The 144,179-nt window shown below is 44.4% G+C and overlaps 3 protein-coding genes across 4 annotated transcripts; 2 read left to right on the forward strand and 1 right to left on the reverse strand.

Moving 5' to 3' along the window:
* Positions 1-20,354: 20,354 nt before the first annotated feature.
* On the forward strand, positions 20,355-23,470 carry LOC309354843 (pleckstrin homology-like domain family A member 2). 2 transcript variants are annotated; one of them, XM_081885107.1, is made up of 2 exons: positions 20,355-21,004; positions 23,024-23,470. In XM_081885107.1, exon 1 carries the CDS (start codon positions 20,537-20,539, stop codon positions 20,963-20,965), a length of 429 nt encoding a protein of 142 aa, XP_081741233.1. In that variant the 5' UTR covers positions 20,355-20,536; the 3' UTR covers positions 20,966-21,004; positions 23,024-23,470. The 2 variants fall into 2 exon arrangements, with proteins under 2 accessions (XP_081741233.1, XP_081741234.1); XM_081885108.1 differs by having other exon boundaries at positions 20,356-21,004; positions 23,027-23,470.
* A 2,302-nt stretch (positions 23,471-25,772) lies between these two features.
* On the reverse strand, positions 25,773-102,986 carry SLC67A1 (solute carrier family 67 member 1). The gene is made up of 11 exons (XM_081904189.1): positions 102,859-102,986; positions 96,501-96,719; positions 95,004-95,101; positions 93,714-93,859; positions 93,143-93,275; positions 63,501-63,616; positions 62,221-62,331; positions 58,500-58,600; positions 36,036-36,137; positions 30,232-30,352; positions 25,773-26,060 (listed from the first exon to the last, which is right to left on the reverse strand). Exons 2-11 carry the CDS (start codon positions 96,681-96,683, stop codon positions 25,873-25,875), a joined length of 1,299 nt encoding a protein of 432 aa, XP_081760315.1. The 5' UTR covers positions 96,684-96,719; positions 102,859-102,986; the 3' UTR covers positions 25,773-25,872.
* Positions 102,987-121,370: 18,384 nt separating this feature from the next.
* CDKN1C (cyclin dependent kinase inhibitor 1C) lies at positions 121,371-124,972 on the forward strand. The gene is made up of 3 exons (XM_081904597.1): positions 121,371-122,958; positions 123,482-123,608; positions 124,184-124,972. Exons 1-2 carry the CDS (start codon positions 122,364-122,366, stop codon positions 123,601-123,603), a joined length of 717 nt encoding a protein of 238 aa, XP_081760723.1. The 5' UTR covers positions 121,371-122,363; the 3' UTR covers positions 123,604-123,608; positions 124,184-124,972.
* Positions 124,973-144,179: the final 19,207 nt, after the last annotated feature.

Genomic DNA, 144,179 nt, shown 5'->3' on the forward strand with positions numbered 1-144,179 from the left:
TATTAATGAGACAACCCCCTGGGTTTGAAGAGGAGAATGGTGCAGTCTGGCGTTTGAGAAAGGCTGTTTATGGTCTCAAACAAAGTGGAAGGTGTTGGAACCAGTGTTTAAATGAAGCCCTTGTAAAACTTGGTTTTAAAAGGAGTGTGGCTGATCCATGCCTGTACACCAAGGGATCAGGCAACAAATATCTAATGCTCTTAGTCTTTGTTGATGATTTGCTTGTGGCAGGGAGTTCCACAGATGAGATCCAGAAGCTCACAAGTCAACTGGAAAAGAGGTTTAAGCTTAAAGCCTTGGGGCCTGTAAGCAATTACTTGGGAGTAGAAGTAAGGCAGGAAGCTGATGGAAGCTTCCTATTGAGTCAGAAAGAGAAAATTCTTCGTTTGATAGAGCAGTTTGGCATGAAAAACTGCAAGCCAGTTCAGACTCCCATGACACCAGATTTCCCAAAGACAGTGTGTGATGATAAATTTGATCAGCCTGAGTTGTATCACTCAAAAATAGGATCACTGTTATATTTAAGCCAGTGGTCAAGGCCAGACATTGCATGTGCTACAAATGTTCTGAGTCAACGTGTATCTAAACCCAGTACTGCTGATTGGTGTGCTTTGAAAAGGCTTATCAGATATCTAAAGGGGACATTAAATGTATGTTTGAAGATATCTAGTACACAAGACGAAAAAGTAGAAGTATTTGTTGATGCGGACTGGGGAAGCTGTGTAGCTACCAGAAAATCTACAAGTGGAATGGTTATGATGTTTGCCAATTCCATAATTGGGTGGAGGTCAAAGAAACAAGGATTTGTTGCAACCTCATCCTGTGAGGCAGAATATGGGAGCCTGTCGCTAGCATGCAATGAAATCATGTGGTTTATACAGATACTAAAAGATCTAAATTGTAAAGTTGATTTGCCTATCCAAGTGTATGAAGATAGCCAATCGTGCATTGCATTAGCGGGCTCGGAAATAATGAAATCCGCATCAAAACATATTGCTATCCGTCATGCGAATGTTAGAGATTGTGTACAGAATGGGGTAATCAAACTGGAGTATTGTCAATCACAAGATAATATTGCTGATTTGTTCACCAAGCCTTTGCCAGCAACATGCCATAATGAACTGATGACAAAACTGGGTTTATGTATATAATGTATGTATGTATTGTTTCTGTTGGGGTTTTTCGCATTTAAAGAAACAGAAGGGGTGTCACGGCTAAAATGGCCGCTGTTTCTTTAATGCGAATAAAGCTGGGTCAGCATGACTCAGCGGTCTGCACCAAGTTGTATATATAAGTGAGAAATGTTAGTTTGTTGCTGAGGCTGGTGTTTGGGTTGGTTGGTGCTGGTGTGTGGAGTTATTCAGTCGTGTTTTGCACAAAGACTTTTAAGAATAAAACTCTGCAAGGATATTCTCGTGGACTCTTTTTGTGCCGACAAGGGTCCAAGGACCAGGCTGAAGAGGCAAAGGGAGGTCAGAACCTTTTCCTCCTTTTTTTTGCTTTTTACAAACACTGACAGTGCTTCCTGTGGATTAGAGTCTTCAATGCTGCTGCTGTAAAAAGGGTGAAATGCTTGAGCCCCAAGGGAGCTGGCTAATGCGCCAAGACTTATGCTCCCACACTCTCCAGTTGCATACCCGCAAAACTCTTTGGCCTTCTCATCTCAAGCATTACCACTGCTCCCACTCTCCCTGCTCTGAGCTGTGGGCAGAAGGTTCCTCTACCCCCTCCGGAACTGATTCCAGATACCCTGTTCATTGAGCATTCATTCTGAGTTGCTCGTAGAAAGTTTATTTAGAGAGCATACGATGCCTGGTCTTTACTGAACATTTATCCTGCTTTGGTCACAGGGAGGTTATATGCCTATGAACATTTGTCCTGGTGTGCTTGCATGGTAGTTATGCAACTTTCTGTTACTTATTCATTCATCTTGCACTTTTCAGGATCTTTCCCTGTCCCTTTCCAAAAAGTAATTAAACACACAAACAGAAGCACAATTTCCAGCATGTGCTTGAATCCCTCCTGCAACATAGTGAGAGTCTGGAGAGGGGTCTCCCTGTACTGAACTGTGCAAACTCATGCTCCTGCCTTCTTAGATGTGTCACACACACACAGTTTAGAAGAAGGGACATTTTCAACATTATGTCATATGAATCTAAGTAATCTTATGTAACTGATACTCTTTGCAATAATCAAACACGGTCTGCCTTATGTAACCTGTACTGTCAGCAACACTCATTTCACAATGACAAACTAATGCTCTCATTCCCTCATGTGAATACAAAGGCCCTGCCCCTTTCTATCGCTTCCCTTCTTGCATGTGCAACCATGCTCTCCACCCTTGAAGGAGAGGAATGATGAGAAATCCCCCCTTTTAAACCAGTCAGGTGCATCTCTTGATACTTGCATCCCCACAATGCCATAGGCTGAAGGGAATTCTGGAAACTCTTTTGCGCCTTGTGTGCTGCTCAGTGGTCTTTTTCTCCAGCTACGTTGGTAAAGAAAAACGCTTTATATGTGTTATAACACTGTGACTCCAGATGGCACTGTGGAGTCCCACCTTTCACCAAATGGATTTCCCTTGATGAAGTTTACAACATGTTTGACTGAATCGTGTTTTTGGTGTGTCTAGATCCAGCCCAGATCTGCTGTTGCTGATTTATTATTCCATTTCTACCCTGCCTTTCCCTCCAAGGAGTTCAAGGTGGCATACATGATTCTCCTCCTCCAATGTTTTTATCCTCACAACGACCCTCTGAGGTAGGCTGAGAGGCAGTGACTGGCCCAAGATTACCCAGTGAGCTTCATGGCTGAGTAGGGAATTGAACCCTGGTCTGCTTCATCCAAGGAAAGTGTTGGGCTTCTTACTGCAGATCAAGTCACCATTAAAAGCAAAGCCACAGAGGCCAGTTCAAAAGTTGGCAGTATTGTTTTGACACACATTGTGTATTGTGCCAACTTTTCTTTTCTTCTTTTCTTTTGTCCTCTTTTTATGCCTGGCACCCTGGAATGGAGATGTGCGTTAGGAAATGTTTACCCAGATAAATGTGCCAAACCACTTTTAAGGGCAGCGCAGCAAGCCTTGCTGGAAAGAAAAGAAAACAAGACTAGCTGCAAGTAAAGACTGGAAGGGTCATTGCCATGGACTGGCTGGATGCAGAGGAGTGGGGCCAGCTGGGGAACCACCAGCGGAAGAAGGCTCAGAGCCAGGGGATTGGTGGTGGGATGACAATGAGTGTTCAGAGGGAGAAGAGGGAGCAGACTGGGAGGAGGTGTCAGAAGCTGAAGAGCTAACAGGGTTTAGTGAGCAGGAAGAGGCTGTGGCAGAGGGCAGTCCAGAATCAGAGGCAGAAGCAGAGGCTGGAGAGGAGGTGGGCCAAGAGGTAGGAGGCAGGCTGCTGAAGAAGCCAGGGAGTCTCCCCCTCCTGCTAAGACCAGTTCCTCTCTCCACCTAGTCTCCCAGAACATGCAGAGAAATGAAAAGGATGGAGCAATGAGAGACAAGATGACGGAGCCTTAGGCTGTTGGGGAAGGAACCACGGGAGAAAGAGACATAGAGAGTGGTGGGGACCTTCAATCCTCACAACTGCTTCATTGGGGCAAGACCTACTAGAAAAGGTTGCTGTGACCACTAGGACTGAGCTGTTTTGTTTCTCTGACTAAATAATTATCTTCACTGACACTGGGTCCTTTGTTGTTTTATTACTGCCCTCCGCCTGACTCCTGGTCCTGACACTCATGCACATTGAAATATAGCTTCTTCAACGTGGAGCTAACACCAGCTGTTCTCAGGCTGACAGACACCTGAACAATGGGATTACCAATTGGCCAGAGGAAAAAAGGAAAGGAAAACACAGCCAAGCCTCCTGTGCCCTTAAAATCAGCCTGATATACAAGAATTAGAAGGTGAAGATTTCACAGCGCGACCATCTGTGCATAGTTGTAATTCAAATGGCTCTTCAAAGGCCCGTCTACGGGGGACAGTTGAAAAGCTGGCAACTGCATGCAATAAGCCTGCCAGGAAAGGGCCTTGTCTCTTTTGGCAGGCCTTTCCCAAGAAAATTAAGGGTTTTGGCATTGCCAAGGATTTGGGCACCGATAAGGAAAGGCACCCTAATGACATGGAAAAGGCTGATGGGGATGGCATGGAATTGTATGACTAACCAGTCCCAGGGAGAGTATTGCGGCAAACTACTGTACAAATTATGTGATTCATTAAGCATACTCTGTTGTGGGTGTGGTATGTCTCCACAGCAACACAATAGTATTCCTTTCTGGGCTTCCCTGTACTCCACCCAAGTCTTCATGCTTTCCCTCTGTGAGTGGGAAATGCATATGGTTGTATAGAGACTGTGTGAGAAAGAGAATGGGAAGATCAGCACGCATATTGTTCACTGGTGCAATGTTGGTCTTCTCTTTCACACTGAAGCGTTACACCTCAGCAGTGTTTTAGCAGCAATGGAACTGCTTTCTGCTGCCGCTGCTGCAGAAGCAGGGCCACAATGCAGAAATCAGCATTGTATCCATAAAGATAGAAGGGATCTAGTCCAGGTGTAGGACACCGTTGGCCCTCCGGATGTTGCCCCAGGAAGCATGGGTGATAGCCAGGGATGGTAAGAGTTGTAATTCAGAAACATCTTGGGGTGGGAGCAATGTTCCCCCACAGCTGAACTAGTCTAAAAGAGGTAAAGACAACATATTTGCATCTTCTCCTAAAAGCCTGTCAAGGAACACAGCAATAAAGAACTTTGCCATGTAGGGGTTGTTGTTGTTATTCTAGAGGGCTTGCAATGTTACCAGTGTGTTGCAGAAAAAACAACAAAGTGTCTTATGACACTGTAAAGATGCTACAAAACTCTTTGCTCCCTCATTACTTATGTTTCTCAAGATCCACGGTTCTCTCTGTAACAATAGCTAAAGACTGGAGGAGGATCTCTCCATCACAAGATGCAAAGGCTAGAAATTTGGATGTGAAAAAGGTAAAGGTAAAGGTACCCCTGCCCGTGCGGGCCAGTCTTGACAGACTCTGGGGTTGTGCGCCCATCTCACTTAAGAGGCCAGGGGCCAGCGCTGTCCGAAGACACTTCCGGGTCACGTGGCCAGCGTGACATCGCTGCTCTGGCGAGCCAGAGCCGCACACGGAAACGCCGTTTACCTTCCCGCCAGTAAGCGGTCCCTATTTATCTACTTGCACCCGGAGGTGCTTTCGAACTGCTAGGTTGGCAGACGCTGGGACCGAGCAGCGGGAGCGCACCCCGCCGCAGGGATTCGAACCGCCGACCTTTCGATCGGCAAGTCCTAGGCGCTGAGGCTTTAACCCACAGCGCCACCTGCGTCCCTCAAAGACACCCTAACTGCCAACATGCACCGACGAGGATGGGATTCGAACCCACGCGTGCAGAGCACAATGGATTAGCAGTCCATCGCCTTAACCACTCGGCCACATATTTAAATCTCCATTTAGCCCTGAAACTCACTCAATGTTCTTTGGCAAGCTGCCAACTTTCAGACAAACCCAATTTAGAGGGTAGTTCTGGTGACCCACTGGGTGGCCAGGGCTCCTTGGAGGGAGGCCACGCTCACATTTTTTCAGGATGGACATCTGACTTATTCTACCAAACAGCACTTGACTCCCACCTACTCTGATCATGTCCCTGCTGGAGGGAGAAATGCTCTAGCCTCAGCTGTGATTTCTTTTTTCTTCCGTTCAACACTTGGAGATCTCAGGGAGATCCTTCTTAAAGCTCTTTCTAATCCCTGAATAAACTTTTATTCTCTTCCTTCCGAGCTTCCCTGCACTTGGGTAAATCAATTGGCGTAAAGTCAGACAGGGACTTTTAGCACTTCCAAGTCTTTGTCCATTGAAGGTGAATTGTTGAGGCACCTGCCATGGGCAATAAGAATAGGTAGCTGAGATTAAAGTACAATCGAAGCAGGGGAAACAATGACTCATAAGAGATAAGACTAGCACACTGGCTTCTTATCTGATTGACTGCAGGTAGATAAGGTGGGAAGTCCCTTCGGCATTCCAAGCCAATTTGCTCAGTCTGACATCACCTGCTTCTTTTAAATGCCTACCTTCCCTCTCACCCATTTTAGTTCTCAGTCTTGGTGACTGAATGGAGCTCAGCAGCCCCCCCCTTCCCTCCCTAGAATATCTAATCATACTGCAAATTGATTCATAAAAGGACTTTGGAGTTAAATAAACTACTCTGCGGCCACATGAAGGCGATTTGGGCGTTGACAGATGATAGCTCTCTTGAAGTAGGGAAACCACATCCAGGAAGGGCAAGACTGGCCGTTCAAAGGAACTTATCTTAACTTTCCAAAGGTCTCAGAGTGTACTCAGGCGGCACACTAAAGCCCGTTGTGTGCACAGGCAGAGCGCCACACCTGTGCAAGGACCATCTGCTGGCAAGTCTTGCCTTTCACCCATTCTGCCCGTTTCATTTCAGTGATTTATTGGCGGTTTTACACCACCAAGGTAGCAGTAACATTTAAAAAAACCCACACCATCTGGTGACTCTATGCACATGCAATCCTCTGTAATCTCTGGCACTGAACCTATGGCTAATCCCCCTTCTACACCCACCATCTCAAAAATCCAGGAAAATAGCAGGAGACTTTTCACGTAGCTGGGGACTGTAGACACCCACCTCTTCACACGCTGAGAGCCATTATAAGACTATTGTGCGGTTGGTCTAGTCTTTGGACCCGCCAGTTATGAACTGCACACATCTTTTTAAAAATCCACTCTGAATGTTGAAGAACTGATTGTGCACATGTCACAGTGCAAACCTTTTACAGCTAGTTTCTTAAAAGTGGATTTCTTTCTTCCCAGTCCCATATTTCTGAAACGAATTGACACGTTCAGGGCTGAAATGAGACATGAAGCCATACCCTCACTTCTGAGATCTCTGGTTCCAGGTGTCTGGGTGGAGACTCACTGTGGATCATGCTAAGCAACATCCAGCATTGGGTTCACACAGCAGACAACCGGATGCCTCTAGGTAGGCTACAAGCAGGGCATGAGGGAAATTGCCCTCTCCCACTCTTGTTCAGTGGCAACAGCATATTCATATGGCTCATATAGCTCATCCTCCATGAATTTGTCTAACATAGAACATTGGAGGAATTAAAGAACCTTTTAATGAGGGTGAAAGAGGAGAGCGCAAAATATGTTCGGAAGCTCAACATCAAAAAAACGAAGATCATGGCCACTGGTCCCATCACCTCCTGGTAAATAGAAGGGGAAGAAATGGAGGCATTTCTTCCCTTGGGCTCCATGATCACTGCAGATGGTGACAGCAGTCACAAAATTAAAAGATGCCTGCTTCTTGGGAGAAAAGCGATGACAAGCCTAGACAGCATCTTAAAAAGCAGAGACATCACCTTGCCAACAAAGGTCTGTATAGTTAAAGCTATGGTTTTCCCAGTAGTGATGTATGGAAGTGAGAGCTGGACCATAAAGAAGGCTGATCGCTGAAGAATTGATACTTTTGAATTATGGTGCTGGAGGAGACTCTTGAGAGTCCCATGGACAGCAAGAAGATCAAACCTATCCATTCTGAAGGAAATCAGCCCTGAGTGCTCACTGGAAGGACAGATCCTGAAGCTGAGGCTCCAATACTTTGGCCACCTCATGAGAAGAAAAGACTCCCTGGAAAAGACCCTGATGTTGGGAAAGATGGAGGGCACAAGGAGAAGGGGACGACAGAGGACGAGATGGTTGGACAGTGTTCTTGAAGCTACCAGCATGAGTTTGACCAAACTGCGGAAGGCAGTGGAAGACAGGAGTGCCTGGCGTGCTCTGATCCAGGGGGTCACGAAGAGTTGAACATGACTAAATGACTAAACAACAACAGCAAAAGTACATTGAACCTAGCTGGAAGCTTCTGTATGCTCCACCATTGAGCTATGATCTCTCTACAAAGGAGCAGAAAGCAGCAAAGACACATTATGGCACATGATAATTATGAAGCTACAGTTTTATGACAAGTTGCTGTCAAGGTGGGAGCATCCTTATACTGTATAAGCGATATTGATCACAGGCTATGTATTGTGTTGGGCATAACTTTAGTCTGGAAAGGTGCCCCTTAAGCCACATTTGACTATATATTTATAGAGACAAATATATATAACACTAATAACTATTCAATAGTTTGCAATCTCTGAAATCACAATGCAATCAAGGCAAAGTCCCAGGATTGCATCATGTGATAGCTCAGTTCCACTAATCTACCCTTTCATTTTCTTAATAACTCATTACTGATGAGCAATATTTTTTCCTATGAAAGCAACTTTTCCGATCAACTAAAATATGAGTCACGTTTTCAGTAAGTTGAGTTTCAGCGTGCCTCAGGCAACAATTCATTGAGGTTTTGTCTATAAGAAAAATAGTTGATGATAGCCACCATAGAGTGTGCAATTGTCTTCATTTTTTCTTGGGAGTAAGCCCTACTGAACATAGTGGGACTCCCTTCTAAGCCTGTGCACACACCATACCTTTAAAGCAGATTTGAAACACATTCTGCCCCCGCAAATCCTGGGCTCTGTAGTTTACCCCTTGCAGAACGACAATTGCCAGAAACCCTTAACAAACTACCGTGCCCAAAATTATCTGAGGGGAAGAATACGTTTTGAATGTGCTTCAAAGGTATAGTGCATACACAGCCTAAGTAAATATACACAGGATTGGATGGAATGACTGCTCATATGAACCTAAGTACAGTGGTACCTCAGGTTAAGTACTTAATTCATTCCGGAGGTCTGTTCTCAACCTTAAACTGTTCTTAACCTGAAGCACCACTTTAGCTAATGGGGCCTCCTGCTGCCGCCATGCGATTTCTGTTCTCATCCTAAAGCAAAGTTCTTAACCCGAGGTACTATTTCTGGGTTAGCGGAGTCTGTAACCTGAAGTGTCTGTAACCTGAAGCATATGTAACTCGAGGTACCACTGTAGATAACATTAGCTGCCGCAGAAGGCATGCTTCACCTTTCTACTTTTCACCCACAAGATTTGAAAAATAAGCTATAGGGTTTGGCCTGTCCTCCTGTCCTCCATTTCCAGAGCATCACATTTACTGAAGTCACATGATGATATCCCAGAATTCCTCTAGTTTCTTTTCAACCAAAGAACACAAGAGGAGCCCATCTTGTGCAGCATTTTCCTCTCACAGTGGCCAACCAGATGCCTATGGGAAGTTGATGAGCAGAGCATGAGTGAAATAGCTCTCTCCCACTCCTTATTCTCAGTAACTGGAATTCAGAGGCATGTTGGAGGAAGTAGACAGCCATTGTCAGCCTTCTCGTCCATGAATTTGTCTACTCAAAATATACTCTTGCTGATTCTATATAAAGCATCTGCTTACAGAAGTCATCACCTGCCACTTTTACATTTGAATTTCGTGTCCTTTTTAACAGACACACCGTCTGCCTTTTTACAGCTCTTTTTTCTTCGTCATTAAAACTTTGCTGCGGCCCACATGCATAGCAGAGTGTTGATGAGGCGCATCCCCTGCGCACCATTGGGAAAGCGCATAATCTCCTGCTCAGGTGATTGTTAATGCCTTTCCGTTTCTTAAATTACTGAGGAGGCATTACATCAGGGCATTTCAAAACCCTCAACGGAAGGAAGCAAAGTCTGTGACATGCCCCAGAGAAGCTGGTTAGCAAGGCGTGTTCAGAGGATCTGAATACCCGATGGAGGAGGAAGATGAAAAGTGCAACTTGACGAGATTGCTCCACCCACCAATATTGAATTAGCAAACACCAAGGGGCCAAACCTGCTGTGCCATGCTTATCTCATCAACTTGAAAGGAAAAGCAGAGGCACCAACATGGAGCACTTGGGACCCGTAAATGCCTTGTGCTGTCAAGCTATTCTACTTGTTCTGTTCTGGTTTGTTTGGTGAAAATAATAAATTACCCAAACATATGCTTACTGGGGCATCTTTCAGGCAGGAGTGAATCCATAAATCATTAGGCACACCAAGTGGATCAGCCGATGCCTGCATTAGAACAATTTATCATATGCAAGAGGGTGTGTGCAATTTTCAGTCACAAGCATGCATACTAATGCATTTACACTATGCGATTCACACAAGCAGATTTTCAGTCTAGAGAAGGCAAGAGAGAAGGAAGGAAAGGATTCCTTCCACGGAGAAATCCCATAGGAACAATTTCTCCCTTGAGCTACTTCCCACCCACCCCTCTTCTTGTATACATACTGCTATAGTGTTGAGGCTGCAGCCTTACAAGCAATTATTTCTAAGGAGCACCTACATCTCTGGTCATAGCTCAGTGTCGCCAAGCATAGGCTTTGTATGAAAATAGTCCCAGGGTCAAACCTTGCCATCTCTAGCTAAGAGAACCAAAAAGCAGTTGGAGGGAAGGGCATCTTCCTGACACACCCTCCCCCCAAAAGAGCTGCTGCCAGAGTAGAGTATATATCAGTAACAGCAGGTGGAGCAGGGAAGAGACACCTTCCTGACATGGGCATTGCTGTGGCTCACCTGCCCCAGCCCTATGCATGAAAGGGGGTCTGGAGGGAGGGAGCCTTAGTATAAGCAGTTTCCCATCTTCCTCTCCTGAGTGTCTATTGTAAAATAAATAAGTGAATGGCCTGTACACTAGGCATACAAACCAAAGGCAGAAATAGATTAGCTTTGGGCTGTTTTTTAAAAAAAATGGATGACTTGTTGATCTGCGTTGATAGAATAACAAATACACTTCCTTCCTTCCTTCCTTCCTTCCTTCCTTCCTTCCTTCCTTCCTTCCTTCCTTCCTTCCTTCCTTCCTTCCTTCCTTCCTTCCTTCCTTCCTTCCTTCCTTCTTTCTACAGTTTAAATGTTGAATGTATTCGGCAGCAGGTCTTTTTCAACCATTTGCTCGCTGACATCTGAAATGGTGCCCCTGCTCACATGTTGAAGTGCCTTTCAAAAACTGACCGTTGAGAGGCTGCTAGCAAGAGATTAACAGCTTCTGACACAGAGTGGGAGTTAAATCAACGATTGCAATGGAATCTTGGTGGCTTCCCTTGTGGCCACAGCACAACTGAAATCTCTATCCTTAATGTTCCACAAACAACAGATATCTTCCCTTGTTGAAATCTGGAAGGGAAGGGAAGTTCCATTCAATGGACATTTATTATTATTATTATTATTATTATTATTATTATTATTATTATTATTATTATTATTTTCTGCTTGGGTATTTTGCAGCATCGAATTGTACCTTCAGTTGCAATGACCTCATTTGTCTATTCCAGTGAATATACAAATCTGAGGCTGAGGTCCAGCCCTCTCCCACTGACAATCTCCCAGCTCCAAGGTAGCCTGAAGTAAACACAATACAGTGGTACCTCAGATTAAGTACTTAATTCGTTCCGGAGATCTGTTCTTAACCTGAAACTGTTCTTAACCTGAAGCACCACTTTAGCTAATGGGGCCTCCCGCTGCCACCGTGCCACTGCTGCGCGATTTCTGTTCTCATCCTGAAGCAAAGTTCTTAACCCGAGGTACTATTTCTGGGTTAGCGGAGTCTGTAACCTGAAGCGTATGTAACCTGAAGCGTATGTAACCCGAGGTACCACTATATACTATATCTATACTGCCATAATAACACATCTCTAAGGCCATGATCTTTCACAGCCATGATACTGTAGCGGTTTGCAGCTTGCATGAATGTCATCCTTAACTTGGTAAACTGAAAGTGGTTTTGTTCATTGAATTTTTCCTTCAGTGGGCTTTGCATGAAACACCAGCGTTTCTTTCCTTGCAAGCAATTTGCTCCCCATATGTGGTGCAGGAGGGTTTCACCAGGGAAAACAGTGTCGTGTTTAAAATAAGGAGAAATTATTCTCTAGCTGCCAGTCATATCACTCTTTGGAAAAGTGAACTGTGTGTTATTGTGCCAAGTGCCAATCATGCAAAGCAGTTTGCAGGAAATGCTGTGAGCTGGTCATGCCATCATGATCAGGAGAGTCCACAGAACAGGAATTGCACGCCCGCTTGCCAGGAATTTGAAGTCAATGCTAAGAATGTACGTAGTGTGAGAGGGTGTCAAGGATACAGCAGAGCTGAAGCTACAAGTGTGCAGTGCTCTTCATGCCCCTAACTATCCTATAGTCTTGGAATATAAGCACAGTAGGGTAGGAACTTTCTGTTGTTGGTTTTTGGGGGGCGGGGGAGGGGGAGAGAAATGGTTGTAGTTAAAGTATTTGATTCCCCCACCCCACCCCTAGTCTGGCCTGTGACAGTTGCTATCATTATGTAGATCCGAATGTATTTTTTCTTAGACTTGGAACACGCTGGTTGCCTGCATTTGTACGTAATCCAGTTCCCAAAGCACCAACCCAGGCAAGCTACATAGAAAGTAATGGAAGTTTTTAATGGTAGTGTCAAGTGGTGACAGTAATTGTCACAATCCCTGGACTCTGGCTCCTCCCTTAATTAGGCGGAAGCAGCTCTGCAAATCCACTCTCCCAACGAGCAAAGTATCATATAAATAGCACAGCCTTCCTGAACCTGGTGTCCTCCAAATGTTGTTGAACTACAATTCCCATCATGCCACCGCAACCAGGAGAGTCGGCAGAGCAGGATTTTCCTGCAGCTGACACTCTGGTTTCTGTGTAGCCTACTGTATGAAGATAAGAATCGCATTTGTTACTCCACCCACATTTGTCTCTAGTCCCATGCACCTCCTACCCTACTCTTCACTACCATGGAACATTTACTGTGGGCAAAAGTAACCCACAGGTCAAAAAAAAGTCCCCTCCCCCTGATCTATAGTGTGAACCTTTTACTACAGCAGCCATTATTTTTATTTTTATTAAATTTATTGGCTGCTTTTTTGCCACAGGCAACTTAAAAGAACTTACACACAGAAATCCACCAAAAGAGCTGCAAATCCCAGAATGCACTGTCCCAATCCAGCTCCAGGCTGCAACCTTCTGCCCACTTCCCTGGGAGTAAGCCCTACTGATTCTCTGAGGAGACATGTATAGGACTGCACTGTAGTCATGCACAGTGATGAATGGCCACAGATGGGAATGGATATCTCCACCCACAGCAAAAGGCACAGGCAGCCACTCCAGGGATGCCTAGATGCATGGGCTGCATACTTGGAAGACAGCTTTTACAGATGCCTTTTCTTTGTCTCTTTTCTTTGTCTTTCTTAATGACCAGCATGCCTGAGTCTAGGAGGCACATAGTCTGCTCTGTTAACGGAGAAATCTGAGGGCTGCCTTGGACAAAAAAACAAGGACACCATTCAGGAATACCAGGGCAAAACAGCAGCCAGTAGGCTTGGTCTTTATTGAAGACTGTCATGACAGGACTTCCACTTGCCACCAGGTGAAACAAGATGGAAGCCCCCAACAAAAGAGAATCCAAAATTTTATTAGCTGCTAATCCCTATGTTACACCCCCCCAAACTACATGGTTACATCATGAAAGGGGAGGTCTGGTGGCAGTAATCTGAGCATCCTGGACCCTGCCCCATGGTTCCCCTTGCCCTCCACCAACCAAGTGTAACAAAAGAGACATTTACATTTCCCAGCCACGTTAACCACACAATTTTGTCTTCATCTGGGTTTGTTATTTCTGGAATGGCTACCTGCCTGGCACTCAGGTATCAGGATGCCAGGAATTATCACTCAGGCAGAGAGGCTGCTGAGTAGCTGAGCTCACATGTCTATATGAATTTCTGAAGGTTTCCCAGTGAGCCAGTACATAGATACATTTATCAGTGAATTCTTACATTTGGTATTGTGCAGCAGAGGCCCTTTGAAAAGATTGGAAGAAACTGTGATGAAGTGTTTTGTGGGGACAAGTCATGAAAGTCACAAGAGTGATTGTGCTGATTTTGGTAGTGGGCTGCATGTGCATGATACCTGCTGGAGGGGCAAACCCCCCTCCCCAACCTATACATAAATTCCTGCAACAGCTCTCTGTATGAACACGGGTCACAGACACACATGCCGTCCTGTTTGCTTTTCTGTATTATACCGGCTTGTCTTTCCAAAAGCCACAGTGCAAGTTCTGCTCCCTCCCCCTCCCCTGTCTCCTCCATGATCTGTGTTGCCAGCTATAAAACAATCTCTTTCTCGTGTCTGTGTGCACATATCTCTCAATGCCACATTCCTGGCCTGGTGAACTGGGCAATAAATACCTCTCTTTCCGCAGTAATGAAAAACCTGCCATTCAGGATTTGTACTCGCACTTTGGACCTTTATTCCTTTGGCTCAGCAGATAATTCTGAATGGTCGGTCCTTTTAGCCTTTCTTTGCTACTGCCATTAAAACGTTTAGATTAAATCTACACTTTGAGAGCGAAAGCGAAACAATCCTCAAGTGCCAATTCGCTTTGCACAGTGAAGTCTACGAACACCTACAGGGAGCCACCAAAATGTCACAAAACAGTGGGCAAGATTAAGGCTGGATTCTTTCTCCAAGAAGGGAGGACTGACCCTTGACACTGGATGTAAAGGAAGGAGCTTTGACCAGGGCAGTGATGGGGGGGGGAACTATTACGAAACTATGAAAGGGACACCTTTCAACTTTCGTCCTACCAACCAGGGAAGAAGCCTGCGGAACTTGGACTCTCTTATACTGCCCTTTTGAATACTGCTTGGTCTTAGCAAAAAGGCAAGCTGGTTAATGATAGGAGATGTTGGTTTCTACTGTCCTAACGAAAAGTTAAGTGAATTCATTGACAGGGCTGTGGCAAGACAAGGCGATCCCATGAGCTGGCCCCCTCCCACAGAACTCGCAAAGCACCTGCCACACCCAAGAACTCCCTGCTGCTGTGAAAACAGTGCTTTGCCAGCCATGTACATGCCTTCGACTCTTTCACTGCTGCAATGCACATTGGCTCTGTCGAATACAATTGGCCTAGTTACCACTTTCCAGCTGTCTAGCTAGCAGGCAATCGTAGGGTAAGGTCAACGAGAAGGCCACCCTTCAAGAACCAGCCTTTCCCTTGCTTCCAGGGGTGGGTTGGGCAGCAGGCAGATTATCCTGCAGTCAACACACCCCTCTGTGATGGGCAGGGGTAGGGTTCCTCCTTTAACTTCCTGACTTGTTCTGCACTTCACTCATTTATTTGACTCCAAAGCGCCAAAATTTATAAAAAGGTGGGTTGACAGCCATTGTGTGTTATTACCAGAATCTCTTATGGAAACCATCTTTTTAAAAAACCCAGAAACCTAAATAACACCTGGCTCTGTAATTGTGAGCTACACTTGCACCAGAGAAGCCAAGTGCAAGCATGATTTGGAAAAAAAAATCCAAGGTGAAAATTTGCTGTTTTAAACATAAAATTGATTTTTTTATAATAGAAACCTGTGTTGTCAAGGCATTTAAGAAGCAGGAAAAGGCAAGATTCCTTCAGCAAGAAGCCTTTCACCCTGTCCAGCATGACATTTGCTCATGCAGGACCTCCCTGCCCCCGCCCCCAGACACACCCAAAAAATGACTACAGCTCCAAGATTCATTTGTTCCAAGGTGTTCAAAAATGCTGCCTGAATTCTAATCTTCTCAATACCCTTCCCTGTTTTTGAAAAACTTACTTTTTTCAGAATTGACGGGCTCCTTTGTCAACTGGGCATGGATTGAGAAACCAGCCAACTGTTAAAATGTAGGCCAATCCAGCTTTCAAAGCTCATGCAGGTGTACAGGATGGAAGCGACTTCTGCTTCTCTGCATGATAGAATGCCCTTGTGTGAGATAGACTTTCAACACAGGAGATTCGACATACTCATATACCAGCAGAAAGGTTGTTCATAATGGAGCTTTTGATTATGGAGCTGGTTTCAGGTTCAGTCGCCCATACTTTAGAAACTAGACAATTTCTGGCACACCAATTATTGCATTTCCCATTCTCAAGACTCCTCCATTTCTCAATAAGCATGTTGTTGCACGCCATCCCAATCTCCAAGCAAGGGAAGACTCAAGGGATTCCAGGTAGCACTTACCCAGGGTTTGTGTTTCCTTTGGAATGAGATATAGCGGAAACAGTTGCATCTTTATGATATATGGTACAATTACACATATATACCACCTGAGCCTATGATAGAGAGTGTTAACACTCCAAGAGAGTTTTGCTTCACCCATAGCCACAGCCTTGGATGTGAGCAGAAATCAGGCATGTCTCTCCTCCACAGGCTTCAGCCTGCTTCTTCCTCCAGCTTCTAGCTCATACACATGCAACTCAACTCTGGTCTTTGTCTTTTCTAACTACCTACCAGTGAGTTGAGTGAGGGTGGGCTCCCATTTGTAGTCTGGCACATAGCCACGTCCTTTGCTACCTTAATGACCCATATTTAGAGGGCCATTATCACACCATAAAGCTAGCCTGGCTATTCCAGGAATTTGAACCATTGCTTAGATTTTAACACTTGCTGTACCCAAGCATTAGAAGGGTATTGGCATGCAGCCTTCCCCACCACCAAACTCATAACAATATCCTCAATGCGATGGATAGGGATGGAGGAGACATTTGATTTTGTTTGCATTTAAATGAGAACCTACCTAATTTGCACTTCTCAATCCAATATGTGAACTGAAACACAGGTATTCTTCAAAATCCACACTTCTCTGAATTTTGCAGTGCAGTTCTCCAACCAAAGAGTACGTGCAAAATGCATATTGGGGTAAATGTGCATAAAACATGTGTATTAGTGAAAATAACATACAGAATGCAAGATATTAGGAGAACTAGCTTGCAATAATTTGTCTATTACTCAAAACTGCCTACAAATATATGCTTATTACTATAATATTGCACTAAAAAGCTGACAAACTTTGATGAGGATTGATGTTTAATTTTAAAATGCTGATTGCTGCAGAAATGTGGAGAACTGAATTTAAGACTCGAAAAATGAGAAACTTAGGCTGTGTACACACCATACCTTTAAAGCACATCTAAAACATGTTCATCCCCACCGCAAGGATCCTGGGAATTGTAGTTTGTTAAGGGTGCTGGGAATTGTAGCTATGTGAGGGGTAAACTACAGTTTCAGGATACTTTTTTGTGAGTTTGTGTGCATGCGCATGCTTTAAGTGTATAATGTGTACACAGCCCTAGAGAACCAAAATGACAGATTTGTCCAGTGAGATACTATCAGTTTATCACCCCAGAAATGCTGCTGCCTCTTGCTTCACAGCTGTGGATCCCCAAACAATTCACCAAACCCCTTGTGTAGTCTGCTTTTGTTCAGGACCACCCAACAACAACAAACGCTAGCAAGTGTAGGTAGATGTGTAGGCTGACTGGGGGAACAGCACTCACATCATTTGAATGACCAATGTGTGCTAGTATGAATTGGGTGGGGCCTTGGAAAGCAGCACAATACCGAAAGTCAAGAATCCCATAGCAAACGTGTGGTTCCCAGGAAATAAAACCCATTATTTCAAACAGGACATCTGGAGCAGGGCGTGTGCAAACATGTGCCTGCCTGCACACCTGACCTTTGCTCAGCCTTGATCTGGGTTTCATTCATGCCTTCGTTCTGTTGCCTTTCCAAGTGCACAAAGTCAATTCAAAGCCTGTCCAAGGGCTTTTGACTGCAATGCAGCCCGTTTGTACTAAAGGGAGCTGGATAAAAATATAAAAAGGGGAGGGAGGGAAGTGGAAACATTGATTTAAAAAAATAGTGAGACATTTAGGGACTCTCCTCCGGGTGTGGGCACCATTTAGCAAAAGTTCATTGCAATTAAATCCTATAGACAATGGAAAGGGAATGCACTTAGCTGTGTGGCTAATTTTTGCAAGATTGTGTGCCTTCCTTCCCCTTGTTCCTCATTTAGGGAGCCAAGGCTCCTGGGCAGCTGCTGATGACTAAAAGCTGTGCAAGAGGGGCACTGTGTTCTGCTCTCAGGTCAGAAGGCGATGGACACAAGAGTGGGGAACTGGGCCTGGCCAGCAAGCCAGATGCGTATCTTGACCACCACCTCCAGGTCAGGTATGGCATGTGGGTGCAGCCACCCACTTTGTCAGTCACCTGACATCACTATGACACCAGCTGACTCAACTTTACCCACATGTGGGCAATGGCATGGTGCTTTGCGCTAAGAGTCGGTTGAACCAGTAGGGGAACTGGGTGGCTGCCTAGGGTGGCAAACTTCCAGGGTAGCCAACCTGATGCCAAGTTTCTGTGTTCAGGTTTTTATTAAAAGTTTTTTCATGATACAATATAGATATAGAAAACTGATGTAAATCAGAAAACAAAAACAGCTACAAAAAGTAAAAATAAGGTATGATGTCCTCTCTTAAAGGTAGTTCTTAATATTCATAGAAGGTACAGTAGTAGCCCCTCCAAGCTCTTATCTGGGATCTTTCCTTTCTCCTTCCAGCCTCTCACCCTGGGAGCATGCGAGAAGTTTCTGGACTACAACTCACATTATCCCTGACCATTGGTTGTGCTGGCAGAGGCTCTTGGGAGTTGTAGTCCACCATTTTCTGGAAGGCACCATGTTGGTTACCTCTGCTCTCGCCTATTCCTCACCTTCCCTCCCTCCCTCCCCGGCTTGCCTGCACCTCACAGGATGACTGGCCCCAGGAATGCAGCTGTTGCCTAGCCCACTATCTACGCCTGAGTCAGCTGCAGCCTTGGAACGCCTCCCAGATTTCATTCAGCTGCTGGGCTAGGTCTGGCTCATGGAGGAGGGCTAGGCCTCTTTATCTTAAGTGCGGTTCCTTCAGTCTCCTTTGCTTCAGGAAACCTCAAGACTGAGATAGGCCGCCTCATATGTTCACACGCATAGAGCACAAATTATTTATTCTTTTCCACTCTCTATGAGGAATGTTAATTCCTCAAAAGTAGGGTTCACATATGCCCTCTTTTTCCAGGACATATTTTATGGGTAGAGTTGTCATAGCAATCCATAGTTAAAAGTTAAAAGCTCTTCAAAATATGATACAGTGGTACCTTGCAAGACGAAATTAATTCGTTCTGCAAGTTGCTTCGTCTTGCGATTTTTTCGTCTTGCGGAGCGCGGATTCCCTGGGTATTAATGGCTTTAAGAAAAAGGAAGCAAACCCGCAAGACGTTTTCGTCTTGCGAAGCAAGCCCATAGGGAAAATCGTCTTGCGAAGCAACTCAAGAAACGAAAAACCCTTTCGTCTTGCACGTTTTTCGTCTAGCGAGGCATTCGTCTTGCGAGGTACCACTGTAACTCTACAAAAGTGGCTCCTGCATTTTACAACTGAGCCCTACCATTAGGCAAGGAAACATAGCTGGCTGCTGATGGGGGAAACAGGGGGTCAGAGCTGGCCCAGCCCTTAGGAAGTGTGAGGTTTCTACCTGGTCTGCTCCCTCTGCCAGTGGCAGAGAAGCAAAGCCGCAATCGGCACCAATTTTGGGCAAGATACTCCAGGGATTCCATGCGCTTACCTAAGGTTCTGCTTCCTTGGAAAGAGGGACAGCAGAGACTGTGGAGTCTTTATGATATATGGGTTTCTTATACATAAACTCAACCTGATCTTACAAGGGAGGGGCTCATAGCATTAACATCACAGGTGGTCCTGCATCTCCCATAGTCATAGCCTTGGATTCAAGCAGAAATCAAGCATGGTTCTCATTCACTAGCTTCTGCCTGCTTCCAGCCCAGCTCACACAGCTCTGCATTTTTGTCTTCTTCACTACCAGTCAGGTGAGGGTGGGTGGGAGCCCACCGACCATTTTCCCTCTGGCACAGAACAACCCCCTTTGTTATACTATGGACCCATACTTTGGTGGTGATAAGGACCATAGTTCAGCAATGGAGTCCTCCATTAGATTTTAACCCTTGCTGGATCCAGGACCCCAGGGATTAGAAGAGACTCAGGCATCCTGCAGGCTAACACAAGCTTTCCCCCCCAAAAGTCCTTAAACTCAGCAGCCTAATTTAGGGGTGTGTGTGTGTAGATCTCCTTGCTGATCTACTGCAAGCCACGCAAGAGACCTCGCAGCAGATCCTGACCCACTGCCAACGGGTGGAACAGGAACCCCCCTCGAAAGCTTTAAGGGGGGGAAATAAGAACAGAAGGCAAGTCCAACACGTCAGCAGATAGGAAACGAGCTGCTCTCTAAGGCTAAGGGAAAGCGACCTGGAGGAGGGAAAGGCAGGGAGGATCTGCTTTGACAGCCGCCGGTGCCAGGCGCCTCCCGGCCCCGAGGGTGGGCTGAGGATCAATCCGCTTCCGCCGGGAGGCCGCAGGAAGGGGGGGGCGGCGGCGGCTGGTTGTGCGAAGGGCTGAGCGAGCGAGTGGGCGGCAGGAAGAAGCGCCCAAGTCATCCCGGGTCTCCTCGCGAGGGCGGAGGTGCGCCGGCAGGGCGGGGCCTGGGGCGGCCCCAAAGCCATAAAGGGCTCAGCCGGTTCTTCGCCCGCGAGAGCAGGAGCAGCAGCGGCGTTGCGGAGCCGGAGGCCAGCGTCCCCGTCGGAAGACAGGCAGGCAAGCAAGGCAGGCAGGCGGGCGAGCGTGGCCTTGGCGCTGGTCCCTCGAGGCGATCTCGGTGCGGAGGCTCTGTTGGCGAGCGCGGGCAGCAGCAGCAGCATGAAGGGCCCGGCCGCCGCGTCGCCGTCGGAGGTGATCCGCGAGGGCGAGCTGGAGAAGCGCAGCGACAGCCTCTTCCAGCTGTGGAAGAAGAAGGCGGTGGTGCTGAGCAAGGACAGCCTGAGCCTCTTCTCGCCCGAGGCCGGCAAGGCCCGGGGCGGCGGCGGGAAGGAGCTGCGCTTCGGCTCCATCCAGAAGGTGGACTGCGTGGAGCGGACGGGCAAGTACGTGTACTTCACCATCGTCACGACGGACCGCAAGGAGATCGACTTTCGGTGCCCGGGCGAGAGCTGCTGGAACGCCTCCATCACCATGGCGCTCATCGACTTCCAGAACAAGCGCGCCATCGAGGACTTCAAGAGCCGCCAGGAGGCCGCCGAGCACGCGGCCGCCGCCACCCGGGACAGGCGCCTCGCGCGCGCCCCCTGAGCCCGACACGCGCGCCCCCGAGCGAGAGAGTGACCTAAGGTGAGCGAGTGCTGCCGTCTTGGTCTCGTTTGCCCCTTGACTTCGCCCCCTCCCCGCCTCCCCATCTTCACTCATTGATCCTCTGAGTCGATTAATCTGAATCAAAACCCTAAGACCTGTTCTGCTTCATACGGCCTGCTGGATCACAACCACTCCGTCGATAACCAGCGCAACTTTGGGAAAGTTGTATGCAATTCAGTGGCCTTCCCCTTCTTACCCCGTAGAGAATTTATCGTGGGTTGAGAAAGCGATTCGGTGGAATCTGTTAGCCTCCCTGTGGGCAGCAGAGCTTGGTTCTAGATGATGATTTTGCAGATTATTGACTAGCAGTAGATCGTTGTCAGTGAACAGTAACACTTCAGTGGTACCTTGGTTTAAGAACGGCTTAGTTTATGAAAAACTTGGATTAAGAACTCTACAAACCCAGAAGTAGGTGTTTTGGTTTGTGAACTTCGCCTTGGAAGCAGACCATGTTCCGCTTCCTGTTGAGTGTATTCCATTTGTAAATTGAGTCCCCCTGCTGCTATAGGAAAGCATGCTTTGGTTTAAGAACGGACTTCCAGAATGGATTAAGTTCGTAAACCAAGGTACCGCTGAAGTTAACTGGAGCATTTGTCTCAAACCACCTAAATTCCATCAGCTTAAACTGGGGATGAACTAATCATTTTAAATGAGAATACTTGGATGTACCATGGTTTCCTCCCAGATTTAGGATTGGGATAATGTGTGCATTTGCCAAGGAAGCAGAACTCTGAACCGGAGTGGGGCCAGGCAGACTGAAAAAATAAATAAATGAAGCTGCATTTTGACTTTTCGTCTAATTCAGCTGCTGCCATTTAAGGAATAGTGAGAGGCTAGGTGGCTCTGGAAGCCTCCTTTGGGCTATTGCCCTCCTCAAATAATGGCTCTTACTGGCTTTGTTGAAGGTAATCCAGAATAAATGGCTAAAGTGAGGGTGACACCCGTGTGCATCTGGGGCTCTTCTTAACGAACTCCCAGACGAAGGCTTTTTCTGTGTGGCCAATGTGATGCTTCAGCACACACCCATATTACAGGCAGGAATTGCCATTTATTTTTAAATGGGGACTTTCATCCGCTTCCAAGTAAAAGGAGAAAAAAGTTAGGACCAGGATGTTGGGAGAGAGGAGCTGTTCAAACTTTTAGGAGTTCCTGGGATGAGGAACACTGTACCCCTCTAGGAGCTGTTAGACTCCCACCTCCCATCAAATGCAGCCTGCATGGCTAGTGACCAAGGATGAGGGGATTTTAGTCCAACATAACTTGGAGGATACCATGTTCCTTGTCCCTGGTTTTGTACTACAAGTCATCTGGATGAGAATGGAGGCTTGAGATGTTGCGAGTTTTGCACTAAGAACTCATTGCAGAGAGTCTCTGCAGTAGAGTTTGGGGGTGTCTATTTGTGCTATTACTCAAATTATTATTTGACCCAAATAACTTAAAATGTAGCTTTTGCCAGCCTGGTGCTGCCCTGGTGTTGAACTACAACTCCTTTCAGCCCCAGCTAGCACAGCTTTCCATGCAAAAGATCCCAGATTCAGTTCCCAGCATCTCCCATTGGAATGGGGGGAAACTCTCTGCCTGAATCCTAGAGAGCTGTTGCCACGCAGAGCGTAGTGGTCTGACTCTTGTCTAAGGCAGCTTCTTATTTTCTCTGTATATTTGGTAGTAGGATGACTTGACCTCAGTGGGTTCCTGAGGCTGTAATCCTAACTCCATTCCCTTGGGAGTAAACCCCATGGAATTCAGTAGGATTGCCTTCTGAAGAGACCGTGTTTAGGACTGTGCTGTAAGTAGACGTTCAGAACTAGTAAAGTCTAGCCTATGGTGGCAAAGCCTCAGAAAAGGATGACACTATTAGATGCTTCTTTATAAGATCTTTCTGTATCCCTGAGGTTTTAAAAAGGCAGTCTTGCTATTAGTTTAGCATTATTATTATTTTTGCTACTAGCTTGCTTGTCCTGCTGCATCACTAATAATTTGCTTTTCTCTTGTTTTCAGCAGACTGTACCTCTGGATGACAAAGAAAATCAGTTGTTTTAGACTGAACCGGGACATTAGGACACCAATGAAGGAAAGCAAAGGAGAAGGCTAGGAGTGCCCAGCTTCTTCCCAGGTCTGATGAGGTGGCTGAGCAAAGAAGGCCAGGCTGTTCTACGAGAGGCATTTGCAGACCAAAGACTTTTTACATTTTCTTTAAAAAGACTCATAGGGCAAAGCATGGCTGTGTGAGCAGGATGCCTAGCTTTGCAAAAAATGCTATTGTTTTTCTATTTATGAAATGCAAAGAATATTCAGCACCTGCTGATGCAAAACCAATTTAAATTATTTGTAATATCTATATTTGTATTTATTTTGATAAAATATCCTTAAGCACATGTTTGTCTTAAAATTGCTTCTGGCATTTGAATATGTCCATTCCAAATTAAATGCTTTTTTATTACTGTATATCTGAGGTGAAGTCTTTTATTTATCAGCAGATGTGGAAATGAGGTTCTCTGCTTGCAACCTGACAATGGGGTACTACTATGGAAGGCCCTTGTATTAGCAGAATTGCAAATGTGTCTTTAGGAGTCAAAATCTGCAGATATAAAGAGTGGGGGCTCAGACTTGCCGGGGATAGGATAGGAATGCATGTAGAGTAGCCCCATTGGCCTGTCTTAAAAGCGCAGCAGCCCAACTGAGTCAGACCAGCGGTCAGTTCACTGAATACTTTCTCAGGATCATAAAAAGAAATCAAAAGGTTATCCAGACCAAGGCTTTACTGCAAGAAAAACCTGTCAGCCTACCCAGTTTACACTGTAGCATGCAGAGAACCAGTGTGGTGCCTTAAGGTGGCTCCAGTTCAAGATCTTCTGATGACATAGCTCAGCGAAGCAACATACAGTGGTACCTCGGGTTACATATGCTTCAGGTTACAGACTCCGCTAACCCAGAAATAGCGCTTCAGGTTAAGAACTTTGCTTCAGGATGAGAACAGAAATCGGGCTCCGGCGGCGCAGTGGCAGCAGCAGGAGGCCCCATTAGCTAAAGTGGTGCTTCAGGTTAAGAACAGTTTCAGGTTAAGAACGGACCTCCGGAACGAATTAAGTACTTAACCCGAGGTACCACTGTACTGCCGTAGAAGGCAGTACCTCTTCACTGCTATGGAGAACTAGCTTTCTCAGCTCCATCTGAGCAAGTTCCCTTCTGAGCCATCCAAGTTCTACACCAAGAGCATAGACAAGGGCAATGGAGGGGCACCTTGAGCTTGGAGGGCAGAGGCTATTTTCCTGTGTGATTTGCTAACCACTAGGATAGAACAGAATGCTCACCAAGCATTTTCAGTGGGGCCCCGATAACTTCCTAAAAGGTGACCCCCACCCCCGCCGCTGCTCGTAGCAGCCCTGGTTGGCTGCTGCAATGTGTTTCAGACCAGTCTCCTGCATGACACCAGCACTGTTGCTGGGAGGAAGAATTTGAAACTTAAGACATCAGAACAGCGACAGATCAAGGCTGTGGGGAGCAGGTGTTGAAGGAGCACTACATGTTTATTTAGCTATGCAAAATGCCACTTTTTGTACCTTGTGGAACATGTCCCACTGTTTCAGCTCACCATGAAACTACAGTGACACTGCCTTAGGATTACTGAAGTTACGGTATGCATAGATCTTTGAACACCTACTTACCAGAAGTTTGAAACCTGCCTACCCCAACCTGGTGCCCTCCTGATGTTTTGGACTACAAGCCCAATGCCTGCACACACAGGCTGAGCCCAAAACATGGCTTTGGAAGCACTTTCGGCTATGCAGAGCAGTTTAACCACTTTACAGCTGTGTAGCTTGCCAGCTTGGTAAGTGTGAAGTTAACTGAGGCAGCTGCATGACACCTCTGCTGACTTGAGGGAAGTCATGCTCTGTTTGAGAGGATATAGCTTTTCAAGTATTGCTGTCTGTTTGTCAGATCTGTAGGCTCAGAAAGGGGTGACTGCCAACTTTGGTCTCTGCCCAGAAGCAGACTCTTCCATCTCTGACGCTCCTCCTGTCTACTTGTTCCAAATGATACAGCCACCCACTCTGGTAAGGAGTGACAATGCCACAGGGCAGAATCAAGGCAACTAATAGAACCTAGCATTTATATAGACCATGTGAGTGTTCAAAGTGCCATGAATGCACAATTTTTTAATCCTTAAAGACAATCTCATAAAGTAGCTCAGTATTCTCTTCATATTACAATGGGTAGGGATTAGTCCAAGAGTGGCTGGCTTATTTAGCTACAGGGGTGCAACAATAAAACTGCTAGCACAGTTGCAAAGCTAAGTAGGGTTTGGTTTAATTTCAAATTGGATGTTGAGATTCCTTCATTACAGGGGGCTGGACCTGATGATTCTTGGGGGTTCCTTCCAGGATTTGTCAGTGAACTTCCAGCTGGCATGAGATGTGGACAAGGGGCTTCATGGATCCTATTCTTAGAGACAAAATTGACATGACACGTGTAACTTGAAATGGTTGGTTTTCTTTTTTCTGTTTCCCCCACCTTGTATTCCAAACTAGGCCTCTTTTTTACAATAGAAATTCTGTTGAGGCTCTGGCAGAAATACATGTTGCTATCTAAAGAAAGAACATTCCATCTGCAGAGCCTTCAGAGATCCCCAGTGTGATTGCAATCAAAGGTGCGGAATGCTTTGATAGAGCTTTTAGGCTTTGATAACAGTTCCAACATCAACAGTTACCCAACCATATCTACAGTACATTGCAGTGCATTAAGGGAACTGGTTTAAATTAGTTTATTTCCTGTCAGATAGGGCAATTAAAATTCCTAAAATAGAGTTATAGCACATCTTCTCATCAGCACACCATCTAAAGACTTAATTACTGTACTTTCCCTTCATTGTGAGGGATCCTCTTCCTCAAGATGTAGAAAAACAGAGGTATATTAACCAGCAGCTGTAAATAACCAAAGGATGAGACCCCAAATCGTCTGTATAAAAATCCTCCTATAGTTGGGCCTATTGTCCTTGTCAATGGTTGAACTGAGGAACTAATTCCCAGCATGGCACCTAGGGAAGAAAACGTAAAGAAAATTAATTCTGCAGATCAAAATTAATGTCAGTATCTACTCCAACGCCACTGTATTAGACCAATGTGTCTTTAGCATTTCTGCAATCAGGGATTTCATATGCCAGTCCTAAACACAGTAATGTGGCAGACCATAAATCTGATTTCACACAGTTCACACAACTCTGCAATTGAAATAAGGAACGAAGAGAAGTCCATTTCCAAACATGGAACTTGGTACCTCACCAGCATTACAAGGGATGGGTGTGATGAAGCACTAGTAAATCCCACTGGCCCAGTTTGCATGTCACACTAAGCTAAACCATGGCCAGGGGCGCCAACTATAGGGGGCAGAAGGGGCTTCAGCCCCCTCAATATTTTTGGGTAGGAGGCTGAGCCCTTCCAATATTGAGGCCCCCATCCCCTACTGCCTGCTGATGTCATGCATATGATGTCATACATGTCATGTGATGCCGCACCCCTTCAATGTGGGGGGCAAGTCAGTGCCTTTGACCATGGCTTAGCATAAATGTGTGAGTGTGCCACTTCCCAAGGAGATTGTGAGACCATTTTGCTCCTCCCTGCATGTTTCATTGGAAGACTGGGCTGAGCTAAGCCATGGTTTGGCTAAACATGTCATCTGAACTGTGGCTTGTGGTTTAGTTGTCTCCAGGCTAACCATGAGCTGCAACCAAAGTCTGTTCTTGGTTTACAGCTTGCGGTTCATCTGGAGAGTGCAACACCACCAAATTGGGACAAGGCACTAAGTCAAACCAATGCTTAGGTCAGCACGGTGCAGCAGTAAAATGAGGAGCAAAGTAGCCACTATCACCTTCCCAGGAGATCACGCTAAGCCACAGTTAGGTTTAGCATGATGCGCAAAAGCAGGCCACCAGTATCAAAAGGAAATGTGAGCATATGTTTAATTCTGTTGCACAGAATTGCATGATGAGCTACACCGGCTGAAATCCCCCTTTCTACACAGCTACTAAAGGAGCCCTGCCCTCTTTTTGGACCTGGTCACCCTACCATGGGTGCTAGCAAGTGACCTTAGCTTGGAACTTTGCCGACCTATTCCCTAACACCCAAACAGCTTGTTCTGGATGCTGAAGGGAAGGGCAGAGTGGCATCCGTCCCAAAGAGAAACCCAGAAGACTGTAGACTGATGGAGGCAGCTGGCACTGCAGCAGAGAGCAGAAAGGGTAGGGCAAGAGAAACAGCAACCCGAGAAGAGTGGACTCCATAGATGGCTGACACGCCGACAGAATCTGACGAGTGGATGGCTGGAGAAGAGGCCGTTCGAGCAAGCATTGAGCTTCACCTGACTGGAGCACACTGCGTGGTGATTGGCACAGGGTGGCCAGGTGATAAAAAAGGGCAAGGCTGTTGCACCTTGACTGTTTGTGTAGAAGAGGGGATTTTAGCAGGTGCAGTTTGCATGGCAACCAAAGGTGCAGAAATTCTATATTTCCCCCCCACACCCAAGGCATGCATGCTCCTCCTGAAAAAGGACCTTGATTTATGTTCCTTAAGGTGTCTAGCAATTCTCCTCACCGGAAAACCTCAGTTTGTTTGACAAGAAAAGCCATGAATGAAATAATTGCAACTGGTGAAGAAACTGTCAAAAAGATCGAGGTGTTTTTTTTTAAAAAAATAAAAATATATTTAAAAACCACAAATGAAAACATTTCAACTGGCAATGCATGATTGTAAAGCAGGGAGGTGTCTTTAAATGAATCGATGGGTGGGTCAGGTAATGTGCAGTTCCACCCACAGCCAGAAATGGGTGTTGAAGCACTTTTAATAGCTGTGCTGCTTTGGGAGTCACCCACACTGCATTAATTGCCAGAAACGACTTTAATAAGAGCAGTCGAAAGACTTTGCAAAATTTTCTCCAGTGATACATGCTGTCCCTAATGTCCCACTTTGAAGCCCAGCCCCTCCGCACCTCACAGCACTAGCAACTTATTTTCCTCAGCTGAAAGCATAAGGTTTTCCCACTGGGATATGCAAGCTGTAGTTTTAAGCTCATGATTGCTACACGCTTCAGTACAGACCCAAAACATCCCTTGTTAAATATAGCACAGATTCTAGACATGTCTCTGCCGGTAACCCAGCCCTGATCTACTATGTGCTACTATTATTCTAGTACACACATCTACTTGAATGGAAATACAAAACCACCACCCCTTATATGCAGCTCCCTCCCCCCCCCCTCTCTCTCATATTCTCTGGGTCCCAGTCCACTGTTCCCCATACATTTTGCTCCTAGACTATATTACTAGTATTTTGCTGCTCCCAAGCAGACACTGGCAAATTCTTCTGAACTGTGACCTAATAATCTATGCAAATCAGGTTTGGGATTAGGCCACTGAAGGAGCATTCATATGTGACTGAGGCTACCCCTCTGGGCTCAGGAAGCAAGCAGAGCAGGCTCCATTTCCCTTATAACAGCTCTTTTGAGAAGATGTCTGAACCCGTGCCAGCTGCTGCCTTTAAACCTTCCCTCTCAGCTTCTTCATTTCAGAAGTGTAGGATTGCTTCCAGGGTTGACGATATCCACAGCTCATGCTGATCTAGCAACCACAAACGTCACTTTAGTCATGTTTTAATGACACAAAGAGCTGGTGTGGCGGGTTCAAATCCTCACTCAGCCACAAAGCTCGCTAGGTGACCTTGGGCCAGCCCCTGCATTGTTGTGAGGATAAGGTGGTGAGGGGGGCAGAACCCCACATGCCACACTGCCCATTTATAGGTGGGCTATAAATGCAATAGTAAACAAAGAAATAATAAACTAAACATATGATTCACAGGAAGTGTTCTCAGAATAATCATGGCAGAGTGCATGTGGTATAAGGCTGGAGACATTCCACATTGGCACCAACATTCCACATGGAATAAAATGCCGTTGTATCCTTACTACAATCCTGTGAGGTTAGGATGGGCTGAGGGAGATGATTGGCCCAACACCGTCCAGTGAACTTTATAACAAAGTGGGAATTTGAACTTGGCTCTTCCCAATCCGAGTCTGAACACAGGCTGTAAGTGACTTGAGAGGGCCTTTGCTTGCCATTGCACATACATATTCCTTTGATCCTGCTATAATCCGGGATCAATCATAGAATCATAGCATTGTAGAGTTGGAAGCGACCATGAGAGTCATCTGGCCCAACTGCCTGCAATGCTCAATGTGGGGCTTAAACCCACGAACCTGAGATTAAGAGTCTAATGTTTTACCAACTGAGCTATCCCAGAAGTCTGTATAAAAACCTGGAAAACCTTTTCCCCCCAGAGCTGAAAGTTAGGTGATTGTCAGGCCCCATTTTCAAACCACCTTCAACTTTCTGGAAAAACAACAACACTATGGCTTGTCTTCTGCTTAGATAAAGTGATTGTTCCGAGGAGACACTGTGAAGCACAAGGTTACAGCTTGCATATCGCCATCATGGAATTCTTCAGAAGAGTGAAGAATTATGAAGACTCCCATTCATCACTTGTGGTGGCCCTCAAGCAAGCGCCTTGAGAGTGCATGGGCGCCACAGCCAGGCTCCATTCTTGCAGTGACAGTACATGAGCATGGATGCCTCTATAGGTGGGTTGCTTTAATCAGGCATACTGCAGTGGTGGACATGCACATAGCCCCGTTGTGGAGGCACCAGTTCACAAACATTGCACCTATGCATGAGTGCTGCTAGGCTGCAAGCCAAGAGGTGGTCCCAAGGCGCTGGTGCAATAGGAGGCCACATGACACCTAGGTCCTACCTCCAAGCAGAGGGACACTGCACAGGTCTTTCTCAAGGACATTAATCCCAGGAAGCTCTGCAAGATTCTGTCCCTTTCTTCTGCAACCTGCTCATTAAGTCAATATGGGTCACCGGCTTCCTTGCAGGCACCCTTGCAGCTTCCAGCCCTACTGATCCTAACTAGTCTTTGCCGGCTTGGCAAATAAGCAAATCCCACTGAAGGCTACCCTTTGTTTAAAAAAAAAATACATGTGAGATGTGCAGAGACTTTGGAACTGGGCATTCTTCCTGCTGGGCTCTCTGGCAGAGCACAAGACACACATTTGGCAGTGCATAGCATTTTCAGAGAAGTGAATCAAGCACCACATCCAGCTGGTTTCATCAAGAAAGAGGGAGAAGGAAATCCATCCGGAGGAGGAGCAGGTCTTACCAGTGTCAGAAGCAGGGACAGACTTGGTCAGGATGATGTCCGAAATGACGGCTATAGTACCAAAGGAGAATATCATGGGGGGCACAATGAGGCAATAATGGAAAATGTTGGTCATCAGGGCCTGGGAGATGGGACAAAGCAGGAAAGCCTGTTAGAATGCCAGCTTTAGAATACAACAAAGGCAGCAGGGTGTGTGTGTGTGTGTGTGTGTGTGTGTATCAGTATCCAGGAAGACTTGGATAAAGAAAAAACACTGCAAAACATAAGTGTGGCAAGGCCCACAGAGCCAAAACTTGCCAATACAGAGGAGAAGCTCCGCTCTACACCAGTCATGTTTGGCTGACAAAAAGTGACAGGTTTTTGTTTTTTGTTTTTTAAAGAGCTGAAAGTCAATTGATTGAAGGATGGAACCTTATTAAATAAAAGACAGCCACTAGGTTCCTTAGATCTGAAACAGGCAGCTACTGACTTGATTCAGTAGTTTAGTAGCCATTTTTTGGTAAGGTAGCTTATTGTTAGGTGTTAAGAAAATGAACCTATATGTTCTGATTAGTGCCAGTGTCACAACCAAATATCTGAAGGCATTTGGATTTCAGAAAAGAGAGAGAGGCCACCTGACTTTAAAAAAAAGTATTTGTTACAAGTTCACTTAATGAGCCAGCAAAGAAATTCTTTTATCTCCCATCTTAAGCTTTGGTGCGTCATACAGTGATTTCTTACAGAAGACACTGCAAAGCAATTTGAAAGGAGAGAGGAACTTCTGTCTGTATCTTTAAGTATTGGAGGGCAGTGGGAAAGTGGTGTGCATGTGTGAGCACAGAACAAGTGGCCGGCTTCACACTGGGTAGCCTCTCTCATGGGTGCAGGCTGCAGATGTCAGCAGGAATGACCATCTACTCAGCAATGGTATCTTTGCAAAGCAATAGGATCCTGCAACACCCACCTGCCAGCTCCTCCATCACCTCCCAGTGCTTAAAGATACTGGCATGAAGTTCCCTTCTCAATCACCACTTAGTGGCTGCTAAAGGTTTCATCCAGTGAACCACCTCAAGAGCTACAGCTGTTTTTAAGATTCTTCCATGATGTGACGTGCAGTTGCAGTGCAGTTTCCCCCAATGGTATACACATGCAAAAGCACACACACACAAAAAACCACCCTCCAAAAGCGGGTTCCCAAGGCTTCAATTGGTTTTTAAACAATGTTGTGGGGAAGAAATATGCCAGCCATGTGTCACATCTAGCTCAGCCTTCGCAGGGGCAATTTAAACAGCAGAGAGAGCTGTAATGTGGTCTCATTCAAGTGCTCATTACTAGCCCAAGTCTGCCTGTACAATATTTACCAGCAATGTATTAGCACAGATAATTAAAGCCAAACCGTGCTTGTCAAAACAAACGAGCAGCAGCGCATTACAGAGTGCAGAACTGGTGTGTGTGCGCGACCTGTCTGGCCTGCTCACTTGCTAATGAATCAATTGAACGTTTGTCAGCCAGAATGTCTCTCAAGTATAAATGCAAATCAGTGTGCCTAAGAAGTGAATGTAATTATTTTCTTATCGTGCAGCTGCTCAAAGATCCTTCCAGATCTTTATCACCAAAACAAAAGCACTGAAGACATGCTTAGGCAGAGACTCTGAATTTGGGAATGCACTCATAACCCACCTCCAGAACTGCAGGGACCATCACTCTGTATACTTTGCCTTCCAAAGGTCTCAGATTCAACCCCTGGTTATTAGTACTGGGTTGAAGGTGATTGGATAGACCTCTTATTCCTGAGACACTGGGGAGCTGCTCTGTTCAGGAGATCCATCACTGGACTAGAACAGGCTTCCTCAACCTCGGCCCTCCAGATATTTTTGGCCTACAACTCCCATGATCCCTAGCTAGTAGGACCAGTGGTCAGGGATGATGGGAATTGTAGTCTCAAAACATCTGGAGGGCTGAGGTTGAGGAAGCCTGGGTTAGAAGGACAAATTGCCTGACCATACATTTAAAGCACTCCCCTAAAGATATCTTGGGAAATAAGATGCTGGGAAGTATAACTCTTGTGAAGAGTAAACTACAGTTCCCAGGATTCTTTCAGGTATGAGTATCCTATACATGCGCTTTAAATGTATGGTGTGGTAGCCAACTGACCTACCTTATTGGTGGTGTGTTTGTTAGGGACTGCCCAGCAGGACCTTTTTCAGAGGTGGCTCCCTGGTTGTAGAATGGCCTCCCTAGTGAAGCGTGCCTGTCTCCATCGTTATTAAGTTTCAAGAGGATTTTGAAAACATTCACTTTTATCCAGGCACTTGGTGGCTGAAGAGTACTGTCCCTGGCAACTCCAAGATAATTGGGTGGAACTGCTTTTAGAATATTTTTTTACTGTAATTGTTTTTAGAATCTTTTCTTTCAGATTGTGCCTCTGTGTGCTGCCCTGGGCTCCTTGGGGAGGAAGGGCAGGATATAAATTTGATAAATAAAACCAATAAGTGATAATAAGGCGGCTTCTTACATTCTTTGTTTGGTAGTCAACTTTCGATCTCTCAGGGAGTCTGGAAAGATATAGGTGTGTTTGCCCACACCCAGCTTTTCAAGTAGCTTTGGGAACAACCCTTTAAATCTATATCTCCTTTCAAAGTGTAGGTGGCTTAGTAGGAGTTTTTACTGTTAGACGCCTTATGCGCAGTAACATACCACTTGCCTTTTCACTTTTTAATATCCAGTGGGGGAGAGGGGGCGGAGCCCCCAAATACTGCTGCCACTTCCTGCAGATATTTTGACAAGGTATTGACCATGAGTGGGTGGCCACAACAATTTAGAACCATAGCCATGATAAACTGAAAAAAGAGCACAGGTAAAAGATGTGGTGCCAAAGGCTGAGGAGGTCCCTCAAATGGTGGCTCTCAAAGCTCAGGGTTCAAGCTTCACCTGCCCACCTGACCTGATCTGCTGCTGCATCTACCATTTGCCTGTGGCCAGAAGACTTTGTAAATCAATAGGAATATTTTTGTAAGCAAAACAAAACTGCTTGCTGCCTTCTTCATTGCAATTGCCCTCACAGCACCTTGAGATCTTGAGATGGGGGGAAAATTGCAAGAAGTCCCAAACTGCTTCAAACAAGATTTCTGTGTGACACCTGAGGGCAAAAGGCATACGTAGTGTATCATATCTGAACAGCGCATGGTGGCTTCCCCCCCCCTTAACATTTTGACACGGCAGCGAAAACGTTGCTCGGGAGAAATTGAGTCTGACTACAAATATTTTAAAGAGATAAGCAGCCCATGAAGTTTAAGGATGACACTTGAGGTTTGCATTTCATATCAAACCTTATACCGTCCCCTTAACAGATCCGAGGGGGACATTCATTAAGGATATTTAGGTGCAAGATTAAAACTCAAGTCTTTTAAATGATTCTTTAGCTCTTTTTATTGGTTTTTATTGCTGCTTCATCGACTATTGCTGAAATATTTTGGAAGGCTTAATAAAAAGTATTAATAAGCAATTACTGATGGTGAAATTTAAAATTTTAATTGGGCTGTTCATATATTTGGTCAAATATTTGACCATCTAGGCCAGCACTGTCTACTCTGACTGGCAGGGTCTCTCCGGGGTCTCAGTCAGAAGTCTTTCCTATTATCTGCAACTCATTCTCTTTACTGGAGATTCCAGGGGTTGAACCTCAGACTTTCTGCATGAACTATGTGGCCTTCCCCAAACCATAGTTTCTTCCTAAGGAAGCCATTGGATCTGGGGTGGTTTGGAAAGCAATGAGGCTGAACTCTGGCTGATTTGGAGCACCCTGTTCATTACTGCTCTCTATTTCCCATTATTTTTTCCTTCATCTGCTACTCTAAACCTTTGTTGGGATTCTTTTCAGTGCAGCTGGCCTCTCTGTTAATTTCAGCTCTACATATTTTGGAGGCCACTGAAAGGAAGTGATTAGTTTGGGTGGGGGTTGTAACTGGAGATCTTTGTTAAATGTCCTCCTCATAAAAGAGCTGCAGAGCTCATAAAATTGTTTTTATGTCAGCAGATATATAAACTGCACGCTTAGTTCAGACAGGGATATTCCTGAAGTTCTGGCCAAGTTGCGTCAAGATCGCTTTTTCCCCATGAAGAAACCCAGCACATAAACCGCCCCCAGAGATGGGATATTTTCTTGGCAGGTCCTTGATTATAAAGCTTTTTTCCCTTGCAAACAGCGCTGCAGCTGTAGTTTCCTATCAATAGTTGTCATGGGATGGCATTTCTGGGCCCTTTAAGGCCTCTGTGGCAGTGAGGAGAGCCTTGTGGAAAAAATGATTGTAATCTCTGAACCAAGTTGATAGCAGCGATCCTAGGTGCTGCTGGCAGAAACCGGTTTGGGCCTGGTTTGGGTGCTCCACCATAGAGGTAACATGCTGTGATTAGCATGACCAGTTGAAAAAAAAGAGAGAGGTCCTGCCCCTTTAAAAGTTGTGTCGAAGGTGTAATTTCAGCGGGTATCACTTGCATGGCAACTGTTAAAAGCGCAGGAGGAGCCCCATCCTCTTTTGCAGCCCAACTCTGTTTCCAAGTTGCGCAGCATCCAAATAGATTGCTGCAATAGCCAAATCGGGTAAGTAAGGGTTAACATCTACTGCCTACCTGCAGTCATGCAACCAAAGAAAGCATGTTCCTGTTTCCAGTCACTGACCAGAGCAAGGTGGTGGCCTCATGACTTTTCAAACACATGGTTAGTGGCAATATTCAAACATTGATCTGAAGCAGAGTTTGCAACCATAGTTGCCAGGGTAACCGGGGCCGGATTTAGGTTTGATGAGGCCCTAAGCTACTGAAGCTAATGGGGCCCTTTATATGTCCAGCTGTCCTTTGTCAACAACAAATTGTCGCTGTTTTTTTGTGTTGAATATATGCTATATGGTAATTTATGGACCTAATAGGTATCTAAAGCCATTTGCACATAACAAAATATGTATTTTATCAAAGTAATTGTTGAACTGAAATACAGTTAAGGAGAAGTATATTAATAGTGAAATACAATTAAGAAGAAGTATATTAATAGTGAAATAATTATTAAGCTCTAACTGTATGTAGGTTTTATTTTATTTGTTTCTTATCTTATATTTTGGAAATGTACATCCAGGTTTTTTTTTCCTTTACATTTTTTGGGGCCCCCCAAGAGAGTGGGGCCCTAAGCTATAGCTTGTTTAGCTTATACGTAAATCCGGCACTGAGGCTAACCATAATTTTCTGCCACCATTGCACCTGGAAATGAAGGGGGAATCTGAAAGGGGAGCTCTTGAGTCTGCAGTACATTCCCATCTACCAAGTGATGGTTTGGAGGATCAACCACATTGAATCTAGTGTGGTTAGATGTATTTTTTGTCCTTCTGGACAATGTAACGCAAACAGCAGAAGTTTGATTACACCTTTTTTTTAAAAAAAATGTTGGCTTTTATATTTTCTCTCAACCCAGGAGATTCTAGCAAGATTTGGGAAAATCCATTCCAAGCAAAGCATCCTTTAACTTGCAAATATTTTTAAAATTCCAGGAGGAAGTAAAGGCTTAAATCATCCCCCCCTTGTTTGTCCTAGTTGGACCATGATAGGAAGCAGACTGTTGATCTGGAAGCCTGGTAGAGCTTTTGGTCATAACACAAACACACATGGGAGAAAATTGAAAAATGTGTGAATGGACCACCACTAATATAACACAACAGACAGAACTCCCAGATTACGTCAAACACAATACTTTTCATATGTTCACTTGCATAGCATCAAGTGTAGAGTATTCAAAAGCACAGCCTTATCAGGTAATGTATGTGTGTCTGGTACCTTACCATTCCAACACCCACTCCGCAGAAGACAAGGACGCACAACATGAGCAGAGTCCACTCTGAATAACGACTTGTCAATCTCCCAATTACTAGGCCCTGGACAACCTATGGAAAGAGAGGGCAGAGACATAGACAATGTCAAATTCTCAGATGCTTCTAGCCCAGAGTGAATGTTTGTTTTTGTACACTAACAAGGCCCAGAAACTCAGTGTTGTATCTGTGAGTGTCATCTGTCAGAACAGACTGCTGGACTAGCTGGGTCATTGGCTTGAGGCACCAGGCTTGATCTTCTTAAGTTCATGTGCATGTCTGTGGGCACATGAAACAACTCTACGCTGCAGATCAATGTGTATGGCCCTGAACACTGCCTGGATAGAGACCACCTGGGATCACTTTGAAGGAAGAGCAAGCTTGCAAACGTAGGAAAAGAGGAAATGAGACGGTGCAACCTAATCCTGAAAATAGTTCTTAAATGCACAGATCTCCTGGGAGGTTCTTCCTCTAGGTGTGCCATTTCACTATATGAGTAATTATAGGGTTTGGGGTTTAATTATATTCCCCCCACCCTGCCCTAAGGGATGGCTCCCAAGTTCCCTAGACATACTTTCTAATAAACTCAGTTCCACGTTGACACTATGCCAATTCAGAGGGGAGAAGTTCTTGTTAATCAAGCCTTATAGCTGGGGCCATGGGAAACTTTCTGGTTTGTGCGGCCACTTGCAGTTGGTACATGGACCTGAGTTGCATGAGTGTCACAGGTCCCCGGAACTCTTTAGTAAGCTCACTCGTGACTGGTGGGAGACGCAGCCCCCATCTTGTCTGCCCGCATCATTCCATGAGTATTCATATTTTTGTCAAATTTCATTAGTTTTCATTAGTTTTGAAATGAAAAATAAATCCTTGCAGGTTGTGCACTCATCTACTACAAAACATCCAGGCTTATCCAATTGATCCTCTTTTAAAACAACCACCACCACATCAAAACTACAGCAAAACTGTAGCAAACCACAGCAGGCCTATCCACATATGTCGATGCCTCGATATTGAATAATTCTTTGTTGTTGAAAGTGTAGCAGCAGGGATCATTCAGTTTGTAACAGAAAGGGTTAATTTTAGTTCCAGTGTCAGTGAACTACCCAAGGGAGGTGGTGATGGTGTTGCTAAGCAACCATTTAGATTGGCATCTAATACCTCTTCACTGAGGTAACATGTGTGCTGATTGGCTGCGGAGTTCTGAGGGAGCTTTTCTCTGCATGCTTTAGATGGATACTTAACTCTGTTCTTATCAAGGCTTAACCTAAAAGACAAAACCTCACTGTTCTTTTATCCTCAAATTATATATTGTTTTTGTTCAGTTTGGTTAGTAAACTGTGGTACCTCTGGTTACGAATGGGATCTGTTCCAGAGGCCCAGCCGTATCCTGAAAAATTCGTAACCGGAGGACCGCTTCTGTGCACAGCGCCGCAAAGCGCTTCAACGCACGCTTGAGTGGCAAACCCATTTCTGCGTTCATAACCCGAAGATTACGTTACCTGAAGATAACATAACCTGAGGGTCCACTGTATTTCTCTTCTCTCTAGCTTCCATCTGTGGTTACCTTGATGCATATATGTGTACATAAATTGTCAGTGGGCTGTGCATTCTTCCTTCTCCCCCTTCCTTTGGTAAGCAAAAGGAAGAACAGGAACAACAACAAAAGAAATGCTCAGTGATGTTCTGTAATTGTATCACGGTTGTATCATAATTACAGACAAGCTGCACAGCTATAGCAAATCAATTCCTCTCCTTCACCAGTCATAACAAGATACTGCACTGAAAAGGAGGGTGCAGAAGTATCAGTAATAAGAGCTCATGTACAGCTGAACGACTGAGCAGGAAAGGACTATCCCCAAGAGCAATTCCAACTGCCTGAGGCTGTGCCCCTATGCAACGAAGAGGAGGAAAGTACACCAAATGGTCATGCCATGCACTGAAAATTTTCCTACACAGAGGTAATCTGCTCAATACAATTGCAGAAACAGGAACACTTGTGGGACACTTCAAACAACATTCTTGATCCAACAAAGATATTATCTCCAAGTCCAAAAAAAGAGAGAAAATAGTTGATGTGGGAAACAGCCATGGGGCTCTGCTCTGGAGAAATGGGTAGCAAATAAGGAAAATGGAGCGCTGGGCCAGGACATCATTTCCTAATCATTGCCCAGTCAGGGTGGCTATGGTTATGGGTGGATCAGCTTCAGGCAGTGTGATAGGGGAGAAGAGGCTGTGAAGCAGATATGAGAGCACAGATGATGAAGCCCAGTCCTTTTTTTGCTAGTTCTGACCTCAGATCAGAACTGAAGCTCCTGATGAGAGTTAGCTGTGGCAGGGGGGCTTATGGCAGAGTCCAGAGTACATACATGTCCAGAGTGCATACATGGGTATGTCAAATGAGAGTCGTCATAGCGATCCATAGTTAAAAGTAGAGGTCAGCACATGTGTCCTCTTTTGTGCTCCTTAAAATACGGCAACCCTATGTGACCTAACTTATTCCAGAGAAGAATCAAGGTTTCCACTGCTGCATTTCACTTAATTGCATCACAGCTATGATGCATATGTCTGACACATTATAACGGGGGTGGGGGAAGAATGACCTATTAGTGTGTCAGTGCTTAAGTGTCAGTACCACACATGCCTGCCTTTATGACTGTAGCAATGCTCATGGTAAGAGGAAAGTGGGAAAATTCCAAGAAAATTCCAAGAACCTTTTATTTGGGCAGGGTTCTTGTGCCTTTAACAACTGCCCGACAGGCAAGAGATTCAGCTGGTGAAGACATTTACCGTAAACGTCTAATAAGCTTATAGCCTACTTTGCTACCACATGGTCCTAAAAGCGGTTTACAAAACTGTAAAATAAATCATAAATACACCCAAACTGAACACATAAAATTCAGTTCCCCGTTGGTGTATCTCATACCAGCAATATACTTGATCCATTGAATTCTGCTTGGTACACCTCTGTTAAAGCCATAGAATCCTGGCCAAAATTAGGTAGCAACACATCTACCACCAACCACGAACAGTCACAGTCTCCTCTTCAGGAAGACAAATGGTGAACTTCCTCGCCCTCCTGTCTAGCCTTCACGTGTGAAAAGGAACTCATTAATCAAAAGGATTGAGCAAACTCCCATTTTCACAACAGCTCAAAGGGAAGTGGGTGTTGAACTCTTAAACAGATTACAGGTTCTTATTCACATCGCTTGACAGTAGCTGGGAAAAGGAAGGGAAAGAGGTGAGAGTGTTACAGAGGACTGCAGAATAATTGCCATGTTAACAACCAAGCTTTGGCCTGTGGCCATTTTAGCTTTAATTCTATGGCATTATATAGGGTGATACAGAATAATGGCCTTTCAGAATCAGGCTGTTCATGTTCTCATGCAACCTCAGGCTTCAAGCCATCATTAGCACAACATTACAAGTAATTTGCGGCTCCTTTCCATGGAGGGTAGATGAGAAGCATCACAGCTTCATGCTATCAAACACCTCCTTAAAAGTGAACCGTCACTAGAATTTTGCACGTTTCCACACCAGAAGGCGAGACCTCAAAGCGCTGCTGTGAAGGCCAGCTCCCACTGAAATGAATGAACAAGTCACATGACTCATACCTGCTCATCCGCCAGGTATTGCATGAAGGGGTGGAGGTTACGCCAGGCTCCAAGTGTTTTATGAGCTCGGTGTCACTGACTCAGCAATGGTACATTTCACAGACAGAGGATTAGATATTCTGTGTTACCCAGACTTTCCTCTGTGATCTGTACGAGGAAGACAACAGTGGAGTCTTTTCGGACTTCAGTGAACCTATCTTTGGGTTAAATGCAGTACGTTTCTGAGCACAATTCAAAGTGTTGGTGCTGACCTTTAAAGCCCTAAATGGCCTTGGCGTCTCCACCCCATTCCTTCAGCCCAGACACTGAGGTCCAGCGCTGAGGGCCTTCTGGCGATTCCCTCACTGTGAAGCGAAGTTACAGGGAACCAGGCAGAGGGCCTTCTCGGTAGTGGCGCCCTCCCTGTGGAACGCCCTTCCATCAGGTGTCAAGGAAATAAACAACTATCGGACTTTTAGAAGACATGTGAAGGCAGCCCTGTTTAGGGAAGTTTTTAATGACTGATGTTTTAATGTATTTTTAATATTTTGTTGGAAGCTGCCAAGAGTGGCTGGGGTATATTATTCTTCTTCTTCTTCTTCTTCTTCTTCTTCTTCTTCTTCTTCTTCTTCTTCTTCTTCTTCTTCTTCTTCTTCTTCTTCTTCCCTGAGCCATAGCTCAATGGTGCAACATCTGCTTTACATCCAGAAGGTACAAGGTGAAATCCCCAGTGTAACTAGACTGCAAACGTCTCCTGTCTGAAACCCTGGAGAGCTGCTGCCAGCAAGTTTAGACAGTGCTGAGCTAGCTGGACCAATGTCTGATTCAGTAATAAGGCAGCTTTGGATATTTATATTTATCATTCCTTTCCTCTCCAGTGCCCCTTTACCCTTTGAAAAGTCTCTCCGGAGGATCATAGAAATATAGAGTTGGAAGGGACTCCAAGGGTCAAGTCCAAGCCAGGATCTGGGGGACCTACCAAACATTGTGGGCTGTATCATACGAGGCCACAGGGGGACACGGGAGGAATTAACCAAACTCAGATAGAAGACATCTATGCTCTACTAATGCAAGATTCCTCTACCCTGTTTTGGGCAATTCCTTCCACCCATTGCAGCCTCATATGACAAAGCCCACAATGTTTGGTAGGGGCCCCAGACTCTGTGGAGAGACTTTTAGGGGGCAGGGGTACATGGGGCTGCAGGGGAAAGGAAAAGAAGGGGAAGATTGATTGTGAGAGCTTGCCTTCTGCTCATACAACCCCAAAGGCTCCCTGGGGACTTAACTGTTGAGATTTTCTGCTAGTGAGCTTTAGCTATTTCCTGTTGAGAGATGATGTTGGGAGTTTTCTGTTAGTAATCTTTTGATTTCCTGTTTCATATGGCCCCTTCTTGTTCATTACACTTTGGGGATTGATGTTCTGGAAAAGTAGTATAGAAATGTAACTGGTAAGAAACAACCCTGCAGAAAATAAAAAAACAAAGGCTGCATTCTGATGCGTTGACAGAGGAGTGGGTTCAGGTAATGTGGCTCTCTAGGGTGACTTGTTTCCTCCTGCCTTCCCTACTTAAATATCATGCATGCATCTTCTGAACTGAATGCTGAATGCCTCTTCCTCTATGCTTCTGATGGCTTGCCTGTCCAATTTGTGAAACCATCATGCATATTTACTTGATCAAACTTTTATTTAGACCTTAATATAGGGAGGAAGGACCTTAGTGTTGTTGTTTTACAGTAGAAAAATTGTTCTAAGAATGGGGAGGCAATTTTATAATTGACACAAGGACCACCAACTCAGTGGGTTTCCCTTGAGCTCAATGCAGGAGAGAAGACTGTACTTCTGCTCCAAACTTGCAGAGCACTCTTCCATTTGCAGACTTGCTACGAAAATTATGAAAATCTGGATGCGTCCAAAAAGACCTTGCCAAATTGAAAACAGGATCTCACCGGTTTATTGTAAGAGATATTGGCACCTTATGCAGTAATTCATTTTGTTTCTAAGTTGTAAATATCAGCAATAATGAGAGAATATACAAAAGATCTCCTGAGTGGGAAGAGAAAAAAGAAGAAAACTGGGGAATGAAAAATATTGTACCACAAGGGGAGGAAGTATGACAATTGTGCAGACTCTGGGTGTTCAGAGGAGACTGCGAGCAGTGCTGTGGGGCAGCTACTGCCTATGGGACACCTTAAGGATGGGCAACTTGTGGCCCTCCTAGTGTTGTTGGATTCCAACTTCCAGGAAGCATGGCTAATAGTAAAGGATGATGGGAGTTGTAGTCCAAGGCACCTGGAGAGCATGAGTTTGCAGAAGGCTGGTAAAGATATACATGCTCACTTACTGGGCCCTGCCTGTCTTCATTTCTGTCCAAATAAATTTTGCAGAGAAATCTCTGAAGGAGACATTCATGCAAACATTCTCACACTTATACTTTGCCACCTAAGTAGTGTGTGAACACTGTATCCCAAACAGTATCTTTTCCCATAGTTCTCAACTTTTCCAGGCTCTGGCAAGAGCTGCCATTAACCTCACCTGCTACATGGGACCCACTTTTCACTATTTAGAGTGGATTGTACCAATGAACTTGTCCTGTCCGCACAAGGGCTTCAGCTTACGTGATGGAACATCCCCACCCTCTCTTCTCCCCGTACCCCTAAATCTGTTTAAAGGTTTTGGCCAATCCTCTGGAGCAAATTTGGAGAAGGAGTGTGGAGTGTGTGAGTAAAGGAGAGAGAGAAGGCATGTCACACAAGTAGAAGTTTTTGCAGGAATATAAATGGATACAGCCCAACATAGGCTTTTTCCTCCTTGTATTTATATGTTTGCATGCCCCTCAACAAATCAAATAAAAAACAAGATATAGAACCACAACATCCAAAGCTACAGGAATGCAACAGAAATAAATCTGCACCCCCTAACATTCTTTTTCTCCTTCTCTCTCCCTTCAGACCCCCCTTTTTCTGCTTAACTATGGATACCATACGTCCATAATTCTCTGAACATATTGCAGCCTCAAAATGGCTTTGCCCCCTCCAAAGAGCTCAACAACGCTCAACAGCTTTTCTGTCTGAATTTTCACTGTTTGAAATATGACAACCCTAGTTTAACCCCCTTTTGCCACCTTTTTTGCTTTTTGCCAAAATAAATGGGTGTTGGCACCTCTGGTGTGCTCAAACCTAGACTGCCCCAAAGCACAGCTTGTGGGGTCTCAACCCACCAAATGAAGATCAGTAGCATATATGCTGTATGACTTCTTGACACTCAGCTGAAACTGGTGAAGTGCAACATTAGCTTTGTGAGTGAAATCCACCTGCTTTCCAGGCAAATCCCTTCCTGCAGCTTTGCCTATGCCCACAAGAGTTTCAGGATGGGCAATTGATACAGACAGAGGCTACAGGCAGATACAGAAAGAACTCCACAGGGAAGGGCCCTGAGTGACTCAGCAACAGAGCAGACACATTGCATGCGAATGTTCCCAGGCTCAACTCCCAATATCACCAGCTAGGGCTGTCTGAAATCCTGAACTGCTGCAGCCCAACTATGTAGAGCAAGGTGGAGAACTTCTGGCTTCCCAGATATTGCAGGACCACAGCTCCCTTTGTTCCCTGATCCTGGCCACTGGCCATTGCTGGCTGGGTCACAGTTCCCTCATCCTAGGTGCAGACTGAGCTAGAAGCAGCAGTGGTTTAAGGCAGCTTTTATATGTTTATTTGCATTAGACGTCAGCTCAGCTTTGCTTCCCTTACTGCAAATTTGTGGAGACGTGTTTGAAGGATCTTTGGTTTAGGCATCCAGCTCGCCTCCACTTTTCAGTCTTCCATATTGATAAGTGTTTCAGTCCCACACAGCACACAGGGGGCTGCCTGGACCTCTTCTCCCCCACCCCATCCGGCCCCATTGTGCTTGCCTTTGAAACATAACCTTCTTTGAAGTTGTGTGTGAACAGAAGGCTCAGTTTACCTTAACAGGAATCTGCTCTGTCATCAATACACAAAAGAGGAAGGAAATAGTTTGCAAGTGACATAACAAGAGCCGCCCATGGCTATGTACACAAGCTGCAGGTGAAACAACTCTGTCTTTGTCCTCTTTCAAAGACAGATAAGCGTCTGAACCGGCAGTGGAAATATTTAATTGGAAACTCCCAGCAAATATGGCCAAACAGTAAAATCTGTCTTTCTTCTCTTCATGCGCCATTAACAATGGTTACCGTGCCACATTTCCAGCTGATCTTTTCAGATCTGAAAGGAGAAAAATACACAGTGGAGATAAAATTTAATCTCCTTTTGGGATAGAAGTCAGCCTTGGGAGGTGCCTTCAATACAATTATTAATACATAATATTCTATCAGCTCTCTCTCTCTCTCTCTCTCTCTCTCTCTCTCTCTCTCTCACACACACACACACCCTAAAAGATATTCATAGAAACTTGAAAGGCATGCAATAGCCTGTATGTTGGAGAGGTTTCTGATGAATATGGAACTCAAAGGCCAGAACTGAAGTAACCAGCTTTCAGCTTCAGTTCCTTCTACTAGTATTTAAAAACATTAGCAGAATTTGTGCAGTGTTAATCCACAAAGCACAGCTAGGAAACCAGAACAGTTGGAGAAGGTTGGGCTCTTGCCCTCAGGCCCCTAACCGTCTCAGGGTATAACCAGTCAGCATTGCTCTGTAAAAACTCAACGGCCAAGTATGGCAAGCAAGATCATCCATCTGGTTTCAAATCTGTCTGTAAAGAACCCAGTGGCAGTTGTGGCCCATTGGGATTGGTAGGCTAGACAGAAGAGAGGCCAATGGAACATAGAATCAGAGCCAGAGCCAATCACAGGCAGAGCCACAGGAGCCAGGGCCAAGGGGTCTTCGCCCTCCCAATGAAATATTTGAGGGGGCACTCCCCAAAAGTTGATGGGCATTGCCATTCAAATGGTGTGTGTGCACTGCATCATGTGATTGATTATGCAGGGTAGGGCTTACCTGCTCCCCATATTTTATTCAAGTTGGCACCCCTGGGCAGAGCCAATTACTTCTCATTTTGTCTCCAACCTATGTTATACATTTACAGCATTGCCATACCAATTTAAACCGTATTTTGTTAAGGTTGCTGAGAGTTGCTTGGAGATCCCTCTTCTACTCACAGGGGTTCATTCCCAGAGTTCCCTGAAAAGAAGGATTGACTGAGAACTGTAGCTCTGTGAGGGGAACAGGGAACGCTGAACAACTCTCGGTACCCTTAACAAACTACACTTCCCAAGATTCTTTGGGGGAAGCCGTGGCTGTTTAAAGTGGTATGATACTCTTTTAAATGTATAGTGCAGGTGGGGCCTGAAATTAAGGAAGAGGAAGCTGACAGTCAGGGTTACCTCCCCCACCCCCTACAGAATGGTTGTAAGTAATAAGATAGGTAGGTTAAGCATAGACTGAAAATTGTGGGGCAGTGCCCCATTGGCCTTTCTAGACCAACCTTTCACTCAAAGAGCAGCTTGACAAGAGATCTCTTTCATGAAATACAAGAGCAGATCGCTACAACCAAGGACAACCATTAACAAGTCTCAAATGTGGCTTTACAAATAGCACTTCTTCTTTTTTTAGTGTTAATAGACTAAAAATAACCTGAAGGGTGTTGACATGCACACACACGTGTGTGTATACAGCAAGGTTTCTTGTCCTAGCCAGATCAAAACCCTGCCCTAGCAAGATCGTGGAAAGAACAAACACAGCTGTTGGCTCTGATTTCACTGATGACTTTTAGGATGTTGATATCCTGCCACTAGAAAACAGATCGCCAGTCCATATTCACTGCACATCCACTGTGCTGTGAGCTGACAAATGGCAGCGTGCTTTTGTCACAAGAACTTAGAGCTGACTCTTTAGAACCACTGGAGGGGTCCTTATATGCGAAGCCCCTGCTCAGTGTAGGAGATCCAGCACTAGAGTGTTCTCAGTAGATGTCTGCCCAGTCTCTGCTTGAAGACTCCAGCGGGGAAGAGCCCAGGTAGTTGGTGCTGTTGCTGAATTGCTTATACAGTTAAGAAGAATATTCTCCTGATACTCAACTGACATCTACCCCCCCCATTACCTCAAGCCCATTAGTTCTATTCTTGCTCTCTGAGGCAGCAAAGAACAAGCGTCTGCTCTTTGGGGCCACAAACTCACCATGGGATAGCTGGTAGCATTAGGGACACTCAGTAAGGTGGGCACTACCATGCCTACACGTCTAAATGAAAATGCAGAAGAGCAAACTTTCCCCAATGGCTGGAAATTATGGATGACTGGCTCTGCCCTAAGGGAAGGGACCATAGTCCAGTGCTAGAGCATCTAGGCAGGGCTGGAAGAGAGGCCTGCCTGAAATCTTAGAGAGCCACTGCTAGCCTGTGATGACCACACTGAGCTAAATGGCTTGATCTAGAACAGCTTCTTATGTTCACACATTTACAGCTGCCCTGTGATGATTTTTTAACTGGGTGCCAAATAGCAGATTGCTTTCTCTATCCACTCTTGATACCTTCACTTCCCTCAGAGGTTTGCGGGTGGCAGATGCGGCAGCACAGGAGAAGGCATTCTCTATGGCAGCCCCTAAGCTGCAGAATTCCCTCCACATAGCCTGGCACTTCCATTATGTAGTTTCTGTCATGTGCTGAAGATGCGCTTCTCTGCCCTGGCCTTACGCACCTGAGATATATATTTTTAAGACCCACTCTATTCTTGTGACTGTAACTGGAAACTATTTTTAATATTGCATTTTCAAATTGCTGCAACTTTCCTAGGGAAGGGCTGGTAAGAAACTGAAACAGCCACCACAACAGTTTACACGCCTAGTTTAAGCTCAAGCTCACCAGTGCTTTTCCTGGGAATGGATTTCCATGTCATGGCTCACCCCTGGAATATGTCAAGTCCCAATAACGTGTGACTGAGCAGAACACATTTCTTGTACTCTTCAAGAGTGATCAGCAGTGGCCTCAAAGTGCCTAGGATTAAGGGGGAAATGGCACCCATGTCAGAAACCTTGAGGTGTGGGGCCGCTTTTCCTTAAGGAAACACTAACCAGCTTCTGAAACCTCCTTATCCTGTAACACAAGGCACTAGTTTCAGCTTCAATGGTCAGCTGAAGGTACAACTGCTCAGGTAACATCCATGAAATGGCTACGCCAACTCTACACAGCTCCACACACCTGCAAGGGCTATGACCCAGTTGGTCTACATGCTTGCAAATAAAAACTTCAGGGTGAAAAGCTCACTGAGCTCCAACAACACCTCTATTATACAGCCACACTGGCTTCCAGTGCATTTCTGGGACAAAGTAGTTTCAATCATTGGACCTGGCCTATTTATTGGACCACCTGCATCTGTGCCATCCTGCCCACACAACGAGGTCTCAGTGGGATGCCTTCCTCTTGTGTCCACCCCTTGGGTCTGTGAGGTGGGTGGCCATCAGAGAGAGAGAGTTTTCGTCATGGTGCTCCCACGACTTTTGAACTCCCTCCCAGTAGATTTGTAGCTGGTGTTTATACTTAAGGGTTTTTAGAAAGTATTAAAGACCTATTTGTTTCAATTGGCCTTCTCTTGGGGAATTTGCTGGATCAAGGCTGGAGTGGATTATGTTACAGAGAATCCGAATGGGTTTTATTCTTTTTTCTATCATATTGATTTTCCACCATTACAATTTTTTTTCCGCTACTGTAAGCTGCTCTGGATGGGCTTTGCCTGGAAAGAAAAAGCATAGACTTTTTTTTTTAATGAGTGCATGGAGGTCACGCAGCAGCCACAGTGCTTGATGGTTTTGCTCCTTCAGCTTGGAATTAAGTTTGATGTTCAGATGAAAAAGCAGAGAGACTTAATGAGAGTGCACACACTGCACCTTCCTTCCTCTCTGATCCATCAGTAATAGCTTTTCCCCTCCAGATGTTTTGCTGGAAGCCAGAGGTGTATGGCAAGAAAACAGACGATTGGCTCATATTTAATTAAGCCTCTGGGCCAAATCTCAGTTTTCATTTCATCCAGTTGTGGATTCAAAATAAAAGCTAAGCACCATCTGAGGTTTTAGAGGCTCTAGCTTTCTCAAAGGTTCAAATTGCATCCAGGTGCTGGGATAGGGAGGGAAGGGAATAGCCATGATTATTTTTGTCCCCTTTCTTTTTACAAAGGCTGGATAGATATCCCTTTCAGCACAGGGGAGGGGGAGCTCATGGTCTCCAAAGAAGTTTAAACTGTGGAACACTGTGGGTTGTGCTCTTATTCATTAAAATGCAGCTAACAATCACTCCTGCATTGATGCAATGTCATAGGAGAGCACACAGCTCTGAAAGAATTATATGAAAATTAAAAAAAAATTAATAATAATTTTGGTAAGGGGAAATGCAGTCAAAACAGCAATGAATGAATGCTATATTGAAAAACTCTTGAATTTCCCTTAGGTACAGAAATATTGCCATGAGAAATGCCTTGGACATATTTTTTTTTTAATGGAAAGGCATTGCATACATGTAACAAATAAATAACAAATCTCTGTACTCAGAAAATTTAGGGTGCATCTACGTATACTGGTACTTACTGGTATACTGCAGTCTTAAAGCTTATCCACACTTTACCTTTTCCCCTGCTCTTTCCAGGCAATGAGCCACACTTTAAAGCTGTGCCTGAGCTCCCCCTTTCCCCCAGAAAAACCTGCTCTTTAAAGCCAAATTGGAGCAAACGTCAATATGCGGAAAATCCGAATGGACGTTTGTTCCAATTGAGTGCTAAAGAGTGGGTAAGTGTGGCTAAACCCATATACTGGCTTAAGAAACATCCCCTTTCTATAGGAATACTAGGGTCGCCAACATTTTGGGGCCAGAATTTTTAGGAAATGCCATTGATGCCAGTCACAAAATGGCTGTCATGGGGATGCGGAATAACACAACATGATTGCTGTGGGAGCACAATGTATAAAATGGCTGCTGCATCTGAAAGAGCAGAAAAAGATGCAGGGCCACAAAGAGACAGGAACCCACCAATGGGAAAAAGGCTCTACAGCAGAGCCTCCATCATGCCCACTCACAGTGAGAAGCTCTTTGTACCTCTTCTCTATTCAGAACAGAAGGAAGTGTGGGTGTCTACTCTTGGCATCCAATGAAATGTTTAAGGGGACTTGCTCAATGTAGGAGAGCCCGAGTCAGTGCAAACAGGATATATGACCAAGAGCAAATCGTGTCAAATACATTGCTGAAATTTGAGAGGATATCTAATGATGAGACCTTTCTTGGATGCCATAGAAAATACTGGTGGGCACTACATGGTGGTCATGGTAGACTCCTGCATCAGGCAATATCAGACAAAGAATGCACAGCAAACTCATCAAACTACAATTCACAGTTTCCCTTGGGGAAATCAGGGCCAGAGACAGTGTTTGGGGGCATAGAGCTCTACAGAGGGACTCCTGTGCCAGCGTCCTTCCGTGGGCTATTGACTGTTTGGCTCCGAAGCGCCCTCTCCGATTGCATGAAGCCCGGAGAGCCCCGTGGTTTTCCACAGATCTGAGGGCAATGAAACAATCGTTGAGACGGCTAGAGCGCCGGTGGCGGATAACTCATTCTGAATCTGACCGGACACGGGTTAGAGCTCAACGTCGAGCCTACCAAGTGGCGATAGCGACGGCGAAGAAGACTTTCTTCACCGCCTCTATTGCATCTGCAGAAAACAGCAGCAGGAGACTCTTTCAGGTGGTTCACAATTTAGCGGAACCACCTGTAACATCGGGGCCCAGTACGGGCCACATGTTCTCCTGCAATGATTTTGCAAATTTTTTTGCAGATAAAATCGCTCAGATTCGGGAAGAAGTAGACTCCACCGTGGGAGCAGGGCCGGGGCGGGAGAGTGCTAGAGTCCTGTCTGGTCAAGTTGTGTGGGATCAATTTCAATCCGTTACCTCCGAGGATGTGGACAGGCTGCTTGGACGAGTGAAGCCAACCACCTGTCTCCTGGATCCTTGCCCATCCTGGCTTATAAAAGCTAGCCGGGAAGGACTGGGCGATGGGCTTCGTGGGGTGGTGAATGCTTCCCTCCGTGAGGGAGCCTTCCCAGACCCGCTGAAAGAGGCGGTTATCAAACCGCTTCTTAAAAAAACATCTTTAGATGTGGCCACGATGGCCAATTATCGCCCAGTCTCAAACCTTCCATTCTTGGGCAAGGTGATTGAGCGAGTGGTTGCTGAACAACTCCAGGCACGCCTGGAAGAAGCGGACCATTTGGATCCCTTCCAGTCGGGATTCAGGCCTCATCATGGGACTGAAACTGCCTTGGTCGCACTGGTTGATGATCTCCGGTGGGCTAGGGACAAAGGTGAGAGCTGTTTCCTAGTTCTGCTGGATCTCTCAGCGGCGTTTGATACCATCGACCATGACATCCTTCTGGACCGTCTTGAGGGGCTGGGAGCTGGGGGCACTGTCATACAGTGGTTCCGCTCCTTCCTCCTGGGCCGTGTTCAGAAAGTGGTGGTGGGGGATGAGTGTTCAGACCCCTGGCCGCTCACTTGTGGGGTGCCTCAGGGTTCTGTCCTCTCCCCCATGCTTTTCAACATCTACATGCAGCCGCTGGGAGGGATCATCAGGAGGTTTGGGCTGGGTGTTCATCAGTATGCAGATGATACCCAGCTCTACCTCTCTTTTAAATCAGAACCAGTGAAGGCGGTAAAGGTCCTGTGTGAGTGTCTGGAAGCGGTTGGAGGATGGATGGCGGCTAACAGATTGAGGTTGAATCCTGACAAGACAGAAGTACTGTTTTTGGGGGACAGGAGGCGGGCAGGTGTGGAGGATTCCCTGGTCCTGAATGGGGTAACTGTGCCCCTGCAGGACCAGGTGCGCAGCCTGGGAGTCATTTTGGACTCACAGCTGTCCATGGAGGCACAGGTCAAATCTGTATCCAGGGCAGCTGTTTACCAGCTCCATCTGGTACGTAGGCTGAGACCCTATCTGCCTGCGGACTGTCTTGCCAGAGTGGTACATGCTCTGGTTATCTCCCGCTTGGACTACTGCAATGCGCTCTACGTGGGGCTACCTTTGAAGGTGACCCGGAAACTACAACTAATCCAGAATGCGGCAGCTAGACTGGTGACTGGGAGCGGCCGCCGAGACCATATAACACCGGTCTTGAAAGACCTACATTGGCTCCCAGTACGTTTCCGAGCACAATTCAAAGTGTTGGTGCTGACCTTTAAAGCCCTAAATGGCCTCGGTCCAGTATATCTGAAGGAGCGTCTCCTCCCCCATCGTTCTGCCCGGACACTGAGGTCCAGCTCCGAGGGCCTTCTGGCGGTTCCCTCCCTGCGAGAGGCCAAGTTGCAGGGAACCAGGCAGAGGGCCTTCTCGGTGGTGGCGCCCGCCCTGTGGAATGCCCTCCCACCGGATGTCAAGGCGATGGACAACTACCTGACATTCAGAAGACATCTGAAGGCAGCCCTGTTCAGGGAAGTTTTTAATATGTGACATTTTAGTGTATTTTCCATTTCTGTTGGAAGCCGCCCAGAGTGGCTGGGGAAACCCAGCCAGATGGGCGGGGTACAAATAATAAATTATTATTATTATTATTATTATTATTATAACATAGACTCTTCCGATCCACATTTGAATTCTCCACCATGCTCCAGAGTGATGCTATATTGGGCACATTGTGAGGAAAAAAATGGAGTCTGCTTAGTTGCTGAGGGCGGGGTGTGTTTGTAAAGGGAGCCACAGCAAGCATTGCTTGAGGATGCTGTGCAATGCATAAATCCCACACAAGTACATGCTGTAGATATATCCTCAATATCCATGCATCATAAGCAAAAAACCAGACACCAATACTATTTTCAGCACATAAAGGTGATTGTGCAGGAAGATTCTCAGCATGGAATTATTTCATCAAAGTTTATCGATGAATGAGCAACATCATCTAAAGAGGGGCATCTGAGTGGCTTAAAGAAAGTGTGACCTAAGTGTTCCTGATATCACAGATACAGTAGTAGGGTTTTGTCTAAGGGCCAAACTAGATGTGATGTTTAATATATCTTTGTATTTCAAAAGAAAAATGCAAATAGAATCAGCTTTTTTTCCTGAGGGCAGGGGATGATAATTCTCAGGATTGTAGATGTGGAGGGAGAAATTAATCCATCCCCCACTCCTGCTGAGAAAATTTTTCCTCCTAAGTGGTTGCCAACAGGGAATTTCCCCAAATGCAAACTGCACCTGCAGGGGAGGGGTTTTCCTCTGGATCACAGCAGGGTTAAATCCTCCCTTCCTGCTAATTCTATTTGCAGCTTTAAAAAGATGCACATAAAAGCCAAATACAGTGTCATGTCTAGCTGAGCCCTAAGGAGACTTCTAGTCATTGATCTGGAAGATGCCTTTTAAATACACTGTACATCATATGGCTAATCCATTTCTGTAAAATCAAGGTCTCTTGGGAGGCAGAGGGGGGACTTCAACCCTATTTTATTACCTATTCTTCTTTTGGTGTAGGGAGCTTCCTGCTGGATGTATACTGGCACAGCTCCAAATAATTACACATCATGATGGCTGAACATTTTCCTTATTAGATTCTGCTTCTGGATTCCTTCCATGAGACTGCCTACGCCACTGTCATTTATTGGTATGCCTTGAGCAATTCCAACTTTGGTCATGTTCCATATTCTGAATGTCAGCTTCAAGTCAGAACACTTTTAAGAATTATCCTTTTAAAGGAAAACAATGTGCTCCACAAGTCTCTTATTGTACTTCTTTAATCTTATTCATGGCCCTAAATCTTGTCTCCTCTCGCCCCTTCATCCTTTCTCACCTGGTGATCAAGCCCCAGAATCCTTGCCAAATATTGTATGAAAAAGAAGAAAAGGAAACACTCATGGATGAGAACAAAGATAGAAAGGTTATCCAAACAAAAGAAATGAAAAGAAAATGTTGCTCCACTAAAAAAGGAACCCAAAAACCAAAGATGATTCTGAAACCAAACGGTACATGTTTATTCGGTACCCTGGGAAGGACGACAATTGTCCCGTCATCACCAGCTACTCACAGCTCACCCTGGGACAATCCGTTAAGGCAGAGAATAGAAGATGCTTCAAAGATATAATCAACTCTACACTATTGTACAAACCTGCTTAATGTTTGACTTAATCATTTACACTCTATATGCATGGAATTTATTTTTTTGGGGGGTGTTATATAGGGATTGTTTAAGTACTTCTCTAAGAATAAAGTTTAAAAAATAAAAGAAAAAAGAATGCATTGAGCTCAGGTGTAGAGCATGCTCTTTGCATGCGGGAGGTCACAGGTTTAATTCCTGGTACTTCCAGCTACAGCTTCTTGTTTGACACCCAGTGACAACAACACCATACTAGGTGGATCAACAGTCTGACATGGGATATGGGAATTTCCTGTTTTTCTAAGATTGTGCAGCTGTATGAATCCTTCATGGAGGATAAGGCTAGCAGGGGCTACCAGCTATGAAGACTATGTTCTACACCTACAGTTTGAGACAGTGCAGTGCTGAACACCCATCACTAGGAACTGCAGGTGGGGAGAGTGCTGTTGTGTTCAGGTTCTTCTTGTGAGCTTCCCCAGAGCATCTGTCAAGCCACTTTGAGAACACAATGCTGGGCTAGGTCTCCTTTGACCTGATCCAGCAGGCTCTTACGTTCTCATGAACCAAGAGAGATAAATAATAGAAACCTTAGCCTCCTCCTTGTTGGGGTGTTGTACATTTATTATCCAAATCCTGGCTGACACCCTGGCCTATGGACTAGATTTTGCATTTACTGTCATTTAATTAGAACTGGGAGGAGTCCAGGAAAGTGAGTGACATATGATTAACTCTTGCATTGCAAGGTAGTCCAGGGAGAAAGGCGGCTGTACCTTTGCTGGATATTCTTATGTACATGAATGTAGAGGAGTTACACACTTAGGAATGTACACGGATGCAGAAGAGTTTCCCACACTAAGCAGTAGAGACTGGCAGGGCTGTGCGGATAGGGTTGCATTGCTTTTCTTCCTGCCCCACACTGCGCATCGCTGAAAGATGCCAAGAGGGAGCAGCAGGGAGTTGGGCACTTTATGGATGCCATGTCAGAAGGGTAGGATTGGCTCTGCTGCTGTGCCTACGCCATGCTGAGCTCCCCACCGCCCTCCCCCTCCCCCTCTCAGTAACAGGCGACATAGGGCATTGGAAACTCAGAACAGTGCAGCCCCACTGGCTGCTACAGGCAGCACAGACTTCTCCCCAGACATGTGAAGTTTGTGCAATTCTCTGACACAAAGAATCTCAGCATCTATTTTTTATTTTAAGTTTCCAGCCCTTATAGTTGCAAAACTATTTCTGGAAGATATAATGCCATGTCACATACACCCCCCCGACTTGGGCCCCAGGTTTTGGGTGCCCAGCATGAGCAACATGACATCACGTTGCGGCATGACATCATGATGTCACGTGCCCCGCAGAAGTCAGATTCCGTGGTCTTGCAAGGCCTTGGACAGCATCTCCAAGGCCTCGGACGTGACTTCTGGTGCTTCACGAGGTACCAGAAGTTGCATCGGGGGCCCTGTGGTGGGAGTGCCGAGCACCCACAACAAAAATTTTGTGGGTGCTCAGGGCCCCCTAGAGATGGTGCCCCTGCACACATATATATGAAGAGATTTCAGTGGTTGTCTCAAGTTCCTGCCACCTCGCCCCACTTGTGTCCAATAGGAACACAGAACATAGGAAGCTGCCTTGTATTGAGTCAGACCATTGGTTCATCTAGCCCAGCATTGTCTACGCTGACTGGCAGCAGCTTTCTGGAATTCTAGGCAGGAGGTGCCAGACATTGAACTTAGGACCTTTGGCCTTCAAACAGGAGTTAAACCACTGAACTATGACTTCTGGTGATTCCCCCAAATAATGGCTTCACAATAAAAAAAGAAATAGTAGAATAAAGTGTTTGTCACCTCTCCTTTGGCATTCGCCAGGGCTGGGGATATGATATGAAAATTATGTTATAATTGCATGTAGCCATGTATGGAAATAACTGGCAGCTCTCCAGTTTGTATTTCTGATGTGGTTCCTAGTCATGAACAAATCACCCACCACTGAAGCCAAGTTGTTTCCTCAGCATGTGTACATAATAAGTGTGGCAGTGCTAGATCTTGATCGGCATAATTTGCCCACAGTTCCTTCCTTTAGGAAACGGTGAACCTCTTTCAAATTCAAAGGGGCTGCTCATAAAAACTAAACGCTGGCAAACACATTAAAACACATGTTTTGAATAGAACAAACAAGCTTCTCATGACCATAAAATCAGAATGGCAGTAGAGTGAAGGGGCAATGTTCTTAGGTGGGAAGGAAGATGAACAGAGAAGAAATGGCTTAAAATTCTTGGGTGCGGGGCACATTTGATCTGCAGATCAGCCATCCCTGCTTTAGAAGATCACTTATTTTATGAACAGCAGCAAAAAACCATACAAAAACAAACCTTAGATGCATTGAAGAGGCACTGGCTCTGGATTGGGGAATTTTCTTCTGCAGGAGCATAACCCATTCCCCCCACCCACCGGATCCGTACCCCTCCCAATCTTGTTCTTAATGTGGAATGTATGCTATGAGTACACATAAACAAATGGTCTTCTCTTCCCACTACAGCAGATGCCTCACTGTTTCTGAAACACAATGGGTGTGTGTCTGTTTGAGTTTTCATATAACCAAGCCATTCTTTTCTGAATGCACACACAAACACACAGGAAGATTCAAAGCAAACAGGATACTGATAGAATTGCCTCCTTCCTTTCAGTGATAAGATCAGCCACTTTTCCTTCCCAAAGCTTAAAAAGAAAGTAATTCACACATTTGTGTATTTCAAAGAGGTTTCTCCTGTGAGGCCTGCTATCTTTCAATCTAAGCAAAACTGTGGGATGGACATTTGCTGGACAACAAAATAAAAGGCATACACGATGGGATTTAATGAATGAATCCCGTCAGCAGAAGCCCTGTGCAAAGATGTCTGCTTGAGCAATGGGCTTCTCCCCTTTCTCTCCCCCATATCCCTCTTGTACCCCTGAAATTGGCTTCAGGGTGGGGGTCAGGAGAAGCCCAGAAGCACTGAAAGGGGAAAGGAGAGGGGGGTGGGGAAAATGTTTCCACTGATGGAACGAGCAGAGGAGCATGATATTGAATTCCTTCCAAAATCACATGTATTGCTATATAGTCCATAAACAATCAGAGCTGTACATATTTACAGGCATCCCCACATGCATCCAGTTGGCCACTGTGTGAACAGAATACTGATCTAGGATAAGTCAGGCATGGGGACCTTCATCACACAACCCAAATGACTCCTGGCAGAGCTCATAATTTGGCTTGCAAGGCCATTTGGCCCCAGCCAAGCTGACCTGTCACTCAACATCAGATGTGGGGCAAGTAAAGTGAATGTTGTTGTTGTTGTTGTTGTTTAGTCGTTTAGTCGTGTCCGACTCTTCGTGACCCCATGGACCAGAGAACGCCAGGCACCTCTGTCCTCAAAGTGAATGTTGCAAAGGAACAATTCAGAGCCTTAAAGTGCCCTCCTGATGGTTGCTCTGCAGTGGGAGTGACATCTGGTGCTGTTTAAATTTAGTGCCAAATACAAGTCCTGCTATTTTGGAATAAATCCACTCTGCTATGCTGCTCTCCGTTGGGAGTTTCCATGTGCAACCAATTTCAGTGGATTTGCATTCGGCACAGAATTTTAAAAGCACCAAGTGCAAGCCCCACTGCACAGGCACAACCAGGAGTGCACAGCTTCAGAGTGATCATTTGCAACAGAGCTGGCTTTCGGCAATATTTAAATTCAGTGCTCCAAGCAAGGCCTGCTTTTGTCTGGCAGCCTTTCTCAACCTGTGGGTCCCCAGATGTTGTTGAACTACAACTCCCATTACCCCTAGCTAGCAAGGCCAGAGCTCAGGGATGATGGGAGTTGTAGTCCAACAACATCTGGGGACCAACAAGTTGAGAACCGCCGGGAGGGTTTGGATCCACATGTGATCACAGGAAGGTGAACCCACCCACATGTCAAAATTGCAGGGGGATGGCCAAGATGACCCTCGGGGCACCTCAATGATTCGATGACCCTCGGGGCACCTTCCAAAACTACAACTCAATGATTCTATGAAAAAGTGGCTCAAAGAGGGGTGAGGCGCTTACTGAGCCTGTCCACTAGATGAAAGTGGTCCCCCCACCCCCGAGATCAACCTTTGCTCTTTTATTTCTTTTTCTTCTTTCCATTGAAATGAAAATTACATTGTGCTTATGTTCATAATTTATATAATGTAGAATGTCTTAAAGTCTACTAATTAGCACTCTATTATTTTAATTAGCTGTCTATAAAATCTGCTAAACAGAACCATCCAATTATAGTCAGATGAAATTCACCGACTTGTTAACTTCCATAACCCTCAACACAATGGAGAAGAAAATGGAGCTATATAATCCAAAGCCAAAAAGGGCTGCTTCCTGTAAATGAATTCAGCAGAAATGACAATTATCACAGCGTCTGCATCAGATACCTTTAGACAGTTTTACATACAGACTTGGCTTGAAGGCTGATCTGATAAACCTCATGACTCTTTTTTGTAAGCCATGTGTCTTATGCCCTTTTAAAATGTGGGGTTTGTTTGGAGGGGTGTTATTGGGTTGTTGTTTTTATTTTTATTATATGGTTTGTGGTTTTATATTTCGATTTTATTCTGTGAACTGCCCTGAGACCTCCAGGTATAGGGTGGCAAATTCAACAACAACAACAATAATAAAAGGCACACAATAAAATATTATAATAACTCAGCCTAAAAAGAAGAACTTTCTAGCACTCATGGGCTGCATCCCAGAGAGCGATACTTTAGATATGCCTGAGGATTTGCATGTATTACAGGAGGATATTTGACCTTTTTCTGGGAACAGCGAACACCCATGAAATATCACAAACCTTCAAATATCACAAAAGTATTTGAAAGCCCCCTTGCTTTCCCATGTGATATGGGAGGTTGCCGTTGGAGAAACATAAGTCCAAAGCATATTTGGGCAACTGCCTCTTGGGATTCATGCTAACAAACATTTTATGTTAGCAATGTGCCATAAATATTCGGAACGCACAACTACCATCAACATCCTCCACCAACATATTGCAAAGAGAGTACACAGAGAGGGTTGTATTGGAGAACAAAATCATTTGGGGGGAAACCGAGAGGTGACCAATAGGCCTAAGAAGCCCTTTTCAGGCATTCTCCCCTCAGGGGACAACAATTGCACAAGGGGAAGGGTGGTGTCACACTTGCTGCCCCTACTCTCACCATTGTTTTCCTTCCAGCCCCTCTCCCCACCATGAGGGAGAAGATTTGAAATGGGGAGCCTACATGTGTGTAGCAGAACCCTGAAGGCTGATATACAGGTGAGGTGGCCTAGGAGAGACGGCCTGTGCTGCTGCAGCTTTCCCACAGCACCTAGAAATTCTCTGTTCAATCTGTTCCTGGCCATTCCCCATATACTCTGTTTTTCTTAGCTGCAATAACATATGCATTTTTGCTTCCTCAAAAATGTCCCAGTCCAACAGTGGCGCATCCCATTTCACCACCAGCCACCCCACCACCTCCGCTGGAGAAGTGGCACCAGTGGGGGCAGGGCACCCACAGAGGTGGTGGCTTCACCCTGGCTAATGGGTGGTCCGGACCCAGTCAGTCCTCACCACAGCAAAAATCCCCCCCTCCATTGAGTCATCGTTATTGAAACATAGTGTATCTTCAGGCTAGAGGCACCCAAACCCCTGGCTGGACCTTCTCAAAAAGTTTCTGATAAAAGACTTTGGGAGACAAGAGATCACAGCAGCTCTCCTCGCCAACCTCCTTACCATTTGAAGGATTCCACAATATGCCATCACGTACCCAGACGCCGCTGCTTCCAGACCAAAGAAATCGATAGATACGATAGAAAACATGATCAGGAACACACCTAAGGTTAAGGAAAAGACAACCTCTTTTTAGAAGGCAGGTGGCAGTGCTCAGCGCTGTTAACTAGAGATATCAAGAACTGAGCATGGGACAGAAGCCATGTAAACTATGTATCTGTAGTGGCCTGCAAAGGTGCAGTGTTGCTGTTCTCCTGGGTCTCAAATGCAGCATGTTGCTGGTGCCTACCTGTGGGAGAAGGGGAGTGGTGAGGTGAAGTGGGCTTGGGGCTTTGCAGTGTGGCAAAGCCAACCTGAGGCTCTCGCCCTTAGGCTCCTGCACAACCCTCCAGCTCCCCAGGCCTCAACCCTCCTCCTGCTGTAAGCACCAGCAACACACCATGTGTGGAAGCCAGGAGAACACTGGTGCTTCATTTTTGCCACCACACAGGATGCTACTATGTGCTTTATCGCCACTGAGCCATACTCTTCCCCCTTAAATGCGGTATCTTTTAAAACTTCATCATTTGGCATGTCTAAAATTGCAATGCCACATACTTTTTCTTGCTCTCTTTCACCCAAAGATGTCTGAAGCACAGTGTAGTGGTTGGGGTGTTGGGAAAGGACTGGGAAGACCCAGGCTTCAAATCCCCACACAGTCACAAGTTTCACTTGTGTGACCTTGTGACACACTTCCTTAGCACAGCAACAGGGTTGTTGAAAGAACAAAATGGAGGACAGAGAACTATGTGTGCTACCTTGAGCTCCTTGCCCCAAAAGCAGGATATAGATAGATAGATATAGATGATAGATAGATAGATGATAGACAGATGATAGATAGATGGATGGATGATAGATAGATAAATAGATGATAGGTAGATGGATAGATGATATAGATAGATATAGATAGACGTTCATATATATACATGCAGTCAGTAAGTAAATGCTTATCTGCACTAAAACATATACCTCTCACTTGTAGAAAAATAAGTATCAATTTATGTTCTTGGACAGCTAACCTATGGAGTTAAGCAGTGAACACTAGATCATGTTTAAGTCTAGCACAGATGAAGTCCACATCTACATCGCATGTGCAGGGTAGCCAATCCACAAGCACTTTAAAGTAAGTCTTACTGAGTCCAATGGGGCTTACTCTCAGGAAAAGTGTGCACAGGACTGTAATGTTCAGCAGAGGCATGCTTTCCAAAGTGAGTTTGTTTGGAGAATACCATAATTAAGTGGAATGTGTTAGTGCTTTGTCAGTTTTTCAAAAGTTTTCTTGTTTTGAAAAAGAGGCTTCCATTTCTCTGCATTAGCTCTCAGGGAATGTTAAGATTTCTTTAGAACTTTGGTGGGTGTGGGATTTTGAGCTTGCCTCATCGTTAAATGGTGGCCAAGGGTGTGTGTTCTTCTTTTCAGTAAGCATTTCCACAGCAATCTGCAGCCTCCCTGGCTGCAATTCCTGCTGTAAAAAACCCCACAAGAAGGTGATATCTTACCCTGGCCTTTAATTGAAGCAGAAAGGCTGCAGAGTGCAGCCCACTAGTGAGGTGATGTGTAGGATGAAAGACAAGATATCTCCAAATACTCATCAGTCACCTCAGAAGTAAAGCAAGTGTGACAAACCCCTTGGGAAGATTACTGAAATTTTCACTCCACTTTGCTATTTTTCAAATGCAATTTCTTTTCTTTTCTCTAATTGACGGAGAACAGGGCAGATGGACACCTGTGGAATTGTCAGCACAGCACTAACCTGTGTACATCACAGCTTTGCTTATAATATAAATACAGGCGACACTATAATTTGGGCTCTACATATGTGTACATTACTAAAAATAATTATATGGTTGGAGCAACAAGATGAAAATAAATGAGAACATTTATTGGAAGGTTATCCCTCCAGCATTGAGGTACGAATAAGTGGATAACAGCCAAATCTCCTTAAGATGTAATCTCATCCCTTCTCAGGGTCTCAGCAGGTTGGATCAGCAGCCGCAGAGGACCGAGATAGGCTCAGAAAGAGCATCAGAGCACTGGGCAGCCCAACCCTGTGCATCTTTATTCAGAAGAAAGTCCCACCAAGTTCAGTGGAGATTAAGGACTGCAGAGGAGTGAAGCTTAAAAAAAAGCAGTGGTGGTGCTCACACAATTTAATTGTAAAAATTGTGGGATGTGAGATAGGATTAGACCCTGTCTCCTTCTTCTTATTCAATTATATAGATGGCTTGATGAAAAAAGAACACACAAGACCTTGTTTCGTAGGTGTTGACAGCAGCAAAAATACTATACGCAAGTAAATGGAGATTACAGGTTATGCCAACTCTAAATGAATGGATTGATAAAATCTGGGAACCCATGTTAATGGCAAGATTGACGCATTATATGGGGACAAAAGAACCCATTCAGTTTAATGTGCACAGGATCAGATTGAAAAGGGAAGATACAGTACTGAGATAACAGCTGGAGCCAGAAAATTTGCCCACATTTGGCTTACAAACCCAAATTCTTTTTCGTTCAGTCTTTCAAATGTAATCTCTTCAAACAATGGCAGAGTATCTTTGGGGGGGGGATAGGAGCCCACTTATTGAATATTGTAAGAAAAACATTCCATGCTATACCAGCAATTTAAAGGGTGTTTTGTATGGTATTGAATTCTGAGATTTTCTCCTTTATTTAAGAAGTGACGCAATGGTATTTTTATGATAAAAGCACAGAGATATTGAGTTTAAGATACTGAAGTATATATAGGTGGTACAAAAGCTGCTTGCCTAGTGGGGAGAAGCTTCAGGAATAGTTTGCTGTCAGGGGTGTCACTGACACAGTGAGGCAGGGGTTATGTGCGAGCACAGGCAGCGCCAACCCAAGCAGCCCTGACCTCACCCCTCCTACTAAGCAGCAAAAGGCTACTGATTTAGGTCCACCCCACTAAGCAAGTCACTACTGAAGTGGCATGCAGCATCTCTAATAGTATAAGGGTATGCTTGTGTAATTGTATAGAAGTTACAATGATGAGTTTTAAATATAGACACAAACTGGACATTATGTTGATGGTGTGTTTAACTCCTGTGCTAAGGATTCCCCAGGTCCTTTTTTGCACAAAAAGCTACACCGGTTGAAATCCCCTCTTCTGCACAAGTATTGAAGCCGTAAGAGCCCTGGCCTCATTTTAATTTGGCCACTTGCTAATAGCCTCAGGTGCTGAAGGCCAGCAGGACATGGGGTGGTAGGCCAGAGGCACTTACCTGACCTCCAAGCAGGTGAGTCACTGCTGTTTAAGTGGAGTGGGAAGATCAAGAGGGTGGCTAGGTCAGTGTGGTGTAAACGTACCAGCAGAGTCAATCCAGTGCTCCTGGCAGTGTGTTTGCACCACATCACCCTTATCTCTGCCCCACCACTCCATCTGTTACAGGTGGAGGCTAAAAAAACCACACACCCCCAAATAATTTCTGCAGCAGTGATTCTGATACACTCTTAGACTGACCACATGCTGGCTGCCACCAGATATAAACTGACCTAGCTCATGAGTTATACTGGAGCATGCAACACTAAGCATTATATGATTTGCAACTAAAGGAATACATTTTTCTGCTGAGACAGAAACACAAAAGATGCCAATAATCCCTGAGCAACAATCATATGTGACTGGAGATCTTATTTTTTGGGGAAAAAATCTCACAGCACTCACCTGAAGGAAATCCGGAAAGTACCTTGATTAAAAAAACATCCATTACTCCTGGAAGTTTCATTAGGCGAACAGTTTCTTTGAGACTAAATACACTAGTGGACTGTGACACGCCTAGGAAAATTTAAAAAGTAGGTTAAAGTCTGGGAAACCAGGTGGGCACCAGAAAGCAAGGAAGTCATATGATATCTGAGCACAATGGTTTCTTTCTTTAGGAACATTTTCCACGCTCTTCTCTCTAGCATAGGTGCCTTTCCTATGGAACATGACTGCATTGAACATGCAATAGACATGTACTCCAGAATTTTATCTTTGACAGTAGTATCAAACTATGCACAACTTTTCAAAAGTAAGTCCCATTAAATTCATTGGTGCTAATCCGAAGAAATTCCAGTGTAAAGTATAGTAGTTATGTGCCTAGATTCTATAAGAACTTTTATCCATTACTTTCTTAAAACTGAAGCAAGCTGCAGAGACAAGAGCTGTTATCGCTGATTATTATTATTTGCGTTTATTAGTTGCCTTTTACAAAGGGAAACATACATTCAGGCCAAATATAAAAACCAGAATAAAATTAAAATGTTAAAGCCCATCTATAACATGATACTGTAAAGAAGAGATCTAATTCATCTCTAAAAAACAGTTAACCTTATGTTAACCTAAAGAATACATGTACTGTGGAATCTTGTATTCACTGCCTAGAATGCTGGTTAGTATTAATAAATGTTTCATTCAATGGAACCCCTGGTTCTTGTTATAATGGACCAACACAGAGGCCTGATATTGATTAACCTCACTTCCATGGCAGCCCCTAAGTTGTGGAATTCCTTCCCCACAGAGGTGTGCCTGGTACCTTTGTTCTGGAGTTTCCATCGCACGCCAAAGACACACCTCTTTACTCTGCCTTTTGACTATACATATAGAGATGATATATATTTAGGAGCCACCCTATTCTTTTGATTGCATTTGCTTTACATTGATTTCAATATTGTATTTTTAAATTGCTATAACCTGCCCTGGGACCTGTCCTAGTAAAGGATGGGTAATTAATAATAATAATAATAATAATAATAATATATCAGGGAGGGTGACCAATCTGTGACCCTCCAGATGCTGTTGGACTTTGGGTCCCATTAGCCCCACCTGGTACAGCCAATGGCCAGGGATAATGGGAGATGGAAAAGTTGCTCGTGTTTGGCTTACAAACCTAAATCCTTTTTAGCTTAGTCTTTAAAGCGTAATCGGTTAGGGTTAGGGAAAGGTCAGAAATGGTAAGCACTCACTCTGGTGTGCAGCATCTCCTTTCAACTGCGGCTTTGTCTGCGCAGGGAAAAAAACGAGGATGGTCAAAGCACATGCGAGGCATCCTGTCAGTGCAACGTAGCAAGGAAAGTAGACGCTGTTGATGGAAAACAAACAAACAAAAATGGTAAAAGTAGCTATTATGAATGCCAAGCTATGGGGATAATATGGGGAATGCCAAGCTATGGGGAAGCCATCCATTGCCTCAAAATCTTATATGTATAACCTTCCTTTATTTAAATTTTACATAATATCCTCTTAATTCAGCAGCATATACGTATAGGCATTCAAATATAGATCCCCCCCAGTCTCCCAAGCCCTGCCTTCCAAGATGAAGGGCACTTTGGGATCATCTCATCACTCCCTAGTATTTTACATGATTCACAAAGCAGTCTGAATTCTCCCTGCACCCCACCTGGGGGTGGGAGGTTGGAGTGGGCAAAGGTGTCCTTCCAGCCAGCCCTGCTGGCCTGTGCCAACCTGCCTGCAGCTGCCACTGTCACTCCACAGATGTGAAGCTCCCTCTTGCAACCTGCAGCCACTTCCGGAAAGCAGCAAAGTGGGGTTTTCTAGGGGCATGCAGCGAGTGGGGTTGAGCCAGCCTGGGATTCATTGGAGCCTCATCCAGCCCCACTGGCAACATGTGATGATGTCCACTGGCAAGCAATCTGCCTGTTCCTGCCTCTTCCACCCTGGCTGCTGCGTGCAGCAGGGCTACAGATGCAGCACTGGCCCTGCTATACCGCAGAGCCCCATCAGGCTGTGGGGCAGGAATGGGGAGTTAGGGTTGCTCCCTCAGGCTACAGCTCTTCACCTGTTTATCTGGCAAAAGTCCCATTGAACTCTATGGGACATACTTCTGAGCGGATATGTACAGGGTTTCTCTGTAGGCGACCAATACTTGTAGCAAACACACACCTGACTTCCTCATAACAGACAGTGGCGTTGCCGATGAAAACTTCAGGAAAGAAGCAAACACATTTTTAGTTTTATGTTATCCCAGTCAGCACAAAGCAAACTATGAAATGGCAAACAAGAATGATAAAGAGGAGGAAGGGAGTGGATTCTACAGGGCTCAAAAGAGGCCCTGCTGCAGAAACTTAAACAAGAGGCCATGGGAAACCACGGGCTCCTTTGTGGTGGCCTCGTGTCATGTATACCAAATCACCTTCTCTCCATGGAAAGACTGTGTTCCCTTCTGTATTCACTGAGGTTTATTACTATTCTCCTTCAAATGCAGATTAAAGCTGTATAAAAAACAAAGGGCTGAGTAAGGCTGTGGGTACAATGATTGCCCACATCTTATTGGCAATGTTTCTGTTAGTGTAACTGTGCCTGGCAAGTTAAAAAGGTAAAGGTAAAGGTACCCCTGCCCGTACGGGCCAGTCTTGACAGACTCTGGGGTTGTGCGCCCATCTCACTTAAGAGGCCAGGGGCCAGCGCTGTCCGGAGACACTTCCGGGTCACGTGGCCAGCGTGACATCGCTGCTCTGGCGAGCCAGAGCCGCACACGGAAACGCCGTTTACCTTCCCGCTGGTAAGCGGGCCCTATTTATCTACTTGCACCCGGAGGTGCTTTCGAACTGCTAGGTTGGCAGGCGCTAGGACCGAGCAGCGGGAGCGCACCCCGCAGCAGGGATTCGAACCGCCGACCTTTCGATCGGCAAGTCCTAGGCGCTGAGGCTTTAACCCACAGCGCCACCTGCGTCCCGATGCCTGGCAAGTCAGGGAACCTTTTTTTCAGTAGTGGGACGTGGTCCCTGGTTGGGGGGGTAATCTCTTGGGGGTCACATGTTGGCAGGAAGGAAGAGTCCATGGTGGGCAAGGCACTCTCTCTCTCATTCTGTTACCACCCTTTTCTCCGTCGGCCACCCAGTTTCCTCTCAATTACTCCTCTCCTTGCCATCCACATGAAATTGGGCGGAGGGCTGGTTCCCATCCCAGCTGCAAGGGAATTTGCCTTGGAGGTGAGAGGCAAAGTGCGGCACATTATTCACATGTATTTGCACTGCTGTTCACCATATCCTTTAGGAGATTTTTAGGAGACTCAGGTGTTTTCTCAGAACAGATGGAGGAGCTGTTGAATAGCAGCAAGATGCATCATGGTGCCATTTATCGCTAAAACTCAAAAGCAAGAGTCAAGTTTCTCAGTATGTGCAACTGAAGAACTTCAAAGGGCAAAATATACATAAGCACTGCTGGAGATGAGAATTTGAACAGTCCACAGCAAATTTCTGATTATTTGAGAATAAGATCAGCCTCCTGAAAACCACCTCAAGCAAACAGAGACATTTCAACAAATTGCAATCTTCTTGGGTGGCGTCAGCCAAAGCAATTGTTATCTTAAACCACAAAATTAATCCATTTACTCAGTCACAACACTTTAAGACCTGAACAGATTTTTATCAGCTTTAGTAGCTGCTTCTGCTTGTAGGATCCAAAATTGCATGGGTGGGGTAGTCAACTACAATTCAAGCTTTTCATTTTCATATATTGCGGATTTTATCCCTGGGATTTCCTAGAGCTGGCAATCTGAAATTATAGGGTGAGCACAACCACCCGCATCACTGAAAGGCACTGAAAGGCTTTAAACTACCAAACTCTCAAGCAGGGATAGTGAGACCCATTTCGCTGCTTCAAGCTAACCAGGAAGTGCCTCCTTGCCTTGCTGCCGCTCTCCCACCACCACATACTTGCTCCTGCTGCTGCCTGCTCAGCTGCCACTGCACTCCTTGCTGCAACTGCCAATGGTGGAGAACCAGCATCACCATCAGTGCCTATTCTGAGCAAGATGCTGCTGGTTTGGTGTTAGGCACAGTCTTGCCCAATATTGGTGGTGAAGCAAGCAGGGCACCCAAAGGCATGCTGCCTGAGGCAACTGCCTCACCCTGCCTAATGACTGGGCCAGACCGGCTTTCCTCTAAAGGATCACACATAGGCTGCAATGCTGAAAAGGTCTTCCAGGCCAACCCAGGTCTGCATGAGGGCCATTTGTCATTCCTTATCAAGCACAAGCAGATGGAGCAAGGGGAACTACATGACACTGGAACCAGATAACCCTGGGGTGGCTGGTTCCTGGTTGGGTCAGAAATCAATCCCTCTTCACAAAACACTCAGCTTCTAGAATTCTTTGGGAGGGAAGCCATGACTGTTTAACATGGTTTCATGGTACTTTCAATATATGGTGTGAATGTGGCCTAGGACTGACTAAAATTCCCTATGGAACAGCAAAACAAAAACAAAAAACCAGCCAAATTACTTTATTGGGTTATTCCCTTTTTCTGAATTTTATTTGGGTGTTTAGTAGGAGTTGGCTGGCGAGTTCCTGTCTGCACTGAAGCTTCTAACATTCCATCCACTTGATAACAAAGACAAAAATGGTCTTATGTTGACACATATTTTGCTGTGTATATTCAGGGAAAGTTAATATTGACAGCTTTTCAGAGCTTCCCAAGTCACCTGGACCAGCTTTCATACCACTGGCAGATTCCATTCTCTGTCAGCTGTGCAGGGAAACCAACCATGATAACAGATTACTGTGTTTGCAGTCTTGTGATGATTTTTCTAGGGATTATGTAGGTAAAGATAGAAAAGCTTTAAGTGCAACAGAACTGCTTAGAGACATACCAGGGACTCGCCTTATTTCTGAAAACTTGGCATGCCACACAGCCTCATGGTCCTCTTCCCATGTGTGTGTGCATGGCACACAGAGACTGTGGTCTTGATGGTCATGATGGTATCAGGACAGTCACATGTTATTCTGCTTTCAATGCTGTTGGTTTCTGCAAAAGTACTGGGGCAGTCACACTGCTTCATTTCCAATCTCTGCATATATTGTACCTTCCTGTTGAAATCCTGTAACTTTTTATATCACAAATGTCCTGGGTTTGTGCCTTTTTTTGTCCTACTTCTGATGGACATCTGAGAGAGATTATATATTTTGATTCTGGTGGTTTACTCTAGGCAAGAGGATTTGCAGCTTGAGAGACAGCGATGCCTGTCTCTCTATGCCATAGTTCTCTCAAAAACTACAAGTTCCAGAGTTCCTTAGTTCCTGCTGGCATTTTCTATGCAAAGGTGGAAGAAGGTATCAGGGTGTGGAGATCAACCAGGGGACCACACCCTAATAAACAGGTACCTTGAGATCCCAGGGACAACATGGGGCAGTGCTTCTGTTGGGATATACAGGCCCCAGAAATATATGTTAACTAAATGAGGGATGGCTTTAAGGGCCATGCATGTCTCCTCAGATGTAAGCCCTACAGAGTTCAAGGGGGTTTCCTCCCACGTAATTGTGTATAGCCTTGGTAGTGAGATGTTGTGGGCTACACCTCCCATAAACTCCAGCCACTTGTCAATAGGCAGAGATGGTGGGAGCTGCAGTTCAAAACATCTGGAGTAGAACTGCTGCTTAAGCTTGTCAAATTTCCAAAACTGCAGGATGAGTCACTCCGTTTCTGTCTCTAGGAACAGGCCTCAACCCACTTGAGTCTAGATCTGCAGCCTGCCTCCCCAATGGCCTGTTAATCTGCTGGAATGTTGTGTGTTTAGGGGCACTGTGTGCTTATGGCTAAATGTCTTCCTGTTTATGTATCCCTTGGGTGAAATCCTGCCTCATAATACAGACAGACATCTTTGAAGCCCTCTCAAAGGATAAACTGTGTTGTCTGAGTCACAAGCATTTATACGTAAAACTGGACATGGTGTGGAAAGGCTTCAACCAAGGAAAGGGTTGACTGGAATGGAAGTACCTTGAAGGCGGCACGTACAATTCAACAGTCTGCCATAAACATTTATATTGCAGAATTGGTTTTGCACTCTGCAGCTATTCATGGTTTATCACCTGTCAGGGACAACACTATTTAATGCTTCCTTGGTGAATCTCAAACCAACCCAAACACAGAAATGTTAGCTGCATTTGTATAGTAATCACTGTAGAGAGATAAAACGAAAACTGTCGCTGGATGGAGTGTGCTTATTTTCCAGGCAATATCAAAGCCACATCTACAAACATTCTCAAATGTTTATGGATCTTAAACAGTACATCTTAAAATAGAAAACTGAGTTTTCTAGGAATTGCAGACTGGACAGCAATGGCGTCATTGAAGCATGACTAGCACCATCGTTTTGGGGTTTAGACACCAGTTGAAGATCCATATATTTGATTTTACATAGCTGCACAGGAAGTGGATACGTGTCCAGCTCGTATTGTTTTAAGTTGACATTAAACTGTTGGATTGAATGTTTCTGTTTTTAGTGTTTTGGTGACTGTGTGGCAAGCCATCCTCAGATCACAAATGATGAAAGGTGGTTCAGAACTTGAATAAATAAAATAAAATTTGAAAAACTATTAGATGAGGTTAGCTGCTTATTCCTGCTTCCTATTCTCAATGGAAATCAAATTGAATACTTCCCATATGTCCATGGGGAGGTTTCCCCTCCTTGCTGTCTTCCTGGCCTTCCAACTCACTTTCTTCCAATCAGCTCCCCAAGTCACCATTGTCTTTTTCCTGCCTCTTTCTCATGCATCCATCACACATAAGAAGAGTCCTGCTGCATCAGGCAAAATGGGACCAATCTAGGCCAGCATCCTGTTCTCACAGCTGCCAGCCAGATGCCAATGGGAAGCCCTGAGTGCAACATCACTCTCTTCACCAGTGATTCCCAGCAGCTGGTATTTGGAAACATACTGCACTGAGCAGTATGCAAACTGATGTCACACTTCTCAATATACTTTTAGTCTTGGGTTCCCAATTTGCGTTTGATGGGATTACTATTATCCTATAGGAACACGATGACAGTAAGAGTCTACACATGTGGTGAATGTGCCCACGATGAAGGCTGCACCAATTCTTAGATGAGAGGGATCTTGCCACCCTCATCTTGTAACTTTGTGGATTGAGTATTCCACATTCCACATACTGCAACATAGTCCACTCTATGCAGGACTCCACTTGAAGTCAATTCAGAAGCTTCACCTGGTGCAAAATGTTGGTATTGAACTGAATATTATTCAGAGTGACCTGTTGAAATTAATGGACCTAACTTGGTTACATTCATTAATTTCACTGGGTCTACTCTGAGTCAAACTTAGTTGAATGCCACCCAAAAAAAATTCATTGTTGGACAGTTCCTGTTGGTCCTATTCATATTGGTGAAACAGGACGTATTTCTCCCTTTAACAAATCTGAATCATTCTTTGCTTATTTCCATTTCCCCCTTCAATAAGGTCACAGCTGAGATCTAAGAACATACAAACTGAATTTCAATGATTCATGCCTACTTCAAAACTAAGCAACATAAAGCCTTCACTCATGGCAAATTCAGCTACTTTCAAGTACCGCTTTTGACTATGTGTCTAACTACATGAGAGCTGTAGGTGCATGAGGCTCAAAGCTCAGTGTTGCTCCATCTAATCAAAAGAAACATAGATTGCTGAACAACATAGCAAGGAATCGCTGCATGTTTCACAAGCACAAAGATGTTACAAGACATCTTTTGTCAGCCAGCTACAAATCTCAGACTGGAGATCTCCTCCTTCACTGGCTACGTTTCAAACACCACAGTCATATACCATGGGCAGAATACACCAAAGGCAGAAATTCCTCAGCATCCTACAGGTATAGGTAGGCATAGCCAACATTCCAGATTGCTCATCATGTACAAAGGAAGCTGTCCTATACCATGGCCACTGGCCTATCTGGCTCAATATTATCTGCCTGGAAGAAGCTCTCCAAGGTTTCAGACAGAGACCTTTCCCAGCCTTACTTGGAGATGCCTGAGATTGACCTTTTGCATGCAAACCAAGTGCCCTGCTACTGAGCAACATTTTCTGTTGTCGAAGTCCCATTCAGCAAGCATCACCCTATACAAAAGCCTAAAGAAACAGTCATATTGTCCAGTTGACATACAACAAAACCCTTCCCTTCCCATGCCTCCACTGTCTGCTAGAAATTCACATGGGAGCCAAATCACAAGCCTGGGTGGAATTGCCAAAATAGGTGTGGTGATGCTATCAATGCAACCCTGAGCTACAGCCAGATTTTTCTATCGTTGCTACACCTTGCAGCAGGAAATCCTGCTTAGGGGGGGTGTTCTGCTTCAAGATACTAATGAATTAAGAGGCCAAGGCCTATGTGCTTTGGGACATTACATAAGTAAAAACAGCCTGCGTGAACTCAGGAAGGGCTGACTACGTCAAACTTAGCCAGCAATGAAGTAGCGAGCCCTTTTCCAGAGAGGAAACTAAGACAATGGGAAGCTGTCTAGCTAAATGCTCTCTTCAGTAAAATCAGCCCAAGCATAACACATCCCCTATTAAATGAATGGAATATTTTTGGCATGCTTTGGAGAACTATTTCCCAAGGCAATGGGGAGCAACATGACGTTGCCAGCCAATTTCACTGCGGGAACTGAGAGCAGCAATTTTCTAAAAAACTCTGGTTTAATTACAGGAAGAGAAGCAGATCAGTTACGCTTGACCACAATGTGGGAGGATTTGCACATTTCATCCATAGCAGCTCAGCATCATTAAATCTGGAGTGTCAATTACTTTCATATGCATTGAGCAGGGAAAATGCAGAGTTCAAAAATATCTTTGCTAATGTAAACCAGGTTGCCTACTTTCTCCTGGCAGGTGGACCTTGGGACTCTTCTTTTTAAAAATGCAATAACACAATTTTATGTTGGCAGTATTTAATGGATTTAAATGGTGATTCAGGAAGTTCTTTGCAGCCCTCTTAGGTTAAGTGCGTCTTCAAATGAGCTCTATTACCAATTCTCCTATGCAATCCTGGTCTAGTTGTGGATTTCGAAACACTTGAAAATGCAGGGAAGGGAACCATTATTCCATGCCTTCACTACTCAATACAGTAGTAAAAATTCATTCTTGGGGAATTTTGAGTTTGTAAAACACAACAGACTTTTTCTGGAAGAGTCATTTCAATTTTAATTGATTAATTAATTAATTATACCCCACCCATCTGGCTGGGTTTCCCCAGTCACTCTGAGCGGCTTCCAACAAAATATTAAATACATTAATACAAATACATTAAATTAAATAATTTAATTAAATTAATTAAATTAAATTAAATTAAATTAAATTAAATTAAATTAAATTAATTAAATACATTAATACAAAATATTAAATACATTAAAACATCAGTCATTAAAAACTTCCCTAAACAGGGCTGCCTTCAGATGTCTTCTAAACGTCAGATAGTTGTTGTTCTCTTTGACATCTGGTGGGAGGGCGTTCCACAGGGAGGGCGCCACTACCGAGAAGGCCCTCTGCCTGGTTCACTGTAACTTCGCTTCTTGCAGTGAGGGAGCCGCCAGAAGGCCCTCGGTGCTGGACCTCAGTGTCCAGGCTGAACGATGGGGGTGGAGACGCTCCTTCAGGTATACTGGACCAAGGCCATTTAGGGCTTTAAAGGTCAGCATTACATTGATCTAGATAATGTGGTTTCTGGGACAAAGTTCCTTGGTTCTTATGCCTCATAGCCATAGTATTATATTTATTGATGTTTGTAACATACCCTGAAGTCCACAGATGCTATAGAAATATAGCAGCTAAAGATATATCACACCCACATGATTCCCCTGCTCTGTTTGCAATCAGATGTTATCAGCTTCACAATAAGTGTACAGTCTGCGGGGGGAGATAACATACAAAGAATCCTGCTGGGTCAGATTGAAGGCCTGTCTCCTGTCTCCCACAGTGGCCAAACTGATGCCTTAGAGGGGAAGCCTACAAACAGGACATTCATTCTACAAATGAAGCAGAATCAGGGATGTGGGAAGTATGAGAAATACCCTGTGAAAAAGTTGGTGTTTTCTGAAAAGGACATCCCCAAAGTGCATGTGGATGCCAGCTATATGTACTAAACAGCTTGAGCTGGTCCTGTGCTAGAACCTATCAGCCACATGGACCACTTTGATCTAGAATGCTCAACACTGTAGATTCAGAACCCCCTGAGAGAGTGACTGCATCAGAAGAAAGGGAACTTGAGATTCAGGATGTCAGTTCACAGGCACCTTAGTCATTTGTATACTTGGTGTTGTGAAAAAGCAGTCAGAAACCAACCACAGCATGCAGAACTTTCACATCATCTGATGTGAACACAAATGCAACACTTTTCAATGGAGACAGTTGTAGTCAGCTAAGAATAATCAGGTCCTTGCTTGTACTTCTTGTATGGTCCCTTGATATACCTTCATCCAAGGAAGTGATATTATCTGTTAAGCAGATATATTTCCTGAAACAGTAGTTCTTGAAGCTAGCAGTATGAATCACATCATTTAAACCGGGCAGAAGCTGAAGCCCTTAATTAAGGCTTGTAAGGTCTGCCTGAATGGACAGGCCCTTTTGTTATAGTCATTAGGAGGAATCTTCTGTTACTATTTTTACAACACCTCCAATTAGTTGCTTTCTCTGATGCTGCACATACTACAGTTGCCTTATGTCAAGGAAATCAAAGCAATACAAAACTTGTGTACAGTTATCGTGTTACATCCGAGATGGGGAACCTCTGGCCTCCCAAATGTTTCTGGATCACAATATCCATCACCTCTGGCCATTGGCCATATTGGATGGGGCTGATGGGAGTTGAAGCCTCAAACATCAGGAGGTTTACAATTTTCCTAGTTTTATATGGCTTACAGACTGCGTCCAAGGAGGCTTGCCCAGTTATCAGGCAGAAAAAGGGTGAGAAGCTCAACTCAATATGTAGGATTGTCGAAGGGATTGGTCATTGCTTTAAAGCATAGCTGTCAACCTTCCCTTTTTTTGCGGGAAATTCCCTTATTCCAGCGCCGTTTCCCGCTGCTTCCCGCTACTATCCCGGATTGTTAGATATCCCGTAGACTGTCCCCGGGACAGGTGAGGCTGCTAATCCCTTATTTTCAAATCTGAAAGTTGACAGCTATGCTTTAAAGGCTGTCTGTGCTAACTAGATGGGCACAAAGAGTGGTAAATCTAGTGAGGAAATTCTCCTCACTATTGGCAGGATGATACAGGCAATTTAAGCTGCAATCCTCACCACACTTACATGGGAATAAGCACCACTGAATTCAACAGGACTTAATCACGAGGTTAGAATTGCACTGTTAGGCCACATTCAAACTGTTTTGAATAACATAGTTTGAACACGGATTAAAAACCCAGCAGTGGAAATGCAGAGAGTGCACAATAAATGGGAGCATGAACATAGCATAAGTTAGGTATCATCCAGATGACCTTTTTTTATTGAGCATTCATCCTGATCCGCTCACACAAAGCTTAGAGGTTAGATTACATCTGGTCTTTACTGAGCACTCAATCTGATTTATTAGTGGGAAAGTTAGACCAGTGTTTCCCAACCTTGGGCCTCCAGATGTTTTTGGCCTACAACTCCCATCATCCCTAGCTAGCAAGACCAGTGGTCAGGGATGATGGGAATTGTAGTTCAAAAACAGCTGGAGGCCCAAGGTTGGGAAACACTGAGTTAGACGATCGACCCTGCATCATGATTCAGATGTCTTCCCATTCATCATTCACTCATCCCATGCTTTTCAGCACATTCCCCCTGTCACTTTCCTAACAGCAAAAAGTCTGGTTTGATTGATTGATTGTTTGTTTAATGTAATGAATTTGTTGCTCCAGGGCTATAGAGAACTTAGATGCACTTTATTTGGGCAAACATAAATTTCTGGTACATTCCTGAACCCTGTGTGCAAAATAGTGACATTCTGGAGGCACCCTAGAGCAAACCAGCACCAGCACTAATTTTGTGGCTCTTTTGGTTTCCACAGGGTAGCAAAGTAGGTCACCTTGTTCTGGGGGCCATCCACTCTCTCAGGATTATAAAGAAAGGAACAAATTGTCTCTGTGACAGGGAATGGTTTCAAGCAGTCATTACTGACATAGGATCCCCTATCCCACTAAAAATTCCTGTCATTGTTGGGTCTTGGTGGGGAGGGGGGCCCTATCAGTGACAGATTCCTCTCCAAACAAATCAGGACAGGGCTGAATAAAGCAAGCCTGGACATGTCCAGCTTCCTTTTTGCAGTCAGCCTAAATTGCACAGCAACAGGACAATCACATCCTCATTCCTCTCCATCTGAGATAAAGTTCAGAGTCAATGAAAGCCTTATGCCACATGGCAATTACATTTGAAATGGTTCCAAATGATAAAGCGGGGAAGAAATGTGAATGAGGCCCACAGCTATTCATTACTCATGTCATGTATTTATTTGGGATTTATTTGATAAAAGGTGTCCTTAATTATGAGGTATATCTATCCCACAGCTCTCCATTAGTCTTACAATACTGGCTGTGTATTATGCACTGTGCATTTAAATTATATTCCCCCCCTCAAAGAATCCTGGGAAATGTAGTTTAACTCTCAGAGTAACAAATCCCAGGGCACTTAACAAATTACCAATTCCCAGAATTCTTGGGTAGGGGGATGTTATTTAAATATGATTTAAATGTACAGTGTGTACACAGCCTATAGCTTCTTCTAAAAGTCATATTATCAGGGCACCTTTTCAGCTTTCAGTGTCAGCAAGGAAAGATTCTAGAAATCTTTAAAGGTCTTTTCTTGGATATAAAAACTCACTGTCCCTGTGGTCACCTAAAGGCCTTCCTCTACTGAAAAGTCTGGTATTAACGAATAATTCAACCCACAGGGAGTCAACCCACTCCTAAGAAAAGTGCTGGCAATATCCTTGATTCAAATAAAGTTCAACGTAACAAACCCACCTCTCATCATTTTCGTATTACAACAGGGTCTGCATCTTCTGTTTAGAACAGGGTCTCAGGAAAAAGACCTGCTGTTTCTAATGCCAATCAGATACTTCAACTGGTACAATGTTTACCATGGTGGTAAGACGTTTTTATGATAAGCAACACATTTTTACAAGAGGTCTTCTTCATATGTTTTGTTCTTCTGAAGCCACATCCACACTATACATTTAAAGCACTCTTACACCACTTTAACAGTCACGACTTCCCACAAAGAATCCTGGAAACTTTAGCTTGTTATGGGTGCTGGGGAATTGTAACACTGTAAGGGGTTTCCTAACTCTCAGCACCTTTAACAAAAGCATGGTGTGGCTGTGTGACTCAAGTCCTAGTCCTATACAAAGGGGAAGCTTACTTGCCCTTCCTCTTCCCCACTTAGCTCATCAGCCACGACATACAGCTCCTGCATCACAGTAGACCCCAGGAATGAAATAAACCACATCATTTCCTGCTCTGGAATGAACCCATGAACTCTGACATGAAATTTCCGGGGAAATGGGACAGCTGTCCTTGCCTGTGGCCAACGGAATAACAGTTTGGCAGTTGCCGGAACATATTGTCTGGATGAAACATTCGCCTTGTGTTCTTTGGGGCTTTGTTTTGCTTTCGCGATGCTGTAGAAATCCTCTTGTTCATTGGCAGCTAGGCCATGTCCATGTAGATCAAAGAGCTGCTAGTCATGAACATCGGAGAGAGAATATTCCGGAACGAGTCAGGGATGTGAAAGGCTTTTCTTCTGTGCCCTTCCATGGGGGCTGGCATTTGCATCACTGAGCGGTGACATAAGGAACAGGGCAAACAAAAAAACCTTTATATTCCTAAATCTCTCAAGGCTGGTTCTTTTGCATATCTATAAGAGTCAGCTGCTGGAGGAGGAAGTCAAAATGCCATTTATTAGCTTTCACTTTTAAAAATACCAACAGCTAAGGCACATCAAAGCATGATGCACCATCAAGGTAGCAGTTAATTTACAGGGATTTTAGCTTAATTTTGAGCAGACCTAACAGCACTGGACCTAAATGCACTGGAGTGGGAAACAAAACCCAGACTCCATCTTCTGTTCCATTAAACTGGCTATCCTACCTCAGGTCAAAGGGCTGATCACAGCCTGTCCAATTCTATGCATGTTTACTAGAAGTACCGTATTTTTCGCTCTATAACACGCACCAGACCATAACACGCACGTAGTATTTAGAGGAAGAAAACAAGAAAAAAAATATTCTAAACGAAATAGTGGCAATATGATTTTTGTGGTTCATGCTGTGGCCACAGACATGTGATCTGACAGTGAGTTTGGAGTAGCCCAATGCAAAAATCCTGAGGATCCATGTGGATCCATGCTTTGTAACCACGGAGGAGGGAAGGAAGGGGAACCATGGATCCTCTGCTCACGACTGCAGCAGATCCCCACCACCACCTGCAGGCATTCGCTCCATAACACGCACAGACATTTCCCCTTACTTTCTAGGAGGGAAAAAGTGAGTGTTATGGTGCAAAAAATACGGTAAATCCCACTGTACTCAGAGTGGGGCTTACCCTCAGGTAATAGTGAATAAGACTGCAGTCTAAAATAATCCAACAGAAGCAGCTCAAATATTCTGCCAAAGACAACTAGGTTGGCAACTGAATCTTAGGTCTCATTCACACCACACATTTGAAACACATTTATATCACTTTAACAGTCATGGCTTCTTCTAAAGTATTCCGACAATGGTAGTTTACCCCTCACAGAACTACAATTCCCAGCACCCTTAAGCCAATGCAGTTCCTTGGATTCTTGGGGGGAAGTGAAGTGCTTTAAATGTATGGTGTGGATGGGACTTCGCTTCAACAGTGATTTGGGGACAATATCCTCCACAATGCCTAAAGGAATCAGGCTATCTTAGGAGACTCAAGGGGTATCTGCCACCATGAGTATTTGCTGTGTGAGGCAGTTGCCTCAATCAGCTTAATGAAATGGCTGGTCCTGACTACAACTTCCATCAGACCCCATCCAGCATAGCCAATTGTTGAGGATGATGGGAGTTGTCCACAAAATCGGGAACACACCATGTTGGTTACCCCCAGCCATAAGAAGATTATACTGTATCTGAGAAGAAAATTATCTGGTTACTTCTGATGACAAGGAATGAGCAGAGATATGAAAGAGGAAAGAGCAAGTTTGTTTCCCAAGCCTCCTTTTGGTTCAATTTTCCTACTATAATAATAATAACAAGAATTTATTATTTATACCCCGCCCATCTGTCTGGGTTTCCCAAGGGTTTAACCCAAGGCAGAGTTTGATTTGCCATGTGGAAATGATACCTCACACCACCTTTTCCTACCCTGTTGCTGCAACACCTCATTGCCCAGGTAAAAGCAAGTTTGGACATGATTCGCGTTTCTCCCTGGTGAGCATGGAGACAGCCATTCATAAACCTGGCTGGGTCTCAGCTGTAAAGGAAATATTCAGAATGTGGATGCTTCACATACCTTGGCATACTCAGACTCAAAAGCTGGCATGGTAATTGATGGGAATTTTACATAATAGAATTGTGGTGAAACTGACACCTGCATTTAGCCACAGAAACAGTGTACATTTGATATTTGGACCACAGAGATCTGATTTTTTTTTTTTTAATGTTGTGGTTTTAACATGGCAAGAGGAGTTGCTGAGGGGCAGAGTGTCAGGAAGCATTGGACTGGGGTGTAATGAGACAGGGTTTGTTGGGTAGGATTTGTAAACAAACAAAAACTGATGGGGTTTTTAAAAAAAGAAGCAACAGCATGAACTGCTTTATTATTTAAAAGGAAAAAAAAGAAGAAAGCTCAAGACTCAGTTTAACTTTGTAAAGAATGTAGACAAGACAGTAAAACATAGCAGTAAAACATAATAAGCTCACAATAAATGCCATTCTCTACCTAAAGAAGTAAAGGAAGTACGAAATTATTATAAACCCTGCTATGGCCTGAGAAACAAAAGCCTTCAGAGGCTCTAAGGCAGGGGTTGCCTACATGGGCTCACTCATATAAATATGGATAGATAGGACTGCAGCCTGAGTGTTTTATATATGAATATTGAATAACAATTACAGTATACCTGAAAAATATATTTTGAAGGAAAGTTAAAATTCAGAAATATTATGTTATAACCTCCTGCTTTGCACAGGAGGTTATTGCTCATGGCAAGTATGGAGACCCTCCAGATGTATTTGGACTCCAACTCCCATCAGCCCGGCCCATGGTGAGGGATGATGGGATTTGGAGTCCAACCACATCTGGAGGGCCACAGGCTCCCTACCCATCACTCAGAGGGTTAACGCAGAGGATGGCAGACAGAATCCTAGATATTTAGCTTGCGCACTGATCAGGACTCAGGGAAGAAGAGTAAGATGTGCCGGCAGATTTATGTCACATGGTCTTTTATGGACTAAAGTCAGATATGTCTGGTAAAGTGGACTTTAATCTGTTAAGTCAGGGGTAGGCAACCTAAGGCCCGGGGGCCGGATGCGGCCCAATTGCCTTCTAATTCTGGCCCACAAAAAAGTCCAGGAATCATTGTCTTTTTACATGAGTAGAATGTGTCCTTTTATTTAAAATGCATCTCTGGGTTATTTGTGGGGCATAGGAATTCGTTCATTCCCCCCCCACCCCAATATAGTCCAGCCCCCCACAAAGTCTGAGAGACAGTGGACCGGCCCACGGCTGAAAAAGGTTGCTGACCCCTGTGTTAAGTCTTTCAGGGGCCACCAGATCCTTTGTTACTTTTTCCCCACTCAGTTACTCCTTAGGATGTTCTTACCTAGGAAAAGGAGAAAGCAGACTTCCGGAGGTGGCGCAAAACGGCAATGGCGGTCCTCTTTACACTGTGAAGAGGGGCTCCGCGAAAAAGGGTCGTCCGCTGCGGCAAAGCGGAGACCCATTAAGACAAACCGCAGGCAGAGCGAGCCTGCGGCCGTGGGACTCGGCGGGTGCCAGAAGCCCCCCCAGAAACGGAGAAGGGACCTCGTAAGAGGCTCCGGAGCGTGAAAGGGGGAGCGGCGCTGTGAGTTCATCGCTCTTTTCGCGGAAGTGAAGCCGCGCTGCTGCTGCTGATGAGCGTCGACCTTTCTTCTTGAAAAACATCGGAATTGGTTGCAATTTACCCGTGAGTAAGGAGTACTAAAGATTGACTTAAAGATTGACTTAAATTCATTTAATTCGGCTGAAAACGGGAGGCGAGTAACAGGAAGTCCGTCTCCCGATCCTGCTAATCAGAGCAAAGCAAAGAATTCGGTGTGGGCTGAAGCGCTTAAAAAGAGACTCTGAAAGTAGCACGAAGGGGCATCAATAGACTGTGTTTTTAGAAAGTAAAAGGATTGAAGGATTAAATCTTTTGGTTTATTTTGCCACGGAACCTTCCCCCTACTGTGGAGTGACGTGGAGTTAAAGGGGATAACCGAGCTGTCGGGCTGCCAGTGTTGCAAAGGAGAACTGTCAGGCTGTTGAAACTTTCTCTGAAGTACAAATTGTCGCATTGATGGATACATTATCGCTTTAATACTGATACTGGAACCTTTCTGTCACCTTGTGGCACTACTTTGAAACAGATTTATCTGGAAGCCTCCTTTTTGAACTTGGGGACTATAAAAGTTGAAATAGGAACTTTGATGGTGGAAAAGAAACTTTCCTTCCTATGAAACACCCCCCCTAGTGGATTTGCGGAGGTATAGAGGTCTGGGAACTGTACCATATTGAGATTTTTTGTGGTTTAATTGTTTACATTCTGGACTTGCCTTTCTCATGGATTGAAAGACTATTTGACCTTGAACAGAGGCAGCTGGGGAATGAGTGGCCCAGGGAAAACAAGAGCAGCTAAAGCTAAGGAAGCTAAAGAAAAAGATAAGAGAGCTGGGCAGCTTGTTCAAACAACGTTAATCCATCAACATAGATCCTCTGTACCAACTGTGCTGACGGCGCAGGAGGAAGAAGTTGAAACGCTTGCCACAGAAGATATGGCAACTGGAGGAACTGATCCAGTCTTGAAACAAATTTTGGAACAATTGGCACTTCTGAATAAAAAGGTGGATGATCAGTCATCTAAAATTGACAGAGCTACATCTACTATCAGTAAGTTATCAGATCAGGTTTCCCAGCATACCCAGGCCATTGAGAAATTGCAAGGAGCTACGGTAGAGAACTATAAACTAGCTGCGGAAGCCAACCAAAAAGCTGAGCAAGCGTGCAAAAAGGTCGAGGAGATCAAAGGGGAAGTAAGACCTCTGAAAAGACAGGTAGGAGAACAGCAAGCCTACCTGTCAATGGTGGAATTGAAAAGTAAGGAATGCAATCTTAGGCTGAGGGCCGTCCCAGAACTGGAACAGGGCAACCTAGAGGAATTTTTGACGCAGTTATTTTCTAAATTTTGGGGGGTTGAGGAAGACAAAGACTTTAAAATTGTGACGGCCTTCAGATTGGGAAGATCGGCTAAGAAAGACAAGTCCAGAGACTGTTTGGTTTGCTTGAGAACAAGAGAGGAAAGAGACAAGATACTAGGCCAACATTTTAAAAAATCTCTGGAAGTTGAAGGCAAAAGAGCAGAAATTTATAGAGACATTCCTAAATATCTGTTGGACCTTAGAGCCTCATATACAGACTTGGCCAAACTGTTAAGGTACAACGCAATTCCTTACAGGTGGGAATTCCCTCAAGGTTTATCATTTACCTATAAAGGAAAGAAGGTAAGAATTAAAACACTAGAGGACCAGCAGAAGTTCCTGCACGACAACGAGGAGGACCTCCAAAAGAGAGCCGCAGATTCTTGGCCTCCACCACCGGGATTACCACCAGGACCATCTGGAGGCGGACCGGCACCACATCCTTCGGGAACGGAGGATAACATAGATACCCAACTGTGATACTTAAGTACTAGACCGGGATGTCTCTACAGCTTCTTAGTTGGAACATAAATGGCGGGAACTCTCCAGAAAAAAGGAGAAAAGTATTTCATATTTTGAAAAAAGAACAATTGGACATTATCTGCTTGCAAGAAACACATGTGACAAGACTCCACAGAAAAGTGTTAATTAATAAAAGGTTAGGCCAAGAATTTATTTCATCGGACAAAGTCAAGAAAAGAGGAGTGGTGATATATGCAAAGGAGAACTTGTCACCAAAATTTGTATTTAAAGATGAACAGGGCAGAATTTTGGCGGTTGAAATTCAGACACAAGGAGAAAAGTTTTTAATTTTAGGAATATACGCCCCAAATGAAGGGAAATCGGAATTTTTCAAGAGGCTGCATGAGACTATGCTGGACTATTTGGATTACAACAACATTATCATGTTGGGAGATATGAACGGAGTCGTCTCAGTGAATATGGATAAGTCGCAAAGTGCTAACATAACGAAAGACGGCAGACTACCAAAAACTTTTTTCGAAATGACTGACAATTTGGACTTGACTGATATATGGAGGATCAAGAACCCTCTAGGGAAAGAAGGAACTTTCTTTTCTGAGGCCCATATGACATGGACGCGAATCGACCAAATATGGATAACTAGAGGACTGGCACCTAAGACTAGAAAAGTGGAAATCTGCCCAAAAACCTGCTCCGACCACAATGCTTTGAGAATGGAACTGAGATTAAACACAACCGGATCTTTCAGATGGAAAATGAATGACGCTTTGTTAAGAGATCAGGAGATTGTTAGGAAGGCCCAAAAAGCTTTAAAGGATTATTTTGAAATAAATCTAAAGACAAATGTGGAAAAAAGAACAATCTGGGACGCAAGTAAAGCAGTTATGAGAGGGTTTCTAATACAGCAGAATACGATCAAAAAAAGGCTCTGGAATGAAAAGAAGGAGAAGATTTTGGAGAAAATAAGAGAAGGAGAGAAAAAATTGAGATCCAGGCCTAAATCAAAGGAAGTATTGAGAGAAGTGAAGTTTTTCCAGGCACAATATTCGAAACTGATAAATCAGGAGGTGGAATGGAAAATTAAACAAATGAAACAAAGATCCTTTGAATCTGCTAACAAGTGTGGGAAGCTGCTGGCTTGGCAGTTGAAAAAGAGACAAAAGCTTAATACAGTTACAAATCTAGAGATCGAAGGGAGAATGGTTCAGAAACCCGAGGAAATTAGAAAGTGTTTCCAGAGATATTTCAAAGAACTTTACTCACAAAGGCCACAAAAAGATTCGGAGGTGGACCAATTTTTCATAACTAATGGATTACAAAAAATACCTCAGGAAATGAGAGCAACCTTGAACTGTAATATTACGTTCCAAGAAATTGAATGCGCCATTCAGAACCTCCAACTGGGCAAGTCTCCAGGACCAGATGGACTTACTTCCAAATACTATAAGGTACTGAAGGATTCGTTGATACAACCACTGTTGGAAGTTAGTAACCAGATTATGGAGGGGAAGAAGGCACCGGAAACGTGGAAAGAAGCTTTCATCACGTTGATACCAAAATTAGAAACTGAAAAAACCCAACTTAAAAACTACCGTCCTATCTCACTCCTAAATGTGGATTATAAAATTTTTGCAGACATTTTGGCAAGCAGGTTTAAAAAAGTATTAAATGAAGTGATTCATAAGGACCAAGCAGGCTTTCTCCCTGGCAGGCATTTATTTGATAACACAAGAAACATCATTGACATTTTGGAATTCCTACAGACAAACTCAAATACAAGAGCGGTGTTGATTTTTATTGATGCGGAGAAAGCCTTTGACAACATTTCTTGGATGTTTATGAAGAAAAATTTGGAAAGGATGGGAGTAGGGCGGGGGTTTGAAAATGGAATAGAAGCAATTTATTCAGAACAAAAAGCTAAATTGATAGTAAACGACGTGGTGACAGAGGAGTTCAAAATTGAAAAAGGGACACGACAGGGGTGCCCTCTATCTCCTCTGCTGTTTATTTCAGTCCTGGAGGTGCTATTGAACATGATCAGAAATGACCGGTTGGCACAGGGAATTGTGGTCGGAGAGAAACAATATAAACTGAAAGCATTCGCAGATGACTTGGTATTAACATTACAGGAGCCAGCCTCTAGTACTAAAAGAGCGTTAGAATTAATTTCTGACTTTGGTCGGGTGGCGGGATTTAAGCTGAATAAACAAAAAACTAAAGTTCTAGCAAAAAATTTGACAACTACTGAAATAGAGGAGTTCAGAAAAGAAACGGAACTAAATGTGGTTAAAAAAGTAAAGTACTTAGGGGTGTACTTGACCTCCAAAAACTTGAATTTGTTTAAGGACAATTATGAGAAATGTTGGTCAGAGATTAAAAGAGACTTGGAAACATGGTCAAGACTGAAACTTTCCTTGTTGGGTAGAATAGCTGCTATAAAGATGAATGTATTGCCGAAAATGTTATTTTTGTTTCAGGCCCTCCAGATCGTGGACAAGGTGGAATGTTTTGGAAGATGGCAGAGGGATATTTCTAAATTTGTCTGGCAGGGCAAAAAGCCCCGAATAAAGTTTAAAATACTAACTGATGCGAAAGAAAGAGGGGGGTTTGCCCTGCCGGACTTGAGGTTATATTATGAATCTGCAGCCCTCTGCTGGTTGAAGGATTGGATTTTATTGGAGAACACCGATGTCCTCGACCTGGAAGGATTTGATAATGCTTTTGGGTGGCATGCATATTTGTGGTACGACAAGGTTAAAGTTCATAGATTGTTCAAAAACCATATTGTCAGAAGGGCAATTTTTATGGTCTGGTCAAAATATAAAGACTTATTGGAGAGTAAAACTCCGAGGTGGCTCTCACCGATGGAGGCCAAAGCACGTAAAAGACTCAATATGGAGGCCCACTGGCCTAAATATTGGGAAATAATTGAAAAAATTGGAGATAATTGGAGGTTGCAGAGTATGGAAAAGTTAAAAAACAAGGTGCGAGATTGGTTGCATTATGCCCAAATCCAGGAAGTTTTTAAAGCGGACAAAAAAGTGGGTTTCCAGGAGGAAAAATCGAAATTAGAGACAGAGTTGCTAGAGCCAAAATCTAAGTTAATTTCGAGAATGTACAACTTGCTGCTTAAATGGAATACACAGGATGAGATTGTTAAATCCTCCATGATAAAGTGGGCACAGGATTTGGGGCACAACATTATGTTTGAAGACTGGGAAAGGTTATGGAACACCGGAATGAAATTTATGGCATGTAGTGCCCTGAAGGAAAATATTATGAAAATGATATACCGGTGGTACATGACCCCAGTCAAGCTTGCAAAGATATATCACCTGTCTGACAACAAATGTTGGAAATGTAAAGAGGAGGAAGGGACATTCTTACACCTCTGGTGGACCTGCCCGAAGGTGAAGGCCTTCTGGGAGATGATACATAATGAACTAAAAAAGGTGCTTAGATTTACCTTACCCAAGAAACCGGAGGCCTTCCTCCTGGGCATGGTGGACCAGAGGGTGGCAAAGAAAGATAGAATTTTCTTTATGTATGCTACTACAGCAGCAAGGATCTTGATGGCAAAGCACTGGAAGACACAAAATCTACCCACATTGGAAGAATGGCAGACGCAGCTGATGGACTATATGGAATTGGCTGAAATGACTGGCAGAATTCGAGACTCGGGAGAAGAAGAAACGGAGGAAGTTTGGGAAAAGTTCAAGGATTATTTGAAAAAGCATTATAAGTTGTATGAATGTTAAAAAATGCTCCTTTTTAGGAAATTACAGCTTCAGCATCGGAAAATTTTTGAATTGGAAAATAAGGTATAACAAGACAGAAGTGGTGTAATGAAATAATTTTATTGTGTTGAAACTAAAAATTAATGGATTTGGACTGTAATGTTTAGAGACCAGATATCACGATAAAATGGAAGACATATTATTATGTTTAAAATAAGTTAACAAATTGCTGAGGTTTTGAATCGATAGAGAATGCAGTGCTCGGAAGATGGGGGGAGTCTATTAGATCTATGGAAATATGTATTTGGAAGTTGGATTTTGTATATTATAAACTTAATAAAAATTATATTAAAAAAAAAGGAAAAGGAGAAAGCAGTGTGCCCTTGTGCGACAGCACATTCCTCCAGGGAAATTGCCGGGTGAGGTATGTGTGCTCTGTCAGAACCTAAACAAATAGCTCTCTCTTGCAATGAGAGGTGGGACCAGGGAACGGAATGTTTTGCTGAAACTGAGAAAAGCATCCAGGACCTGTGGTTTCAAGTGCTCTGACCCTACTAAATCCCAGAGCGCAAGTCAAACAGAAAAATGCAAATCCATTTCTTTTACAGATCCGGTTCAAGGCAGCCCTTAGGGCAGGTGATGGAAACTTCTGACCCTCCTAATGTTGCTACAGTTCTCATCAGAATAATAATACAATTTATTACTTATACCCCGCCCATCCGACTGGGTTGCCCCAGCCACTCTGAGCAGCCGATAGTCAGGGGTGATGGGAGTTGTAGTTCAACAATATCTGGAGGACATAAGGCTCCCCACATGCAGGCTGCTTCTTTCTTCTTCTTCATTTGGCCAATCTCAGCGTCATGTGTTTGAGTCCCAGGTTGGGCAAAAGATTTCTGCATTGCAGGGGGCTGGACTAGATGACCCTCATGGTCCCTTCCAACTCTTTGTTATTGTTGTTGTTTAGTCGTTTAGTCGTGTCCGACTCTTCTTGACCCCATGGACCAGAGCACGCCAGGCACTCCTGTCTTCCACTGCCTCCCGCAGTTTGGTCAAACTCATGCTGGTAACTTCGAGAACACTGTCCAACCATCTCGTCCTCTGTTGTCCCCTTCTCCTTGTGCCCTCCATCTTTCCCAGCATCAGGGTCTTTTCCAGGGAGTCTTCTCTTCTCATGAGGTGGCCAAAGTATTCCAAAGTATTCCATCTCTACAATTCTATAATTATTCTATCAGTTGTTATTGGTGGGGTTTATGGTTTGACGGTTTTCTTATCAGATAGTTGTATTATTTTGGTTTGATTTGATTGTAACCTGCTCTGTGGTTGCTTTAGTAATGAAGAGTAGGCTAGTAATGTTTTAAGTGCTGTTGCATTTACGTTCTGCTTGTGGGCTACCCAGAGGCATCTGCTTGGCCACTGTGAGAACAGAGTGCTGGATTAAATGGGCCTGATCCACCAGGTACTCTCTGTCTCTGTCTCTATGATGTTAAGTTTGGGGAGGGACGTGCTCACCATAATCTCTGGGGTCAGTAAAGAGATAAAATTTGAGCACACTCATAAATTCATGCAAATTCAAAAACAAGCAAAGTTTGGTCCATTAACAACTAGGCAAAGGGCTCTTCCATTCCACTTAGGATCTCAAGCCCAGGCAGCTACACATGGCTAGCTGGGGATAAGCCAAGCTGTTACTATGACAGAAGGGGTTGATGGCCCATCTAAGAGGAATCCTTGGGTCTGGGTAGACAGGAGGTTCCCAAAGGTGGCAGGGTGTGTGAGAGAGGTGACAGGGAAAGAGTGTCTTTAGCAAGGCGTGCAGAGAACAAGGGGGAGAAGAAAAGACAAGAGTTCCATCTTTGGTCAGGCTGGATGAAGGGAAGCTGGGAAAGATGCCCTCGAGTACAGGGCTGAATTGCTGCTGTGAAACAAGCCACTCTTGAGATGGCCATGCTGTAAGATCTGGACTCCCTCCATCTAAATTCAGATGTAAATATGTGAATAAATCATATTTCTTAAAGCTACGACGGCCTCTGCCGTATCTTCAATTCACCAAAGGAACACAGACCCTGGGTGAGCACTTGGAACCCTGAAATCTTGCCACAGCTCGGCAGAGATTGGGGGTAGAACACAACTACACCCACACAAACACACCCACAGAGAGAGAGATAGACACATGTACGAGGGTCCAGGTAGGCCTTCTGGGATAAATGATCCGGAGAAGGATGTAATCTTCAGCAGGCAACAGTCATCTACCAAAATTCCTCTACAGTTTAAGAACATTCTGGCCCCATCCCATGGGAACCAGAGCTTCCAAAATGCCTTGTCATCGAGAACAAAGGATTTTTTTGTGTCCTGGGTCACCCATGCAAACTGCTTGGCTAATCAGCATAACCATTCTAGGCTGAGAAATACCAGCATTTCTACAGTAACACAGAGAAAGAGAGATTTCTCAAGCCAGAATGGGTAAATTGTCTAGAAGCAGAGCAGAGAGCTCTAGCCTTTTGCCCTGTTCCAGCCGTGGTCCAAGCTTAACCCCTTTAAACACCCACAGAGTTTCCATTCCACCAACGTGATGGAGAAAGAAGGAATTTCGTGATAAGTCTCCGGAGCCGATACTGCTAAGTTACAAGCAATAAACATGGAGAAAGAACGGCCTTTTGTAAGCAAATAAGAATGGCACCCCATTTCATCTAATTAATAACCAGTATCACACTGCACTGACAGGGTGGAAAACCTCTTAAACCTGTTGTCTGAGCCAGTATGGTGGTACAGAACATCCCAGCTGCTCAGGGATCAAAGCTGCCAGCAGTAGAAGCCTCCAAGTCTAGCACCCATCCGTACCTAGATAGTTGTCAGTTTGGCTTGGATCCAAACCTTTTATGGGTACCATGGAAGAAGCACATGTGTGGGGCAGGCTAAGGACACTTTACTTTGTCATTTTTTGCCCACCTATTAATCTTCACAGGGATGTGGGTGATGCTGTGCGTTAAACCACAGAGCCTAGGGCTTGCCAATCAGAAGGCTGGCGGTTCAAATCCCTGCGACAGGGTGAGCTCCTGTTGCTCGGTCCCTGCTCCTGCCAACCTAGTAGTTTGAAAGCACATCAAAGTGCAAGTAGATAAATACCGTAGGTACCACTCCAGCGGGAAGGTAAATTGTGTTTTTGTGCGCTGCTCTGGTTCATCAGAAGCGGCTTAGTCATGCTGGCCACATGACCCAGAAGCCGTACGGCGGCTCCCTCAGCCAATAAAGCGAGATGAGCGCCACAACCCCACAGTCAGTCACGACTGGACCTAATGGTCAGCGGTCCCTTTAGCTTTTTATTAATCTTCACACATCTCCCATAAATACATGCTTGATGTTACATGGGTGAGGCAGAGGAGGAATGAACGAGAGTGCAGAAGTAGGTGCTGAGGATGCGCCCAGAGGTTTGGGAGGTGATGATCTAGATGTTAGGGAGGGGTTGAATGGGTTATCAGAGAAGAGGTCTGCCTCAGTAATATTGGATACCCTAACCACCATGGGAAAGCTGCCTGACTTGCCTCCACCTCCTCTGGAGAGGCACCTGAGGCTAAAATGAACAGTGAGCTGGCTGTGTCAACTCTGCCTCCATTGCCAAGGATGCTGTGCTGGCATCAGCAGACCTTGCAGACCCAGTCTACTTGTAGGACTGCCTGCTTGATTGCCCAGTCCCGTGACTTGGGGAAACAACCACACAAATTCCTGTGCCTGCCCCATCCTTCAAAAAGGGGGCCTAGGAGGCGCATCAAGTGTTGGGACAATGACTTAGCTTCTGCCTAGTTATGCATCTTAGACCTTTGCTGTCTCTTCTGAACCATGTAACCTGATCTAAGTTTGGGCACTGGGTGTGGGTTGGGGGAAGCAACAAGGACTTCTCTTAAGACAAAAGTGAGTGCACCACTCTCAGGTGCTCGGCAGCCAGCCTCCCTCGCTAGCCCTCTTCAAAGCATTTAGAATTTAGTGCAAGTGCCATGAACGTCAACCACAAAATGGCTGCCATGGGGTGAGTGGCAGGGTGCAAAACGAATACGGGAGTGGCGCAACACAAAATGGCTGCCACATCTAAGAGAGCAGAAAAAGGAACAGGAATACAAAATGGTGTGCGCATGCCACCCACTCTGGGGTGAGCGTGGATTTCTGAGGGGATATTTACTGAGACGTTTTGCAGGTGCCGTAGTACTGGTGAGTGAAGTGGCATGAGAAACGTTAAATGGGAAGAGAAACACCCACACGCCACTCACAGGCACCTTGTCACAACAAAGTGAGCTCAACTCTCCACCCACCAATATTCTAAAGGGATTCAAGAGAGTCCTCAGAAAGAGGCAGAGAAATGGAAGCTTATTTCGCAGGCCGAAATATGCTTCAAGAAATTAGAAGACAGGTTTTGCCAGTGCAGGCTGTCCTAAAATTCACTACCTCTGAAGGACCAAGGACATAGGTCTAAGAGCCAAACAAAAAAATTATCCTTTTCTACATTTAAAGCACAAGTATGTCAGTGCCACACACACTTGAATAATAGTGACAAGAAAACGCAAAGTGGGCAGAAAACCCGAGGGACATTCTTTCCCTATGGCATCACAGCAAACAAACAGAAAAACCATTCCAGGACAGTAAAGCATGAATGCATAACAGAAAGCTGGTGGGACTTTATAGGAAATTATGCAACAATTAACACAAATGGGCCATTTTTAAAACAAAACTTTGGAATGTGTTAAGAGGAGGGCACGAAGTTTGGCCAATCCCGTGGTTTCGTTTGCAGGAACTCCAGTCTCCTCTGCCAGAGCCCTGCCAACAGCAAGGCCATCCCCATTTGCGTGTGTGGATGGATCTGCTCCCCCCCCCAACAAAATGGGACAGTCTGCACATTAAATAACTCTGCATGCACATTGGAGCACTCAGAGAGCTTGTTCAGAAGACACTGCAGACCTGCCCTTAAGAAATGCGGGACTTCAAATGTGACTAGCTACCTTTGGCAAAGCAAGGCTGCAATCCTATGCATTCTTTCTGGGAGGAAGCCCCATTCAATACAATGAGATTTATATCTGGCTGAGCATGTAGAGGACCGCAGTGTAACAGAACACTGTCACAGGAGAGGGTAGTCTAGGAAGAACATTTATTTGCAAGCTCCCATTTTTAAAGGCCACAAGTGCCATTCATAAAGTCCTTCTCAAGGCAATTTGCTTTTATGCAGTCAGTGGCTGATGCCACATTCACACCATATATTCAAAGCACTGTGATCCCACTTTAACTTACCCCCAAGAGACCTGGGAACTGTAGTTTGCTCAGGGTGCTGAGAGGTGTTAGGAGTTCCCCTCGCAGAGCTGCAATTCCCAGAGTTCCCTGTGAAGCGGGAACGATAGGAGGCCTGGAAAGAGTGGTTTAGCTAACATCTCTCAGCACCCTTAAACAACTACAGCTCCCAATATTCTTTGGGAGAAGCCATGACTGTTAAATTAGGGCTGCCCTATGTCCAGATTTTCCCAGACATTACTGGGATTTCAAAGGTGTCATTTATGTCTGGGGGGAATCTTTGAAAGGTGGTGCTTTGTCCTGGGTATTAGGTAATTGAAAAATTGTTGGGTTTGTCTAAAAAGAAGCTTTTGGGGTGTCCTGCTTTTTACTTTTTGAAATATGGCAACCTTAGTTAAATGTATGGTCTGAATGTGCCCCAATTGTGTTTCTGCATTTTTTCTTATTGTGTTGCTTTGTTTTATTTTGTCTTACTTATAGCTGTATGTCATCTGTTCGCTGCAGAAAGGACACTTAATATATTTTTGGGGAGTGAGAAGCATCTCCCACTCTGATTCTGCCCATCTTTCTCTCTTCTTTTCAACCCTACTACATAAAACCAGTTCTTTTTTCTTAAAAAAAATGTTCAGGGGTACTCTCATTTTGACTCAAGAAAACCATCATGCACACGTGTCCTTTTTTTGTTCTCATTACTGTGTAAAATACCACTGATTTTGTGTGTGTGTGTCACAAACTTCCAGAACTTTTTCACCGACAAATCCCCACAACAAGCCTTGATGGTACTATTCCTCTCCTTCTTTCCAAGACATTTGCACCATCTAGTGGACATTAAATCAAAGCATCCTAAATGGCATTTTGGTTGGTCCTCAGCTGTCGCTCTTTTCTTGACAGTGAGAGTGGTAAAGGTATTCTCTTCAGGGTGGCCAGATGAAAAGGGAGATGGGGCTCTTTCTTGCTCCTTTAAAAGTTGAGTGAAAGTGGGGACTTTTAGCAGATTTGGTTGGGAGAAGAGTTTCAGCGCAGTGGGCAGAACACCTGCTTTGTATGCACAAAGTCCCAGATTCAATCCCTAATGTCTCCAGGTAGGGCTGGAAGACGTTTCTGCCTGACACCCTGGGGAGCTGCTGCCAGTCAGTTTAGACAGTACTGAGCCAGATGAAGCAGCAGCCGGACTCACAAAGAGGCAGCTTCCTATGTTCCTGTCTAAAGCCCCATAGAGGGAATTGCAGGGGCAAGAAGGGTAGTGGAGGATGATCTGTTTTGAAGCAGAATGACTGAAAACCTGTGTGCTGTTTATTATTATTATTATTATTATTATTATTATTATTATTATTACTATTATTATTATTTATTAAATTGTTATACAGCCCTAAGCTCCGTATATCTCAGGGTCGTTCACAATATTAAATCACAATATATATGTATAAAAGAAAATACATAATAAAAGCAAGACCAAAGACAACCCAATAATTATAAAAGGGCACTATACCTTTCCCACTACCATGTAACTTGCTGTAAGGTAAAAGGTAAAGGACCCCTGGAGGTTAAGTCCAGTCAAAGGTGACTATGAGATTGTGGGGCTCATCTCGCTTTTTAGGCCGAGGGAGCCGGCATGTGTCCATAGACAGCTTTTCGGGTCATTTGGCCAGCAAGAGTAAACCGTTTCTGGCACAATGGAACACCGTGACGGAAGCCAGAGAGCACAGAAATGCCTTCTACCTTCCTGCCACAGCGGTACCTATTTGTCTACTTGCATTGGTGTGCTTCAAACTGCTAGGTTGGCAGCAGCTGGGACAGAGCAACAAGAGCTCACCCCATTGTGGGGATTCAAACCGCTGACCTTCTAATCAGCAAGCCCAAGAGGCTCAGTGGTTTAGACTACAGCGCCGCCTGCACATGGAAGGGTAGCAGTTTGAACCTCTCGTCTTTTTTAAAAGGAAAGGTGCACATCCTGTCACAGGGAAGAAGGAACACACAGACTTCACACATTATTTTTTTTTAAAGACACAAACAAACCTAAATGCTCAAGAAACAGGACAGTGGGGTATTTTCCCTTTCCAGCCCCCTAAAAAATATAAGATGGTTGATAGTTGAAGCATCATTGATGCACAGCCAAAGAACACAAAACCAACAAGGGGGGAAATTATGGTTGTGAAACAGTGCCATCTAATGGACAAATATGTTCACACTTTGCCTCCAGAGATTTAAACCCAGATGAGCCCCATTTTGCCTGCTCTGGACTTTGATTTAAATTATTCCAAGATTTCTGTTTCCAGACTCTCCATATCTCTTTGTCTACACTTATTTCAAACCAAAATTATTTCACCATAAATTATACACATAGTCCAACAATATAAAATTATACGTGCAATTCTGCTTTTCAATTAATATTTGCAATGAGAGAGCATAGTTGTAATGTGTGTTGGGGTGAAATAAGTTTGCTCAGCTGCCTTACACACTACAGTGGTACATTGGTTTATGAACTTAATCCGTTCCTGAAGTCTGTTCTTAAACCAAATCCTTTCTTAAACTGAGGCGCGCTTTCCCTAATGAGGCGTCCCGCCGCCAGTGACCTTCCACTGTTCAGCTTCCATTCTTAGACTGAGGTCAAGTTCGCAAACCGGGACACTACTTCTGGTTTTGCGGAGTTTGCAAACCGAATAGTCCGTAAACAGGGCTGTTCTTAAACTGAGGTACCACTGTATTGAATTATAATGGGAACCAACCACATACACCTTAAATCTCTAGTGTAGAAAACCATCATGAGATATACAGAAATCTATGATAATAATAGCCCTGCCATTGCACGCTTACTCAGAAGTAAGTTCCACTGGCTTTGTGCATACTGCTACGTGAGATTACCTCAGAACCTCAATTTTTGGCAATTCAAAGGAGAACAGTACATCCCTTTAAAAGTAGGACATTGCGGTTAACTGAAACAAGACATGACCACTCACCCAAATTTTGAGGTTAGGGTGCCACCCAAGGAAGCTCCAACGATCATTCCTACCCCAAAACATAGTCCAAGCTTTCCTAAAGCATCAACACGTTCGTCAGCGGTGGTCAAATCTGTTATCACCATTTGAGCACCTATTTAAAAAATGGAGGGGAAACCCAGGTTAATCGTGTACCATCTAAAGTCTTTGCTCTTCCTTTTAAAAATATGATAATGAGCATTTCAGGGGCAGAGTTCTTGGGTGAATATCATGATGAACCATGGATTTGTTACACCCCCAAATGTATAGCTTGACAAGTTTTATGAATGTGGGTGCTTTAGCTCATGAAAGAGGTGCTGGAAGAAGATTGGTCCGTGGCCATTTCGTAAAATGGCTTCTTACCACAGACGTATGCCAACCTGCCCGAGAGGTGAAAAACTTCTTCTCATCCCCTCCAGATTGCTCCCAGTATTGACTGGACCTTAACTCACATCGTCCACATGTGCATGAGCAGCAGTTTCTTAGTTTGACTCTGGGAGCCAAAGCCCTTGAGTCGACCCATGCTAATGTTTGCATCATCTAATAACATCACCTGGTAGTCCATGCATGAAGACGGAGGGGACCCTGGACAGAAAGAGCAGAGGGACACTGGTGGACACAGACAGGAGCAAGAAGAACAGAGATCCAGCCACATATGAGATGGCCAAGGCAGTCTTGGCTCCAAACTTGTCAGCAAACCTGGCATAGAAAGAGATGCAGCATCTTCAGAAACAGAACAGGGTGTGCAGCAATAAAAGCAAACCTCCACTAAACTGTAGAAGTTCTTCCAGCCTTTTAAGGTAAACACAGATCCTAGGGAAGGTTGGCTGTTCAATAGGGCTGATGAGGAGTGCCTGGGTGGGGCTGGGCCAAGTCACACTGTGTGGATCCTCCACTGCCTTCAACTCTCCCTCCCTCCCACCTCTGCTGCCTTGCCTTCACGGCAATGGTGACAGCAGTGCCCCCCTCCCTCCTGGCTCCTTTTTTTTAAGGGGGGGGGTGTTCTGCTGTAGAGGCAGGAGAAACCTCTCCCCAACCCAGGTTCCATTTCCCCCTTTTGCTGATGCTTTAGTGGCAGCACTGCCAGTGGAGCCTCATTCGAAAGGCAGAAGTCAGCAGGTCCAGCCAGGAAGTGGGGCTGCTGGTGCCAGCACAAGGAACCCGAAAGCACTGGGGAGGTCACCCCTATTTGCTCACTTCCCAGGAAAAGCTCTGCCAATTAGCATCCACTCAAGGTAAGCTATCAGTTCCATAGGCATCCAGGCCGCCGCCCCTGCAATGTAGGAATATGCAGCTGTCCCATACGGAGATCGAACCTGCAACCTTGGTGTTATCAGCACCACACTCTAACCAGCTGAGCTATCCAGGTTCCAAATGATAATCCTGCTAACCCGACATCATAGATATCCTCCTTGTCCACGGATTGATGTATTTCGAAAGACAAGGTTTGCAATCGTCAGCATTCAAATCTATGACTTCTTACCTACCCACATTCAACATCCAATTAAAAATACAAAAGAAATGGAAATGAATGCTGGCCTTGTTGTGCAGCTTCCTCCCTCCCTTTTCTATCATTAGCAGCTACTTGTGTGTATACAGCTTATTAACAGTTCCTGCATTGGCTAATATCCAGTGGCAATCAGAACATTAAAAAAAGGGGGGGGATATAGAGTTGGTTAGTATACAATACAGTAGTAAAAGAGCCTTTCATTCCTCTGCTGCCAGTATGGGAAATCCAGATGGCTATTTAAATTATTTCCCTGAGCTAAAAATAAAATGGTGTTATTAACTCCAAACAATTCTGACATTCCACAGGGTTCCCAAGAATGGTTGTTATATTTACCTCCCAAAAATGGGACCTCCCAGAAGCTGAAGAACACCAAAGACTGTTTGCAAGTAGCCAAATTCAACGGCATCCATACCCAGGCTGGTTGCCAGATACTGAAAGGGGGTGAAGTCAAAGAGAAAGGTGTATGTTATACTGTATTTCTGAATGAATGGAAACTAATACTTAATCATAAAATGTTGTTGAGGCCATGGTGCAATCTCTTAAATTCCCATGAGCAGGACTTGTAAGGTCACCCTTCAAGCCAAAATAATGTCCTCTTAAGCCCCAAAGCAGAGGACCTCCTTTGGCCTCCTTCACTGGCTCAAAATATGCTGTCACCTAACAGAATCGCCCCCTACGGCACAGAACCACATCATGTCTTCAGTCTCACAAGCTGCTGTTCCAGCCATCAGCTTTGCTGAGTCAAGCAATTATGCTGTCCTACGAGTTTGTCCTCCAAAGAGCACTAAAACAGCACAGGACACCTGGGAGAAGTATTTGAGGGACTCTTTGGGGGTGGGCAGTTTTAATCACAACCTGCCTGCAGCAATACATGACCCACAATGAATACTATAGATGTCCTTCTCTGGGGGTACTTCTGTTGCAACTTCATTTAGATTGGCTCCTGATCCAGTTGAAGACCAAGGTCAGGCTTCCTCAACCTCAGCCCTCCAAATGTTTTTGGCCTACAACTCCCATGATCCCTAGCTAGCAGGACCAGTGGTCAGGGATGATGGGAATTGTAGTCTCAAAACATTTGGAGGGCCGAGGTTGAGGAAGCCTGACCAAGGTTGTATGAAATGCAGATACCACAAACATAATCTGTTAAGGGCTCAGCTTAGGTGTTCATTACAAGTAATTTGTGAAAAGCACCAGTGCTTTCCTTGATCACCAGTTCCCATTAGCTACTTGGCATTCTCGCACACATTTTGAGGGTACTGCTGGTTATATAACGTAGTGTGGAAGTTGCACCACTCAGGCAAAATTAAAAATAAATAAATGAGTGCTATCCAATTAAGCCACACTGAAGAATAAATCTGCTGAAATGAATTAAGTACATTGATTTCGACAGGTCTACTCTAACGTATTTTAGAATATCCCTCTCACGCCTTGGAATGCAAAGTTTATGTCAGTAGATCAACTGAATTAGATCAAGGAACCATCATCAAACTAAACACTCTTCCTGCACAAATCCTCTTCTGTGGTAGATTCTGAAGTTAAGCATTTGATATATGTATGTCCTGCCTTTTCTCCAATGTGTTTAAGGTAGTGCACATGGTTCTCTCCCCAATCCCTTTTACCCTCACAACAACCTTGTGAGGTAGGCTAGGCTGAGAAACAAGGACAGACATAGAGGTTCATGTCCATGTGGGGATTTTAAACAGGTTCACTTACACTTGCTTATACTGCATCAGGCAGCTGGTGTTAGATCAGGAAGTTGCTAAAGCATTTTTCCTTTAGAAAAGAAAGTAATGGGTGGAGCTAGTAAAAATCTATACTCCATATACTCACTGGAACAATCCCAAACTGCATGAACATGCAGGCCACTTCCACAACTGTAATCAGATAAATGAGCTGAATCAGCCTTTGCTTTGAGGTCATGTTTATTCTGCTGTTGTCATCCTTCTCCAAGGGCTCATCTCTCAATTTCTGTCTCTGTTGTTGCTCTCTCTCTGAAGGGATTCCTAGGTTCATGCTGCACTGGGTAAACCGTCAGGCACACACCTTAGTCTGGAGGAATACAAAAGAGAATGACCTTTCAGCAGGGAAGGAACACAAGCTCATTAACAGAGAAGGTACAAAGGGCATGCTTTTCAGTGGAGGGCGACAGTCAAGTCGGGGAGCATTCCTGCTGATAGGTTTGCAGCACAGAGGTGACTCAACATTGCCAGCTAGTGGCTGTGACCTAGCACTTTCCAGTGCAATTTTCTGACACTTATCAGACTTTTTGTAGTTAGGAAAGTGATAGGACAATTGCACTAAGAAGTGTGGGGGTAACAACCAGTTTTGTGTGCGAATAAGCCAGTCGTCTGGAACGACTGTCACATTCTTCCACTTGCCTGTTATGACGTTCAGGATAGGTAACTGTCAAGCTGGCCTCTTTGACAGGGTCTGCTTTAGTAAAAAGAAGAAGAAAGAACTACAATTGAAACGACAGTGTGATTCTGTGCAAGGAAGTAAGTCCCTCTGCATTCTGTGGGGTTTGTTAATCTGGCTCTGCCAAGCCCAAGGAATCACTGGATTCTGCAAGTCCCAGAGCAACCATGATGGACTAAAACAGATGGCAGTAGTGTAACGTTCAGACACTGAGCAAGCCCTGAGAACCACAAAAAAAACCTGCTTGTGGGTCAAATTGACTTTCTGCTGGAGTGACCTTGGTACCCATCGATAAGCAGATTGCTTTGCTAAGAGGCGGAGGAACATCCATGGTGTGGAGATAAAAAGAGATGTCCAGCAGAGAGAGCTGGTAGGCACTCCTCTATTTATCTTTTATTTTCTATTGTTTTGTTTTCCTTTCCCCCCTCCTTGTTTCCTCCTTTCTATCTGCAGCTGTTGTGGCTCTGCTGGAGATAAAGGATGCTTGGACCTGCCTACCCACTGCACTGGATTGCTAGCTCTGGACTTGATGCTAAATGCTTTGCAGCTCAGAATGGATAAGAAACTTAAAATGGCTTAGGAAGCTTCAAAGTCAATTGGCTGGAAGGTGTTTTAGTACAGAGATGGAGTGTATATGTCGGTCACAGGGCTTCACTTCATTCCTATTCAAGTTGCTTCATTAGTTGTTCCGTCCATAATGGTAATAATGTCCATTTAAAAATGGTTTCTGCGGGGAAAGTTCTGGACTAGAAAACAACAACAACACTTGGACTTGGAGCTTTAAAGGATGGACCTGTGCCTGGAAAAAGCAGAGGAAATCGTAGTTGTGGATAAACCCTAACTCTCTCTGACCCTCCTGATTTCTCTGTCCTTTTTCTGATGAGTCACTTCTGGGCAGCTGTTCCTTTTACCTGCACCTTCCCTCTGTGTCTCTCTAAGTTTCTCTCCTCGGCTGCTTTCCTCTCCCTCTTACTTAGTTCCACATATAACTGATACATCTTTCTTTCATAACTTTAAGTGAACAATTATTACAGTTAACTATATAGTTTCAAAAGTCCATATGTCCCCTTGAATTTAGACATAGTCTTTTAGGCAATGGGGTTATCTGGTTTACTTCAGGAGTTATAATTCTTTCTAGGTGGCAACCAAAAAATGTGGTATCCAAGCAGGATTGAGATGAGTGTGAGCTGGGTTGTCTCTCATTTACTTGTGCAAGAGGAGGTGGGTATTCTCTACAGGCAGTGGGCCAACAACTGTACTGGCATCTTTTGGCTCCTGAAGTCACCTCTCTTCTGTCTGTTTGCTAGTCTGAGTGTACAGGTTGGTTGCTGCGACACAATTGCCTTTGATTCCTTCTCAAAACTTGGTCCTCTTGAGTTACCATCTCAAACAAGTGTGTGTCCAGTTGACTTTGGACCTCAGTTTTCTTCCACTCCTCATTGTGTCACTCCACTGGCTGTATCCAAATTTGCTTGCTCACATGTAGTTTGAGGTGGTCTTTCATTAACTTGTCACAGTAGTATGCCTGTCTTAATTTCTGTTCTGCAATCAGCTCAGCTCATCTGTTGGAGCTCTTTGGCTATAGTAAGCCACACCCATTGGTAACAAGGCATTTGTCCTTCAAGCCATCATTCCCTGTGCTGGACTCCCATCCAAACCTTATGAAGATGTGTTTTGGTGGTCCAGGATATCTAGATATGCACCAGTCCTTGCTTTTCTGGCTTTGATCATCAAAATTCTCTGAGCCATTTTGACAGCTGATTCAGCGGTTCCATTGCTCTGGGGATGTCTGATGATCAAATTCCCACTGCTTTTGGAATGTTCTGAAACTGTGGTCCATTGTCAGAGCATATAATATCTGCTATTCCATAGTGGGCAAAATGGCACTTTAGTTTATAATTGTCTCAGATATAATATCTGCCAGTGGATTTCTCCCCCCAAAGTTGTAGCAGTAGTTTACCATGATGACATAATCTTTCTGTTCCACCCTTCACCCGTAGATCTCAGGGTGGTTCACAACATGTGCTGAAGCCTGTTTGGGGCACTCAATGATGGCCCTGGCATGATGGTTTCCAGTGGCTTATGGTCCAATTGTGCATGCACTCTCTGGCCAAATGTAAGTTGATGGAAGCATTTCATGCCAAACACTACAGCCAACAGTTCTTTTTTTTCAATCTGTGCATATCCTCTTTCAGTTTCTGATAGTGCTCTACTGGCAAATGCAACTGGCTGCTGTTTCTGTAGCAGCACAGCTCTTGGCCCTGTCTCAGATGCATCCCATTGTGTAACACTAACTGCTCCCCTGGATTGTAATACCTTCATACAGGACTCCTGGCTATCTTCTCAAACAACTTTCTGACCATTCCCATTCTACCTCTTTGTGTGTTAGCTATCGGAGTGGCTCACACTAATCTGCTAGCCAGGTAGTTTGCCATTCCCAAAAACCTTTGCATCCTTAAGTCTTGGTAACACCTGGATTGCTCTGACTTTTGCTGGGTCCACTTTCAGACCCTCTGCTGTCAGCAGGTGGCCAATGTATGGCACTTCCTTTAGTTGTAACCCGACTTTATTTGGGTTTTGTATTTCTTTCTCTGCACCTCTCCAAAAAACAGGCTGATTTTTTGTCACAATCTCCTGCTGCTTCCTTTCCAATATCATCTCCTCCCACAATTAGTATGTCATAAGCAATGGTTTTGAGGCCTGGAACATTCTCTACTTTTTGATTCGGTTGATGCTGAAATACTTGGCCCACAGCATCCACAGCCAAATATACCTGCCAAAAGGAGTTGCAAAAGAGGCAAGACAGCTTGACTCTGAGCTGAGTTCTGTATGCCAGAATCCATTTTTTCACTTCAAACACAGAGGAAACCTTGGCTTGGGGTAGGTCACTTCCTACACTATCAATGGATGTTAGTGAGTACTGGCTGCATTTTAGTGCTCTGTTCAAAGGTTTAGGATCAATACAAATATGCAGCCTTCCTGAGGGTTTGCAGAAAATAATTAAGACTGCTGATCCATGCTGTACTATCATTTACTGCAGCAACCATGCCTTTAGCTTGTAGGCTGGTCAGTTCCTGCTTCAGCAGTTCTGCCAGTGCTATTGGTACCCTTCTTTGGGGAGTTCTCAATGGATCTGCATTCTACTTCCCTGCTGGATGTCCTGCTCCCTGAAAAACACCACCAAACATCTGCAATATATTCACCATTGTCCAGGCAGCTGGTTGGCTCTCTTCACTGGTCCGTGGCACATATACTCTATTCTGATGTTGTGCCTGAATGAGTTACATGGCGTGCACTGCTTTGCTCCCCATCGATGGTCTCTCCATTCACAATAACAAATTCTAAGCAATAAAACTTATTGTTGCAAATCTTAACTCTGCACTTGCCCACAGATTTCAGGATACTCTGGTGACATGGTTCAATGTCTGTCTTTTCATTAACCATTGTCACTGGCAGCGCATTGCAGCTTGCTTCACAATCCAGCAGAGAGCAAACCATTTTTTTGTTCAACAGCATATAAGAAAAGTGTAGTACGGTAGGTATCAGTCCCCTCCCCCAGTATTTCTCACTATGTAAACATCCAGATATGGTGATCCCAAAGTCAATCTTAGGATATCCTGACAGTGTTCAGACTCATCACTGTCTTCCTGCATTGTTTTCACTGTCTCAGAGGTTTCTTCACCCTCCTGCACAGGCTTTGAAAATGGTTTGGCTTGCCATGTGCTTTGCACCAGTGGCATAGCATATGCCCGCGCCACCTGAGGAGGGCGGGATGAAGAGGCCGCCCTCCACACAGCACAGTCTAGGTGAGGAGAGGGGTAGAGAAGCTGCCACCAACTCTCCTCCTATTCTCTGCCCCCGGGTCAAACTTGACCCGGGAGCACAGCTGTGGCCAGGTGCCACCCACTGTCCTCTCTCTGCCCCTGGGACAGACTCGACCTGGGGGTAGAGCTGCCATGGCTGGGCACAAAGCGCACTTCAGCTGAGGAGGGTGAGCAGTGCCATTGCCACTGACTCTCTTGCTCTCCACCTACGGGTCAGACCTGACCAAGAAACAGAGCTGCAGCCAGGCATGAGCGCCACAGCCCAGACACAGCTCCTTCATATGCCAGAGCCAGAGTCCTATGAAGGAGTTTCTTGTGAAGGCACCTGGTGTAAAGGTAAAGGTACCCCTGCCCGTACGGGCCAGTCTTGACAGACTCTGGGGTTGTGCACCCATCTCACTCTAGAGGCCGTGGGCCAGCGCTGTCCGGAGACACTTCCGGGTCACGTGGCCAGCGTGACAAGCTGCACCTGGCGAGCCAGCGCAGCACACAGAACACCGTTTACCTTCTCACTGGTAAGCGGTCCCTATTTATCTATTTGCACCCGGGGGTGCTTTCAAACTGCTAGGTTGTCAGGCGCTGGGACCGAGCAACAAGAGCGCACCCCGCCGCGGGGATTCGATCGGCAAGCCCTAGGCGCTGAGGCTTTTACCCACAGCACCACCCACGTCCCACATATGCTAAGTGTTTTTATTTATTTATTACTCTTTACATGTTGTTTCCCACAATACAGGCGTTGCATCCTGGGTGCCCCCTCACTAGGTTGCAAACCCCAGTGTCCTGCATCTGTGTCTCTTCTGTGCCTGCTAATGGTTTAATTCTTCTTCCTTAAGTTCTACTGCCCTGCCTATCTCCAGGCAGCGACGCAGTGTTAAATCTGCTTCTCGCAACAGTTGCTCTCGCAAATGCTGATCTCTTGTCCCACTAACAATTCTGTCTCTGATCACCCCAAAACAACAGGTGGATTCTAGAGTCCTTAATAACAGCAACAAACAGAAAACCTCTCAGACCCATGCCTGGATAGCATAGGGCAAAGTGTGGAGGAACCCTCAGAGTCAAGCGGGAGTATCACAAAACAAATAACTTTATTTAAACAAGCTTTCTTTCAACTCCGAACACTCCCTGACCCTCCTGCTCTCTCGCTATACTTTTTGTGCTGATTCACTTCTGGGTTATTCACTTCTTAACCCGTTTCTCTCCCTGACTGCTGTCTTACCTCTGACTGTTTCACATACAGTGGTACCTCAAGTTACAGACGCTTCAGGTTACAGACTCCACTAACCCAGAAATAGTACCTCGGGTTAAGAACTTTCTTCAGGATGAGAACAGAAATTGCATGGCAGCAGCGGGAGGCCCCATTAGCTAAAGTGGTAACTCAGGTTAAGAACTGACCTCCAAAACGAATTAAGTTCTTAACCCGAGGTACCACTGTATTTTGATACAACCTCCTCCTCCTCCTCCATCCCCTTTCCCCCTCTCCCCTTCCCACCCACTATCTCAGCCCTTGCCTTGCCCACCCACTGCCAACAAAATGGGATCCTTCCTCAGAGTGAAGCATTGTGGGTGAACTTGCCCAGACCATAACTTGGCCTCAACAGCAGCCAAGTACTATTTAAAACTATATAACAACTTTTGAATATGAGTTTACTGCCACCACAAGCCCCCATTCTTCCTATGCTTCTATGATGGTTTGGAAAATAAATGCAGAGTGATTTTCAGTGCATATCTGATCACATTCTGGTTATTGTTTCCTTTTTCCTTCAAAAGATGTAGCCTGCAAGGCAAAAACAGACTTTGTAGTTGGTAAACTCTAGTTGCTCTAGCCCCAATGACACCTAATAACTTTTCTAGCAATTCAATTTGTGCAAAATGAATTAGAAAATGAGTGAATGAAAACAAAACTCTAGTTGATGACCATATTTGTTATTGAATAAAATAAGAATACTTACAGACTAACAACGGGTCAACTCGACTGCAACATTCAGTTCAACTGAGCATAAACAGCCCTTCTCAGCTTTCATTTACTACCAAGTTACACAAGTGAAGAAAGAAATCCTGACTTCCTGGTTTATACCTAATAGGGACTGTGTAAAAACTATCAACAGGGAGCAGAGCAGTAAAGCTATGAAAGGCTCCAGCAATGATGCAACAGCTACTCTTTTGCTATCGAAAGAGCCTACAGTATATTCTATGCCAGGGTGATACAATGTCTGCCACAAGGGCAATAAAACTTTCTGCAAATTAGAGACTGTCCTCTGATCACAGAACATTGGCATCCTCCTCTCACCATTGGTGTGCTTGTTCTCTGAGGGTAGCTTGCTGCTCTGCTGTTCCAAGGTTAACAGTGAAAGAGAGGTGGGACATTGGTGACTCTGTGACTGCCCAGAAGGCCATTCTGTTGTGCAGTAAACACACAGAACTGTTACTCCATTGCTTCATGGGATCTAAATATCTCTTCCTTCACACTAGCAGATCCACTGAAGGGGAACTGTGCTTTTTCCATATTGGCACAGTTGCTTGAAGTCAGCAATTCTTCCTTTGCAACTGCAGCATGAATTTGACCGTGTTTCTTTTTTTATTTGGTGCCTTTTTCATATTCAAAAAGTGCCAAATACAAGCCATGTTTGCACACTACCAAGGCAGTACTTCAGTCTCTCTGCTGTCTCACCTAGATGACTGAGTTGTGTCCAAGACCATACAGAGTGGAAAATTAATATGATTATTGCAAATTTAAAATTGAGGAGTTCCATCCCTCTCCGCCCATTCCTCGCAATCTCCTCCACTTCCCAGGTGGTGAACAGATCCAAGGCAGATTCACAGGATCACCTTTCTTTTGCTATGGTCTGTTTTATTTCTACATCACTTTTGGCACAAAGGAGTGAACGACATTAATGCGAATTACAAAAGAAATAGGCAACAAAAGTATGATACTTATAGTGGGTCAATTGAAACAATGTAAAACAGCATCTTTTGTAGGAGAACGCTCTAGAGATTTGTAATGGGGACATGTTTTGCAATGTCTGTTCACAAATGTTCAAGTTGAAACAGGTAGCAGGCAAGCTGGCAAGTAGTTCTGTTCCCAAAGAAAAAGAAAACCCCACTATTAGTTCTTTTCTGCCTGCCAGCTCCCCAAATTAAAAATTGTTCTGCCTTTCTCTGGTGAAATTCAAACTGCACATGCCGTTCCTTTCAGCTCCACTCTAGGCAATTGGCTACGATACATTTCAGCAACTTAGATATCTACTGTATACCAGATCCTAAGTTTTAGGCTATATACAACCTGAGAGAGCAGAAAGTTTAATAACAAAACAACATACTTGAATACTATAAAATAAAACTTCCTTTCAAGCGTCGGATCACATTCAGATCACATAAATCGAATATAGATGCACATTTTTCTGACTTTGATTTGGCCGCATAACTTATACAGTGGGTACCTTGGGATGCAAAAGGAATCCATTCCAGAGCCCCGTTCGCATCCTGAACAGAACGTAAGACGTGACTGCACATCTGCGCATGCGTGGGTCGCGTTTCGCCGCTTCCGCGCATGCACGTGATGTCATTTTGACCATCTGTGCATGTGCGAGCGGCAAAACCTGGAAGTAACGTGCTCCCTTACTTCCTGGTCTCTGCGGAGCGCAACCCAAAAATACTTATCCTGAAGCGTATTTATCCCGAGGTATGACTGTACAGTCATACCTCGGGGTTGAATATGCTTCATGTTGAGCACGTTCGACTTGTGCTCCGCTCTGAGTCCGGCCTCGGCCAGGGAGGGCAAATAAAAATTATTATTATTATTATTATTATTATTATTATTATTATTATTATTATTATTATTTTGCAAGAGGAGACCTTCCATTCATGGAAGGGACACTCTGGGTCTAAGCACCTAGATTCATCCGATTATTCAAACTGATTGTGTTATGTATTGAAGTTCTCACCCTGGCCACTAGGAGTATCGTGTATATAGTTTTCACTCAGGTCCACGCCAGTTACTTTAGGCAGGAAACCCTGGGTTGTTGTTACAACAATGTTGACAGCCGGCTGTCTATAAAAGCAGGCCGGCTGAGCTGTTTGCTGTTCAGTTCTGGTCTGTGAATAAACAAGAGCTGTTTTGGAGAAATCACTGCGTCGTCTGCTATGTCTATCCACTATTTAACAGATCGGACCTGAGTTGTGTAGAAATTGTCAATTTGGTGTTGGACTGGAGGAGACATCTGAGGTCTTATCAAGAGAGCAGCAATAAGAGGTGGAAAGTCGCTCAAGCAAGTGTATTCATTTACAAATGCCTAATTATTATTATTTAAATACAAGGCCAGGGAATCAAGGGCTAGAAAGACTTGTGGTAGCAGGTTGCAATTATGGAGGCATTCTGCCAATACACAGAAGCACTGTTAAGTTCAGAGGCCTGGGACACAGAACTTAGATGCAGACTCCATTTGCTAAACAAAGAGCATTACAGTGATACCTCGGGTTAAGAACTTAATTCGTTCTGGAGGTCCGTTCTTAACCTGAAACTGTTCTTAACCTGAAGCACCACTTTAGCTAATGGGGCCTCCCGCTGCTGGGCCGCGCCGCCAGAGCACAATTTCTGTTCTCATCCTGAAGCAAAGTTCTTAAACCGAGGTACTATTTCTGGGTTAGCAGAGTCTGTAACCTGAAGCGTCTACAACCTGAAGCATCTGTAACCCGAGGTACCACTGTACTACAGAGCACTTTCCTTGCTGGGTTACATTAAGACAGGAGTTCTTGCTTCGAGAACTCCCAAAAGTCCTGGGGTGGACTAAGCTTGCTTAGGCCAGAGCATTCCGTAATCCTGGTCTGGATCACTGACTGCATCCGCTCAGTCCTTACAAGTATAGCATTGAATGAGAGTCAGAGGTCAGATACCAGACACAGCAGATGCTGTTGTTACCAAAGGAGAACTCATAGCCATTGCAGTCAAGCCTTCCTGTCCAAGTAGAGACAAGGGACATCCTGGGAGCATAGGAGGACTTCACTGTCCTGGGTGCATCCCATCCTGTAGCCTGGAAGAGGCTCAAGCCCTCCTGCAACCCTCTCTCAAAACTCTTTTGCTGTTTCCAAAATGTAGCGTGCACTGAGAAAATTGACAGCGTTCCTCTGACAAACCACAAGAGGCTTTTGAGAACCCTGCCTCGTTCCAGTATCTTCCTAACGTCTTGGATGTTAATGAAATGATAGCCAGCTTTTGCATTCCCAGCATTGCAACGATTCCAGAAATGAGCCGCCAGAGTTTGAATTCAGTATTTATATTTCTAAATGAAGGATTAAGTGGTTTTATAGAAGGATTTAATCTGCAGATGTAGATATAGCGTGATTTATGTCCTAATCAGAGTTATTTGGAGGGGGAGGGCCCCAATCATTTCAACAGAATTTATTTCCAATGAAGTATATTTAGGACTGTAGTAGGGATTGTGTGCTTAAAGGACCCGATCCATCAGGAAGTTTGCCTGTGCAACCCTCCCTCCCCCATTGAAATGAATGGGAGCTGTCTTAAGAGCACCGCCTTGCTCTTCCACGGTGCCTGCTCATTTCAAAGGAGCTGTATGTGTGTGTACCTTTCACATTTTGCATTGTGCCACACTGAAATTTGAACACAACATGACAGGAACAAGTCTTTGGAGTGATGCTTTGAGGAGGAAATTGTCTATTATATGCTGCCCTGACTTATGCCAGCCTGTCACATTAGAATCTCATTCTCCATTCCCCCCAAATGAAGAAGTCACATATCCTCTTGAATGCAAAATACACAAAAATGATTATCAAGCGACACATTGATACTGACAAGTTCTATCCAAACCACAAAAGGATTTCTCTGCAGGATGAATGTCTTTTTTTGACAGGTATATTGGGAGGGCTTCTTAGAGGGAGAATTTCTCCAAGAGTGTTTTTCCCCCCTTCATTTTTTCCCCCAATTTCTTTTTATTGAGTTTCACTTAAATAACCAAAAGAGAAAACAAATCAACAGTTACAAAAAAATAAAAAATAAATAAAAATATCTGAACATAACATAAAAATAATATCAGTTTCCGTTACAGTTCTTTGTCTTCACACTTTATATCTTTGAAAGCTTAAATCATTCTTCTACACCCTATTGACCTCCATCCCTCCCGATTTCAGGCTTCTTGATGTACCGGTAAATAATTTATTTCTCCTGCAGCTGGTAATTATTAATGGTTTACACATCGTAAGATCTATATCCAACCTGCTATAGTTTTTAGGTTTCTATAATTCCCTTCAATGTACATCATAAATTTATTTCCCCCCCTTCAAAGTGCTGAAGCAGCAGCAGCACCAGGAAGAACTTGTACTTCTACACAACTTTAAAAAGTAGTGGAGCCTTCTGAGAATCTGGAGGCTGTTGACCCCCTGTGCTGGGGAGGGCCTGCTCCCTGTCTTGCAGGCCTTTTTCACCTGGCTTGGGAGGGCAGGGCCCTGACTGACTCCAGCTACAGAAGGTGAGGCTGCTGAACAGACTCTCAGGCTGGGGTTTATGGAATTTTCTTGTGGGTTTTCTTTTTTGCTGTTGTTGCCATTGGGGTTTTTTTGTACCTTTATTTTAGATCTTGCTGTGATTTATGTGGAAATTGTTCCGTTTGGTTGTGTGTTTTTATAAATGTTTTATTTATTGTTTACGACTACTTTTATGCTTTAGTTATGGGTGTTTTTTTTCATGCTGTAAGCCGCCTTGAACTGTGGAAAGGCGGAATACAGATAAAATTATGTCTCTCTGTGTGTTTTGCTTTTCACATTGGCAGTTACTGCCAATTTCACATTCAGTACTGAATGTTGATTTTCATGGCTTTTTGAACATTAGAGGGCACCAAAGAACCACAAATAGTCACTTAGATCCAGAGGCTACTGTTAGCTAAGTACATTTCTCTTGAAATCTCTGCACAAAGATTGAAGCATAAAATCATAGAATTGTAGAGTTGGAAGGGGATCACAAGGATGTGACACGAACATAAAGCCTTGCCATGACCAGATCATAATCCATCAAATGACCAGAAAAAAAGGAAAATCTCAACCCAGCAGGGAAAAGATGTCACTGATGGCATCAAGGTGCCTCTCACTTAGGAGACCATTCCACAGACAGGGCAGGGGGGAGGGGCACAAAGGCAATTTGCAATGCCTTATGCACACATACCTGAGAGATTTAAGCTTGTTGGTGTCTCTGGTATGTCTCTCTCTTTCATTAAGGGTGTTTGCTTATGTTGTGGGTGTTTATTCTGTATTGTTTTGTTGATACTGTTGCTGCAGTTTTGTCATGGCATGTAAAACAATAAACTTAGGAACTAGAACATATATACCAGAGAGTTTCATTGAACTCAGTGGTGCTTACTTATGAGTAAACGTAAGATGGTGCTTCTAATTATTCATTCATAGATTCAGTGTTGGTGTATGTTAGCTCTAGATATGGCTAATTCTGGAACTCAGAAAATTCTGAATGCAAATCATTTGAAATTTAACATGAGCGAGGTTTTTTTCTTCAGCAAGATTAAAAGGAGGAAAGTGTGTCACAGAATGACCAGAGGAGACCAGAAGGATCTCTCTCTCTCTCTCTCTCTCTCTCTCTCTCTCTCTCTCTGTGTGTGTGTGTGTGTGTGTGTTGTATGGAAAGAAGGGATTTCAAAAGCAACATATATTTTTTCAACACTTTAAAGTATTGTGACATGAGAAACTTTGCCTACCTCTCATTTTTCCAGTCTTAAGCTCAGTCCTCCAATTTTCCACACCAGTTTGTGATTTTTTTTTATTTAAAAAGTCCTCATGAGACTCCATCAGCATTTTAATATGAATTTCTTATAATATGCCAAATTTTCTATGCAATTTTGCCTAATATACACATTTTTGGAAAGCAATTTCCCTGAATAGAATGCATCTTTGTACATTATTTTTGCTTATAGGTACATTTTTATGCACAATTTGTTCTGGTGTCTGCATTTTTGTAAACATTATTTGGCTGACGAGCTGCCTTTCAAAACTCCACTACATGAATCTGGAAGGAGGACTACGTTTGGATATGTGTAATGTTGCGGTGTGTAGTGTAGTGTGACTGAAGTGGGTTAATCTTTAAATGAGAAGTGAATCAAATTTCTTCCCCATCCCAACCTACCACCAACCCCATTTTTTATATATCTAATAAAGCTACACCAAATTGTCTTCTGTTGCAATTAGTCATATAACAAAATATACACTGGCTACTTAAGCCATGTACTCATAGCAAAATAATAATAATAATGATGATGATGATGATGACAACACACCAAAAAACCAATTATTCCACATTTAAACTGGTACAATATATGTGTATTTGCATTAGTGAAGTAATAATGCCCCCTAAATCCCCCACACACATTTCAAGGGGACACTTTGGGGGATATTTCTGAGATTGGAGGGATGGTGAAAATATCCACCGATTTTGGAAAATGGAAATTTTATGAGGTACAACAGTGCTTTGTGATGTAGTAGCAAATCTTGAAGTGCAGGAGCTCATCGTGACAGCCCTCATGAGTCCAACAAATGCATGCAGCTGTGTTGATCTATTGACACACACACAAAGAGTGCTGGTATGTAGGATAAAACCCTATTTATTAAGATCATCAGCGGACAGTGATAGACTTGTAAGCTGGTAAAAGGGGGCATAATGTTGGAATTTGACTAGGGAAACATGGGATCGTATCCCAAATCGACTATGTGGACTGCACTCCTATGCATCGTCGCCTGGGACTGGCAGTACAGTGGTACCTCGGGTTACAGACGCTTCAGGTTACAGACTCCGCTAACCCAGAAATAGTACCTCGGGTTAAGAACTTTGCTTCAGGATGAGAACAGAAATCACGCAGCAGCGGCACGGTGGCAGTGGAAGGCCCCATTAGCTAAGGTGGTGCTTCAGGTTAAGAACAGTTTCAGGTTAAGAATGGACCTCCGGAACGAATTAAGTACTTAACCCGATGTATCACTGTAAGCTCAACAGCGCATAGGTTCAAGACCACATTAGAACTTCCACCAAAAAATATTCAGCTTCCCGAAAGGCATCCTTTAAGCTTTTGATTAGAAATGCAAAGAATCTCGCAAGGAGGCATTATAATTTAAACTGATAGCACGAAATAGGACAGAAGCATTGAGCCTTTGTTTATTTTCCTCCTTCCTCCATGCTAATCTGCCACAAACAAGAGTAACTCTTGAAAGCCTCATTATCACCTCACTCCCCGCAGCAAGGAGAATCCATCAGTTACCCCAGTTCTCCAGCAGATGACACCCTCAAGCCTGCTCTGAAAAACATCCCAGAGCTGTACTCCTTTCCTCCTCGCTCAGCTCATGTTCCATAATAAGACAGGCAGGGATAGCAGCCTCTTCCTCCTCCTTTCCCTAAACACTTTGCTTGCAGGGGTGGAACTCCTTTCCGCAGGCCTTTCTGATGGCCGGTATACCCCACCACTACCACAAAATTAGGCCACATCTTAATATAGTATAATTCTGGGAGCATTATACAGGGGAGAGGGGTGGCTGCCAGCAGGGGCTGTCTCTGCAAACCACAGTGCTTTTGAAATAACATGGCATGTAGTGATTTGGTGTTGTTCCAAGGGAGCGTTGTAAGTTGTGGGAGAATGGAAACAAGGAGGAGTTCCACTGCCACTGCCAAAAGTATGGTTATGGAAAGATGGGGTGGGGTTGGGGCAGGGGGTTCTGTCCCCTCTGTTTTTATTCCAAGTCAGTCTCCACCCCAAAACCTTTGCTAATTTAAAGGTAAAGGTACCCCTGACCGTTAAGTCCAGTCACGGACGACTCTGGGGTTGTGGCGCTCATCTTGCTCTATAGGCCGAGGGAGCCGGCGTTTGTCCACAGACAGCTTCTGGGTCATGTGATCAGCATGACTAAGGCGCTTCTGGCGAACCAGAGCAGTGCACGGAAATGCCATTTACCTTCCCGCCGGAGTGGTACCTGTTTATCTACTTGCACTTTGACGTGCTTTCAAACTGCTAGGTTGGCAGGAGCAGGGACTGAAGAATGGGAGCTCACCCCATTGCAGGGATTCGAACCGTCCACCTTCTGATTGGCAAGCCCTAGGCTCTGTGGTTTAGACCACAGTGCCACCCTCGTCCCTCCTTTTGATAATTTAGCTTCCCCCAAATAACTCTGAATTTCACCCCCACTCCAATCTGAAAATTAAATTCTCACTTAAGAACTTCTGGCTCTACATGGAGATAATGTCAAGTGCAGAAAACACAGTAATTTGGAATGGGCCTAAGAGGGTGGAGGCCAAGAATGTAACAATTATTATTATTATTATTATTATTATTATTATTATTATTATTGCATTTCACCCTGTGTGCAAATAGAGACATCCTCAAGAAGCAGACACAATATTGACCACCTAAATGTGGCTTTCCCAGAATGCAAAGACATTTTAAAGGGGAATATATATATATATATATATATATATATATATATATATATATATATATATATATATAAAACCTAAAGGTGCTATTTATACTGGACCCCACTTTTAGTGGGCAACTACCTTTCCTGAGGAGGGTAGAAAAAATATCTCCAAGAGTGCACTTCAGGCCATATTGAGGCTGTACTTGGGGGCCAGTACTTAGGGGCCAGTCGCTGGGCTACCTCTCCAATTCTCTTGACAGAATCACAGATTTGTAGCATTGGAAGGGACCACAAGAGTCATCTAGTCCAACCCTCTGCAATGCAGAAATCTTTCGCCCAACATGGGGCTCAAACCCACAACCCTGAGATTAAGGGTCTCATGTTCTACCGACTGAGCTTTAAAACGCAGACTTGTGCCTAGAAAAGCAGAGTAAAGGTAAGTGTGGACGAGCCCTCAGTCTGAGTTTTCCACTTACTGGAGCAACATTCAAGCCTGCCCTGTCTGGAGTCCAGTTGGAGCTCTCCAGGGTGCTGCCTACCTTCCTTGTCTGCCTTTTATTTTTACTTAGCCTGACTCTGCTTACCCTATGCTTCTGAAAATGCAGCCATGGGACCATGTGGCCAGGGGCCTGCTGTGTACAATAAAATGTTCCGAAAACTACGGGCAAGCACACACTTAAGATTTGCAGCCCTCAGAACAATAGGTGTTATAGCTTCTAATTTATAATTGTGGAAGGGGTGACCAATAGATCACGTCTGCAGCAAAGCATTTCAAGCCATACAACTGATTTGTGTGCAGTAAGAGGATATATTGAATGCAGCACAGAGCAGTGAGCCAGAACTTGCTACCTGAATGAAGGAAAAGATGCTGAAAATTTTCAGGGTTTGTTTGTTTTTTAAGGAGAACTGGCAGGAAAAAGGAAATTTGGGATAGAGTGTGGGACCAATGAAGCCTCCCAAAAGTAGGAGTCCTGTAGGACTGACAGAACCACTAAAGCAGGAACCATCTTGCCTATAAGCCAAAGGCATAACTGTTAACCAGAGGGTTGGTGCAACATTGTCTTGTAAGTACCATCTTTGTACTCGGAGATAAATAGGGCTATTTTATCCAGCCCACAGCTTTATGGGCTTTTCAATGGAGGTGGTTCAAAGTTGATTTAAGTAGCTTTGAAAGCGGGGGAAGGTTTAAAGGTTCACCCGACAGCTCCCAGAGTCTTTTACTGATAAAAGTTGGCAGATATTTTCATAGTTTGAGCCTTTTTATCAGGGTAATTTGATCATTAGAGCTCCTACTCATGCAGCAGAGACTCAGTTGAGACTTGACCCGGCGCCATCTTCCCTGGAAGTCCTCCAGAGGGTTGGTGGTTGAGGCCACCCAGTTCTATGATTCTGTGGATCAGCAGCCTGCTTAGCATAAGGCTAGGGATGAGAGGGATGGACTGGTTTCTATTTGGGAATTGTTTGGCTTCTAGAGGGTTATCAAAAACAACTACATACTTGTGACACAAGACTCTACTGTTCTGGGATTCCAACGGGATTCCACACCACCAAGTGCATTGCATTGACCTGACGCCGATGAACAGAGAACTAAAATACAGAAATTGTCCACTCCTAACCATCCATTAAGTAGTATGGGATATATCCCAAGCCAAGGGCACCTTGGGGTTTTATGTAAAGAATGCATTCTGGCTTATAGAAATGGCCACAGAGTCAAGCTTATTTTACCACTTTAGCAACTCGGGAAGCCCTTCTGTGGAAATCCAGCTGCTCCCTCATTATTCTCTCTTAGACAATACTTTGTAAATGTTTTCATTTTAAAAGGCCTTGAGTGTGTAATTTCTGCTGCTGTTTAAAAACCAGCTGGCTTGATTGCCATTTCAGATTGCATTGTTTTCTTAACCTATATTGTTCATAATATGTGGCTTTGTGATTGCTGCATTGCATTTTCATTGATGAAAGCCGCATAGGCACCGGCCTTGCTCCAGATGTGTTCCAGCAGCACATACTGAATCAAGAGATCTAGGCCAGCCTTGGCCAATCTGGTGCCCTCCAGATGTTTTGGATTACAACTCCCAGCAACACCTACCCCTAGTGTAAGTGTAAATTAAGAGGAAAAAGCAGGGGTGGGGACCCATTGAGCCTCCAGTTGTTGCCGGAGCATAACGGCCATCATCCCTGGCTATTGGCCATTCTGGCTGAAGCTGATGGGAGTCAGAGAATCAGACAGGAATAATTCAGTGACACAGGTGGAAGGCATAAACTGAGGGAATCACAACCACAGAGTGACTCGGCAGAACAGCAAAGGGAGAGAGCAAGGTAGAGTTGAGTTCAGCAGGTTTGATTAGGAAGAAAGAGGGTTTTCGGTTTTTTAGATAATGCTTGACACTTGTAATAGTGGCTGGTGTTCTCTCCATAGTGAACTAGATTAGGTAGAATATTATACTACTAATTTAAGATCTCATCGAAGCAAAAACTGGAGATTCCTCATACTATTCTTTAGCAAATAGCCCTAACAATTCTAGTAACTATTAAACAAGTATGCAGATATTGATCATCAGGTTTATTTGTGTATTTAGATGTGTAAAAACCTTTTGACAAAGTCCTTCACCAAAGGTTCCTGAGCAACCTTAGCAGTCATGATAAGAAGATGGTTCGTCTTATGGCTTAGTAAGAGAGCAGAGAGTGGGAGGTAATGGAAAAGCCTTGCAGTGGTGGGAAGTGAAAGTAGAGTTCCTCAAGTATCTGTACTGGGGGCAATGCTGTTTATTTGCTCATCAGTGATCTGTTAAAAAGGAACGTTGAACTGGCCAGGTGTTGGAATGACACCAAATTATTAAGGATGGTGAAAAGCCCATTACACTGCAAATATAAAGGGTTTTCTCTAATCCAGATGAATCGACAAACAAGGTTCAATATAAAGGTAAAGTAATGCACATATCTTCAAATATACACCAAAAGGGTCTAAACTGATGGTGACTAACCAGGAATATGATCTTAGGATCATGGTGAATAATTCAATGAAAACTTAAATTAGCATGCTACAGCTGTAAAAAAGGCAAATTATATGCTAGGGGTCATAAGGAAAGGGACTGAATATGCCTTTATACACTCATGGAATAAAGTTCTAACTTTTTCTTTTTTAAAAAAAAAGAATTTGTGCACCATTTTTCTAATTACTGAAAAGCAATTAATGATTCAATAACAAAAAAACCCCGGCTCTCCCTGCCCCATCTCAAAACAGCTACCACAGTGCTGGAAATACTACAACCCGATAAAATACTACAACTTGATAAAACTGACCGGCAGCAGATTCCAGACAGAGAAAAGCAAGAACGTTGTCACACTGCACGTAATTAATGGCTGGAGTTTCCTGGCACCAGATGTGGTGACAGCCATGTGCTCCGATGGCTTTAAAAGGAGATCAGCTAAAGTGCATGGGGTGAGCTGACTAGTGCAATTGTCTCACTTGGTTGGAGCGGTGGTTGGAGCCATTGCGAAAGGCTGCGTGGTCACACTTTCCTGACTTATTTGCCCCCAACTACTTCCTTCCTTGCCCCCCTATCCACCCTCCTGCTGAAGTAAAATGGTTTTGCCCAGTTCTCTCGTTTGGTTTTTAAATTGAACTGTTACCACAAGCATCAGCACTAGTGATGTTGAGAGCAGAAACAATACAGTAGCGCTAGCAAGGAGAAAGGACTGGATATGGGAGGAGGTCTGTCTGATCACGCACACATTAATCCCAGTAGTGGGGCATTACCAGCTTCATAAGTGCAGTCTTAACCACTCAGCTCAAGCCCATGCTGCCACCAGAATCTCCTCACTGCCTGCCTGCCTTCCCTTGCTGGCTTTCAGCCTCCAGACACGACAAGCAAGCACGTTCAAGAGTACAGTGCCTGCCTCACACCCAAAGTGTGGGTGCTGCTAGAGTAGAATATCAATTTATTACAAATATGGAATGGGTATTATTACAAATATGGAATGGGTATGGAATGCCAGTCCACAGAGCAAAGTGGTCAAGTGGGCCTATATCAGTGATGGCTCTGCTGACCTGGAGGAATGCTCTGCCCCATGAGACCAGGGCCCTGCAGGATTTAACTTCCTTCCGCAGGGCCTGTAAGACAGAGCTATTGCGTCTGGCTTTCAATTTGAACTTAGCCTGATCTTTAATTCCCCTTCCTTCCCTCCCCCTTCCCTTTTTATGAAGATTACCCGCTCCGGGATCCCACAGCTAATTCTCCCCTGGTCTCCTCGCTGGCCCAAATAGGACTAATTTAGCCAGCTAGCCCTGGTGATTATTTAATGTTTATTGGATGCATTTTCCCTCTAAATTGATTTTTGAATTCTGAATTTATTGTTATCCTTGTTTTATATTGTATTTTATGGTTTTTTTGTTGCGTCAATTAAGTGTTTAAAATATGCTGTTGGCCACCCTGAGCCCAGTTTTCTGAACTGGGAAGGGTGGGGTATAAATAAAAAAATATTATTATTATTATTATTTATTAAGGTGATCGCACCGATACACTGGTCCCAAGTTGTTAAGGGCTTTATATATTATTAGTAACACATTGAACTTGGCCCAGTAGCAAACTGGCCACCAAGGCATAAGTGTTTCATGCGAATAAGGTCTCCATCCTGTCAGCAGTTATACTGCAGCATTCTGCACTAACTGCGGACAATTTAGACTTCAGTGTTGAAATACAAATTCCATTTGGATTGTACAAGGCAGATCTTTTTTATGCTCGCTGTCATTTTAAAAATATATATATATTCAAAAAACAGACATACAGAGAACGAACAGACATACCCAAAAATAGACATACAAAAAAGAAAAGAAAAAGAAACTTACACGGTACATAAATGAAAACCAATACTGTCTAATATGTCCCCATGTGACTTCCCTTTACCACCACTCGACATTCTGTCTAGTTATTAATCTTATTCACTTTACGTCTTTTAAATATTATTCCTTATTTATCTATTTTGTCCGAATATCTACTCTACAAACTTAGTCTATGCATATCAACATATTATCCTTAGAACAGTATTTTTTCATACAGTCCCAAAGCATTTCCATTCCTTCGTTAATTTCTGATTTGTCTGATGTCTTATGGCTGCTGTTAACTTCTCCAGTTTTATAAGTTCACATAGTTTACTTATCCATTCATCTTTTGTTGGCATAACAACTCCCTCCCAATTTTTATCAAGTAATAATCTGGCTGTGGCTGTGGCATATAAAAATAGCCTTTTCTTATCCTGTGGGATGTCTTTTCCCAAAACACCTAATAAATATGCCTCTGGTTTCTTTTCAGTAGAAGTTTTAAACATCTTTTTTAGCTCTTCATGAATACACCCCTAGATTTTTTTGATTTTCTCACAGCCCCACCATACATGAATCATTGTCCCCTCCGCATTATTACATTTCCAACATAGATTGGTTTTTAAGTTATATATCTTGGCGAGTTTGGAAGGTGCCAAATACCACCTATAGAACATTTTCATTATATTCTCTTTAACAGTGTAACCGGCAGTAAAGCTGATGTCTTACCTCCAATCAATGCCTTTCCCACTGTTCCATATATATTGTGTGGCCGATATCTTGTGCCCATTTGACCATAACTTATTTTAGTTCCTCATCTTTTAGATTGCATTTCAATAAAAGGTCATAAGTTTTGAATATTAATATCTTATAATTTTTTAATAATACTTTTCACAATTTAGATTCTTCTCTCCAAAACCCTATTTTTTTGTCTGAATTAAATACATTATTTAATTGATGATATTGAAGCCAGTCGGTGAGGTAATGTCTTATCTCCTCAAATGTTTTGAGCTTCAGTTGTCCCTGATCTTCTTTTAATAATTGACTATAATTTGCCCAATTACTTTCTGCATTTAATTTTTTTACTGCAAATGCCTCTAGCGGGGACAGCCACCATGGCGTTTTTGGTTCTAATAATTGTTGATATCTGGTCCACACCTTGCATAGAGCATTCCTTACTATATGGTTAGTAAATCCTCTGTGAACTTTCACCTTGTTGTAGCCAAGGTAGGCATGCCACCCATACCTGTTATAAACACTCTCCAGATCTAATGTATCTGTGTTCTCTAGAGATATAATTTTTATCAATTATAAGATTACCATCTTTTAAACTGTTTTAGAATGCCTTTTTTTCTCAAAAAAATTTGCAGATGTGTTTGTCACCTTGGGCAACTTTAGGTGGAAGGGCAGAATATAACACAATAAAACTTATTGCAGAAAGCTACACTTTCCAGAGTGGCTTAACAATCAACGCCTTTTCACAGGGAACTCTGAGAATCATTTCTGTGAGGGGAATCGGGGCCTCCTAACCATGGTCTACACCTGCCAGACTAGGACAGCTACCCCTGTGCTAAGAAGACTGAAACTTTTCCACTGAGCTCAGTTGGGAAACTAAGTACAAGGCCTCAGATGCTTCTGCCACATGAATATTTCCATGTTTGCCATGGAGTAACATCAAGCTGGCAACAGAAGAGTCAGTAACACATATTTTCATTTTGCCACCGCTATTGAGTCTTCAGAGAGAACATGAAACATCAGTATTCTTGGAAATCAATATTAAGCCTAATGCTACTGTCAACTTTATGTGAGGTTAATGGCTTAATGCTAACTCACTAACATTAACCTTGTTTCATTCCCTATCAGAAAACCAATTGTGGCAAAATCCTGTCACTTGGTTCTATGAATGACTGTGTTTGGAAGTGAATATTTACAGTACTGCACAACAATGGCTGAGCCCAGACAATGGTCAAGTTCAAGCAACAACTCAAGGATTATGAAGCCAGGAACAAGCATTGGGACTAAACACTCCCCTCCTTGCATTGTGTATGAGCTTCGGCAATGAAGATTCTTTCTTGGGTTCAGTCAGTGTTTCCCCAGTACATTCAAAACAGGGAATTCTGGCTTAATACTAGTTAAAGAATCAGAAAAATTAGCCATGAATGATGACCCAAGCCTGTCAGGAGCCACTGTGCTGATGCCATGTGTGGTTCAGGACACCACAGTCAAAGAGCATTAGGATGGCTAACTCACAACCACCAAAGTTCAGGAAAATTAGTTTGCAACTCAGGACATAGATATGGCAACAGGCAATGAAGGGTGGATTGTGATGTACAAGAAAACAGGCCTCAGATTAGTTTGCCCTGAGTGCTCACTGGAAGGACAGATCCTGAAGCTGAGACTCCAATACTTTGGCCACCTCATGAGAAGAGAAGACTCCCTGGAAAAGACCCCGATGTTGGGAAAGATTGAGGGCACAAGGAGAAGGGGACGACAGAGGACAAGATGGTTGGATAGTGTTCTCGAAGCTACCAACATGAGTTTGACCAAACTGCGGGAGACAGTGGAAGACAGGAGTGCCTGGCGTGCTCTGGTCCATGGGGTCATGAAGAGTCGGACACGACTAAACAACTAAACAACAACAACGAGAGGCACTTTGTTACAGACATTGCTTTTTTCAATAGAAAACAAGATGCCAGTACTCACCATGAAGTTGTTACAGTAGGTGCCACACTTTGAAAATTTGAGGGGAGGAAGGTTCCCTTGAGTACCTGGAGGGGGGGGGGACACTGGTTACAGAGCTGGATAAGTGACGGTGGCAGAGGTGGTGGCTGGGTTCCATTACACAGAATTGGTCTTCAATGTCATTGCTTTTTGCAAATGAATGGAAAGCAGGCCAGTGATAGCTCCTTCCTCAGCTGACCTGTATGGATTAGCTGAGGGCTGTGTATGCATGCACATGAGATTAAGTGTATGAGAGCATGGGGAGACAATACCTAATGCTGCTATGCAGCCCCTGGAGAGTTGACCAAGGAGAATATGGCCCTCAGGCCAAGAAAAGTCAGCTACCCCTGGGGTAAATGGTTGGGACAGAGAGACAATCATCATAATCAAGAAACATATACTTTCTAAGTACAATATATGTTTCTGCATTCAAACACTGTGCATTCATGTTGCCTTTTCTAGATAGTAACAATCGCTACAATAAAAGCCAATTCAAAGTTTTGTTTGTTCAGGAGAGAACATTAAATAATTGCATCACTAGCCTGACGTGGGCAACCCTAAGAGCAGCACCAAAAGAAGAGGCTGTGTGGCACAAACCATGGGGATGACAGAATGTGTGGGGACAAGATGGGGACCACTCACCTAGGTGCCTTCCATTTAAGCCATCTGCAGAGCCAAATATCTCAGTGCAAGCTCTATGCCAAACATTCAAACAAGCTGTTTCACTTGGAGTGCAGCTGGCATGCAGCGCAGTTGACTTCATGGGCTCCACTCGCCTTGCCCAGGGTGTTATCTGCTCCCGGATACATGGACACACATCTATAGGATAGGCAGGCTCACAGTGGACCAACACAAACTTTAAAGTGAACAAAGCTTAGTCTGTGGGGCTTATACTTTATTGGTTAATCATTACCAAGGCTTGAAAAGAAACTGAATTCTGCCTTCTTTTGGCAGGGTACCAATCGCTAAAAGGATAACTGTGTATACCATGATCATTTACTCTCCGAAGCGGGATTGGCTTTGGTCCCATCATCTCTTTTGTGGACTAGATCTGATAGGTTGTTAAATCAAAGGAATTAATATTTCATCACCTGTTTTCGCTTGAAGGTCTGATTGGATGACTGACCTTTTCTTCTTTCTGCCCCATCAAAAACCCTTCCAACAGGGGTTTACGTCTTGCCTAATGAGGTGTATTGTCAGTGTCACTGAACCATGATAGCCTTTTTATGAACTGTTCACTGAACAGCATCTTTCTGGACTGCAGGCCATCTTGCAAATCGCCATATGGTCCTCTTGGAAGTTTCATTTCAATGATAAAACCCCCAGGAACCGGGGCTGTAATGACATTCCCCCACCCGCCAACGCTACTTCACATCCTCCTGATTTAAGAGGCCAACACTACTTCCCTGGATTGCAGCACCTTTGGTGATCTCAAGTAATTGTACTTTTGACTATCCATTCTGCTACTTCTTGAAAGATATTTGTGATATTTTTAAATCATGTGTAGATTGGAGCTGCTGTTCCTCCCCTGCCATTCCCTCAAAGAGGAAAAGTTTCATCCACTCACAACTCAAGGAAATGAATTAGAATGGTAGTCTTTCTTTAAAAGACTTTAATACCTCTTGCATGCCGCTCCCAAACCGCTCTTTAGTGCTCAATCAGAGCAAACGGCAATTTGGATTTTCTCTAGACTGTAGCTTACTCCAATTTAAAACTAAAGAGCAGGTTTTCCCTGGGAAAGGAGCAGGGCAAGAGGAAAACCACTTGGACTCATGCCTTTTAAACGCGGGACAAGCAAAAGTGTAGACAAGCCCTGAAATGCAGGATGTTCAAGCACAAAGCACCAAAACACCTTAAATACTAGCAACGTAAGAAGAATCTGCTGCATCAGGGCAATGGCCCATCTAGTCCAGCTTCCTCTTCTCACAGTAGTCAACCTGATGAAGAATGGTAGAGGGCATATAAACTAAGCCTTGCTCCTGTGATAAAGAACAGATATGGAGAACTGCGGTAATTTTTTAATCCAGGTGTTTTTTGCCAACCTGGTGCTCTCCAGATGTTTTGGACTACAACCCTCCTTAGCCCCAGCTAGCATGGCTCTCCTGGATTGGGCTGAAGGAAACTGTAGTCCAAAACAGCTGGAAGGCACCAGCTTGGTGAAAGCTGCCAAGATCAAAAAACCCCAAACCATTGAGAATAGGGTACTCTTTGGCTTGCTCGCTCTTTTTCTTTTGTTGGGGTGGAGCATCAAAGGGAGGGGGAGAAATCCTCACTCTGGTAAAGCTGGAAGCCCTGTACGAAACTCCCATCAGGATGCCTCAGACACTTGGTTGCAGATGTAGAGTTCGGCAACTCAACTCCCCCTCCAGTAACCACAGATGGCAACATTTGCAATGACCTGCAAAGATGTATTACGCACAAGTCAGTTAATCTTTGGCAATTCAGTGTAGTTAAGACAGCGAGCTTAGATTAAGTGGTTTTCTTTTAATGAAAAAAGACAGAATGCTTTCATTTTCCTACATGTCCCAGTCCGGATGCAGTTTCAAAACCTATCAAGCAATTGACTCTCTTGTTACTAAGAATGCTAAACATATTAGGATTAATCCGTTCCCTTCGCTGCCTTTTGCAGTCGTCAACTCCTTGAAAGTCGGTTAACGTTTGGAGCCCCACTGTACATATAACATTTGTTTTCTACACAAAGCCGTTTGAATTTTTTACTCTCAGATGCTGGGTAGAAAAGTTGTTCAATCTTGCAAACACAAACAGAAATCTAAAACCCACCCAATCCTCCAGTAATTCTGTGCTTCCACTAGTTCTCGTGTTAAAAAAATAGCGCAGTGACAATAACAAAACAAAAAAGTACTCGCAGAGAAGCAGCCGTCGCCGACTGCAAACAAAGGGAGCTGAGCCGTGGGCTGGGTGTCATGTTACTCAACCATCTCTTTAAATCGCATGATACTCGCCACCGCCTTCTCTCCTCTCCCTCTCTAACTCCCCCCCCCCCAATTTTTCTAAACACATCCGTGACGGACAAGCCACGCTATCCAATGGCAAGGAGAAGGACAGTTTTGGCGCCTTGCCACACTTCGCCTTTCACCCAATAAGGAGCCTGGGGAGGCGGTCCGACGCCCTGGGTAGAATGGAGCGTCTACCAATGGCAAGAGTGTTATTGCAGAGAAATAGTATTATGTTAATCGATGTTTTGCTCGAACTCACTCGGTGAGAGCTTTAAAAAGCGAGGCAGCCCCAGGCAGGCTTGCTAGAAGCGGAGCGAGGCGCGGAAGGTGGGCAGGTTAAGGCGGAGGGGATCGGGGCGCGCGCAGGTTATTCCGGGCCCCCAGCGAAGGGAGGCGGCGAAAGCCCAGCCCTGCTCTCCGGGGTTGTGATTTGGATTTGCCAAGGCGATCGGACCCGCTGCCTCGTCGGGCGGAGAAGGAACCTGCCCGCTCCCTCTTACTACTACTACTACTTCTACTACTACTACTACTACTAGGCGCCGCCACCATCATGTCCAACGTGCACCTCTCGAGCGCCTCGGCTCTGGAGCGCCTGGCGGCTCGGCGGACTTTCCCGCTGCACGCTCGCACCGGGGTGTGCAGGAACCTCTTTGGCCCCGTGGATCACGACGAGCTGAACCGGGACCTGAAGAGCAAGCTGCGGGAGATCTGCGAGGACGGCCAGAAGCGCTGGGACTACAACTTCCAGAGCGACACGCCGCTGGGCGGCCCGGGCAGGCTGCAGTGGGAAGAGGTGGACGGAGGCGCCGTGCCCGCTTTCTACCGGGAGACGCTGCAGGTCGGCAAGTGCCGCTTCCCGGTGCTGGTGATCCGCTCCAAGGCGCCTCCGCCGCCTCCGGGAAGCGCCGAGGCGCCTGCGGAGGCCGATCCCCAGGGGACGGGGGTGCCCTCGGCCCCCTCCCCGCTCAGCTCTCCGGGCAAGACGGCCCCCTTGGAAAGCACTAGGTCGGCGGGCGAGGAGCGCCTCAACCAGGAGAACCGGGCCGCTCAGCTCCACAGCTACTCAGGGATTATAATCAAGCCTGTCCCGTGCGCCGCGGCGGCGCTGAAAAGGGCGTCGTCGGCCAGTGTAGCGCACATCACAGGTAAGCAGCGCTGCCGTCGGATTGGGTTGCACTTGTGCCTGTTTTTTGGGGGGGTTGCTTCCACTTTGCCCCTCCCAGGCCGAGTTATGGGGGCGCCCCACCCCTTCCTCATCTGCGCGGCGTCTTAAAACGTTGCCCGGAGGCGCTGCCTCTGCTTAAAATTCCGCGCAGGTACCCGGGGGTTGGTGGAGCGGGGAAGGAAAATGCTTACGCAGCACATCGCGGCGGCGGCGGCTGCTGCCTCCCCTTTGCGACGTAAACAAACCCCAGCAGCTGCTGCGCCCGCCGCTCGCCGACAGGGGGAGCCCAGAGCCAGGCGCTCCGTGGCGGCGCCCGGGCGAGCCAAGCAGGGCGGGTCCCTGGTGTGTAACGCGATTGTTTTTCTCCCGTTCCTGACCGAGGGTGGGGTGTGTCCCTTTCCAGCTCGAAGCTCTTGGCTCGAGTGACCCCCAAAAAATAACACACACGCACAGAATCCCTGCTAATCCCTCCCCTCCCTCTTTCTCCTGGGTCTGATCCGCAGATTTCTTCGCCAAGCGGAAAAGAGTCGTAGACTCGAAAGTGTCCGGGGATCATCCCAGCGCCTTGCCAGCTTCGGTCTCTGCTGTCCCCGCCGAGCAGACCCCCCGGAAAAGGCTCCGATGAACGAGGTGAGCGAGCGATGGGTGCACGTCAAGATCGGCTATTTTTTAATACTTAGAAACGGGTGCAAGTTTTTTGGGGGGGAGGGAGGGGGGTTTCGATCGGCCTTGGGAAGCAGCTCGCCCCTCCTGCTCCGCCCTGCCTCTCGGAGAGGGGCGACCTCTCGTGCGTGACTGGTCGTTTGCAGAACAGTTGGGGCCGCTGCCAAAACTTGGCGGGGATTGCAAGGGAATGGGAAGGTAGCGGAGGCTTGCAAAAGGAGCCTCTCCTGACTGGTCAGTTGGGTGTGTTCCCCATTCTTCTCCCTCGGGCCCCCGATCTGGAGTAACTTCCTGATGGTCAGATATTGCATGGGGCTTGCTTGCTTTTTCTTTCTTTTTTTAAAAAAAAGCCATTCCGCCCCCTCCTCCACCGCTTTTGCTGACTCATCAGTTGCTCCTCGGGGGAGGGGAGAGCGAGGAGGAGGAGGGGGCGGGCGGGGGGAGTCTCTTTGTATCGGCCAACTACTCCGTCCAGTTGCGACGTCGCCCGGGAGTCCTCTGTGCAAGTTTGTGCTATGTATGCGCTTGTTCTTCTCTTGCAGATTTTGCACTACAACACCGAAGTGATTGTTTCCTTGGAAACACAAGAGCTTGAGAGGCCCTTCCTCCTCCACACGTTAAAAGGGACTGGCAAGAGAGACCCAGAATAGGGAGGAAGAATCCCCTGGTTGTGTGTGTGTTTTTTTCTTCTTCCCCGTTTTGTTTTTTTTTCGTTCCTCCTCTTCTACTCGTGCCCCAGAAGGAACTGCTTGTACCTCTATGTAGCAAAAGTGGCCCGACTACAAGCCACCTGACGGAGCAGTGTTAATTTACAACTGTGCAATGTATTACGTTTTATATATATTAAAAATGTATTATGCCTAATGTGAGTACACTGGCCAGAAGTGTAAAAGCTTTAAAGTCATTTATATAAATGTTTAATCTCTGCTGATCTCTCAGTGCAAAACAAACAAAAAATGTATATTTGTAAAAAAAAACAAACAAAAAAAACAACTTAAGAGTTATACTAACTTATATTTTCTATTTATGTCAAGAAGAAAAAAAGCGGATAACTTTGGTTGACACCCAGTAGTCTGTTTTGTGTGTTTGGTTTTTGTTTTTCTTATTTGGTTAAGCCAAAGGGCACTATATATTTGCTTTTTTGTTATTTACAAAAATGTAAATTTATTTTTATAGTGGGTTTTTTTTGCATTCACAAAATGTAGCTATGAATCAAAATTAGTTATTACTTGAAAATAAATCTGATACAATGGTTCCTGAGCCGGTCTGTACCACTGCCACTGCAAATTTATGCCACAATGTTAAAATAAAAAGGAATCAAATGTCAATAAGCTGCCTTGGTGTTTATAGCTTTTATTCTTATCACTCTGCGATTGGAACCCCCACCCCGGTGCACACAATTTTATTTTCTTTGGCTTCTTCAAATTCAGTGTAACATCACTGTTAATATTATGCAATAACGGTCATTGGTTCCTTATGTAAGAGCAGGACTGTCAGCTTCTGTGTACTTTGGGAGCAAACCTGATGGATAGACTGACATTAGATTAAAGTTATGTTCACCTCACACCTGATTAAACAACTTGCATAAGAAAGTTTGGCTGCAGACATTGTACTGCACAAAAACCACACTCAAGGCAATCTTAGCCCTATTCCATTGTCTCTCTCGCACACCCAGTGGATACCTGCATTGAAGAGAAAAGCTGGGTATCTCTTTGGCCCTACCACACTGTCTCACACCCATGTTTCAGACCCACTACCTGTCTACACCTTGGGATGGGAGCAGGGAGCCTACTCTCATGTCTTAATCTTTTTTTTTTTTTTTTTTGCACCATCTAACATCAGAAAGTACCATTATTAGCCTTATTAACTAGTACAAGGAAAAACATAAGCCATAAAACACAAGCATCCTTAAGTCACATTCAAATTCTCTGCCGTGAATGTCCCAGTACCACCAGTCTGGTATGGTTCACACTGGAGAGACAATCTACTCACCTGTTTATGCAAAACACAAATTTGCTGTATCACATGGACTACCAAAAAAAGCAGTCCAGCACTGAATATGAACTGCTAGCTGTGTCTTTCGAATTGTGATTTGCATAAACAATATTTTTCAAGGTACAGAGATACACACATACATAATTTTACTTGTATGCTGCCTTTCCAGTTAAATACTGGGACGGCTTATAACATGAAAAAAATACATAATTACAAATACAACAAAAGTCACGAACAATAAAACCTCAGAAAGTACACAACTAAACTGAACAATTTCCCCATATATGATAAAATAATATGAGAAAAAGAACAGTTAAAATCTATATAATAAATTTTGAAAAATGCAAAAATAAAATTGTTCAAACGATAAAAAAAATTACAAATAATTCTCAACAGCAGCAACAACAACAACCCTAAACAGTACCCCCAGCACTGTATTTACTGCATGTAGGATGGCTTATTAACTTTAATTCTACCTGCATCTTGGAACATAGATGTGCCATGCCTCCCTCTAGACGACATCCCTGATTATTGGCAATGATGGCTGTGAGCTGGGGATCGAAGCAGCATCTAGAGGGCCATAGTTTTCCTAGCCATGCTTTGGAAAGAAGGATAATTTTATTTCAGTAGCACTGGTTTATACCTTATAATATTTAAGACTAGAGGTGCAAAGCGTCAAGAAGCGAAACTGCTCAGCTGCAAAGGCACAGGATGACTGCAATTAATTGATTCCATGGATGCCTCCTGTGGAACAGTGGGAAAGGGAGCAGCAAGTTAGAATACACTGTGAAATGCATGGTGGTCAGTTGAAAGCCTGTTGGCTCTTTATACGCTTGTAAAGGTGCACTCTAGGTGTTGTGTGTGTATTGGAGGCACACTGTTTTTGTCAATAGAAAAGCCATGAGGAAGGAATTTTCTATCGCCTTCTGAAAATATCATTGGCTAATGTCTTTAAAAGGTATGTATACTCTCACTGCCCTGTGATCTTCAGTTGAAGGGTGGTATGGAAATTTTATAACAATAACATTCGTTTTTAGGTGGGAGTTGAAAAATCAGTGTTAGTATTGCATAAGATCTGACACCCATCTTTTGAATATATTTACTTCAAAAGAAGCCCCATTCATTTCTATGGAAGCAAACGTGGTTCTTATTGTAGCCCATAAGGGTGTGTGTGTTTTAAGTATGGCTCAATGGGACCTTCTGCCATAATTCTGTACTCCAGCTCATGTCCAGCGATTGTGCACCACATTGTTAAGATGTACCCATAAAACACAGTGCCCAATACAGCCTAGAAGCAATTGCGCTGATGTAACAAACACCTGCTTTCAGCAATGTGCATTGTAAGAGGTCCATGAGCCTGTGAGATATGATTGGCTCCATCTCCTCTCTTGAGCTTAAAATGACAAACGGGCATCCGTCAGTATGCTACAAAAAGTATCACTCTGTATGATGTCATTCAAAGTTTAGGACTCCATTGTTAAGAGAAGTGTTTCGATTCAATGAACTCGGTAAATATTTTGCCAATGATCACAACAAAATGCAGGTTGCATTTCAGAGAGGTACTCTACATATTGCGATCTGGCCACCATCACTAAGACATAAAGAGATGTAATGGAAGGACCTCAACAACCAGTACCCTGTTTCAGTCTCTTTCTCTGCAGCCTCCAGTTCCCCTGGCGTGTGCCATGCCTTGGCACACCCCTCATACACTACTGCAAAGATTTGAACTGGCCGTTTAAATCTCCTAGTAAAGGTAAAGGTACCCCTGCCCGTACGGACCAGTCTGGCCAGACTCTGGGGTTGGTGCGCCCATCTCACTCAAGAGGCCGGGGGCCAGCGCTGTCCGGAGACACTTCCGGGTCACGTGGCCAGCGTGACATCGCTGCTCTGGCCAGAGCCAGAGCCAGAGCCGCACACGGAAACGCCGTTTACCTTCCCGCTAGTAAGCGGTCCCTATTTATCTACTTGCACCCAGGGGTGCTTTCGAACTGCTAGGTTGGCAGGCGCTGGGACCGAACGACGGGAGCGCACCCCGCCGCAGGGATTCGAACCGCTGACCTTTCGATCGGCAAGCCCTAGGCGCTGAGGCTTTTACCCACAGCGCCACCTGCGTCTTTTAAATCTCGTAGTGACCCGTTATTTATGGATCATTGGCACGATAAACCACAGTGGCTCTTCTGCCATGTCAATGCACTCAGGGAGCCCTTAATCCTTAACTCAATAGCTGAGAGCCATTCTGGTCTTGTCCACAATAGCATATATCTTTACAAAATATTGCATCTGTTGTGCATGCTTCCAAAGGCCTTCCCAGCACAGCCATAAATTTCCTGGAATGTCAAAATCTTGGCCTTTAATTAAATGTGTCTTATCTCTCACTCACTCACACATACAATATAGCCAGATAGATTAAGGCTGTGAGCCTAAGAGACTTCAAAATAAGTGCCAAGCAAACCGATGGGACTTATTTTCAGGTAACACATATAAGTAAAAATTTATAGCATTCTTATTTACATGAACCATTGATTTCAATGGAACTTTACCTTTACAAAGAATTGCAATCAAAAGCTTTCCTCAAAACTTACTGAAGTCCAATTGCAATCCGAACTCAGAAGTAAACAGATATTATTATTATTTATTGAATTTGTTAGAAATTTTATCTTGCCCAGGGCAACCCAAAGAAACTTACAACCAAACAGATGGACAAATAAAGGGGGGACCCACATAGATATATTAAAACCAAGAGGAAAAAGAAATACATTAAAAACATCCCACCCAGTTCTAAAAGGCCACAGTTACTTAAAGATCAGTGTTGCCTAGAGGCCAGGCAAGCTTCCTTAGAGAGAGCATTCAACAAATGGGGAGCCAGCAAAGAAAAAGCCCATTCTTGTATTGCCACCCTCCTCCTCCTCCTTTGGCAATCACTACTAGCCGAGTAAGATTGTCTCCATAAACACCGTTTTAACAATGAGTCCATAAGTGACTGTGGAGGCCAATTGTGAATCCACACGTCCTTCCACAGTGGGGACATTGGTTTCCAGGCAGGAGTTGATCACGGTGTTGATTTGCCAAGCGTGCCTTCTTAGCACTCCTGAGTTTGAGTGTCTTCAAAGCCCATGACACAATTGGTAAAGGCTGTTCTCCAACTGGAGTGCTCGCAGGCCAGTGTTTCCCAGTTGTTGGTGTTTATACTACTTTTTTAAAAGATTTGCCTTGAAACAGTCTTTAAACCTCTTTTGTTGTTCACCAGCATTATGCTTTCCATTTTTAAGTTCAGAATAGAGTAGTTGCTTTGGAAGATGATCATCAGGCATCCATACAACGTGACCAGTCCAACAAAGTTGATGTTGAAGAATCGTTGCTTCAACACTGGTGACCTTTGCTTCTTCCAGTACACTGATATTAGTTCATCTGTCTTCCCAAGTCATGTGTAAAATTTTTCGGAGACACCGTTGATGGAATCTTTCAAGGATTTGGAGATGGCGTTTATAAGTGGTCCATGTTTCACTAGCATACAGTGAAGTTGGTAGTACAATAGCTTTGTAAAGAAACATTTTGGTTTCCCTGTGAATGTCCCAGTCCTCAAACACTCTGCACTTCAATCTGGAGAAAGCCACATTCGCAGAGCTCAGGCAATGCTGGATTTCGGCATCAATGTTGGCCCTTGTGGAAAGATAACAGACCTCTCATGAAGGGGGCCTCAGATGGTGATCGCAGGGTCTGGGTGGGTTCATTTGGGAAGAGGCGTTCCTTGAGGTATTGCGATCCTGAGCCATTTAAGGCTTTAATAGGTCAAAAACAGCACTTTAATTTACTTTCCATAGTGTTTAGGATCAGATGCAAGCTTACTTGGGAATGAGCCTTTTATAAGCAGTAGATGGTCCCTAAATTCAGTTACTCATAAAGAGAATAGGATGAAACCAGTGAGATTTGCTCAAGTATAGGTCCATGTTTAGAAGCTTCAAAATAAGCCACCATGCTAGCCTGCAGCAGCAAAACAAAGCTGGTACTTTAAAGATGAACAGATTCCTTAAGCTTTGGTGAATTAGAGTTCACTTCTGATGGGGGGATTGGAAAGACAATTTTCCATACATAACAAAATCATGTCATGTTCAGTACCCAGATTATATCAACCTGTTAATACTGATCACTGTTCAATGGTGCAGGTTGTAGTAGCACTGAGCTGGACTAGATGATCCTCAGGGTCCCTTTGAACTCCATGATTCTATTATGCTAAGCCTCTGTCAGCAGTAGTGCCTGTCCCTAAATAATGATTTCTCAGGCGGTGAAAACCCCATTTACTTACTGCGGAGTGTGCAGAAGCTTGCAATCCTGTGCACGGTTATCACAGAGTAAGTGAGTAAATATGCCTAGTACTACTGGGTTGTAGGAGTGCAACTTTACTCACTCAGGAGGTTAACACCCATTAAAAAGAATCCATCTCGATGGTCCTGGGGCGGCTCCTCCCTCCTTAGATGGCCACGTGTGTTATTTCACTTGCTTCAAAATGTGGTAAGCAGCCAGCCCTACTGACTTCCCGTCCAGCCCTACTGCACTACTTACTGAGCCAAATTCCTGGCCTGACGGCACCGTCGATCCAACCCCAATTCATAGGGCTTCCGAGTAAACAGATCTGGAATTTAGGATCTCGCCGTAAATGGGAAGATCTGGATTCTAGTAGCTTGAGCAAAGGAGATTGATTTTGCAATTCTGAGGGAGGGCTGTTAATCCGTCTCCCCAAATTACCCGTCGAACAATAGGTAATTAGGAGCAGTAAAGTGAAACTGGTCCGGAGTCTTTTTTTGTGTGTGTGTGTGTACGAATATCTTCTGGCCTTTACGGTAACTTCTGCGTCTCGTTTACACGCCCCCCCACACCCCCCCCCCTTTACGCAGCGCTCTAATATTCATAAGTGGCACAGGAGTGACCCTGGTTCCTCCGCCCCTTCGGAGCCCGGCGCTCTCTCGCCCGCCTTCGCTCCGCCCTTCCTCCCGCCCCGCAGCTCCGAGCTCGGCGGAGTTTCTTTGATCCCGGGGCGCGCTTCCCGCTCAAAGAGGGCGCTTCCTTGCGAGTCAGTGGCACCCAAAGGCAGGGAACCTCCTTCCAAGGAACAGGTCGCTCAGAGAAAGGGGCTATTCGGAACGGGACCTGCTCCCGCCTCCCTCCCCCCCCCTCCGCCAAGTTGCTTTTAACTTGTGGAGTCGCGTGAAAACAGTCGTCGTAAAGCGGCCTTAAGCGGCTGCAAGGACTCCAGGGAACCAAAGTCTGGAAAGGCTCTGTCGGGACGTGTGTGTGTGTGTTTTGAAACTCTGGGAGCCGCCATTCCAGATGCTTTGCACGCAACGTGTAAGAAGCGGTCTTTCCAGGGACCACTCGCTTCCTTTCAATGAATGCTTGCTAGGACCCGAGTGTAGCGGGAAATGAAGGGGGGGGGGGACGGACGGGCACGGCGTCGAGGGTGCAGGAGGAGATTCCGTGTGCAGTTCAGGAGCCAGGCTCGATTTCTCCGCAGTCTGCAGAAAGGAGTGAGACTCCCGCTTGTGGGATCCTGACTTTGATCTTGCCCCGCTTGGGCTTGGTCGGACCCAGCTGACAGAAAAGCCCTGCCTTGGGAGTGTGTGTGTGTGTGAACTTGCTCCCCTCGGGTTCTCCTCCCTTCCCTTCCCTTCCCCTCCCCCACCTCCAGCTACAAAGCGATCGCCGACGGTATCTTCTTCCGACCGACAGGGTCGGTCTGTGGGGTTGTTTGGATATCAGCTCCTTAGAGGAGGTTGCTTGAGATACTACTCCTCTTAGCAGTAGTATTAGTTATTGTGAGAGGCCTTTCGACTCCTGCATGAATCAAGCGGCCTCTGGATTCTTGATATCTTCTCTCCACCCGGTGCCCCGCTCCTTTCTTTTTATACGTATTAAAAAGAGTAAGAGAAGTCCGATACGACACAGCACATATTCTAAGCCAGGGAAGCTTTTTAAGAATCCAGCCGGTTGTACTGATTTAAAACAGAATCGTCTCTCCCTCGAAATTCTTCTCCGGGATTAAGCTCAGGCACCGCCCCCTCGGCATAAAAGTAACCTTGATTTACGTCCAAACTGTATGATCTCTTAATCAAGAGAACTGGATGTTTTTCATAGGCCTCTCTGCCTATGGCGCTGGTTGGAGGCGATTGTCCCTTTTGAAAGGTGAAAGTTGGGTGGGTGGGGGGAAAGGAGCCTCCCCCCTCCTTATTAAACGCCAACAATACATGGAGGGAGGCAGCTGGATCCTCCAGGATTTATGGGCTTTTCTCTTGCTTTCATGCAAGCAGGTGTCTCTGGGGCTGCCATTGTCTCAGCCCACCCCACCCCCATGGCTAAGAATAGGAGCTTCTGAAATGAAAGATCCGCAGGCCTCAGCCTTCAAATGGCCCGGCCTCGGCTGCTGCAGCCCTCCGCTAAGGTGCAAGAAGCCACCCTCAGGCAGTTATTAAACTGATTTAGGAGTTTAGCTGCTTTTCAAAGCATCCTATTTTATCTGTACACAAAGAGCTTGGCAAGCGGCACAGCAGCTAACCTTGAATTCTGGATGCTCCTGCAAGGGTTTTAAGATCTAGAGATTAGCTCCCATTGAAGAGCAGCACTTCAGCTATCTTGGGGAGTGGGGGTGTTTGCCTGTTTTGCTTTTTCCAGTATCTTTGCTGTTACACGCTATGTCAAAATCGGCCACAGTCCAGAGCTCAGGGAAATGAGTGAGCTTAAGCACACCTGACCCTTGGGGGGGCGGTGGTCTGCCCTTAGTTTATCATCCTTGTACACCAGTATGAATTTCTGCCACCCTCTCAGGATGCTTCCAGATGGGAGCTTATTGTGGGATCAGAACACCTCATCCATGTGGGCACCTATGGGCAGATCCATGCCATACATTCAAAGCACACCCAGCGCACATTTAAAGCACACAATTTACCCCAAAGAATCGTGGGAACTGTCGTTGCCCCCTCACAGAGCTCCAGGTCTCAGCACACTTAGCAAACTGCAGTTCCCAGGATTTCTTGGGGGAAGTAATATATCCTCAATATGCATTGAATGTGCTTTAAATGTATGGTTCAGATCTGTCCTATGTCATTGGCATCAAAATGCAAGTCTGTATTCAGCTACCCTTTATTCTGGGTTTAAGTTTTTAAAAGAACAAACAAAACTGTTGCCAACTAACCATTTGCAATATCTCAATGACTTGCTTGCAATATAAAGGCCCAGTCTGGAAGTACCCTCGGTCCACTTCCATTTGATGCCTATAAAAGCTCCAAGCTGCAGCAAGTGGCTGAAATCTTGGGATGTTGAGAGGTGGACATTATGTTTAGCATTAGACTAGTGGGTGTTCCAATCCGGGCTAGGATGCTGCAGGACATTCCCAAATTGGTTTTTGCAGCTGCTGCTGCTTTATAGAAATGTATGCTCCATCACGAGTGGAGAAGCCTTTGTAGAAGTTAGAAACCAGGGAAATTGTAGACAGGACACCATTTATTCAGTAATCACCCTGAATGGTTTGTAGGGAGTTAGATCAAAACAAGTCTTTACCCACACTATCCAGCACATTTTCCAGTCATTTTCCTTATCACAAAAGTCTGTTCTTTTTGGGAAGCAGGTGACCTTCCAATCAAGTTATGATTCTGCATTCTGAATTTGCCAGAGTGTGGCTGAATCCCACCCGAAAATAGTGACAGCCTGGAAGCACCAAAATGTCAAAAGAAGGGGAAAAAATAATACTGTTTTGAGTTTCCAAAATGTCATGGAAACAGGGAATTGTATTGCTCTGTTATAATGATATCTAGGTGAATTGACAGAATTAGAAGAGAGGGCAAAAGCTGAGGTGGTGTACAAATGTCTACTGAAAATTATCACAGGCTGATAAATAATTTAGAAATTTGTTGATTTGGTTTCTCTCTTAGGAAAGAGTTACAAGTTGGCAATATGTATGCTTGTCAGTCATACATATTACAATTTCAATTGTTTTTAATAAGGCAGAAGCCTATGTAACAGCAGGAATGGGGGATTGGTGGTCCTCATCCCTGACTATTGGCTATGCTAGCTGGGGCTAATGGGAGCTGGAGTCCAACGTAAGAAGAGCCCTGCTGGATCGGACCAAAGACCCATTTAGGCCAGCATCCTGTTCTCACAATGGCCAACCAGATGCCCATGGGAATCCTGCAGGCAGGCCCTGAGTCCAGCAGTCCTCTCCTCACTTGTGATTCTCAGCAACTGATATTCACTGTCTCTAACAGTGGAGGCAGAACATAGCCACTGACAGGCCTCACCTCCATGGGTTTGTGTAAACCTCTTTTAAAAGCTACCCAAGTTGGTGGTCATCACTACATCTTCTGACAGTGGATTCCATAGTTTGTCTATGTGCTGTGCGAAGAAGTACTATTCTTTTGCCTGCTGAATCTTCCAAGATTCAGCTTCACTTGATGCATTATGAAAGATAATTGGCTCATTGGACGTCCACTTTCTCAACATCACACACAATTCTGTACACCTCTATCATGTCTCACTGTGCGCTTCCTTCTGAACTAAAATGTCCCCAATATTGTGACCTTTCCTCATAGGGGACTTCAGCCAACACCTTGATCATTGTAGTTGCCCTTTCTGAACTGTCTTCAGCTCTACAATGACCTTTTTGAGGTGAGGCAACAAGAACTGAACACAGTATTCCAAGTGTCCCTGGTATTTTTGTATATTTGTATAAATGCCATTATGATACAGGCATTTTTATTATCAATCCCTTTCCTATCCCTAACATGGAATTCACCTTTTTCACAGTTACCGCACACTGGCTCGACACCTTCATCAGCTATCCATTATGGCCCAAAGGTCACATTCCTGGCAATATCAGACCTTGTTAATTTATATGTGAAACTAGGGTGTAATGGCTTAGGTTTTTTAAATGCCTCAATATGATGCTTACGTTGCTTTGCCTTTCTACTGCCCATTCACCCAGTTTGGAGAGAACCTTTTGGAGCTCCTTACAATGACTTTTTGTTTAGATCCTCCGGAACAATTTGGTATCATCAGCAAACTTGGCTACATTACTGCTCACAGGTTCCAATATTGATCCTCAGGGAACTCCCTCAAGAGAATTCCTTTTTCCTAGCATGGAATTTGCTTTCCCCCCACAGCTCCTTCATACTGAGAGGGCATTTTCTATTAGCTGTCTACCATGGCCCCACAATCTCTTATCTGGTGTGAAGATTTTCTGCTGTAGTGTGCATCACTTTAGAATGAAGCTCTCAGTTCTTCCTTATGAAAGTCTTCACCGTCTACCTGGATTTTCACTACTCTGAATAATTTGGTGTTATCCTAAAACTTGGGCCTTTCACTGGCTCCCTCCTAACTCCAGTTCATTTATGAGAAAGTTAAACAGCACTGGTTCCAGTACAGATCCTTGGGAGAACCCATTCCGGCATGCCATCTTTCTCTGTTGTGAGCTGTCCATCTATTCCCACTCTCTACTTCTTTTTGTTTAACCAGTTTCTAATCTGTAAGAGGATCTGTCCTCTCATCCCATGGCTGCAAAGTTTAGTCACAAGCCTTTGATGAGAGACTGTCAAATGTATTTTAGATGGCCAAATTTTTTAATTATAAATTATTTGACAGTCTTATATTTCAGAGGGCATGTGGATGAATTATCTAATAGGTGCACTATGGCACAATCCACACAAAATTATCTCAAGTGAAGTGCCAGCTGGAGAGCACAGTGCATTTTTCCATGGGTGAAACATTGTGGTTTGAGTGCTAGATGAGCATAATTTCCCTGCTACTGAAAGAGGTGGTTTGCTTTGGCCACAACAAGTGAGTAAGGGCTGTGAATTTATTGCACTCAAAATTATCCTTGAGGAAACTAAAACGCTACCACGTATTTTCCTGCTACAAAGTAACAGAGTTTGGGTTCTACAAGATAAGGAAAACCGTTGGATTTTTAAAAATTTCCTTGGAGATGATTCAGGAACACTCAGAGAACCATTTTACTCGGCCACTGAATTTGAGCCCGATTCTACTCCCCTTCTGCAGTCTCAGTTCTTGCAGTCTCAATTGGCATCCCTTGTAGACTTGATTAACAAATGCCCACTTTTTGGGTACCGAATATGTGAATATCCACTTGGAAACAATAGAAATAGTTTTCCAAGTCGCTTTGTCCTAGGAGAGGACAAGGGAGTATGATTTTTCATTTTCTATCTTTGGAAGGTGTGCTGTTCTGTTTTCCTTCTCGACTTTGACTGGCTACACCCTGCATAGCACTGCCTCCTTCTTATTCCCAGCACAAAGCACACTGCCCCTATTCTTCTGGCCTTTGTAGCCATATGGCAAATCCATGTAGACACAGCCAACATCCATTTATTCAGGCACATAATGTCCCGCAACAGGGAACAATTGGAACTTTGTTTGCTTCTATTATTGATGCGAATGGGCAAGAGAGAGAGAGAGAGGGAGGAATCATTTAACTATAAGAGATATCCAGCTAATTATGAGCCATATGTGCCTTTAGTGTCAAAGCAATCCTATGAAGTTCATTTTATACCTAGACCACTTTATTAGGTGCCGAAGACAGATGTCCCCCAAAAGTGCATGCATTAGAGGAAACTTGTGTAGCGGAGATCTTGAAATATTTAACTGAGGCTTCTTCATCTGTCAGGGGACTTTAAAGTGCCATTTGTCACAAGGACGTGGATGTGTGCATTACACACTGATTAGATTTAGAAGCTTCGCATTTTGGGGATGGCAGAGTTTTAGTTTACAAGGAATATTACAGCATCAAGCATTTTCTATATAGGATTCATGTGACAATAGAAGAAGGGGACCAATTAGAATAATATTAACCTCTGGAGTTAATGAGAACTAGAAATTCTCTTTGTCTTTGCTCATTCTTCCAAGAACAGAGGTTACAATGTTCCTTTTGAAACATTTTCCTCCTGTCCAGCCCAGCCGGAAAGTGAATTTAGCATGTTGAAATCCTCCTTCCTTGGAATGGAAGGAGTGTCCTTAAGCGATAATCCTACAGCACTTTCCCAAAGGGTTAGGCACACTGCAGGGAAATTAAGGGAAAGCTGGCTAGTGGGAAAATCTTCATTCATTTTTCTATTGATGTGGCTGTCAGACTCATCCCTCGCCAAATGCTCAGATGGAAACCGCTCTTTGCCTCAGACCCAGCTAGAGAACATTTATTGGTGACTGCAACTCCTGTGTATAAATTAAATATCAGCTTGACTAAATTGCCATTTTAAAAATCATTTCCCTGTGTCCTTCCTTTAATTAATGCTTCTGTCACTGAAAGAAACCATTATCTATCCAGTTATAGGTAATATTTGAGGGGTAGCTCATGAACAGACTCACGTTATTGTCGTCTCTCCTTGGGTATATTTTAAAAATAATAATCTTTGTACAATTCCTTATTTCATTGATATCAGTTAATTTAAGAGATGTACACAGATGGGTTTTTTTAAAACATTGTTCCCCACCTTACAGAGAACAGCTCCTATTAAAGTCCAGCTAAAAATTCCCCTTCTTAATTTGTGCAGCAAGAAGAGGTTAATAATACTAGTTCTTTTATGCAAACCTTGTTTTCAGCCACTTGCCTTAATTCCTTATAGGTCTCTTCACACCAGCATTTGTTATTTAGCAGAGAAATAATTTTGGATGAGACAAGGGGTAAATGTTGGGAATATCTTCGTTTTCTTTTTAAAATCCATCCATCTTTTGTCACAATGTATTCAGTGTAAATAACAACAATTGTGCATATTCATCACCCCTCATTCCTTCTCCCGTTTTTCCTAAATATACCTTCCTCAATTGTTGTTAAGGGAGTGAGTTCATAGCAAGTGTGTTGTATTTTTGGGTGGCGGGAGGACAGACTGCTGTATATGTTATGCTACTTAATCAAAAGCCTTGCAAAGAGCCCATCTGGAGCCTCTTTGGAAACTGAATTGATTATGGGGAGGAAAATAGATATGGTGGGACACTTCTGCCAATATATACGGAACTAATCAGGTTACTGCAGCTGGGTGGCCAGCTCATAATAAAATAAACCCCATTTTGATTCAGCCTGACAACACAATGCAGAATTCACTCTACAGCTGTCTCTCCTGAAGTCTTGATTCCCCAAAGCCATTCCATAAAAACCCTGCCTGCCTTCCATCTTCAGAATTTAAATAAATATATTTAACAGGACAATGTATTTGGTCTTCCCTACTCCTCTAATAGTGGGTGAATGAATATATCCTGAGGCAGGTATGCTTCTGCCAGGTAAATAAAACTGCAGCCAGGCACTGGCACAGGACAGAGTTCTGTTATTGCTGAAGCGATGTAGACTCTGTGGCCCTGAACCCTGCTTGTATGAGGGACCTCCTTCCTTGAAACCCTCATTTTCCAAGGCCCAGTTTCAAGTACTGCAAAACTCTATCTAGGGTTGCCTTGAAGGACAATTCAAAGGATTCCAAAGGTTAAGAATGTGGAAGCTATCTGGAATTTGGAGACTGGAGCACACTACTTTTGGCTTCCATCATTTACACTGGCTACCAAGTTCGTGCTGGTTTTAACATTTAAAATCCTAAACAACTCTCTCTGTGCGTGTGTCATCTGTTCCCTTGTGAACCCTGCCCACCAGTTAAGATAATAATAATGATTTATTATTTATACCCCGCCCATCTGGCTGGGCTTCCCCAGCCACTCTGGCGGCTTCCAACAAAAGATTAAAAATACATTAAAACATCAGTCATTAAAAACTTCCCTAAACAGGGCTGCCTTCAGATGTCTTCTAAAGTCATATAGTTGTTTATTTCCTTGACATCTGATGGGAGGGCGTTCCACAGGGAGGGCGCACTACCAAGAAGGCCCTCTGCCTGGTTCCCTGTAACCTCACTTCTCACAGCAAGGGAACCGCCAGAAGGCCCTCGAAGCTGGACCTCAGTGTCCAGGCTGAACGATGGGGGTGGAGACGCTCTTTCAGGTATACTGGGCCAAGGCCATTTAGGGCTGTAAGGGTCAGCACCAGCACTTTGAATTGTGCTCGGAAATATACTGGCAGCCAATGTATGTCTTTCAGGACCAATGTTATATGGTCTTGGCAGCTGCTCCCAGTCACCAGTCTAGCTGCCACATTCTGGATTAGTTGTAGTTTCCAGGTCACCTTAAAAGGTAGCCCCACGTAGAGCGCACGTAGATTGGCACATCTGTGCCTCTGATCATGGCCCCGCACTTAACTTGGTTTATTAATTATTTGTAAAGTAATTCTGATTTCAGTAGAACTTATTTCCAAGTAAATGTGTTAGGATTTCTTTCTTAATTGTTTTATATCCAAAATAATTAGGATGGGAGTTGGAAACAAAACAGAAATACTATCAGATTATTATATTATTTTTAGATGCCCACAGATACATGACTGTTAAACTCAGTAAAAACAATACAACACTATGCCGGGGGAGGCGGGGAAAGGATTACGGGGAAGTGGGCTGAGGGTGCCTGGGGGAAAAGAAGCCTTGAAATAATTGTCAGTGAAATTATATATTGGCTATAAAGGTCGAGGCTCGACAGGAAAATGATTATAGGTTACACTGATATGGAGCATGCACTGGCAGTTGAAAGGGGAATACTGTGAAATGTCAAGAAAGCAGAGGAGTCTGTATTTATTTATTTATTTGCTCACCCATTATCTCAGTCTTCAGAATATAATGGCCCGATCAAGAGATTGACCATTTCAGGAGAAGGGTGCCTTCATTTCTCTACGTGACTGTCGATTATTTCGGCTTCAGAAGACAAGAATGTCCCTTTAACATCTGACCTGGCCTTTATTTAAGAGAAGCACTTCACGGTTCAGGAAAGACAGACAATTTTCTAATTCCCAGCACTGCTGGAGACTGAGGCAGCAACTTCCAGACAGGACACCTGCTAACACTAGAGAAATGGCATTATTATGTCTACAAGTTTACAAATCTGAGGATCAGAAAGCTTTTGCTGCTGCTGCTATAACACAGGCCAAGGATGACGACTTCTTCAAAGTTTCAGAGGGGTTTCCCCCCGCCTCTTCTTCTTCCAAGGAACGGCCCCTTTTCACTTCCAGTCTCAGCAGATCGGTTTCCACATGAAAAAGTCAATAGTCAAAGAGCTTCCTAAGTTTCACTGGTGTGTAGCAGAAAGCGGATTAAGACTTGAGGCCTTTTTACTGGCAAGCCTCTAAGCAAATAAAGGTTCTCGTATTTTTTTTAAAAAATTAAAGAACATATAGGATAGTCCACCAAATGGGTGACACAGCAACTTGGAAGTATTTTAATAAGACTCTGGGTGCAATGCAGTTTTTAAAATGTTAGATTGTGATGTGGCACTTTTATTTGTCTTAGTTGCTTTTAAGGACAATTTTTTTTGGTAAGAACTGCACCCCAGTTTCAAACAGATTTGCTTGGAAGTTTATTGTATTGCTTTTCAGTGGGATTAAGCCTGCCAGTCTGTGTAGACAGTACTAAGCTAGATGGGACCACTGGACTGGCTCAGAATAAGGAAGCTTCCGATGTTCCTATGTTTGGATTTTTCAAGCTTAAGATAGCTCTGTGTCATTATGCCTGTACAACATAAGAACTGAGGACTGGTGACTTATTCGAGAGAAGGTGGAATTTGTAGCCAGGGTTTCTTAGCTCACAAGCAACTACGCTACAGCAACAGGTGAACCAGCTGGCAGTCAGCCAGCACTGGCAACATTAATACAGGAAAAAGCAATAGATCAAATGGTGTAATTCCCCCTCATTTCATGATGCTTACATTTAATATGCTGAAAGCAAAAGGTGCCAAACTTGCAAAAACACAGCCTAACATGCTGAACTTTAAAGCACAGGCTTAGGAGCTACAAAGCCATGCTAGTGGCTTGTGCATGCCAGTACCACACTCTGCCCTGTCTCCATGGAAAGGAAGTTTTGCTGCCCTGAGTGAGCTGTCCCCAGTCCTGCAGTGCCCTAGATTTCAGCTGCACACTGAACTTTTAAGACTTCCCCTTTTGCCCTGGGCTTAAAGATAGGCCTGCAAAAGAAACTGCCTTGGGGCAAACGTCACAGTACAGAGATACAGACATGCTTAAAACTGCTTTAATGCTTCCGGATGCACACATTTCACGTCATGTTGTAGGATTCTGGTTCAAGTCTCTGTGCCATTAAGATTCACTCCCAACATTAAAAACACATCTTGACCAGGCTCATCTAACAAATCAGTGGATAGAGCTCAGCACGGATCTCACAGCCTTTCCTTGCCTAATTCAATCAGGTTGCCCTGTGCAAGTGTTCTAGAACAGCTACGGCTACAACCACTAACCAATTTAGATTGTCCCATAATGTGTGCCCTGCGAAATGAGTGCATCTGCAATGCATTAAATGCATGAGGCCTGGCTTGGGCAGCCAGCCCCGTTGCTCTATTCCAGGGGTCAGCAACCTTTTTCAGTCGTGGGCCGGTCCACCATTCTTCAGACCATGTGGGGGGCCGGACTATATTTTGAGGGGGGGGGGAGAATGAATTCCTATGCCCCACAAATAACCTAGAGTTGCATTTTAAATAAAATCACACATTCTACTCATGTAAAAATACCAGACAGGTCCCACAAATAACCTGAACCGTCCGGGGGCCGGAGTGAGAAGGCGATTGGGCCGCATCCGGCCCCTGGGCCTCAGGTTGCCTACCCCTGCTCTATTCCATAGATTAGAGTTCAGCAGGCTTCATCTTAAGCGTTTATATCACTTTGAATTAAATGCAACTACAAAAAAGCAATGGAGCCCTGGGGATATCATCAAACGAAAGCTAGAGAAAGGCAGTCGTCTGTTTTTTGGAGTTTAAGATGGTCTGAAAGAGGGCATGGGCATAGCCAGGATTTGGAGGGGGGCAAAACTGAAGTGACTTCTATTGTTTTACTTGATCTAGGGGAGGGCAGCTGCCCCCCTGCTCTCCCTTGGCTACACCCATGAAAGAGGGATTGCTGCTGTTGGTGCATATGCTCATCCCATGTTCACCTGTTGAAACATGTTTTTAGATGGTTCCACAAATGTGCAAAACTTGTTTGACCAGAAGCATCAGTGAGAGAAAAGAGAGGTGTATGGGAAACAAAGGCCTCAACCACTTCAGAAACTACTGTCATTTTCCACCCTAATGAATAAAGGAGGACCACTGAAGCACCTTACGCATCAATGTTCCTTCAGGAGAGGCAATTCTGGAGTGGAGACGCAGTGTGGGTGCTTAACCCCATGTCCACCTGCAACTTTTCAGCTCAGAATTTCATTCTCACAAGCTATCCCCACCGTGGTTCCAGTTCCCTGCTTGCCTTCAAAGCATCTGATAGGAATCTTATGGGAGTGATTTGGAGCAGAAAAAAATGAGTTTGAAAGAGGCTGAAGCACCTTCCCCCAGGATTGTTTCTACATTTTTCATCAACTCCTCTCAAAGCAGCTTTTTATTTTAAGGGGGAGGGGAAGCCTTGGGATCTGTGATACATATTTGCCTGTAATATATAGTTAACCTCTAAGTCTATCCCACTAGTTACCTTAAGACTTATAGGGTGGACTGACCAGAGAATTCCTACCATGCTTCCCAAGGTATGTTCCAGTTCAGTGAATGAAAGAATGAATGAACTGGCTGCTTGGTTTTTTTAGCAAGCTAATAAATATTTTAATCCTATTTGCAATGTAATAAATGTAGAGGTATTTTTTAAAGGGGGCGTCTATTATGCTGTATGTTTAAGTCTGTCTACATGAATGTTTTCCATCTTTCTTGGAGATGCAAGTGATGAGTTGAACAAATGTTTAACTCACTATATGGAAATTATAAATAAAAATAAATGTATAAGAATTAAACGTGGTTAATATTCTCTCTCTCTCTGTCTCTCTCTCACCCTAAATATGTTTTTTTTAATTAAAAGCATGCTTCAGTTGCAGTGGCGTAGCGTGGGGGGTGCAGGGGGGGCCGGCCGCACCAGGCGCAACATCTGGGGGTTAGGGTTAGGGGGCGCAAATCCACGGTTTAGGGGGCGTAAATCCACGGGTTAGGGGGCACAAATTACTTGCCTTGCCCCGGGTGCTGACAACCCACGCTACGCCACTGTTCAGTTGATCAACATTTTAACCATGGTCTTCTAGAAAATGAGAATCTAGTGCCATCCTCAACCATGGATGCATTGGTGTGAGCACAAGCAGGTCCTTCGCCACATCCTTATTTTACCATTTTTTCGAGCAACTCATCAATCAGTCTTTAGTTAAGTCCCTTTTGAATTTCCTTAAAGTTTAAGATTTACAGCTGTAGTTCTTTGTTTCCTACCCCTTAACATCTTATCAATCCACAATTTTACAGTAATTTTTTAGATATGTTTTAAATTTCCCCCAGTCCTCCTCCACTGTCTCTTTCCTCTGGTCACGGATTCTGCCGGTCATCTCTGCCAGTCCCATATATTCCATCACCTTCGATTGCCATTCTTCCAGAGTAGGTAATTCTTGCATCTTCCAATACTTTGCCAACAGGATTCTTGCTGCTGTAGTTGCATACATAAAAAATGTCTTATCCTTCTTTGATACCAATTGGCCGACCATGCCCAAGAGAAAAGCCTCCGGTTTCTTTACAAATGTCCACTTAAGGACTTTCTTAATTTCATTATAGATCATTTCCCAGTAGGCCTTAATCTTTGGGCAGGTCCACCAAAGATGGTAAAAGGTACCTTCAGCCTCATTACATTTCCAACATTTGTTATTGGGCAGATGGTAAATCTTTGCAAGTTTGACTGGGGTCATGTACCACCTATAGATCATTTTTATTATATTCTCTTTCAGGGCATTACGTGCCGTAAATTTAACACCGGTGGTCCATAACTGTTCCCAGTCGTCAAACATAATGTCATGACCAATATCCTGTGCCCATTTAATCATAGCTGATTTCACTGTTTCATCCTGTGTATTCCATTTCAGCAGCAAATTATACATTTTAGATATGTTTTTAGTATTGGATTCTAACAATTCTGTTTCTAACTTTGACCTCTCCTTCTGAAAACCAAGTTTCCTGTCCTGCTTAAACATCTCATTTATCTGACGGTAGTGTAGCCAATCTCGAACTTTATGCTTTAGCTTCTCAAAACTTTGTAGCTTCAGTCTTTCGCCATCATATTCTAAAATTTCACAATACTTAGGCCAATTAGAGTCCATGTTAATTTTTTTCACTGCTTTCGCTTCCATTGGTGACAACCACCTAGGGGTTTTACTTTCCAATAAATCCTTATATCTATTCCAAACATTGTACAATGCTTTCCTGACAATATGGTTCTTAAAACTTTTATACACCTTTACCTTGTCATACCACAAATATGCATGCCAACCAAAACTATTGTCATATCCTTCCAGATCAAGAATGTCTGTGTCTTCAAGAAGTAGCCATTGCTTCAACCAGCAAAAGGCTGCTGATTCATAATAAAGTCTTAAGTCTGGCAGGGCAAAGCCCCCTCTATCTTTTGCATCAGTTAAGATCTTAAATTTTATTCTGGGCTTTTTGCCCTGCCAGACAAATTTAGATATG

The sequence above is a fragment of the Podarcis melisellensis genome, assembly GCF_964234715.1.
Source record: "Podarcis melisellensis genome assembly, chromosome: 1".
NCBI classification, from domain to species: Eukaryota; Metazoa; Chordata; class Lepidosauria; order Squamata; family Lacertidae; genus Podarcis; species Podarcis melisellensis.

Excerpts from the sequence above, each read along its gene's own strand:
- LOC309354843 (XM_081885107.1), top strand. The coding sequence starts at position 20,537 with ATGAAGGGCCCGGCCGCCGCGTCGCCGTCGGAGGTGATCCGCGAGGGC.
- SLC67A1 (XM_081904189.1), bottom strand. The coding sequence starts at position 96,683 with ATGAACCTAGGAATCCCTTCAGAGAGAGAGCAACAACAGAGACAGAAA. Across the intron at positions 95,102-96,500 it reads TGCAGTTTGGGATTGTTCCA|TATCTGGCAACCAGCCTGGG; the intron begins GTGAGTATATGG and ends ACCCCCTTTCAG. Across the intron at positions 93,860-95,003 it reads GGAGGTCCCATTTTTGGGAG|GTTTGCTGACAAGTTTGGAG; the intron begins GTAAATATAACA and ends TTTCTATGCCAG.
- CDKN1C (XM_081904597.1), top strand. The coding sequence starts at position 122,364 with ATGTCCAACGTGCACCTCTCGAGCGCCTCGGCTCTGGAGCGCCTGGCG. Across the intron at positions 122,959-123,481 it reads CAGTGTAGCGCACATCACAG|ATTTCTTCGCCAAGCGGAAA; the intron begins GTAAGCAGCGCT and ends TCTGATCCGCAG.